This window comes from Oncorhynchus nerka, linkage group LG24, assembly GCF_034236695.1.
Source record: "Oncorhynchus nerka isolate Pitt River linkage group LG24, Oner_Uvic_2.0, whole genome shotgun sequence".
Taxonomy (NCBI): Eukaryota; Metazoa; Chordata; class Actinopteri; order Salmoniformes; family Salmonidae; genus Oncorhynchus; species Oncorhynchus nerka.
This window is the reverse complement of record NC_088419.1, coordinates 18,826,258-18,948,153: the sequence shown is the minus strand read 5'-3', so window position 1 is coordinate 18,948,153 and position 121,896 is coordinate 18,826,258. Positions and strand designations below refer to the sequence as shown.

The window sequence follows — 121,896 nt, the reverse complement described above, 5'->3', positions numbered from 1 at the left end:
TGTCCTAATAGTTGGAGCTCACTGTATATCAGATCTGGAAATAACCTCCACGTAGATAAAAGTAGGCTCTTCTGTAGCTACCTAGAGTATTCATTAGTGAACAAGTGTTTCTTATTGTGCAATATGTGGTAGTCCCTCCATGTTGGTCTTTCTTCCATTTGCCTAGCCCTAGTGAATACGTGCATAGCAAACTAGCCTTCCTGCTGCTCCTTAGGTGTCAGCTTGTTACCCGGTAACCAACATAACATGTTGATTACGTTGGCGCAAAGAGGCTATGGAAGCCATCAGAGGATTCTCTAGGTGGCAGGGAACGGTGCTCATATGCTGCACTATAAGCACAGACTGGACCTGGATAAGGTGGACCCACTGGCCATCTCTGAAAAAGTCCAAGTTCAGGCCATCAGCTTCTTCCCCTGCTCTGTGAGTAACCCATCCTAACCTCATTATACATCAGATGTGTATTAAGAACAAATTCTTATTTACAATGATGGCCTACTGGGGAACAGTGGGTTAAGTGCTTTGCTCAGGGTCAGAACGAGATGTTTTACCTTGTCAGCTCAGGAATGCAATCCAGCACTGGCCCAAAGCTCTAACCACTAGGCTACCTTAGTTCTGTGACAGGTGGGTTCTTGTCTAAATTCATAGACATGTTTTCAGATCATTTTCCCAATGCCCCATCGACTTGCCCAAATTTACAGTGCAATACGCATAAGTGATCTGATAATATTACAACATATTTCCTATACAGTTATCCTGTAGCATCTTACATATTAGTAACATTTTATTATCCAGTCAGATACATTTTTACTTTAGTGCCAAGATGGAGTGTAAAGTAAAACCGGGTTTAATGCTGCATTGGATTTTAAAATTTTTAATTACAAAAAGTAAAAACAGATCATTTCAACAGTACTATACAAATAAGAAAAGATCTACTGCAAATATGGTCAGTTGGTAATATACATGTCTGTGGACCAGACAACCCAAGTACACATCCTAAATGGAACCCTAGTCTCTATATTGTGGACTACTTTCATCAGGGCCCACATAGAACTCTGGTCAAAAGTAGTGCACTACATAGGGAATAGGGTGCCAGTTGAGATGTGGTACTGTGGTCAGTCCAGTAGCATCTAGTCTGGTCCATGTCCTTTTTCAAGTATTTACAGTTTCAAAGAGTCTAATGTCAAGGGCATCTTGGGGGCCTGTAAGAGCTTTAGAAGTCAGCATCCAGCCGGAAGGAGTTGTCTGTGGTGCCAGACATCACACCCATTCTCTGGTACTCCCCTACTCGTTTCTCAAAGAAGTTAGTCTTGCCCTCCAATGAGATGTTCTCCATGAAGTCAAAAGGATTCTCCACTCTGTAGATCTAGAAGAGAAGTTAATTGGTGTCTGCTAGTGGAATTAAAATGCTTTCATTAACCCCACCCATTTCTAGTAGCCAAAGTGCCGGTCTGTGCAATAAAAGTCAACTCATTGTCATGTTTGGGTTAATGCACAATAGTGCTGGCAAGAGCACATACACATCTGGGACCAGGCTAAATTTAAACTACAGCTTTACAGGCAAGACTCAGTCAGGCGTCTATATCGTGTTGGCACCCCCTCAGTCAGCAGACCACATGCCCACTGAGCTGAGAACCAGCACCAACACTCAGCTCCCATTATCAGCTGAAGTACGTACCCCTGCGCTTCTCATCATTGCCAGCCCATGTCTATCAATCACAAGAAAATTAACTTATGGTCCACGGTCACAGGTAGCCCAATTATGATCCCCACCACTAATTGGACTTTTGACCAATCACACAAAGCTGATATGTCAAAATAACTTTATAATTGGACTGCCAATCTAAACATAGCCTTAGAATTACAACAGGTGTTGGATTGAACTCATTCTCCAGATCAAAGGAGAAAACACGAGGGACAGCATGCACCCAACATCCCTTACATAGTGCACTGGTCAAAGTAGTGCACTACATAGAAAGTGGGTTGCCATTAGGGACTGACCCATAGACTACCATCTCACCTTGTCAAAGCCCAGCTCCAGCATCAGCCTGTCAGCCACAAACTCTATGTACTGGGTCATCAGGTCGCAGTTCATACCAATCAGCTTTACTGGAAGGGCTTTCGTCAGGAACTCCTGAAATGGGAACAGACATCAGCATGTATTCCCTAATTCAGATCTTTAATATTCAAATCCGGATACAAAGGTATATATAATTTTCCATTAAGCACAATTAGGGCCATGTGTCCCAAATGGCTTCCCATTTACTGCCCTACTGACCAGGGCCCATAGCTCTGTAGTGCAGTATCAGAGACATCTAGTGCAGTACAGGGAAACAGTGACATTTGACTCACATACCAAGAATAGGCTTAATCTGAGTCAAGGAAACAGGCCCTTATTGTGTAATCAATTTACCTGCTCAATCTCTACTGCGTTCCTGATGAGCTTGGTGACTGTCTCCTTTGAGGGCTTGTGCACCAGGTGCTTGAACATGAGGCAGGCAAAGTCGCAGTGGAGGCCCTGGATTTAGACAGACCTAGTTAGTAAGAATGCTGGTGGTAGTGACAAGTTCAACCAGGTTCGCCCTCTGGGATAATTGTGTAGAAGAGTTTTAATCAACAGTCAAATGACCCACCTCGTCTCTGCTGATGAGCTCATTTGAAAAGGTCAGGCCAGGCATGAGCCCCCTCTTCTTCAGCCAGAAAATGGCAGCAAAGGACCCAGAGAAGAAGATCCCCTCAACAGCAGCAAATGCAACCACACGCTCACCTGGAATACAAGCAACACCATTACCAACTGATTGACCACAACAATGCTGTGCAGGGTTTTAAGAGATGTACCTACCAAATTCAGCATTTTTGTTACCGATCCAGTTCAGGGCCCAATCCGCCTTCCTCTTCACACAGGGGAGAGTTTCAATGGCATTGAAGAGGTAGTCCCTGAGTGACAAAGTACATTGGGCACATTCTCAGAATGTTCAAGGCTGCACTACAAAATGCTTAATAAATTGCTTAGGGGTTTGAAATATGGGCATTGGTAGAGTACATTTTACTATCATGAGGCTCAGTCAGGCGTCTATATCGTGTTGGCAACCCTCAGTCAGCAGACCACATGCCCACTGAGCTGAGAACCAGCACCAACACTCAGCTCCCATTATCAGCTGAGGTACGTACCCCTGCGCTTCTCATCATTGCCAGATATAATACAAATATGGTTAACATACTAAATATCCAATACTGACCTCTCTTTAGGGTCTTTGATGTAGGTGTCAATGAGCAGGCTGTACATCTCAGAGTGGATGTTCTCCATGGCGATTTGGAAACCATAGAAGCATCTTGCTTCAGTCACCTGGACTTCCTGTGTAAATCGCTCCACCTAGTGGTGAAAATGATGTAAAGGCAACAAATTCCACACAGCCACTTGAATACTGGATGAGTTGCCATTTTCTAACCCTCAGATCAGTAATTTCTGGCAGTGCATAGTGAAATAATGATTTTTGTATTGTATGCATTCAAGATCAACTTACCAGGTTCTCATTGACAATGCCATCACTAGCAGCAAAGAAAGCCAGTACATGAGAGATGAAGTATCTCTCCTCGTCCTTCAAAGAATCCCAGTGTTGAGTGTCTTTGGAAAGATCAACCTGGAAAACAAAATATGAAAACCAATTAAATTAATGTCCTGATAAAAATGACAATGCATGGGAATTTGTCTGCACCGAGTCAACGGTTTAACTGGTTGGTATGGAAATGAAGTACTACATATTAAAATCATAACATGTCATTTACATGTAAAACAGAATCAAATGAACACATCAAGTTGGACATGCCTCCTCAGCTGTCCAGAATGAAGCTTCTGCCTTCTTGTACATCTGCCAGATGTCATGGTACTTGATGGGGAAAATGACGAACCGGCGCGGATTTTCTTTCAGGAGTGGCTCTTCTGTGTTGAATTTCTTGACATCCTGGGGCTTAACCTGAAAGAATTCACAAAATGGAAATTACTGGTAAAATGTTGCTCAGGTAAATGAGCATATTCCTCAATGTTAGGATATAAAAATAGCATAGAATTAAAGGGACGTTTTAAATACATGTACACAAGAAAAAGTCTAAAAGGCCTCCCTTACCAGTTTATGTATACGGGCAAGATTACCATAAAAACATTTTTTTCTATCTTTAAAGTAGACAGCACTAACGTCAGCCATTGTTGCTAGCTAGAGCTCAAGACAAAGGCTTTCTTTATTGCAACAATAACATTGCACATCAATACAGGGACATTCCTGTGAATACAAGGCAATGAGACAACAGCAATGACTTCTAATACATTTTCCCAACTTAAATTTCACAGCTTGGTGGATTTATAAAAAAATTGTATCAGTTTAAAGAAAAAATAAAGGAATTGCCCCACCCCATTTACAGCAGCAAATATAATAATATTAATGTTAATAAAATAGTTATGATTGGAGTGACAAGGATAAGCATAATGCCATTTAACAAAGGTAAACAGGTAATTCTGGAGATTTTATACACAACCATTCATGAATTTCAAACTAGTTTACTAGAATTCTCTATAGATTCTGAATCAGAGGAACAAAAAATACATTTTGTCAATTGATTATTTTGTGCAAGAAATCATTTACAGGAGTTCCATTGCATTTCTGAAGACAAAGGAATTCTCAGTTTGGAACATTATTGAAGATTCGTTTAACAGCCCAAAGAGTGATTCAATACTTTGTTTGACATGTTTCTACGGACTGAAGCGGAACTTTGACTTTGTCTGCTTGTGCGTGATGAATTTGGATTACTGGGCTGAACGCGCTAACAAAAGAGGTATTTGGACATAAAGATTAACTTTATCGAACAAATCAAACATTTGTGGAACTAGGATTCCTGGGAATGCATTCTGATGAAGATCAAAAAAGCTACGTGAATATTTATAATAATGCCATTTCTGACTTCTGTTACTCCAACATGGCAGATATCTATTGCTTGATTTGTTGTCTGAGCGCTGTACTCAAATTGCATGGTTTGCGTTTTCCCCCCTCAATTTTAAATCTGACACAGCGGTTGTATTAAGGATAAGTATATCTTTAATTCTGTGAATAACAGTTGAATCTTTTATGAGTATTTCTGTAAATTGACGTGGCTCTCTGCAAAAATCACCGGATGTTTTGGAAGCAAAACATTACTGAACGTAACGCACCAATTTTAACTGAGATTTTTGGATATAAATATGCACTTTATCGAACAAAACATACCAGTATTGTGTAGCATGACGTCCAGTGTCATCTGATCAAAGGTTAGTGATTAATTTAACCTATATTTCTGCTTTGTGACGCCTCTTTGCCTGGAAAATTGGCTGTATGTTTGTGACTTGGCTCTGTTATGCTTTCGCTGTAAAGCCTTTTTAAATAGGACACGATGGGTAGATTAACAAAGTTTTTCATTTGGTGTATAGCACTTTAATGTATGAAAGTTCCATATTTAATTTTTTTTTTTTTTGAATTTTCTCATCAGAATGTTGGAGGGGTGCTGCTAGCAGAACCCCTAGACGTAAGTAGTTAAGTAAAGGAATTGCTTTATTGCGAGTAATATTAACCTGAAACTGACCAATGAACTCAAAAAGCAAAAACTCCCCAGTGTTGTCTAACAAACCACATAAAATGAATACCCTTGTCAAACCAAAGGCCTTTGAAATTGAATTAATCGTAATAACTATTATTCCAAATCAATGTGGGGGGGATTGTGCTTTAATATAATTTTCCAGGAAGAGGGACAAAAATGGTTGGGGAAACGTGCACAACTTCACAGGTAATTTAGAAAGGTCAAAAATCACATTAGGAATTCAAGTTCATTAAAACAAGACTGTTAGGAATATGATGATACCACAAAAGTAGGATTAGACAGAAATCATGTTGACCATTTCATTCTAAAACCACTCACTAATGACTCATACATTTTTATCCCCCACCTTTATTTAACAGGTAGGCTAGTTGAGAACAAGTTCTCATTTGCAACTGCGACCTGGCCAAGATAAAGCAGTGTGACAGACAGTTACACATGGAGTAAACAATAAACAAGCCAATGACAAACAAGTTAATGACAGAGAAAATAAAGTCTATATACAGTGTGCAAAAGGCATAAGGCAGGCAATAAATAGGCCATAGGAGCAAATAATTACAATTTAGCAGATTAACACTGGAGTGATAAATAAGATGTTCAAGTAGAGATATTGGTGTGCAAATGAGCATAACAGTAAATAAAATAAAGACAGTATGGGGATGAGGTAGGTAAATTGGGTGAGCTATTTACAGATGGACTATGTACAGCTGCAGTGATCGGTTAGCTGCTCAGATAGTTGATGTTTAAAGTTGGTGAGGGAAATAAGTCTAACTTCAGCGAGTGTTGCAATTAATTCCAGTCACTGGCAGCAGAGAACTGGAAGGAAAGGCAGCCAAATGAAGTGTTGGCTTTGGGGATGATCAGTGAGATATACCTGCTGGAACGTGTGGGTGTTGTTATCGTGACCAGGGAACTGAGATAAGGCGGAGCTTTACCTAGCATAGACTTATAGATGACCTGGAGCCATTTGATTTTACTAGCGTTTAAGGGCAGTTGGAGACCACGGAAGGAGTGTTGTATGGCATTGAAGTTTGTTTGGAGGTTAGTTAGCACAGTGTCCAAGGAAGGGCCATGAGGAGATGCACTGCAGTACTCAATGCAGCTGGTGGCCACACCAGATTCTTACTGACTCTTGACCCTCTTTGTTAGTCACATGTCTGGAACTTGTTCAGTTTATGTCTCAGTTGTTAAATCTTATGTTCACACAAATATTTACACGTTACGTTTGCCGAAAATAAAACGCAGATGACAGTGAGAGGATGTTTCTTTTTTGCTGAGTTTATATGGTTACTCCTTCCTTTAATGAAGGCAGATTGAGTTTCACTGATTACATCAAGGCCTCTTTTCAGCATAGACATGGGCTAGTTGTGGCAAACATGATTGGTCTCCAATTATCCATGTAAATGTAAATGAGTCCTTTGGTTTGAGTATAGGAACCATTAGTCCGTCTCAAAGCAGGAGGCAAGACAGCATTGGCAATAACTTCTTTGTAGACCAAAAACAATAAGTAATATCAGGCCAAATGTCAATAGAATTCTGGAGTCAGGTAATCTGGTCCAGGAGATTTACTTACAGGCATTTGTTTAATGGCTTGGTCCAACTCCGTAATATCTATATCAGAATCAGTTTCTTAATAAACCTCACTTCCATAGGCTTAACTGAATCATAAAAGGAATCAGTCACCTTCTGAAAGATGAGATTGATAGTGAACTGTAGAAAGGGTGTATTTTCTTAATTTCAAGTTAACAGCATTTCATCAATTATGTAATAACACTATTCCTAGTCTGCAAATTAAAGAAATAAGGTGTTATTCCCACCCTTTTCAATCTATTTGGCTTTTGAACAGATGAAAGCACCCTGTTCCTTATCATTGTATGTGTCGTCCAGTTCACATTGGCATTTAGCAAGCTCTGCTTTTCCACCTTCATTTAAAATTACGTTTATTGCTCAGCCTGTTAATATCAATAGTAATATTCTTCTGCTTTGAGAATCTCTTCCAAACTAGCATTTTACCAGGAGTGATGGCAAGACATTGAATTCTGAATTTAATACATTTCCCATCGGAAGAGCAGAATTGAGACAGGTCTCTGTTAAGAGCTTTAGACTAAACAAAACAACTCATTCTTTAAAAAGGAAAGAGTTAAATGCCCAGTATGCTTTAGAAAATAGTTACTATCAAAAACAAAAATGTAACAATAGTCTGTCAGAGGAGTGATGCTCGGTAAACCACCAGACTAAGAAAAAAAATGTTTCAAAGAATACAAACAAGTACTTTTAACTGTTCGTCGTCAAACTCAAATTAGGGCTTGAATTCAATTTAAATTTCAGGATCTCAGTTTAATGCGACCACTCACTCCGCCATCTTGTCACATCCCGCCAAGACAAAGGCTGTCGTAACATGGATTGAGTGGAAGGCTACTAGCTAGCCTTATGAACAGCGAGTAGCCAACTTGTGTAACTAGTCATGAAAAAGCGGAGTTATTTAAAACATTGCTTGCATACTTCCGTTTAGATAGCTAGGCGCATACTGTAATCATGACTTGGTGGCTCACCAGTTTAACGTCAGCTAGCTAGGATTAGAAACACTTGGCGCCAAATGACCACCTCAAGATCAACTTCTAGCCAATTACCAGGCTAATTACATAACTCATGAAACTGTAAACTTGTCACTTTTCATAAACTTTTTTGAACACTTTGCAAAAGTCTTGTTCACTCACCTCAGAATCATCAGCAAAGATTTTGCGCGCGGTTCTTGAGGCCAGAATCCGGGTAGTGTTCAGGCTAGGAGGCTGAAGAAACATTTAAAAAAGGAGATTCCGTGACACATTAATTTAACTAGTTAACTAGAACCTTGCTTCCTTTAGATTCAATTAAATAATGTGCTAGAGACAGACGTGACCATTAGACTTGACAGAACGTTAACTAACCAGTTGAGGTCACTCACTGACAAACTGCTTAAAATAAAGTTAACTTTATGTCCGTAGTTCAAACGTACCGTGTTTTCTTTGTCAACCAGCGAAATGTTGTCCATTTGAGTAGTGATTGCATTGGTGTTTTTCTTAGAGAGTGGTGAGCGAGTTGTAAGCATTTTGAATGACAGATAGGTGATACAACAGGATAAATTAAATTTCTGTAAAATCGCAGGGGGAAAATAAAATGTTTCCCTATGTATTCACAAACATATGCAGTACACCAAGCTTATAGAGTCCTCCTGACAAATCAATGCCACAACTGAATTGCAACGTTTGGAGTTCCCTATTTATTGAAATTCTGGCGGTGGAATCCGAGCAGCCAATAGAAACAAAGTTAATGGTCGGTATTTTCATTTCCGGTGTGGCGGAGCCAATCAGATTGCAATTCTCTTACGTGTCACTTCAACGATTGCGGGAAAAGTCTAAACTTTTTTTTGATGGTTATAAAACCGTGAAAGGAAGGAGTTACACAATGTTTAAAAAAGGCGCGCGAATGTGAGACAATAGAGCTAGCACACTTTGTAACTACGGGTTAAAACGTTGGAAATACCAAATATAATGTCATATATAAAGTTCGAAATTAGTAGAAAAATGCAACGGGGTTAAGCAAGTTTAGCTACTATAGCAAGCTGGATGAATAGCTAATGTCAACAAGATTCGACGGATTTATTTGACGAACAAACAGTATAAAATGTAACTGCAGTCAAAGGGATTTTATAACTTGCTTGAAACTGTGGTTAAGTTGCCATTATATAAAAGGCCTGCAAACAAATTGTGTTTATCTGCTATTACGGATGCAATCCATTCTGTTGATGTGGCCAGCTGGCTTGTTTAGCTAATCCTACTCAACAAATACAATGTAGTTTAACGTTTAAATGGCTCACGATATCTATATTTGTTTACATTATACACAGACAAAGACTTTCATACCCAAGTTACTATTTTCCTGATATTTAAGCAGAAAGACCAATTTAGCCAACCTGGTCTCAGAGCATTTCGTATGGTATGTATTTATTTTTGGATGTCTTTCACACATTTCGTATGGATTGGCTTGACCGTAATCTTTCTTTCATTTTAGCTAAAGCTGTTTAATGTAGTTGCAGAGGGGCATGATACAATTTTGAAATAAATAATGCTACATGGATGAAACAATAGTTTTACATTATTCTGATGTGATTCAAGTCATGTTGGTATTTTTTTATTTTGGCCAATCAAATTTGTGATGACAATCCACTGTTTTGTTACGTGCTGCTGGACACAAAGTCAAAAGGAGACAAAATATGGTCAAAACAATGAAGTTGACCCATGAAGATCCTGTTGAAATGAAACTGAGCTCCATCGGAGGTAAGGTTGCACTGAAAAGTAGGACAAAGAGTAGTTATGCTACCTTGTCCTCCCACAGACGCATCTGGTCAGCGTGGGTGATGTGGTATTTACAATGGTTATTTTGCAAGTTATCTAACCTGTCTAAATCATTCAATATATCATTCATACGGTTACAAATGATTTATTTTATTAATCAAACATACTCAACGTGGGCAAATATGGATTAAGCTTTTTGGTCATTATGTCACTTTGCCAATAGGAAAAAATGATTAAGTACAGGATGAAATAGTAATATATTTAGAATTATATTGCAAAAGCTTGACAAAAAGTTTAGGTGTGATATGATGGTGTGTGTCTATAAACTTACGAACTGGAAAGCTGAAAAAAACATTTCTTTACTCACAGAAATTGTACTTTATTTTATTTTCACTGAGTGGCGTTGTTGTCCTATATTTTAGTGGAGCGCTTACGTGGACTGTCGGTCTGTAAAACAAATAGGCGGGTACGGTGTTAGCCAGTTAAAATCCTCTGATCGTTTCAGCTGAACGGGCGTCTCCAATTGGTCGCGCCCCTCTTGGCGCTGTAAAATACTGCAATTTAATTAGTGAAACGTTGTTACTGGGTGGAGTGGAGAGACGGGTATTCGAGATCAAAGGGGATCGAGTGCGATTGCGAAACAACACGTAATATTGTTGTCAACACTGCTGAGATCTTAGAATTAGGAATTACAATAATTTAATAGGGTCTCTATGGATGAGATTGAGAAATAGCGTTTGGTCATATGTTATTGAGAAAATATAGACCATACAACCAAGTTTAGTCATGTATTTTATTATGGAAAAAAACAATGTGACTCATAATGACCATTGCCTACATTGAAAGCTAGTAAAACTACACATAGGGACAGCACTTTTCTCAGCGTGACCATATCTATAGAATTCATTCAATCATTGATTACTCATATTATTAGTATGGTGAAGCTCTATAAAGTATTTAATATTTACTAAGAAATAATGTGAGGTATTTATACTGGTTATACTGTATCTGTAATAAAACAAAAGCAAAACGATCAAGCTATCAAAAACAGCACTTTTTAAAACAAAAGTTTATTAAATAATATGCAAAGCAAGAAAGTAGGTAGTATCACAGTGAGGAATACTGTCCACTGACATGTTTAAAAATATCAATAACATATATTGACGTATTGTCAATACATGCAGATTGGAATACACATAACAATCATATATAGATATTCATATATACATATTTACAATCACAGAGACCAATCGTAACAGATACTGTAAGCACAACGCAAAGGCTTTGGCAAAAAGAGTGCATACATTTTGCTAAACATTACATACTGTATACATATTACATGAGTAAACATAATTACATATATAGATCAAGGAAGTACAAAACAAGCATAATTAAAAAATCCAGTGCAAGGTCAGTTTGTTTCTGTCCATGAATGTGTAGCAGCCTATGGTTTTGTGTCATTTTCTCCTTGGTCTTGTGTGGTCGGTGGTGGGATATTGTCCTGAGATGACCGTACGGCCTGGGAGCCCCAGCTAATTGGGGGAAGGGACCAGCACACTGAGAGGAAGTTTGGAGCCACTCGACAGGCCCTTAGATACCGTCATCTTGTGGAGGTCGCGGACTTCAGCCGGCCAAGTGGAGGTCCTCTTGGAGGTCATGTGTCGGCGAGCATGCTTGGTCAAGTGGTCGCTGCGCATGAAGCGCCGATCGCACACGTTACACACAAACTTCTTCTCACCGGTGTGTGTTCGCCTGTGGCGGGAGAGCTCGTCGGAGCGGGCAAACTTCTTGTCGCAGCCCTCCCAGTGGCAGCTGAATGGTTTCTCACCTGGTCAGGAGGGTAGAAATGGAAAGCATAAGTACATCAGTGGAAGATAACACACTACATATTCAACATGATCATTCATCTAATTGCCATTGGGTAGAATACCCATTAGTGTCGTATTGAGTGGGTATCTACCAGTGTGAGTTCTGAGATGAGCCTTGAGGTGGGAACTTTTGAAGTAGGTCTTCTTACAGCCGGGGAAGTTGCAGACGTAGTTCCGTCTGCGGGAGAAGTCTGCTTGTGTGGCATTGCTGCTCTGCCCTGAGGGCATGTAAACTGGAGCTGGGGCCAAGGGCAGAAGCTTAGTGTTACCCAGGGTCATTACAGTCTGTGCGCACGACGGAGCCTGGGACACGGGGGGCTGGGGAACCACAAACATCACCGTCCCCTGAGTCACAGAGGAGCCCACCAGCTGCAGCGACTGGGGGAAGGAGGGTGACTGGGGTAGTATGGGCTTGCCCCCCCCCTGGGTCATCTGAACTGGGCCTGCCTGGACGAATGCAGAGATCATCCCTGTCCGCCCATTGACTGGAAATACCTGGCAGAGGACCTGGGAGCTGGGAATGGGTGGTGAGGACTGGGAGGTGGCGGTGGCCTGGGATGGGGACCTTTGGGTAGGAGTAGTAGAGGGGCCTGTGCTGCTGTCAGGTAAGGATGGACTGCCTTGATCCTTCTCTACCTTAACACACAGACCAGTGCTGCAGCTCTGTGGTTCAGTCTGCATAGGAACGGCCTCAGCCAGAAGGGTTGCAGTAGGGTTTCTGTTGGAGTTGGTGTCTGTGTGCTGCCCTATGAGGGACTGAGGTGGAATGTTGTTGCTGTGCTGTGTGAGGGCCCTGTCAGCAGTGTGCCGGATGACGCTGGTCACCATGGCTCTGCTGGGCAGCTCTGGAGCTCCAGAGCTCTTTAAGATGGGGACCGTACCAGGTCGTTGGTCCAGGAGAAGGGCATTTTCGCAGGGAAGACCTGCACAGAGTCTAGGCCGGGTTAAGACTGGTCTGGGGCCTGAGCTGGCCAATGAGGTGGTGAGGACAGCTGTTGTGGTAGCGGTCTCGGTAAAGCTGGGGCTGTGAGGGGGGGTCATGCACTGGGAAAAAGAAAGAGAAACAGGAATTAAACATTTGAACTGTCAAATGTGAAACAAACCAATATAATTCTCAATAAAAAAAAGCTTATTGTAGTTCTGATTGATTAAAATCAGTTTTGGGGGCCTCCCAAGTGGCGCAGCGGTCTATGGCTGCGTTACTACAGATCCTGGTTCGATACCGGGCTGTGTCGCAGCCGGCCGCGACCTGGAGACCCATGAGGCGATGAACAATTGGCCCAGCGTTGTCCGGGTTAGGGGAGGGTTTGACCAGTCGGGATGACCTTGTCCCATCTCGCTCGAGCGACTCCTGTGGCGGGTCAGGCGCATGCACGCTGACACGGTCGCCAGGTGTACAGTGTTTTCTCCGACACAATGGTGCGGCTGGCTTTAAGGTTAAGCGTGCATTGTGTCAAGAAGCACTGCGGCTTGGTGGGGTTGTGTTTCGGAGGACGACCTTCGCCTCTCCCGAGTCCGTATGGGAGTTGCAGCAATGGGACAAGACTGTAACTACCAATTGGATATGACAAAAAAAAAAGGGGTAAGCATTTTTTTCCTGTATTCAGGCTACTAGGCTACGTTAGCATAAAACGTGAACTTCCAGTATACATTTTAACCACAGTAGCCTACATAATGAGATTCCACATACCAGCGATGAGAGTGCGACCGGGTCCTTGGGGGACTCGATGACCTCAGGGTGGAGGAGGAGAGAGTCGCAGGAGTCCGAGGTAGGGGTCAGGGGGCGTGGCTTGTCGTTTGCTGACCTTTGTCCCCAGGAACTCATGCTGACAAGTGCCTCAGCGGCCTCCAGGTCATGGTACTGGAAGGTGCTGCAGCAGGACTGCTCACTGTCGTGCCTGTTCCTCTCCATCATCATCACCCTGATGTCCATTACATCAGCCTGAGGGAGGGAGGGAGGCCACTGGGAAGATACAAAGTTGATCACCATTACATCACATTATATGTCCCAAATGGAACCCTATTCCCTATATAGTGCACTACTTTTGACCAAAGCCCTATGGGCCAGTAGATCGGACGGAGGGAGGCCACACCTTTAACCTCCACCAGGGACAGATTGGGACCAGAAATCGGCCTGGGCATTTTTGACATGGACCATCCCTTTTTTTTCTTCTAGGGGCCCCCATTATTAGCCAAATAAATCATTTTTATTTAGACTGTCCCAATAGGCTAAAGATGGACCAGCCCATCTGGCATTTTTCCGAACTGCCCAATGGCCAGTCCGTTTCTTATCACCATGACATCTCAATAACTTCTGATGGTTGCAGACTCTTCCAACACTGACATCTACAGTATCTCACTAAATATCTCTAGTCCTACTACTGCAATGGTTCCCTCAAATATCATATAAGCATCTCATTACCAAGGTTCATTGAACAATAATGGATCAAGGGAGAAACATCAGACTGTTTTGAGTCCCAAGTCATGAACCATAGAAGCCTCAAAATGGTGGAAACGCCACATAGACAGTAGTCAATGAACAGGGGTTGTCTATTCTCCTAGATATGCATGTAGCTATGTAGTGCAGTGGGCTGGCATCTGCTGAACGCTAAGTTGCACATCTAGAAGAATACTCAGTTGCTGAATGCACAGTGCGGCTGCTAGCTGCCTCAGAGGCTTGGAGAGACAGAAAAGGAGAGAGGGGCCCCACTGCAGCACGGGCAGCCATTTGAGCAGGTGGGTGCACCCAACCCTACCAGCTCCCAGTAGCTCACATAACATTGGATTTGGGAGCCAGGAGGAACCTCCCATCACCAAAAATAGACCTGTGAGTGACATACACCACTGTAGACTGTGGTGCACGAGGGAGTGGGGGGCTGCATCAGGAAGTCTTGGGTTAAGTTGAGAATCCCCCCCCATTTAACTGCTCTTGAGGACTGAGGACACTCCCCAGCATTAAGAGCCAGTCACTTTGTTTTGTTGACACCAATGGAAGCACTTTATAATCCAAATCCAACCTTCATCCAACATAGATTATAAAATCAGATACAATCAATTAGTCAATCAATCAGTTGTCTACTTATGACCAATATGTTCAACCAAGCTCACAGGAACAAATGCCCCATAGCAATACGCCAAAACAGTCACATTTGCCTAATAAAACACAATAAAATGCAGAAATATGTGTACATTTGGCTACTAGGGGCAACGGTAACGTAATACCATCACATAACAACGAACAATCTAATTACAAAGTAATACAATGTAACAATGCAGTGATATAGAGCAGATACAATGTAGCAATATGTGATCACACAGTTGATACAGTAGCCGTTGGGCAGGGATACATTAGTTTCAATCTGACCTCAAATAAACCAGGCTCCCTGTGAGAAAAAACTCCACGGTCAACTTGGGCTGCATGCTTCCATCATCAGTTATAATACTGTAATACGTATGGCAGTCATCGGTATTTTATCGGTGGGCTTTGTTATAAATACCTGAAGATAACAACTTAATGCCGTTAGTTAATTAGCCAATTTAAAGTAAAAATCCATCAACTTACCCGACAAGGTTGCTCTGAATTCAGGGGTGGTGTAAAAGTCAGCATAGGAAAGTACGTGTAAAAATAACAATAGAGATACTAGCAATGCGAACACTCAATGAGACCTGAGCACACAAGTATTGCCGCTGCCAACAGCGGACTGGCCTCAGCTGAGTGAATCAAAAGCAGATACGAAAAAAAACAGAAACAAAATTCGGAATAGACTGGCTGGTGGTAACATGTTACCAATCAAAAACAAAGGTGTAGCGGACGCCGTCCAATCAGAGCGCAGGCAGCGCGTGATCAGTACGTGATTGTGGGCCTATTGGCGGAAAGAGGGTGCGTGGCTGTTGGAGGGCGTGACGGTGGAGTCAGCGGTGTCAGAGTAAACCCAGTGAACTCCGTGCTCGAGAACTAGAGGAAAGGTTGAAACAGCGAACAGGCGAAATCGTGAGATACTTGCACGCGTCTGGCTTGCTTTGCCAGGGGAGCGCGCGCCAAGCGGGTTTGCGCAAAATGGGGTACACAAAGAAATTAATAGAGAAACTGTCGAATATAGGCTACGTGAGCTTCGAAAATAAAGAATTTAGCACTGTTATTATGTGAAACCATTTATTGCGCCTTTGTTTTTATTATAGATGAGTGTAATTACTGTGTAATAACTGGTGGAATAAATAGTTGTTACTCAGTGAATAAGTGTACAAATGTTAATCAGTCAGGATTCTCAAATTTATTTGAGATTTATTTGAGAGAAACAGTAATAAGATAATAAATGTAATTATGGTATATGATAATGTGTAATTTCCTGAACTATGGGAAAACGAGAGGGGGGGGTCAAAATATAGATGGAGCTTCATTGTTTGGAAATGCATCTATAGACTATGAGGAATTTTGAACAATTGCACCAGTATCCATAGTAAACAAAAACAATCCCACAATGTTTTAAATTCATCAAATTATGTGCCTGATCAAACAGGATCACAAAACAGTGTATGGAATATTTCAGGATCACAGAATAGTCGAAGAATAGGAAATACCAACAAAGAGCGTTTGATGGCCGAAACACTATGAGAGATGTGCAAATTACTCAATTCATAATATACATTATATGTATATTTCAGCTTTGTTTATATATTCAATGCCTCATTGTTTTGCTGTGCCGTTTTCCTTTACTCTGGTTGCTGAATTTGCACCCCACTCTACCTCCTCCTTTCCCCTCCCCCAACGGGCGAACCCAAGGAACCCAATGACTCCAATGCGTTAAGGTTGTAAACAGGCTCCCGATAAAGAATTTCAGGGCGGGGCCTCTGAAGTAGGGAGCTTCACCCCCTTTGTTGTTGATGTATATTAACCCTAAAAAGGGCCTTTGTATTTCACTCCGTGCTGTCCAGACTTGAGCACATGCCACATCCAGGTCCAAAGGGTTTTGTTCCATCTGATAGTGAAGTGAACAACAGAAAATGAGCACCACTTCTATAACTAAGAAAACTCAGAAAGAATTATTCAGAGAAACTATGTTGTAGGGATCTTGGAGGGTTGAGAGAGAGTATGTCAGTCAGTCAGTCTGAGATGGAGGCAACAGACAAAGCTTCTTCTCACTCCCTGCTGGCTCCCTGGAGATTGTATTAAGCGAACAGAAAGAAACATTGTCTCAATCTATGTGGCAACCGAAGAGAATGAGGTTGTTGTTTATTGGACATTCAGGTGTCTGACAGCTTTCTTTGTCTACACATTTTAAGACAAATCACTGCATAAAATATTAGACCACCCATTTGTATAAGATTCTAAGGTTCCTTCCTGATTTGTGATTTCCTTACAATGATAATGACAACCAAAGTATTAAAGCAATGAACGTGTTTCCCTGCCTTGTATGAAATTGTATTGGTGTGAATTTTATGCTTTCACATCAATTTGACAATTCACAAAGAAGACTTTGTTCACTCAGACACACGTATTCACAGGAAAACATCAAATATATCCATTCCAAAATAACTAGACAAGTCTTGTCGTGGGGAAAACAATGATGTAATCTGAAAGGGTGTAGCTTGGGTTGAGATTAGTTCAATTTGGGATAGAACATAAAACAATCTCCAAGCAGTCGCTTTCAGTTTTATACACTGTTGTCAAGATCTGTTTCTGCAGAGGTTGGACTATGTAATGTTAACTCTCTCACACACACACCTCTTCAACTCACTGTGCACCTTTCTTTTCACTGTTACAGATGAGGCCAGAACAATCCAGTCTCATCTTGTACACACAGCGAGTTCTCTTCAGTCTGTAGATTGTGTTGTTTTAAGGCAACGCATAGCAGTAGAGGCTGCTGAGGGGAGGACAGCTCAGACTAATGTCTGTAACGGTGTTAATGGAATGGCATTAAACACATGGAAACCATGTGTTTGGTGTATTGGATACCATTCCACTAATTCCGTTATGCTATTACCACGGGCTAGTCCTCCCCAATTAAGGTGCCACAAACTTCCTGTGACGCATAGCACCTGTTGAGGCGGTGGGTGTAGAAGGCATTATAATGTGTGTGTGTGTGTGTGTAGTAGAAGACTGTTTGGCTGGGAGTTTTAGGGTGACACCACACTGCGAGCCAAGGGTGGCCCTGGCCTGCTATGGAGACAGCTGAGAGAGAGCCAAGAGACTGGTGGAAGGGGAGAGAGAGGGAGGTGCTGGGAGGAGAGTGAGGCTGAGGTAAACTGAATGAACTTCAACACACACACACACACCACGCCTCCAGACTCCAGTAGAGGGGTGGTAGTGCACATATATAACCTCTTCAGCTGACAGCCACTCCCTGCTAATATACACTGAGGGAAAACAGTTCTGGCTCCGAACTACCCTGCTGACCCGACATATACACTTCTGACATTTTCTAACCAGAGAATGTTTAAAGCATTGCCTTGCTTTAAAATAAACTCATTTGGATCTTTTATTTTCCTGGATCTTTTGTTGGATCTTGACAACAATATAGCAACTGTATAACCAACTGGTTGAATGATGCTAAAATGTCACACTTACATAAACCTGACCTCAATAGGATCACACATCAAATCTAGCGTTTTCCAAAACATCCCCTTTGGGGTGCCCGGGGATGAAAGTCATGTAATTTCTTACGAACAAGGAAGTCATTGTTCAACAGTTTCTGAGTGATCTACATTCAGGGTTGGACTGGCCATCTGGCATTTAGTGCAAATGCCAGACTGGCTGGTCCATTTTTAGCCCAGTGGGCCTGTCTGACTTGTTTGTTTTTTGTGCTAAATGATCATTATCTGGCTAATAATAGGGGCATCACGGAAATAAATTGTCCAGTGTGTTAGAAATGCCAGGGCCAATTTCTGGTTCCAGTCCGCCCCTGCTTGCCAACGCTTGCTAGACTCTGCCTGGCGTGTGATAGGATGGTTATTATGGTGAGGGAAAAAAACAGAACGGAAGGAGGCAAGGATGGGATTGTAAATTGCTGCCAAAAAGAAAGCAAAAGTTAATTTGACCCAGGCTGAAAAGACTTGGCTTATTCACAAAACTTCTAGGCAAGGGTGTATATAATATATACTGAACAAAAATATAAATGCAACATGTAAAGTGTTGATCCCAGAAATGTTCCATATGCACAAAAAGCTTTTCTCTAAAATATTGTGCATAAATGTTTTAATATCCCTGTCAGCATTTCTCCTTTGCCAATATAATCCATCCACCTGACAGATGTGGCATAAAATTAAGCAGATTAAACGGCTTGATCATTACACAGGTGCACCTTGTGCTGGGGACAATAAAAGGTCACTCTAAAATGTGCAGTTTTGTCACACAACACAATGCAACAAATGTCTCAAGTTTTGAGAGAGCGTGCAATTAGTATACTGCCTGAAGGAATGTCCATCAGAGCTTTTGCCAGAGAATTAAATGTTAATTTCTCTACCATAAGCCACCTCCAACCTTGTTTTAGAGAATTTGGCAGTACATCAAACTGGCTTCATAACCGCAAACCACGTGTATGGCGGCGTGTTCATGAGCAGTTTGCTGATGTCAACCTTGTGAACAGAGTGTCCCATGGTGGTGGTGGGGTTATGGTATAGGCAGGCTTAAGCTATAAACAATGAACACAATTGCATTTTATCAATGGAAATTTGAATGCACAGAGATACCGTGACGAGATCCTGAGGCCCAACCATCTCTGCAGCACTACACCAATTAGGCCTTTATGGTAGAGTGGCCAGACAGAAGCCCCTCCTCAGTAAAAGGCACATGACAGCTCGCTTGGAGTTTGCCAAAAGGCACCTAAAGAGTCTCAGACCATGAAAAACAAGATTCAAGATTCTCTGGTCTGATGAAACCAAGATTGAACTCTTTGGCCTGAATGGGGATGTTTTTCAGCGGCAGGGACTGGGAAACTAGTCAGGATCGAGGCAAAGATGAACGGAGCAAAGTACAGAGAGATCCTTGATGAAAACCTGCTCCATAGCACTCAGGTCCTCAGACTGGGGCGAAGGTTCACCTTCCAACAGGACAACAACCCTAAGCACACAGCCAACCTGACAGAGCTTGAGAGGATCTGCAGAGAAGAATGGGAGAAACTCCCCAAATACAGGTGTGCCAAGTTTGTAGTGTCATACCCAAGAAGACTCAATGCTGTAATCGCTGCCAAAGGTGCTTCAACAAAGTACTGAGTAAAGGGTCTGAATACTTATGTAAATATAATATTTCAGTTTTTTAATAAATTAGCAAACATTTCTAAATAACAGTTTTTGCCTTGTCATTATGGGGTATTGTGTGTAGATTGGTGAGGGGAAAAACAATTTAATCAATTTTAGAATAAGGCTGTAACGTAACAAAATTTGGAAAAAGTCAAGGGGTCTGAATACTTTCCGAAGTCATTGTGTGTGTGTGTGTGTGTATACAGAATATCTCCCTATATAGTCCCTATGGGCCTTGGTCAAAAGTAGTACACAATATAGGGAATAGGGTTCCATTCAGGACAGAGCATATCTGTTTTTACATGTGGGATGCAGCCTACTGATACCCAAATGATTATGAGACTCCAGAAAATAAATGTTTTAGGTTGTCAATAAATTGGATAGCAGTAAGCACAGGGGCCATGCAGTGTGGGTGGGTGTGAGACGAGAGAGGATGCTGGGAGCTCTGGGCAACAGATGTGATGTCCCCCATGGACACTGAACAAACAGTGGTGGGCTCACCGACCCAGGCAGAACTCTCTCACTCACACACACACACACACACACACACACAGGGAAATGAGCGCCACTTCAGTGCACCTCACAAACAGAGCGGAGTGTGTTGAGGTGGGTGGGATTCTGGAATGTTTGGAGGGCTTGACTCAAGCACTGAGATGTAACATGCTTGCTGTATTGCGTACTGTCCACACTCCCTCTCAACCTAAACTCCCTTAGTAGAAGTGTATGTGAGAGAGGAAGATGCTTCCAGTATCATCTTTGTTGAGTCCTGAGGTGAAATATCTCTGGTTAAAAATATAACCACGGTAAACAATTACTCAGCACTCCGAGAATGTATCTGACACCCTCACATTTTTTCTTTGTCTGAACCCTGCAGGCAGGCAGCATTCTGACTGCCAGATAGACCATGCAGCTAACAATCGACACCGTCAGGAGAGTTGGGCCCGAGCTAAGACCTACAAGGACTTGCTAAATCTCACCAGGGTGAATGTGGCCCACGCCCCTGGGGTGAAGAGAGGGTAAAGATAGGCTCAGACTGCAAAGGACAATTGATGCACCCAAAATGGCACCCTATTCTCTATGGGACCTGGTATAAAGTAGTGCACTAAATAGGGATTAAGGATACCATTTGAGACTGCACATGGACAAGTATTTAGTATTTTATTAGGATCCAATAAAGGCTGCCTCACTCTGCTGTACCGCACCACTCTCAGCACATAGGCTAGGCCTACAGTACATCCTGTTTGTCAGACTTGTTTAACACAGAACAACTACAGTTGAAGTCGGAAGTTTACATACACCTTAGCCAAATACATTTAAACTCAGTTTTTCACAATTCCTGACATTTAATCCTATTAAAAATTCTCTGTCTTAGGTCAGTTACGATCACCACTTTATTTTAAGAATGTGAAATGTCAGAATAATAGTAGAGATTTATTTCAGATTTTATTTGATTTCTTTCATCACATTCCCAGTGGATCAGAAGTTTACATACACTCAATTAGTATTTGGTAGCATTGCCTTTAAATTGTTTAACTTGGGTCAAATGTTTCGGGTAGCCTTCCACAAGTTTCCCACAATAAATTGGCTGAATTTTGTCCCATTCCTCCTGACAAAGCTGGTGTAACTAAGTCAGGTTTGTAGGCCTCCTTGCTCGCACACACTTTCTCAGTTCTGCCCACAAATTTTCTAGGGGATTGAGGTCAGGGCTTTGAGATGGCCACTCCAATATCTTGACTTTGTTGTCCTTAAACAGTTCAGCAAAACATTTTACTTACAGAGTGCATCAAACATGATTTAGACCTTGTTTATGGAAAAGTGTTTATTTCTGTATTTCAATGTTGCAACTTGTTGAAAATTGTCCACAGTGTTCCTATCATCTAGTTTAAGCCATTTTGCCACAAATTTGGAAGTATGCTTGGGGTCATTGTCCATTTGGAAGACTCATTTGCGACCAAGCTCAACTTCCTGACTGATGTCTTGAGATGTTGCTTCAATATATCCACATAATTTTCCTTCCTTATGATAAAAATTCCCTGTCTTAGTTCAATTAGGATCACAGCTTTATTTTAAGAATGTGAAATGCCAGAATAATAGTAGAGAGAGATTTATTTCACATAATTTTTCTTGCTCATGATGCTATCTATTTTGTGAAGTGCACCAGTCCCTCCTGCAGCAAAGCACCCCCACAACATGATGCTACCACCCCGTGCTTCACGGTTGGGATGGTGTTCTTCGGGTTGCAAGCATCCCCCTTTCCTCCAAACATAACAATGGTCATTAGGGCTAAACGGTTCTATTTTTGTTTCATCAGATGAGAGGACATTTCTCCAAAAAGTATGATCTTTGTCCCCATGTGCAGTTGCAAACCATAATCTGGCTTTTTTTATGGCGGTTTTGAAGCAGTGGCTTCTTCCTTGCTGAGCGGCCTTTTAGGTTATGTCGATATAGGACTCATTTTACTGTGGATATAGATACTTGTACCGATTTCCTCGAGCATCTTCACAAGGTCCTTTGCTGTTGTTCTGGGATTGATTTGCACTTTTCGCACCAAAGTACGTTCATCTCTAGGAGACAGAATGAGTCTCCTTCCCGAGTGGTATGACAGCTACGTGGTCCCATGGTGTTTATACTTGCCTAACATTGTTTGTATAGATGAACGTGGTACCTTCAGGCGTTTGGACATTTCTCCCAAGGATGACCCAGACTTGTGAAGGTCTACAATTTTTTTTCTGAGGTCTTGGCTGATTTCTTTTGATTTTCCAATGATGTCAAGCAAAGAGGCACTGAGTTTGAAGGTAGGCCTTGAAATACATCCACGGGTACACCTCCAATTGTCTCAAATGATGTCAATTAGCCTATCAGAAGCTTCTAAAGCCATGACATCATTTTCTGGAATTTTCCAAGCTGTTTAAAGGCACAATCAACTTAGTGTATGTAAACTTCTGACCCACTGGAATTGTGAATTATAAGTGAAAAAATCTGTCTGTAAACAGCATTTGTAAAAATGACTTGTGTCATGCACAAAGTATATGTCCTAACCGACTTGCCAAAACTATAGTTTGTTAACAAGAAATTTGTGGAGTGGTTGAAAACGAGTTTTAACGACTCCAACCTAAGTGTATGTAAACTTCCGACTTCGACTGTAGCTGTACAACATATTTCACAATGGTTGTGAATGTGATATAATTTAACGGATATTTTTGTGACACAATAGTTTGTAATCACAAAAATGATCACACAACCACTTTACCGTCTCCAAAGCACTTATCATTATTATTTTTTTAATCTCTGTTGTATCACAAACGTTGTGCCAAAAATTGTACATCAGTTGTACAACTTGTGTGTACGTGCCTAAGTGTCTTTAAAAACCGGACTGCATGATGTTCAGGACTAAAAGAGCTGTGAGAAAGATAGTTCTCAGGCAGATTTTATTTGACCTTCTCTATCTAGAGGGCTATAAAACACTCTGATGTGGTTCTGTTCCTTTTATAGTGTACTACTTTTGACCAGAGCCCTATTCACCAAATCTGCACAATCTGTGCTTCATGCCTCGTTGCTGCAACTCGGTTCTCCTACAAAACACACAATGTCCAAATAAATGCTTAGATTGAAGAATGACTTTTAACAAATTTAATAACCACTGTGGGTAAGCATCTGCTGACAGGACTGACTCCAAATCGAGTCAGTCCAAATTGAAACATTAACACACTTTGACCCCAACCCTCATTTCCTGTTGCAAAGAAATATTCACATTCGGTCATCTCAAAACATTGTGTTGCCACCTATAAATTTACGTTCAGACACACACAAAATAGCACAAAATGTTCAAGATGTAAATATAAATACATAGCTATAATTTAATTCATATCCCTTTTTTCATGTTTTAAACTTACAAAAAATAAAATCATCACAGAGTTAATAAATATAAAAAGTACTGACAGAAATAGCCAGTAACCGCATCATGTTTTACACATCTTTGAAATATACAGTATCAGTCGAACGTTTGGACACACTGTCAGAGTCTATCTGAAAGATAGCGAAGGAGTCAAGCGCAGGACACAGATAAGAGTAACAATCACTGATTTACTAAATCCAAAACGTAACAAAATCCCGTTCCAAACAAGGACAAAACAGGACTCAAAATACAACACACCAGCAATACACGAAAGACAATCACGCACAAAACAGAAAGGGAAACCAGAGGGTTAAATAAGGAACATAATTATGAGATGGGAACCAGGTGTGTAAAACAGACAAAACAAAAGGAAAAATGAAACATGGATCGGTGGCGGCTAGAAAGCTGGTGACGTTGACCGCCGAAACGCCGCCCGAACAAGGAGAGGGAACAACTTCGGTGGAAGTCGTGACACACACCTACTCATTCAAGGATTTTTTCTTTATTTTTACTATTTTCTACATTGTAGAATAATAGTGAAGACATAAAAACTATGAAATAACACATATGGAATCATGTAGTAACCAAAAAAAGTGTTAAACCAATCAAAATATGTTTTATATTTTAGATTCTCCAAAGTAGCTTTTCCAACATTCTTGAAGGAGTTCCCACATATGCTGAGCACTTGTCCGCTGCTTTTCCTTCACTCTGCGGTCCAACTCATCCCAAACCATTTCAATTGGGTTGAGGTCGGGTGATTGTGCAGGCCAGGTCATCTGATGCAGCACTCCTTAACTCTCCTTCTTGGTCAAATAGGCCTTAAAGCCTGGAGGTGTGTTTTGGGTGATTGTCCTGTTGAAAAACAAATGATAGTCCCACTAAGCGCAAAACAGATGGGGTGGCGAATCGCTGCAGAATGCTGTGGTAGCCATGCTGGTTAAGTGTGCCTTGAATTCTAAATAAATCACAGACAGTGTCACCAGCAAAGCACCCCCACACCATCACACCTCCTCCTCCTTCACCGTGGGAACCACACATGCGGAGATCATCCGTTCACCTACTCTGCGTCTCACAAAGACACGGCAGATGGAACCAAAAATCTCAAATTTTAACTCATCAGACCAAAGGTCAAATTTCCACCGGTCTAATGTCCATTGCTTGTGTTTCTTGGCCCAAGCAAGTCTCTTCTTATTATTGGTGTCCTTTAGTAGTGGTTTCTTTGCAGCAATTCAGCCATGAAGGCCTGATTCACACAGTCTCCTCTAAACAGATGATGTTGAGATGTCTGTTATTTGAACTCTGTGAAACATTTGGGCTGCAATTTCTGAGGCTGGTAACTAATGAACTTATCCTCTGCAGCAGAGGTAACTGTGTCTACCTTTCCTGTGGCGGTCCTCATGAGAGCAAGTTTTATCATAGCGCTTGATGGTTTTTGCGACTGCACTTGAAGAAACTTCTTGACATTTAACTTCATGTTTTAAAGTAATGATGGACTGTCGTTTCTCTTTGCTTATTTAAACTGTTCTTGCCATAATATGGAGTTGGTCTTTTACCAAATAGGGCTATCTTCTGTATACCAGCCCTACTTTGCCACAACACAACTGATTGGCTCAAACGCATTAAGGAAAGAAATTCCACAAATTAACTTTTAACAAGGCACACCTGTTAAATTAAATGCATTCCAGGTGACTACCTCATGAAGCTTGTTGAGAGAATGCCAAGAGTGGCAAAGCTGCCATCATTTACATTTACATTTATGTCATTTAGCAGACGCTCTTATCCAGAGCGACTTACAAATTGGTGCATTCACCTTATGACATCCAGTGGAACAGTAGTGCATCTAAATCTTTTAAGGGGGGGGGGGATTACTTCATCCTATCCTAGGTATTCCTTAAAGAGGTGGGGTTTCAGGTGTCTCCGGAAGGTGGTGATTGACTCCGCTGTCCTGGCGTCGTGAGGGAGTTTGTTCCACCATTGGGGGGCCAGAGCAGCGAACAGTTTTGACTGGGCTGAGCGGGAACTGTACTTCCTCAGTGGTAGGGAGGCGAGCAGGCCAGAGGTGGATGAACGCAGTGCCCTTGTTTGGGTGTAGGGCCTGATCAGAGCCTGGAGGTACTGAGGTGCCGTTCCCCTCACAGCTCCGTAGGCAAGCACCATGGTCTTGTAGCGGATGCGAGCTTCAACTGGAAGCCAGTGGAGAGAGCGGAGGAGCGGGGTGACGTGAGAGAACTTGGGAAGGTTGAACACCAGACGGGCTGCGGCGTTCTGGATGAGTTGTAGGGGTTTAATGGCACAGGCAGGGAGCCCAGCCAACAGCGAGTTGCAGTAATCCAGACGGGAGATGACAAGTGCCTGGATTAGGACCTGCGCCGCTTCCTGTGTGAGGCAGGGTCGTACTCTGCGGATGTTGTAGAGCATGAACCTACAGGAACGGGCCACCGCCTTGATGTTAGTTGAGAACGACAGGGTGTTGTCCAGGATCACACCAAGGTTCTTAGCGCTCTGGGAGGAGTTGTCAACCGTGATGGCGAGATCATGGAACGGGCAGTCCTTCCCCGGGAGGAAGAGCAGCTCCGTCTTGCCGAGGTTCAGCTTGAGGTGGTGATCCGTCATCCACACTGATATGTCTGCCAGACATGCAGAGATGCGATTCGCCACCTGGTCATCAGAAGGGGGAAAGGAGAAGATTAATTGTGTGTCGTCTGCATAGCAATGATAGGAGAGACCATGTGAGGTTATGACAGAGCCAAGTGACTTGGTGTATAGCGAGAATAGGAGAGGGCCTAGAACAGAGCCCTGGGGGACACCAGTGGTGAGAGCACGTGGTGTGGAGACGGATTCTCGCCACGCCACCTGGTAGGAGCGACCTGTCAGGTAGGACGCAATCCAAGCGTGGGCCGCGCCGGAGATGCCCAACTCGGAGAGGGTGGAGAGGAGGATCTGATGGTTCACAGTATCGAAGGCAGCCGATAGGTCTAGAAGGATGAGAGCAGAGGAGAGAGAGTTAGCTTTAGCAGTGCGGAGCGCCTCCGTGATACAGAGAAGAGCAGTTTCAGTTGAATGACTAGTCTTGAAACCTGACTGATTTGGATCAAGAAGGTCATTCTGAGAGAGATAGCGGGAGAGCTGGCCAAGGACGGCAAGTTCAAGAGTTTTGGAGAGAAAAGAAAGAAGGGATACTGGTCTGTAGTTGTTGACATCGGAGGGATCGAGTGTAGGTTTTTTCAGAAGGGGTGCAACTCTCGCTCTCTTGAAGACGGAAGGGACGTAGCCAGCGGTCAGGGATGAGTTGATGAGCGAGGTGAGGTAAGGGAGGAGGTCTCCGGAAATGGTCTGGAGAAGAGAGGATGGGATAGGGTCAAGCGGGCAGGTTGTTGGGCGGCCGGCCGTCACAAGACGCGAGATTTCATCTGGAGAGAGAGGGGAGAAAGAGGTCAGAGCACAGGGTAGGGCAGTGTGAGCAGAACCAGCGGTGTCGTTTGATTTAGCAAACGAGGATCGGATGTCGTCGACCTTCTTTTCAAAATGGTTGACGAAGTCATCTGCAGAGAGGGAGGAGGGGGGGAGGGGGAGGAGGATTCAGGAGGGAGGAGAAGGTTGCAAAGAGCTTCCTAGGGTTAGAGGCAGATGCTTGGAATTTAGAGTGGTAGAAAGTGGCTTTAGCAGCAGAGAGAGAAGAGGAAAATGTAGAGAGGAGGGAGTGAAAGGATGTCAGGTCCGCAGGGAGGCGAGTTTTCCTCCATTTCCGCTCGGCTGTTCTGTGAGCTCGCAATGAGTCGTCGAGCCACGGAGCGGGAGGGAGGACCGAATCAGAATCAGGAGATAGGTTGGAGAAGGTTTGAGCAGAGGGAAAAGATGATAGGATGGAAGAGGAGAGAGTAGCGGGGGAGAGAGAGCGAAGGTTGGGACGGCGCGATACCATCCGAGTAGGGTCAGTGTGGGAAGTGTTGGATGAGAGCGAGAGGGAAAAGGATACAAGGTAGTGGTCGGAGACTTGGAGGGGAGTTGCAATGAGGTTAGTGGAAGAACAGCATCTAGTAAAGATGAGGTCGAGCGTATTTCCTGCCTTGTGAGTAGGGGGGGAAGGTGAGAGGGTGAGGTCAAAAGAGGAGAGGAGTGGAAAGAAGGAGGCAGAGAGGAATGAGTCAAAGGTAGACGTGGGGAGGTTAAAGTCGCCCGGAACTGTGAGAGGTGAGCCGTCCTCAGGAAAGGAGCTTATCAAGGCATCAAGCTCATTGATGAACTCTCCGAGGGAACCTGGAGGGCGATAAATGATAAGGATGTTAAGCTTGAAAGGGCTGGTAACTGTGACAGCATGGAATTCAAAGGAGGCGATAGACAGATGGGTAAGGGGAGAAAGAGAGAATGACCACTTGGGAGAGATGAGGATCCCGGTGCCACCATCCCGCTGACCAGAAGCTCTCGGGGTGTGCGAGAACACGTGGGCAGACGAAGAGAGAGCAGTAGGAGTAGCAGTGTTGTCTGTGGTGATCCATGTTTCCGTCAGTGCCAAGAAGTCGAGGGACTGGAGGGAGGCATAGGCTGAGATGAACTCTGCCTTGTTGGCCGCAGATCGGCAGTTCCAGAGGCTACCGGAGACCTGGAACTCCACGTGGGTCGTGCGCGCTGGGACCACCAGATTAGGGTGGCCGCGGCCACGCGGTGTGGAGCGTTTGTATGGTCTGTGCAGAGAGGAGAGAAGGCAAAGGGTGGCTACTTTGAAGAATCTAAAATATATTTTGATTTGTTTAATACTTTTTTGGTTCATGATTCCATTTGTGTTATTTCATCGTTTTGATGTCTTCGCTATTATTTTACAATGTAGAAAATAGTAAAAATAAAGAAAAACCCTGGAATGAGTAGGTGTGTCCAAACTTGACTGGTACTGTACTTCAAAATAATACGTAATACTTTCATACGTTAACTGGCATTCTGAAGACATCGCTGCTGTCTTGTCTGTGTATATATAGCAAAAAGTAGTTGATCAAAAAATACACATGAAAAAAACGTCTAAAAAGTCGGAAAATATCATTGGCCGTTACACAATATTGTTTCCAAATGGTCCTCATCATAGTTTCATCTTGTACCGTAGCTACTGCCAAAAAGCCCCAGTAGTACAGTGTGACTCCCATCATCTGCTTGTGAAGCAATCACTCAGTCACATTTTATGTGAAAATACTTAAATGTATTTTTCTTGCCAGTGAGCAAGGTAGCCATTTTGTGCAACCAACCACACCAGAAATGGCCTCAGACACTGGAGCAGCAGAAAGGCAGAACTCATGAAAATATCTTGTTTTCCTTTTAGAAGTCTGTTACAGTTGTGTAAACACGTGACTAATCCTACGGTTGTGTCCCACAGCTGCCGGGGTCAACATGTGTTCCACCTCCAAGGGTCTCCCCCTGGAGGCCCATGACAACAGACTCCACTCCCCCTGACCAGTGTTGTGTTCATATTCACTAGGTAGAAAAAGGACCAAATAAGAAACGCTAATTTTCACTTTCCGTTGCAAAAAGTTGTGCCCTGATGAATACTTCCCTTGTCCGGACTCAGATCTCAGTCAGTGTCAGCAGCATTTCCCCCCCCACCTCTTCCATGTTGATCTGGAAGGCATCCTCGTTGGAGTAATGCTTGATGATGTTATCGTCCATATGGACTAAGATCCTACAGGACAGGAGAAGTGATTTACTTATCTTCAGACTGTTGTTTATTCTATAAACAAGTTACAGATTATTTACATTGGAATGCGTCCCAAATGGCACCCTTTTCCATAGTGCATTACTTTTGACCAGGGCCCATAGGGCTCTGGTCAAAAGTAGTACACTACATAGGAAATAGGGTGCAATTTGAGATGAACACTTTAATCCCAGTGACACCAGTCTTACCCTTTTTTGCACCTCTTGTAGACTTTCCCCATTTTTTCAAGCGGCAGCTCGTATTTATCGGTTACCTAGAGATGTGATGGGAAAAACATGGGAAACCCCCTATGTGAACTGAGTGCAAATCGGCCTTAGACAATACAATCCATTCCATTGAATGTCACTGTGGATGCCTGTGTGCATTCTCTGACAAGTGACTACTTCCTGACGGACACAAACAGGAAACAAATCCCTCTTCCTGTGACACTGGGTCTGTGTCCCAAATTACACCCTATTCCACATAGTGCACTCTACACACACAGCTATATCTGCTTAGCTATTATTGAACTTTGCCTGTTGAAAATGTTCTCCCGAGTTATGTACACACACTTAGGCATCAAAAAATACATTTTGAACAAAATAGAACACTACAAATGTACTCACAGCCTCCAGTAGTCCTGCCAGAGTGGGCGTCTTCAGCATCAGAGCATCAAACACCTCCTCTGTCTCCTTACGGACATAAAGCAGCACTAGAGGAATGTAGTGCGAGGAAACAAACTATCAGATACAGCACCAAAAGATACCACACCAACCCCCACAGTGTAGAGGAGAGGTAGTCCGATACCACACCAACCCCCACAGTGTAGAGGAGAGGTAGTCAGATACCACACCAACCCCCACAGTGTAGAGGAGAGGTAGTCAGATACCACACCAACCCCCACAGTGTAGAGGAGAGGTAGTCAAATACCACACCAACCCCCAGTGTAGAGGAGAGGTAGTCAGATACCACACCAACCCCCACAGTTTAGAGGAGAGGTAGTCAGATACCACACCAACCTCCACAGTTTAGGGGAGAGTTAAGATGTCCACATGCATATCAAGAAGCTGATTAAATGGCATGATCATTACATAGGTGCACCTTGTGCTGGGGACAATAAAAGGTCACTAAAATGTGCAGTTGTGTCACACAACACAATGCCACAGATGTCTCAAGTTTTGAGAGAGCGTGCAACTGGCATACTGACTGACGGAATGTCCACCAGAGCTATTGCCAGAGAATGAAATGTTAATTTCTCTACCATAAGCCGCCTACAACCTTATTTTAAAGAATTTGGAGGTACGTCAAACCGGCCTCATAACCGAAGACCACGTGTATGGCGTCGTGTTCACGAGCAGTTTGCTGATGTCAACTTTGTGAACAGAGTGCCCCATGGTGGCGGCGGGGTTATGGTATGGGCAGACATAAGCTACGAACAGACAAAACAATTGCCTTTTATCAATGGAAATTTGAATGCACAGAGATACCGCGACCAACCCCCACAGTTTAGGGGAGAGTTAAGATGTCTGCATGTATATCAAGAAGCTGATTAAACGGCATGATCATTACATACAGTTGAAGTCGGAAGTTTACATACACTTCGGTTCAAATTTGTTTTTCAACCACTCCACAAATTTCTTGTTAACAAACTATAGTTTTGGCAAGTCGGTTTGGACATATACTTTGTGCATGACACAAGTCATTTTTCCAACAATTGTTTACAGACAGATTATTTAATTGTATCACAATTCCAGTGGGTCAGAAGTTCACATACACTAAGTTGACTGTGCCTTTAAACAGCTTGGAAAATTCAAAAAAATGTCATGGCTTTAGAAGCTTCAGTTAGGCTATGTGCCATCATTTGAGTCAATTGGAGGTGTACCTGGGGATGTATTTCAAGGCCAACCTTCAAACTCAGTGCCTCTTTGCTTGACATCATTGGAAAATCAAAAGAAATCAGCCAAGATCTCCACAAGTCTGGTTCATCCTTGGGAGCAATGTCCAAATGCCTGAAGGTACACATTCATCTGTACAAACAATAGTACGCAAGTATAAACACCATGGGACCACACAGCCGTCATGCCGCTCAGGAAGAAGACGCGTTCTGTCTCCTAGAGATGAACGTACTTTGGTTGGAAAAGTGCAAATAAATTCCAGAACAACAGCAAAGGACCTTGTGAAGATGCTGGAGGAAACAGGTACAGAAGTATCTATATCCACAGTAAAACGAGTCCTATATCGACAAAACCTGAAAGGCCGCTCAGCAAGGAAGAAGGCACGGCTCCAAAATCGACATAAACAAGCCAGACTACGTTTTGCAACTGCACATGGCGACAAAGATCGTACTTTGTGAAGAAATGTCCTCTGGTCTGATGAAACAAAATTAGAACCGTTTGGCCATAATGACCATCGTTATGTTTGGAGGAAAAAGGGTGAGGCTTGCAAGCCGAAGAACACCATACCAACCGTGAAGCACGGGGATGGCAGCATCATGTTGTGGGGTTGCTTTGCTGCAGGACGGACTGGTGCAATTCACAAAATAGATTGCATCATGAGGCAGGAACATTATGTGGATAAATTGAAGCAACATCTCAAGACATCAGTCAGGAAGTTAAAGCTTGGTCGCAAATGGGTCTTCCAAATGGACAATGACCCCAATAATACTTCCAAAGCTGTGGCAAAATGGCTTAAGGACAACAAAGTCAAGGTATTGGAGTGGCCAACACAAAGCCCTGACCTCAATCCTTTAGACAATTTGTTGGCAGAACTGAAAAAGCATGTGTGAGCAAGGAGGCCTACAAACCTGACTCAGTTACACCAGCTCTGTCAGGAGGAATGTGGCTAAAATTCACCCAACTTAATGTGGGAAGCTTGTGGAAGGCTACCCGAAACATTCAACCCAAGTTAAACAATTTAAAGTCAATGCTACCAAATACTAATTGAGTGTATGTAAACTTCTGACCCACTGGGAATGTGATGAAATAAATAAAAGCTGAAATAAATCATTTTCTCTACTATTATACTGACATTTCACATTCTTAAAATAATGATCCTAACTGACCTAAGACAGTTTAAAAAAAAACTTGGATTAAATGTAGGGAATTGTGAGAAACGGAGTTTAAATGTATTTGGCTAAGGTGAATGTAAACTCCCGACTTCAACTGTAGCTGCACCCTTTGCTGGGAACAATAAAAGGCCACTCTAAAATGTGCAGTTGTGTCACACAACACAATGCCACAAATGTCTCAAGTTAAGGGAGCATGCAAATGGCATGCTGAGTTTAGTAATGTCCACCAGAACTGTTGCCAGATAATTTAATGATAATTTCTCTACCATAAACTCTACCAATGTCGTTTTAGAGAATTTGGCAGTACGTCCATCCGGCCTCACAACCACAGACAACGTGTAACCACGCCAGCCCAGGACCTCCACATCTGGCTTCTTCACCTGCGGGATTGTCTGAGACCAGCCACCTGGACGGATGATGAAACTGTGGGTTTGGACAACCAAAGAATTTCTGCACCATCTGTCAGAAACCGTCTCAGGGAAGCTCATCTGCATACTTGTCGTCCTCATCAGGGTCTTGACCTGACTGCAGTTGGGTGTCGTAACCGACTTCAGTGGGCAAATGTTCACCTTCGATGGCCACTGGCACGCTGGAGAAGTGTGGATGTAAGACCTGTGTGACCTGAGTGCCCCATGGTGGCAGTGGGGTTATGGTATGGGCAGGCATAAGCTACAGAGAAGAAACACAATTTAAAAAATTTGATGGCAATTTGAATGCACAAAGATACTGAGATCCTGAGGCCCATTGTCGTGCCATTCATCCGCCGCCATCACCTCATGTTTCAGCATGAGCATTAACCCCATATTAAAAGGATCTGTAAGCAATTCCTGGAAGCTGAAAATGTCCCAGTTCTTCCATGACCTGTATTCTCACCAGACATGTCACCCATTGAGCATGTTTGGGATGCTCTGGATCACGTGTACGACAGCGTGTTCCAGCTCCCGTCAATATTCAGCAACTTCGCACAGTCATTGAAGAAGACTGGGACAACATTCCACAGGCTCAAATAAACAGCCTGACATTGTTGAGGCATCTGTATTCCCAGTCATGTGAAACCCTTATATTAGGGCCTAATGACTGATATGAACTGTAAATCAGTGAAATCTTAGAAATTGTTGCATGTTGCATTTTTGTTCATTGTAGTTCATGTAGAATTGGGCGATTAAGATCTCCTCGGCAAAAACGTAAAAATGTACGACAGATTTTTTTATTTATCGTAGATTAATTCAGACTATTTTGAGGAAGTGTATACCGAATATGGCGTCTCAAAATTGTTCAAGCGAAAGTCTTTTTAGGGTATATGTGAGGACAATCGTTCGGTTCGCCTAGCCGAATTCAACTAGGTGCCTACCAAAGCATGCAGAAGCCTTTAGTCAGATACTACCACACCAACCCAGTCAAATACTACCACACCAACCCAGTCAAATACTACCACACCAACCCAGTCGAATACTACCACACCAACCCAGTCAAATACTACCACACCAACCCAGTCAAATACTACCACACCGACCCCCACAGTGTGAGGGAGAGGTGCCATAGACAGTGGTACCTGAGAAACAAAAAGAGGGAAGAATCCACACAAAGGTGTTTTTTTAGACATGAGACCGTTTCACACATTGACCTACTGTGTGAGTTTCTCTCTCAGTCAAGTCACTGAGTTATGATGTACTACAGTATTGCCCTAATATCCTGCTAGGTGATGTTTCCATGGTTTTAGTGTGTATTCATGCTGAAACAACTGCCACCCTCATCAGATATCATAAACATAGTAAAACTCAGTTAAGATGGACTGTCTGAAATAGTGCCCTATTCCCTATACAGTGTACTACTTTTGACCAGAATTCAGGACAGGAGGCCATTTCGGAGACACCCCTGGACCCCTGTTAAAGGGTAATTCCACCACTTTATAACCTCATAAACTGAGAAAAGGCTGGGCCAGTGACTGACTGTAGTTGCTCTTTACTCTTTTCACACTGGCGTCTTGGGAATTGGCAGTGAGCCTAGTCAGAAATAGACTAGTCTGAGACAGACCACGCCAAACGGCGAACAACCCCTAATCATTCTGAGAACAGCCACCACAAACACGTGAGTGGGAAAACCAATCCCGTTTGGACTACATGTCATGATCATATTCCACTTGGAAAACAAACCGTGTGTGTTGTGCTTTCTCCATCTAAGGGGAGGGGGAGGGGGAGGGCACGGCTTTGGAAGCCATGTGGCCTGTGTTTACATGCAGTCAGCTGAACTGCGTGGGAGCAGCCTGAGCAACAGCAGCCTGAGCAACAGCAGCCTGAGCAACAGCAGCCTGAGCAACAGCAGCCTGAGCAACAGCAGCCTGAGCAACAGCAGCCTGAGCAACAGCAGCCTGAGTAACAACCACAACTACAGTGCAGCCAGACAGAGAGCATTTCTCTCTCTTGCTCTATAATTCTCTTTATCTCTGTATTATGCCTTCTCTTCACTGTATTTATTTCCCTTGAATACACACTGTCGGCAAACGTATCTCAATATAATGTACCTTTCTCTGGTCTGTCCCGCCTTGCTTTCTTGTGAGGAGCCAACTCAAAGTCCTCATCACAGTGGAGTAGTCTCTTCTGCCCCAAGCTGCAACCAGACAAACACAACACATATGACTATTTACATTTTAGTCATTAAGATCACTAGTTACTATAATGAGTATAAAAGACTATGAAAAAGGCACATTGAGTGAATGAATCACTTATTATGGGTATCAAATTGTTTACATTTATAGGCACTTTTAGCATCTTTCACTAAATATTACAGTAAGTATACAATATAACAATTTTACTCACCTATCCTCACCGTCATCTGATAGGCTTGCCTGATAAAGAATGAAGAGAAAAATAAATCAGTTGAGTGGGCTATTTGTTCAGTTGCTATTGTCCCAAGCAAACTACAGTACACTGAAACTCTGCAGTCTGTGTAGCACTAGCATCCCTATAGCCCCTCACTTAGAGGTGATGTTTCTTTCTGTTCATGTCTCAACTTTTGTCTGAAATGTAAAATAAAAAAAATTAAAAAATACATTCTCTTATGTATTTAAAATGTACCTCACACACATTTAAAATCAAATACAATTTATTTGTCAAATGCTTCGTAAACAACTAACAGATTTATAGGGAAATGCTTACTTATGGGTCCTTTTCCAACAATGCAGAGTTTAAGGGAAAAAAAAAACAGAATAACAGCATGAAAAAATAACATAACATTTCAACTAAGTACTGTATGGAAATGAATCAGCAGTATTATGATGGGTTCCCATGCATGCAACCCAGTGGCGGTCAGTGCCGTTTCAGATGAGGGAGGGCGATTTTGTTTTCATGAGCATGGCCTTATATCAATTCAATTCAATTCAATTCAATTCAAGGGCTTTATTGGCATGGGAAACATGTGTTAACATTGCCAAAGCAAGTGAGGTAGACAACATACAAAGTGAATATATAGTATATCTATTACAGCATATTGGATGATTGTCGTTCATATTCCATTCGCCCAGTTAAATGTAACAGTGATAGGCTTAGGCTACTACATGATACTCAAATTTTCCTTATACCCATCATGAGGTTGCTACAACCTATCCTATGAATGAAAGTTTACAACGTAGGTGCACACAGGTCGAGAGACAAATTTGATGTGACAGAGAGTGACACATGGACAGACAGTAAAATTCAATACCGCCTTGCACACTCTTGCCTGCATCTAGCTGATATAGTCCAACAGCTGCAAACGAGAGTTTCAATTGGACAAATTCAGGTATGTTTATCCCCGTTTTGTTCCGTTTGCTTCGATTTAAAAAAGCGTTTTTCAACAGAATCAGCTAAATGAATACAGTCCTGATCACATTTAAACACAGTTCAGTTTCATAGCAGCCACATTGTATTCCTTCTCACATCTATGTGCTCTCCTCCTTTCACCTCTTCCCTTCGCTTGTGGACTTCAATACACAACACATCAGCTGTATGTGACCAGGTGAAAAAACATTTCCAAGCCAAACCACTACACATGGCCTTAATGGTTGTCACCATATTAGCTAAATGAACGTCATAGTCCGCATAGCTAATAGAACTAACACGTTAGTAAACCCACTACAATCATACATTAACGTTACACTGTACAGTCAGTAAGCTGTTACACCAGCGGACCCGATGGGAATAAATTAGTAAAACCAAAAGCTTACCTTGACTTGGAAGAGTTCCAGTGATGTGTTGGATAGACATAGCCAGCTAGCTAACATAGCAACCCTCTGTTTGAGCCTATTGTTTGAGTAGGCTAAAGTAACTAGCTGCATTTGCTAGCTAAGTAAGTGAAACTGAAAAAAAAACATATTTCTCTTGCTTCTCCTTAATTTAGAAAGCAATTAGTTCAAAACTATTCAACATTTTTTTTTCTCTTTGAGTCAACTACTCATCACATGTTATGCAATGCCCTGACCATAGCGAGACCTTGTTTCTCTATGGTGTAGTAGGTCAGGGCACGACTGGGTGTATTCTAGTTTATTATTTCTATGTTGTGTTCTAGTTTATTTTTCTTTGTTGGTGATTTGTATGATTCCCAATTAGAGGCAGCTGGTAATCGTTGTCTCGAATTGGGGATCATATTTAGGTGGGGGTTTTCCCCACCTGTGTTTGTGGGATATTATTTTGTGTATGTGCACCACACAGTCACGTTTCATTGTTAGTTTATTGATTTATTGTTTTTGCTAAGTTTCACTTTATAATAAAAATGTGGAACTCAACATCCACTGCGCCTTGGTCCGTCTCTCCACACGTACGTGACAAGGACATCCTCCGGAAGTTGACATAATTACTGTGTAAGTCTATGGAAGGGGGTGAGAACCATGAGTCTCCTAGGTTTTGTATTGAAGTCAATGTACCCAGAGGAGGACGGAAGCTAGCTGTCCTTTGGCTACACCATGGTGCTACCCCACAGAGTGCTGTTGGGGCTACTGTAGACCTTCATTGGAAAAACAGTGTGTTTTAATCAAATATTTGGTGACGTGAATATATTTAGCATAGTTATAGCTAGGATAACTTTTTTAATTATTTACTATTTATGAAATTCACTAAGGAGGATGGTCCTCCCCTTCCTCCTCTGAGGAGCCTCCACTGATCAAATCAAATTTATTTATATAGCCCTTCGTACATCAGCTGATATCTCAAAGTGCTGTACAGAAACCCAAAACCCCAAACAGCAAGCAATGCAGGTGCACCTGATGCAACCAGGTGTCTATTTGTTATATCCTGGAAAATGTAGTTCGGTCCTAGCAATGGCCAAAAACAAATGGTACCTAGAGACTGTCAGTTTGGCGATATGCTACAGTGAAACATGGTTGCAATCCAGTTTCTTTCCCAAAGTTAAAGTTTTTCCAGAAATCCCAGTCGGAGGATTCCCTCCCTGCTTATTCCCTCTCGATTCCAGGAACCGTCCAACTGGTATTTCTAAAAAACCTGGGAACTTCGGGAAAGAGTCCTGCAACCCTAAACATAGGCATCGCTGGACTTACATGGTGGTGCTGGGTGCTGGGGAAGTGGACCTCTGGGATGAAGAGAACTGGCTGGGAGTCCATGTCACTCATGGCTTTGAACGATGCTATGGCCACATGCTTCAGCTGCAGAGGGTCTTCCACATCTGTGGCAGGACAGCAGGGGGAGATAGAGGGTCGTCACTAGCTTCTATAGCCAAGTCATAGACCCCGCCCATTTCTCAAATGTATCTTCTTAGAATTCTATTTTAAACCTAACCACACTGCCAACTTTATGCCTAACCTTAAATTAAGCTAATTTCTGTAGCCAATTTTGACTTTGTGGCTGTGGAATCTGACTTTGTGGCTGTGGAGGAATTATCAAGTGCTTGTCAAATAGTGAATGAGTCACTGACGTAGCAGGACTCAAATCATCATTAGTCGCATCATGCGGGGTTACAATGTACTAAAAATCAAAACATATAGCTCAACATTTGTAGAACAGTAAAGTTATATTAATAACTCTAAATGAAGCATATAGGAATACCTATTTATTTGTTAACGCTCAACACAGATAGCCACATGTGCGCACTTCCTCAAATTGTTTGGAGAAAATATCCTTTCTATTTTATTCAGCTTTGTTCAATTGTATTCTTCATACTATAAAATAATACCACGGAATTCTAAGCAAATCTTGTTTGCTAAATGAACTAGTGTAGCCTACAGCCATTTGGCATAGCCAGATCAGGACCTAAATAAAATAAGGAAAACTCAGTATCCTATTCTGTTCTTCTGAAATAGACTACATTTTCTTCATATCATCCTTCTTTAGACCGGTCTAAAATAAATACTGGATATATTGTGAAGGAGGAAGGCTCTATTACATGGATTTATTAGACTTTTTAAAATGTAGATCTTCCAAAGGTCTGCATCAGTGACTTGTTGGCTTTGTGTGGAAGCCAGGATATGCTAAATGTGTTTATGTTCATTAACTGTCAATTACTGTGAGACCGACAGTTATTTGCTTGACAATCACCAGCTGATGAAATGTAGTTCCTTTCAAGTTATTTTCTTTCTACCTATGGAGTTTTACCTTGATACTGTTGCCCTGGCTTAATTTTTAGGGGTTAGTTGTAAAGAGGCTTTTGTGAAGCACACTGGCATACTGATATTTTTTGGGGGGGTGATTGATGAACTGATTGATTAATCGATTGGTTGTTTCAGGTGATGTACTCACAGGCTGCGGTTGTCTCCTGTCTCTTTCCCTTCCTGTAAGGCTGCTTCCTTTCCTCATCTCGGATCTTCCTCTCGGCACCTTTGTCACAGAACACCTTAATCATGCAGTAGGCTCTGTGTACTAGCTTGTGACCACGGCTCCCAAAGCTGTAGGTGTCAATCTGGAGGTTGAGAGGAAGGCCCCTCACTCCCTTCTGAGGGGAGAAGTCTGTACTTAGACAGTTCACAGACACAAACACCTGAGGGGGCAGCGATAAAGGCACATGAGAATTTAAATTCAAAAAGCTTTCTGTCCATCCAAAAGCATTGCATAAAAGCACCAATAATGCCATAAAAATACACAACAAATTGAGTCATAAGACAGAAAATGTTTAATTAATTAAATAAACATTTGAATAAACAGTTCTGATGCACATTTCTGGGTTCAAGACAACTCCGGAAATCTCCAAACTGACTTCAGTGCGTTCAAGTCAAATGAACTCGGGGTCATCCAAATCGGAATCCAAAATCGGAATTACAAGTTGGAAACTTGGACATCATGCTAGAGCTCCGACCTGAAGATCACTGACATCACCGATTTTTGCCAGACTGAGGTCGTTTTTTTTCTAGTTCCCAATTGTCTTGAATGCACTATATTTCCATATGACATTTCTGTCATGCAGGCAGAAAGAAATCAAGGTACAAAATTGTAGTCTCTACATACAAAGTGTGGTCCTGGGTAGTTTCAAAGTATTGTGTATGATTGATTTAGTTGTATATGTTTCCCCCAGCTGGTGACTGTTTGTAACTACATTTGTTTTGTATTACAAAACATTGTCAGAAATTTGTCTCAAATCTGGTATGGTAAAGTTGTCCCTAGACGCTGATCTTGGGGCAGTTCAGCATTTCCCGCACTATTGGTTAAGGTCAAGATTGGGGGAGGGGAGAGGAAGCTGATCTGTACCTAGGGGAAACTTTACCCCCAGAGCCCAAAATCTTCACTCGAAGATTTCTGCTGCCACTATAACGACATGATTTTGGCATTTCTTACCCGTGGCTCGTCCTTTGTGTCCCATGTGAAAGAGATGGCATTGTAGGCGATCTCCTCAATATTGCCGATCGTATTGAATCGCTCTTTATAGTCAGCTGGGATGAACAAACAGGGAAGACAACAGTACTGTTTACACACTAACAATTCATGTTTACATACTGATTTTGAGGACATGTGTGGGTGTGTGTGACCCCTCACCAATATCAATGCAACGCTGCTTGGCTGTGTGCTGTCTGCTGTGCCAGTACTTCCAGTATTTGAGCTGGTCCTCTGTGAGCTTCTCCTCTCCAAACACAAGCATCACCACACTCTGAAATATACAGTCAGCTCTACATTACAAACACACACCACCAAGACCTAAAACACAAAAACAACATTTAGAGCAAAATACATATACTCTATTCCCAAAACTGTACAGAGGACAAGAAAGAGGGGTCGACCCAGAAACACTTGGTAGTCCAGTCAGAGACGACAGAGCAGCCTCAACTGGTGAAACCTGGACAAACTTGACCCGAACCGAGTGAGGACATTTGTCAATGGCCTTAAGTCAAGTAAGGCCTTACCAAAACATATTTGGCAAACCTAGAGACACAGTAGATAGAATAGGGGACACAGAGAGACGGGGACAGAGAGAGGGACATAGAGAGACTAGAAGATAAAACAAACAAATAAAAGAGATAGATTAGAGATGCTCATACCCGGACTTCTCCACTGAGATGAGATTGGAGCGGGGTGCCCCCTAGTGCTCTCAAGGTGATGGGGTAGAACTGGGCCTTGTTCAGGTAGCTCATCTGGCCACTGCTGCTCTTGGTCCAGAGGGACTGGGGAGCCTCCAGCATGTACTCAAAGTGTTGACTGAAAGAGAGAGGGAGAGAATATTCGTTGAGCCAGTAACAAAAGGTCGCTGGTTCGAATCCCCGAGCCGGCAAGGTGGAAAAATCTGCCATTCTGCCTTTGACGTGGACGTCGATTAAGGCAGCCCCCCCTGATTCAGAAGGGCTGGGTTAAATGCAGAAGAAACATTTTGGTTTAATGCATTCAGTTGCACAACTGACTAAGTATCCCCTTTTCCCTATATCCTAATATCTCAGCTAGTGACTATAAAAGCATTGTTGAAAGTGAATATTTGATAGGCAGAATGAAAACTTAAAGGTGCAATATGCAGAAATCGCACTACCAATTTCTGGTTGCTAAAACAAGCAATGCATAACGTAGAGCAGGGCTCTTAACCCCGTTCCTGGAGTGCTACCATCCTGTAGGTTTTCGCTCCAACCCTAATCTAGCATAACTGATTCTAATAATTAGCTGGTTGATAAACTGAATCAGGTTAGTTACAACTGGGGCTGGATCGAAAACCAACAGGAGGGTAGTTCTCCAGTAACAGGGTTGGAGAGCCCTGGTGAAGAGAATCGTTGTACCATCTAAACCGCTGTGAAATGTCTTTTCAAAAACACCAAATATTGCATTTTCAGCTGTTTGAAGCTGGTGTACAAAACCGAACACAAAAGGGAAGCATAGAAATAGTGTGTATAGAACAGATCTACCGCTTCTTAGACTTGCTTTCAATTAGTGACAGGTCTATTACTCACATGTCTATGTGAATTTGGTCAGATCACCCAAAAAGTGACATATTGCAGCTTTGTATTAAGGTAAGACTTAAGATAAGGTTTGATTAGAGATAGTTTCAGTGAGGTTAAGGTATTTTCTGCTGGTTCAATATACCCTGACTGTTTAAAAAAACAAACACTGAGTGACTGTCCCTATCACATTTTGACTGAGAACGTTACCTTGCTGTGGAGCTGTAGTAAGGGTATCCACCAGGAGGGATGGAGGTCATACGTAGCTGGACCTCTTCAGAGGGAGGGAAGACCTGTGGGTCACAACAACACAATCCAGGGGACCATCAGTACCAGGAAAATAGGTAATGTCCCAAATGGCACCCTATTCCCTTTATAGTGCACTATTTATTTCCCCTTATAGGGTTCTGGTCAAAAGTAGTGCACATTAAAGGGAATAGGGTGCCATTTGGTATGTGTGCAGGTGACCATTACATATTACCAGTTGTGGAAAAAGTACCCAATTCTCATACTTGAGTAAAAGTTAAGATACCTTAATAGAAAATGACTAATGTAAAAGTCACCCAGTAAAATACTACTTGAGTAAAGGTGTAAAAGTATTTGGTTTTAAATATATTTAAGTATCAAAAGTTTATGTAATTACTAAAATATACTTAAGTATCAAAAGTAAAAATCATTTCAAATTCCTTATATTAAGCAAAGCAGCCTGCCACATTTTCTAGTTTTTTTTATTTACAGATAGCCAGGGGCACACTACAACACTCAGACATCATTTACAAACAAAGCATGTGTTTAGTGAGTCCACCAGATTAGAGGCAGTAGGGATGACCAAGCATGTTCTCCTGTTAAGTAGGTCAATTAGACTATTTTCCTGTACTGCTAAGCATTCAAAATGTAACAAGTACGTTTGGGTGTCAGGGAAAATATATGGAGTAAAAAGTACATAACTTTCTTTAGGAATGTAGTGAAGTAAAATTAAAAGTAGTAAAAAATATAAATAGTAAAGTACAGATATCCGAAAAAAAAAAAAAACTTTTTTTTTTACACCACTGCATATTACACTACAACGCGTAGATCGATGAAAATATGGATGATGCCTCATTGGCTCCATGTAGCTAAGTGAATAGGCTGTCTCACAGGCTTGTTACTTTTACTTTCAATGAAGCCTGGGTGTAAGTTACACAGCTCCATGAGGGGTTCGTGCTGCTCAGTGTAAAATTGTGCTCTCGTTCTATCTGGTTCTGTAGTAAACATATGAGACCCTACCTCATTGGAGCTGTCCCTATAGGACTTTGTGTAGGTGGAGTCAGGGGTGAGGCTCCGGGCTCTGGGGCTGTACTGGCTGAGGTGGCGACTGAAGGCCATGCCATCCGACTGGGAACCGTGGGGACCAGAAGGGGTGCAAACGGGGAAGGAGTGCAGGGCCTGGGTCCCCTCTGGGCTGAGGGAGTAGGGGGGAGGGCTGGAGGTGGTGGAGATGCAGACTATGGAGTTTGAGGCTGGGTAGAGAGCCTGGGTTTTGTCCCCCCGGCTGGGTTGGCTGCTGCCCTGGGCCGCGGTGTTGCGATGGACGGTCCTCAGAGTTGTCATGGCCAGGGGGGAATCTTGGAGTGGCACCACGAAGTTCCTGAGAAGGAGATGATCAGAGTAAAGGTCATCTCAGAACACAGCTTTCTTTACTTCAAAACACTTTCTCAATTTACAGTAAATAACAAGTAAACTATGCCAAGTCATAACTGAATAAAAACATTATAATAACTAAGGAGATTCATTACATATTGTTTGGATCAGCATCGCCCACAATAACTTCTGTTTTGAGCTGTCCAGTCGTTCTCTTGTCTTGTGGCACCTAGAAGAGTAGTATAATATATTGTCACACCTATATACATCTATGGCGGTACTTAAAATACCTTTATAGTATAGTAGTTATGTAGTAGTAGATATGAGGTAGGTAAGTAGTAGTAGTGTAGTAGATATGTAGTAGGTATGTAGTAGTAAAGTAGCTATGTAGTAGTACAGTATGTACAGTTGAAGTCGGAAGTTTACATACACTCAATTAGTATTTGGTAGCATTGCCTTTACATTGTTTAACTTGGGACAAACGTTTCGGGTAGCCTTCCACAAGCTTCCCACAATAAGTTGGGTGAATTTTGGCCCATTCCCCCTAACTGAGTCAGGTTTGTATGCCTCCTTGCTCGCACACACTTTTTCAGTTCTGCCAACAAATTGTCTATATGGTTGAAGTCAGGGCTTTGTGATGGCCACTCCAATACCTTGACTTTGTTGTCCTTAAGCCATTTTGCCCCAACTTTGAAAGTATGGGGTCATTGTCCATTTGGAAGACCCATTTGCGACCAAGCTTTAACTTCCTGACTGATGTCTTGAGATGTTGCTTCAATATATCCACATAATTTTCCTTCCACATAATGCCATCTATTTTGTGAAGTGCACCAGTCCCTCCTGCAGCAAAGCACCCCCACAACATGATGCTGCCACCCCCGTGCTACACGGTTGGGATGGTGACCTTCATCTTGCAAGCCTCCCCCTTTTTCCTCCAAACATAACAATGGTCATTATGGCCATCAGTTCTATTTTTGTTTCATCAGACCAGAGGACATTTCTCCAAAAAGTATTTGATTTGCACTTTTCGCACCAAAGTACATTCATCTCTAGGAGACAGAACACGTCTCCTTCCTGAGCGGTATGATGGCTGCGTGGTCCCATGGTGTTTATACTTGCATACTATTGTTTGTACAGATGAAGGTGGTACCTTCAGGCATTTGGAAATTGCTCCCATGGATGAACCAGACTTGTGGAGGTCTACAATTTTTTTTCTGAGATCTTGGCTAATTTCTTTTGATTTTCACATGATGTCAAGCAAAGAGGCACTGAGTTTGAAGGTAGGCCTTGAAATATATCCACAGGTACACCTCCAATTGACTCAAATGGTGTCAATTAGCCTATCAGAAGCTTCTAAATCCATTACATAATTTCTGGAATTTTCCAAGCTCTTTCAAGGCACAGTCAACTTAGTGTATGTAAACTTCTGACCCACTGGAATTGTGATACAGTGAATTATAAGGGAAATAATCTGTCTGTAAACAATTGTTAGAAAAAGGACTTGTGTTATGCACAAAGTAGATGTCCAAAACTATAGTTTGTTAACAAGAAATTTGTGGTGTGATTGAAAAACGAGTTTTAATGACTCCAACCTAAGTGTATGTAATCTTCCGAATTCAACTGTATGTAGTAGTAAGCATATATGAGGTACCTTATAGTAGTTGTAGAGGAGAGCATTGGCACTGTCCTCATCTCCGTTGATGTGCATCATGGCCTTGGAGGCGGCGGTCAGGGGGTTCCCTAGGAAGGCCCTCCAGTCCTCGTCATCCTCCGTGAGCGCCTGCCTCCGACCACCACATGACACCTCATTCTGGAACACCAGAACACCTCTCTTTCTGCACAGTGAGACAGTCCGACATTAAGTTCAGATTCAGAACACCCACTTTCTGCACAGTGAGACAGTCCGACATTAAGTTCAGATTCAGAACACCTCTCTTTCTGCACAGTGAGACAGTCCGACATTAAGTTCAGATTCAGAACACCCACTTTCTGCACAGTGAGACAGTCCGACATTAAGTTCAGATTCAGAACACCTCTCTTTCTGCACAGTGAGACAGTCCGACATTAAGTTCAGAACACCTCTCTTTCTGCACAGTGAGACAGTCCGACATTAAGTTCAGATTCAGAACACCCACTTTCTGCACAGTGAGACAGTCCGACATTAAGTTCAGATTCAGAACACCCACTTTCTGCACAGTGAGACAGTCCGACATTAAGTTCAGATTCAGAACACCTCTCTTTCTGCACAGTGAGACAGTCCGACATTAAGTTCAGATTCAGAACACTCACTTTCTGCACAGTGAGACAGTCCGACATTAAGTTCAGATTCAGAACACCTCTCTTTCTGCACAGTGAGACAGTCCGACATTAAGTTCAGATTCAGAACACCCACTTTCTGCACAGTGAGACAGTCCGACATTAAGTTCAGATTCAGAACACCTCTCTTTCTGCACAGTGAGACAGTCCGACATTAAGTTCAGATTCAGAACACCCACTTTCTGCACAGTGAGACAGTCCGACATTATGTTCAGATTCAGAACACCTCTCTTTCTGCACAGTGAGACAGTCCGACATTAAGTTCAGATTCAGAACACCTCTCTTTCTGCACAGTGAGACAGTCCGACATTAAGTTCAGATTCAGAACACCCACTTTCTGCACAGTGAGACAGTCCGACATTAAATTCAGATTCAGAACTCCCCACTTTCTGCACAGTGGGGCATCCAACATTAAGTTCGAACCCTGCTATTGGTAATAATGTAAACTGGTAGCTAAGGAGATAAGTGAACAAATATTTACTCTCAGTCTATTCAAACGAAATATATGTGTAAGGGGTGTGGGTTGTTGTTGTGAGTAAAACATGTTTGACAGATCTTGAAGATCATTCTATCTATACCATAGGGTATAACACTCTGCATTGCTGTTATTATGCCCAATAATAGTCCTAACCTCTTCAATGTACACACATAGAAGAAGTCCCATAGAGTGAACAGGAGGAAATGTAAGCGTTAATGCCAACCGCAGCATGAAAAATGCCGACCGCGCCGCAATGATCTCTGTTGGGACCCGCATGTCCCGCGGGCATCCCGTGGGAATGCAGCCATCTAACGTCAGGCCAACTAAGTAGCCAGATCGCTGATCCTGCTCTACCAGCAAGACCGGTCTTCATCGCGCTGACTGTGTCATTACAAATTACTTACATTGTTTTGTTTATATACAAGACATTACCTTTGTACAAACATTGCACACTTTAATCGTGTGTCTGTGTGTGTAGCACACATAGTCTGTCTGAGAAGTTCAATGCACAATCATATAGTGACACTAATCATTTGAAGACCGTTTGCCAACTAAAACTACCATTCTTAAAACTAGGCGACATGGAAAGTCAAAGAAGCTCAGCAATCCCCTAATAACTGATATTTAAATATAAAATGTATCCTTTGTCATCTAAAAGCTGCTGCGCGTTATTGCGGACCTGTGTATGCCTACAAGTGTACATATAGCCTACACCAAAGAGAACTGGACCGTGTACTTACTTTGCAAGCTCCTGTGTCATTTCCCGCTGTCGGACTGGACTTTCAAGTTGTAACGGTAAATTCCAATCCAATATAAAATAAACACGAGATGCTGGTAGGTAAACTTATGTCAACCTTGTCCTTCAGAACTAGTTTAGTCGGCTTTTCTCGATCTATGAGCTGGAGCCGGAGTTTTGACTGCTATAGGCCACGAGATTGTCTTGCTGTGACACATAATGGGCGGGGTTCAGTTTCACATTATCATAGGCCAAGGGAAAATAGTGCCTTCAGAAAGGATTCATATTTAATCCACATTTAGTTGTTACAGCCTAAATTCAAAATGGATGAAATATTTTTTTTTAAATCTCACTTGTCTTCACACAATTCTCCATAATGACAACGTGAAAACATGTTTTAGAAAATATTTGCAAATGAAAATGAAATACCGAAATATCTTATAAGTATTCCAAACCTTTGCTATGTCACACCACATTGAGCTCAGGTGCATCCAATTTCCTTTGATCATCCTTGAGATGTCACTACAAAAAATATTAGAGTCCACCTGTGGCCAACTCAATAGTTTGGACATCATTTAGAAAGAAACACCTGTCTATATAAGGTCCTACAGTAAAAAGTGGATGTCAGAGCTGAAACTACTGTATACCATGAAGTCCAAGGAACTGTCTGTAGATTTCCGTAATGGAATTGTGATTAGACATCATTGGGGAAGGGTATAAAACAATTTCTAGAGTGCTGAAAGTTTCCAAGAGCAGTGGTCTCCATCATTGGGAAATTGAAAAAAAATATGGAACTACCTAGACTCTGCCTTGAGCTGGTCGTCCGACTAAACTGAGCAACCGGATAAGAAGCACCTTGGTCAGGGAGGTGACCAAGAACCCAATGACCACTTGGACAAAACTACAGAGTTCCTTGGCTGAGATAGAAGAACATGCCAGAAGGACAACAGTCTCTGCAGCACTTCCCCAATCTGGGCTTTATGGGAGAATGGCCATTTGGAACCCACTCCTTTGAAAAAGGTACATGACAGCACGTATGGAGGTTGCAAAAAGGCACATGAAAGACTCAGAGCATAAGGCAAAATATTCTGTGTCTGATGAGACAAAAATGTAACTCTTTGGCCTGAATTCAAAGTGCTATGTCTGGAGAAAACCAGGCACAGCTCATCACCGTCTAACACCATCCCTGCCAAATTCTACATGAATCTTCAACACAGGAACGATACCAAAAATAAATTTGCAGAAACTCGTTAAAGACGAAAGCACCTATGACTCTCCAAATTATATTTTAAAAAGCAAGCTAAATACTTTAAGCAGATGTTTTATTTTCAGTCTCCTCCTCACTCTATGAATGATGATTACTGTAAGGAATTCTTTCCAAATAATACAAAATTGAAAATGAACAAATTCACAAAAATATCAATGCGAAGCCCAATGAAAGGAATAACTTAAATCGTTTCAATCTGGAAAAACCCCAGGGCTTGATTGCATACCTGCAGCAGGGTAGCCTAGTGTTTAGAGCGTTGGACTAGTAACTGAAAGGTTGCAATCTGTCGTTCTGCCCCTGAACAGTTCTGTTCCTAGGCTGTCATTGTTCCTAGGCCGTCATTGAAAATAAGCTCCATTAGTAGCTTGTTTTAACTACTCCGATAAAAATGGTCTGTCAGGTACGCAGCAGGAAGGTCTGTTTTCACTATAACTAAAACAATACCCAGATGACAAACAAAGATCCAGCCCATCTAAATAGTTGAAGGCCTCTTGCACTTCAATGTTGTGAATACAAAAATACGGCCAAAATGCATCGCACACAGAATTACAAATGTTTTACCAGGTATTGTTCATCCTGATCAGACAGGTTTTATTGAGTGTATGAACAATACTCCATCACCTATTCTGCCTTTCTCGTGATGATTTATTTGATCAATTGAATGGCAAATTAAGGGCAACCATTGATGCCATAGCTCCAGTAAAGTTGAAAAGGGCCACATCCAAACGGAGAGGCCCTTGGATGAGTGAGGAAACTAGTAAATTCAATAAAAATTGCAGAAAGGCAGAGCAGAAGTGGAGAAAGTCAAAGTTGCAGGTCCATTATGATATTCTGAGAGAGCATATTTAACAAGGCAATTAGAAATAACTTGATCACTAATAATCAAAATAATTTGAGAGTGCTCTTCTCGACCATTGATGGCCTAATAAATCCTACCCACGCAAACCTATGTGAACTTTCCTCCACATCTAAATGTGATGAGTTTGCAGCATATTTCAGAGATAAGATAACTAACATTAGGCTGGGTATCAGTCAAGCAAAACCTGATGAGAGGATTGATATGTGCCTTAGCCTACCACGCAAAGGCACTATGGATTTTCCCTGGTTGACACAAATCAAATCCAATGTATTTATATAGCCCTTCGTACATCAGCTGATATCTCAAAGTGCTGTACAGAAACCCAGCCTAAAACCCCAAACAGCAAGCAATGCAGGTGTAGAAGCACAGTGGCTAGGAAAAACTCCCTAGAAAGGCTAAAACCTAGGAAGAAACCTAGAGAGGAACCAGGCTATGAGGGGTGGCCAGTACTCTTCTGGCTGTTTTAGGTGGAGATAACAAAACATGACCAAGATGTTCAAATGTTCATAAATGACCAGCATGGTGAAATAATAATAATAATCAGAGTAGTTGTCGAGGGTGCAGCAAGTCAGCACCTCAGGTGCTGAACAGTTGAAACTGGAGCAGCAGCACGGCCAGGTGGACTGGGGACAGCAAGGAGTCCTCATGCCAAGTAGTCCTGAGGCATGGTCCTAGGGCTCAGGTCCTCCGAGAGAGAGAATTAGAGAGAGCATACTTAAATTCACACAGGACACCGGATAAGACAGGAGAAGTACTCCAGATATAACAAACTGACCTTAGACCCCCGACACATAAACTACTGCAGCATAAATACTGGAGGCTGAGACAGGGGTCAGGAGACACTGTGGCCCCATCCGATGATACCCCCGGACAGGGTCAAACAGGAAGGATATAACCCCACCCACTTTGCCAAAGCACAGCCCCCACACCACTAGAGGAATATCTTCAACCACCAACTTACAATCCTGAGACAAGGCCGAGTATAGCCCACAAAGATCTCCGCCAAGGCACAACCCTTGATGACAGATTTGCAGACTCTTGGCATTCTCTCAACCAGCTTCATGAGGAATGCTTTTCTAACAGTCTTGAAGGAGTTCCCACATACAGCTCTGGAAAAAATGAAGAGACCACTGCAAAATTATCAGTTTCTCTGGTTTTACTATTTATAGGTATGTGTTTGGGTAAAATTAACATTTTTGTTTTATTCTATAAACTACTGACAACATTTTTCCCAAAATCCAAATAAAAATGGTCATTTAGAGCATTTTATTTGCAGAAAATGACAGATGCAGTGTTGTCAGACCTCGAATAATGCAAAGAAATTAAGTTCATATTCATTTTTAACAACACAATACTAATGTTTTAACTTAGGAAGAGTTCAGAAATCAATATTTGGTAGAATAACCCTGATTTCATGTGTCTTGACATGCTCTCCATCAGTTTTTCACATTGATGTTGGGTGACTTTATTTTATTAATCTTTATTAAAACAGGAGAAACAAGCTGAGACAGTCTCTGTTACAGTTGTGCCCTGTGATACAACAATACAAACACAGCAATTAATACGAATTTAAAACCAAACAAAATGAAAACATATAAAAAGTACAAGTGTCACGCCCTGGCCATAGAGATGCTTTTATTCTCTATTTTGGTTAGGCCAGGGTGTGACTAGGGTGGGCATTCTAGTTTCTTTATTTCTATGTTTCTATTTCTTTGTGTTTGGTCGGGTGTGGTTCTCAATCAGAGGCAGCTGTCCATCGTTGTCTCTGATTGAGAACCATACTTAGGTATCCCTTTTCCCACCTGTCTTTGTGGGAAGTTGACTTTGTTTAGGGCACATAGCCTTTAGCTGTTTTGTAGTGTTTATTGTTTTGTTCAGCGTCATTTTTATTCAATAAAGGAAAATGTACGCCAACCACGTGGTCCTCTTCCTTTAACAGCCGTAACAACAAGACGGAGATGAAAAATATTTAAATAAATACACTTCTATAAGAAAAACCCATTACATAAAGAAATCACAGTTTATTCTAAAAAGTTAATGTAATGTGCATTTAAACTGTCTTACAGGCACCAAAACATCTAACTGGAGTTCTCTCCAATTCATTCCATGAGTGTGGAGCATGATATTGAAATGCCGTTTTGCCTAACTCAGAGTGAATCTGGGGCATCTCTAGCACTAGCATGTCCTGTGACCGAGTCTGATAAATTCTGTTTGACCACTGGATTGTTGAGTTAAGATAATTAGGAAGTTTCTGTAAGACAGCTTTATAGACAAATATCAACCAGTGTCTGGTCCTTCTAAAAGTCAGGGAGTCCCAGCCAGCCAAAGTGTATAAAAGGCAATGATGAAGTAACAAAGCGCAACGCTGCATCCAATGTCTTCAGTACTGATGCTGATCCATGCATATATAAAACATCACCATAATCAAGCACCGACATAAGTGGCCTGTACAATTTACGTTCTGTGCTCTGATGACACAGCTTCTTTGCCATCTCAGTTATGAGTTTTAAAAGAGATGATCATCTAACCAAACTCCAAGGTATTTATAGGTGGGAACACGTTCCGAAAGACAGCCATCATGGGGAGCGATGTTCAGATTTTCCAATTGTATGCCACTCCTGGAGCAAAAATGTAAGTAGCTTGGCTTTGTTTGATGGCTTGTGACCATCCATCTTCCTCTTGATCACATTCCAGAGGTTTTCAATGGTGTTCAGGTCTGGAGATTGGGCTGACCATGACAGGGTCTTGATCTGGTGGTCCTCCATCCACACCTTGATTGACCTGGCACTGTGGCTTGTAGGCCTCTCCAAGTCTCGCACCCACTGTGAAATTTGGTGATGATCTGGAGTGACTTGAAGATTGCTGTTCACTGCCGCTCCCCATATAACTTAACAGAGCATGAGAAAATCTGCAAGGAAGAATGAGAGAAAATCCCCAAAGCCAGATGTGCAATGCTGATACAGACATAACCAATACGACTCAAAGCTGTATTCACTGCCATAGGTGCTTCTACAAAGTTTCATAGAAGTGTCTGAGAATTGGGACAAAGCAGTCCAAAACCACTAATGGCAGGTAACACCCATTATCTGTCCTTCACACTCAAAACTAAAGTAACACGCAAATTGACAGCCTATAGTCTTAGCTTAAAATGTCAGGTATTCCTTAATTAACAGAGTTGCAAAGCCATATGTGCATAAATGTCAGATTTTTATGAACCTCGATTCATAGCTGGGACAAAGGTTCACGTATAACATTGTAATAACAGAAAATATAGTTTAATATAACTGAAAGTACAGCATGTTCATAAACATCATTTCGCATCGTAATCACATTGTAATCCACAGGCAATTTGTACAAAAAGGCAAACACTCAATCATGTTACATCGAGACAAAAACGAAAGTAATCCGTCAGCATGGCATTATGGCACAGTAACAATCCACAGTAGTTGGTCCCGATGAAGTTACTCTCTTTAGCTGCCTAGAGAACAAAGTTGTTTTTCTGGTTTGTTTGCCGTTGGGCTGTTTTCTGGGCTGTGTCTTTGTGGGCGTAGTTAAAGCTCTAGCCCAGGGCTTGCTGCTCCTGAGGAAATGCCTCTCCACCTTCAGTACTTCTTCATACACATAGTCAGGTTTCACCCCCAGGAAGAAGGAGAACCGGTCCAGTAGCCATTCGTACACCCTGAGGAGAGTGGCCTCCATCTCCGCATAGTGGTTCTTACAGAACCTGAGGGGGAAACAAAACATTGCAGAAAAACTCAATGAAGTTGGCTAGATTTCCATCCAATTGGCGACCAGATTTTCAAGCAATTCTAAGAAAATGTGCACATTTTTCGCACCAGTGGTGTGTTTCCACCAAACAGACTTGCTGTGGATAATAATCAGTGTTTGACGATGTACTAAACAACATACGTTTTCAAGCATCGATCATTGTGTCACCAGAATAAGACCCTGGATATTTATTGGAAAGGAGCATCAAACTCCATCACTGTGCACTTTCACCACCCTGTGAAGTTCATCAACTTATTTAATCTGTAGCCTACAGTTCCTTCAAAGTATTCATACCCCATGATTTATTCCACATCGATGTTACAGGCTGAATTCAAAATGGATTTAAAATAATAATAATTCTCACGAATCTACACACAATATTCCATAAGGACAAAGTGAAAATGTTTTTAGAAATGTTAGCACATTTTTAAAAAGTGAAATACAGATCTCATTTACATTAGTATTCACACCAGAGTCAATACTTTGTAGAAGCACCTTTGGCAGCGATTAAAGCTGTGAGTCGTTCTGGGTAAGTCTCTCAGAGTTTAACACATCTGAATTGTGCAACATTTGCCATTATTCTTTTAGAAAATCTTCAAGATCTGTCAAATTGGTTGTTGATCATTGCTGGACAGCAATTTTCAGGTCTAGACCTAGATTTTCAAGTAGATTTAAGTCAAAACTAACTCGACCACATTCACCGTCTTCTTGGTTAGCAACTTCAGTCTAAATTTGGCCTTGTTTGAGGTAAATGAATCTCCCAGTGTCTGGTGGAAAGCAGACTGAACCAGGTTTTCCTCTAGGATTTTGCCAGTGCTTAGCTCCATTCCGTTTATTTTTTATTCTGAAAAACTCCCTAGTCCTTAAGCATTATAAGCATACCCATAACATGATGCAGGAACCACTATGCTTGAAAATATGAAGAGTGGTACTCAGTAATGTGTTGTATTGGATTTGGCCCAAACATAACATTTTGTATACAGGACAAAAAGTGAATTGATTTGCCACATTTTTTGCAGTATTACTTTAGTGCCTTGTTGCAAACAGGATGCATGTTTTGGAATATTTGTATTCTGTACAGCATGGGTGTCAAACTCTGGTCCGTGGGCCAAATTTGGCCCGCGGGGTAATTATATTTGGCCCGCGAGACAATACCAAATTACTACTAGAGCTGGCCCGCCGGTATTATACAGCGCATTCACCACTAATACTACGAATCCCATAATGCTCTGCTGTTTTCGCGCGCCAATCAGGACAGGACCCAGAAACGCTCTCTCCTCTGTGACAGTAGTCATAGCAACATAGACGCTACAACTGTCAGCGAGCTAACCCTTCCCAAAAATGGCGAAAAGAAAGGCAGAAAACAGGAGCTTTCTGGACAAGTGGGAGGCAGAATATCTGTTTACATATGTAAAAGACAAACCTGTTTGTGGAGTCAACGTGGCTGTAAGTAAGGAGTACAACATTAGACGACACTATGAAACGAAACACCATGACAAATACAAGGACCTGGACATGACTCAAAGGAGCCAGAAAGTAGAGGAGATGAAAAGAAGTTTGGTTTCACAACAGAATATGTTTAAAAAAGCCACATCACAAAGTGAGGCTGCTGTAAAGGCTAGTTATATAGTGGCAGCAGAGATCGCAAAATCAGCCCGGCCCTTTAATGAGGGAGAGTTCATGAAAAAGTGCATGATGAAGGTTTGTGACCTCGTATGCCCAGAGAAAAAACAAGCATTTTCAAACGTGAGCCTGAGCAGGAACACAGTAGCTGATCGCACATGTGATCTTGCCACCAATCTGTATGACCAGCTGATGGAAAAGGGAAAAGATTTTGTTGCGTTCCCCCTCGCTGTGGATGAGAGCTGCGACGCATCTGATACTGCTCAGCTGTCAGTCTTCATCCGTGGAGTGGACTCAAATCTGTGTGTTACGGAGGAGCTATAAGGATTCAAATCAATGCATGGCACAACCACAGGAAAGGAAATCTTTGAGGAGGTTTCCAAATGTGTAACTGAAATAAAGCTGCCGTGGGATAAACTCGTTGGATTAACGACAGATGGTGCGCCAGCGATGTGCGGTAAAAAGAGTGGACTGGTGGGCATGGTTCGGGAGAAGATGCGGGAAGAGAACTGTGCAGGTGAGCTAACTGTTTACCACTGCATCATACATCAGGAAGCACTGTGTGCCAAAGCCCTAAAGATGGAACATGTTATGACCACAGTAACACAGGTAGTTAACTTTATAAGAGCCAAAGGTCTAAATCACCGCCAGTTTAAATCTTTTCTGGAGGAGAGTGGTTCGGAATACGCAGACGTGCCGTATCACACAGAGGTGAGATGGCTAAGCAGAGGAAAAGTACTGAACAGATGTTTCGAGCTGCGTGAGGAAATATGTCAATTCCTGGAAACCAAAGGGAAGGATACAGCAGAGCTCCGGGAGCAAAAGTTCCTGTGTGAGCTGGCCTTTCTCTGTGACATCTCGAGTCATCTCGATGCGCTGAACCTGCAGCTTCAGGGGCGGGGGCGCATCATCACAGACATGTACGCTGCAGTGAGGGCCTTCAAAACTAAACTGTGCCTGTGGGAGAATCAGATGCTGCAAGGAAACCCTTGCCATTTTCCCTGCTGCCAATCCATAAAAGTGCAGATCTCTACCGCCGTGTTCCCATGCGCACAGTTTGCTGAAAAACTCAGTGTTCTCGCCGCTGAGTTTAGCCGGCGATTTGCCGACTTCGATGCCCAGAAATGCAAGTTTGAACTGCTTAGTAATCCCTTCGCAGTTGATGTGGAAAATGCACCAACCAACATCCAAATGGAGCTGATTGAACTCCAGTGCAACGACACGCTGAAGTCAAAGTATGATGCTGTGGGCGCCACGGTTCATCCCTGACACAATGCCTCAGCTCCGCACCCAAGCTGCTCAGATGCTCTCCATGTTCGGCAGCACTTATCTATGTGAGCAACTTTTCTCCTCTATGAAGATGACCAAAACAACTCACAGGAGACGTCTGACTGATGAACATCTTCGCTCGATACTGAGGATTTCTTCAGCTCAGAGCTTGAGCCCAGACATTGATGAACTAGCATCCAAGAAGAGATGCCAGGTATCTGGCTTGGGCACATCAGATTAGACCAGTGTGCAATAATTAACGTTTTCTTTATGCACTTTTTCTTGCTACAAGGCATGGGCTTGAATGGTTGATGGTTGATTGATTTATTAATGGTTGATTGATTTATTATCATTTTATTTGTAAAATTATTAGCCAGTGGAAAAAGTTTATTTTGGTATTTAAATCAGAAGGCTGCAAATAGAAAAGAGGCATACAATTTTTATTTACATTTTATTTATTTAATAAATGAATGCCATTGATGTGTTTTTTCATTTGAAATTCGATTTTGCATGTCTCCACTATTAAATTATATATTGTATGGTAATAAGCGATGCTTGTTCCATATTCAATGTTAAAGCAAAACTTGTTTGGGTCCATATTAAAAGGTTCATTTGTTCAATGTTGGCCCGTGACTTTGTTCAGGTTTTACATTTTGGCCCACTGGGTATTTGAGTTTGACACCCCTGCTGTACAGGCTTCCTTCTTTTCACTCCGTCAATTAGGTTATTATTGTGGAATTAACTGAGGATGGATCAACAACATTGTAGTTTTCTCCTATCACAGCCATTACACTATAACTCTTTTGAAGTCACCATTGGCGTCATGGTGAAATCCTTGAGCGTTTTGCAGATAATTTTACAGTATCAGTCAAAAGCTTTGACACACCTACTCATTCAAGGGTGTTTCTTTATTTTTACTATTTTCTACATTGTACAAAAAGTGTGAAGATATCAAAACTATGAAATATGGAATCATGTAGAAACCCCAAAAAGTGTTAAATAAATCAAAATATTTATTTTATTTTAGATTCTTCAAAGTAGCCACCCTTTGCCTTGTTGACAGCTTTGCACACTCTTGGCATTCTCTCAACCAGCTTCACCTGGAATGCTTTAACAGTTTTGAAGGAGGTCCCACATATGCTGAGCACTTGTTGGCTACTTTTCCTTCACTCTGCGGTCGAACTCATCCCAAACCATCTCAATTGGGTTAAGGTCAGGTGATTGTGGAGGCCAGGTCATCTGATGCAAAACTCAATCACTCTCCTTCTTGGTCAAATAGCCCTTACACAGCCTGGAGGTGTGTTGGGTCATTGTCCTGTTGAAAAACAAATGATAGTCCCACTAAGCGCAAACCAGATTGGGTGGTGTATCACTGCAGAATGCTGTGGTTGCCATGCTGGTTAAGTGTGCCTTGAATTCTAAATAAATAAATCACTGACAGTGCTACCAGCAAAGCACCATCACACCTCCTCCTCCATGCTTCACGGTGGGAACCACACATGCAGAGATCATCTGTTCACCTACTCTGCATCTCACAAAGACACAGAGTTTGGAATCAAAAATCTCAAATTTGGACTCCGACCAAAGTACAGATAATGTCCATTGCTCGCGTTTCTTGGCCCAAGCAAGTCTATTCTTATTGGTGTCCTTTAGTAGTGATTTCTTTGCTGCAATTCGACCATGAAAGCCTGACTCACACAGTCTCCTCTGAACAGTTGATGTTGAGATGTCTGTTACTTGAACTCTGTGAGGCATTTATTTGGGTTGCAGTTTCTGAGGCTGGTAACTCTAATGAACTTATCCTCTGCAGCAGAGGTAACTCTGGGTCTTCCTTTCGTGTGGCGGTCCTCATGAGAGCCAGTTTCATCATAGCGCTTGATGGTTTTTATGACTGCACTTGAAGAAACTTCCAAAGTTCTTGAATTTTTCCCGATTGACTGACTTTCATGTCTTAAAGTAATGATGAACTGTTGTTTCTCTTTGCTTATTTGAGTGGTTCTTTTACCAAATAGGGCTATCTTCTGTTTACCCCACCTTGTCACAACACAACTGATTTGCTCAAATGTATTAAGAAGGAAAGAAATTCCACAAATTAACTTTTAACAAGGCACACCTGTTAATTGAAATGCATTCCATTCTCATGAAACTGGTTGAGAGAATGCCAAGAGTGTGCAAAGCTGTCATCAAGGCAAAGGGTGGCTACTTCTCAAATATAAAATATATTTTGATTTAACACCTTGGTTACTACATGATTTCATATTTGTTATGTCATAGTTTTGATATGTTCACTATTATTCTACAATTGAGAAAATAGCAAAAATAAAAATAAAAACCCTGGAATGAGTAGGTATGTCCAAACTTTTGACTGGTACTGTATGTGTGGGGTACAGAGTTGAGGTAGTCATTCAAAAATCATGTTATACACTACTATTGCACACAGTGAATCACAGAGTGAGTTGTTAAGCAAATTTTTACTCATGAACTTATCTAGGCTTGCCATAGCAAAGGGGTTGAATACTAATTGACTCAAGACATTTCAGCTTTTAATTAATTTGTAAACATTTCAAAAAGTGTAATTCTACTTTGACATTATGGGGTATTGTGTGTAGGCCAGTGACACAATCTCAATTTAATCAATTTTAATGTGGAAAAAGTCAAGGGGTGTGAATACTTTCTGAAAGCTCTGTAATAAACTGCATGGTTTCCGGAGTCGTAGTGGGAGGACCACACACACACCATATCATTGTGACTCCAAGTTTGCTTTCCACTGTCATCTCACATAATTAATTTTACAGACACAAAAATAACCCACCATGTCGAACAAACAAATGAACTGTATGTTTCAGCATTCATAAAATTGTACCGAAACTTCCTGTTTCCCTCACAGCTGTCGTGATTTAGTTTTTTAATACGGTATGACTTTACTCAATGTAGCCTTCCTGTGTTGCTCAGTTGGTAACAGCATGGCGCTTACAACGCCAGGGTTGTGGGTTCGATTCCCACGGGAGACAAGTACAAAATGTATGCACTCACTACTGTAAGTCACTCTGGATAAGAGAGTCTGGTAAATGAGTCAAATGTAAAAAGTACACTACTCTAGCCCTGTGCTATAAGTGGAGCACAATAACGGTGAGTTGTGCCTACAGACCAATCTGAAAGAGTTGTATATAACTTTCATGAAGCAAAGGAGATTGAACAGTGGACTCCTAAAAGCAGAGTGCCTCTTTGCCAATGGTTTGTCTCACTTCCCTGTTTGCTCCTTTCCTTGTGCATATGACAAATAACCAGTGTGTAAACAGCATATGACAGACATCCTGGTCCTCTCATCCAGACCATATTTAAACAGAGCACGTGTCTTGGCCGTTTTGTTTATACATGTACAGTGGGGCAAAAAAGTATTTAGTCAGCCACCAATTGTGCAAGTTCTCCCACTTAAAAAGATGAGAGAGGCCTGTAATTTATCATAGGTACACTTCAACTATGACAGAAGAAATGAGGGGAAAAAAATCCAGAAAATCACATTGTAGGATTTTTAATGAATTTGAAGTCCCTGTGAGACGACAAGTTAGAAGGGAGTCACTCTCCACAACTCCAAGAAATAGAATGAGTAAGGTGGAAAAGAAAGCGGAGGGGAGAGGGTAGCTTGGTAGATTTGATCAGTGCTGACAGTGAAAACATCCCCCATCAGAGAAGAGAGAACACACAGGCCTGCATGACCCCTCTCCTTCACCCAGCACATACAACCGCCATAAGCTCTCAGCAGTCTGGGAACTGGGCACCGTGTCTGTCTGAAGGCTATCGCTGTTGTATACAACATCAGTTAGGATGACACCATCACCTCTGTTTTGGTTTATGCGAAGTGATTCAGGGTAAGGGAGGTCTACTTTGTTCATCACTGAGTCTACTTATGGCGTCTCATGCAACTGGGCACTGGGCCTTACCTGGGCTTGCAGGCCCTCAGGGCTGGGTGCCAGTATTTTAGGTTGGAGGGCTGCTCTCCACGGTTTGGTGGTGCAGGCTGGGCCCGGAGGATGTAGGGCCGCAGGGGAACCAAACAGCTACTGGAAACTCATCTGTAGCTGCTCCGCAACACCTGGGGAAGGTGAGGATGGGGGGAAGTGTTAGTGGGAGAGGGGGAGAGGGAGGGTGAGGGAAGAGCGTGGTTAGTGGGAGAGGGTGAGGGGGAAAAGGGAGAGGGAGGGTGAGGGAATAGAGTGTGGTGTGAGGGTGAGGGATGATGGTGAGAAGGAGCGTGAGGGAAAACAGTGTGGTTAGTGGGAGAGGGAAACGGAGGGTGAGGGAAAATGGGGTGGAGATGAGCGAGATTAGCAAAAGCAGAAGGACACTGATAACAGTGCCTGAACCAGGTTGCGCCTGTGTATAGCTCCCTTCGGTTTATTTTTTATTCTGAAAAACTCCCCAGTCCTTAGCGATTACAAGCACATCCATAACATGATGCAGCCACCACTGTCGTTGAAAATCTGGAGAGTGGTACTGTAATGTGTTGGATTGGATTTGCCCCACATTTTTGTTGTTGCAGTTTTTGTATTCTGTACATGCTTCCTTCTTTTCACTCTGTCAATTAGGTTAGTATTGTGGAGTAACTACAATGTTATTGATACATCCTCAGTTCTTCTATCACAGCCATTAAATGGTAACTGTTTTGAAGTCACCATGAAATCCCTGAGCGGTTTCCAGATAATTGTATGTTATACACAACTAGTGAGTCCATGCAACTTGTGAAGCACATTTTTACTCCTGAACTTATTTAGGCTTGCCATAGCAAAGTGGTTGAATTCATATGGACTCAAGACATTTCAGCTTTTCATTTTTTATTAATTTGTCAAATTTTCTAAAACATAATCCCACTTTGACATTATGGGGTAACACTTTACTTGACACACATTATAACACGTTATAATATGGTTATAACACCCATGACACATTTAGACCTGTTGTCTGTGTCATAACCAGCCATAAAATAAATGCAATATACACTACATGACTAAAAGTATGTGGACACCTGCTCATCAAACATTTAATTCCAAAATCATGGCCATTAATATGGCGTTGGTCCCCTGTTTGCTGCTATAACAGCCTCCACTCTTCTGGGGAAGGCTTTCCACTAGACGCTGGAACATTGCTGTGGGGACTTGCTTCTATTCAGCCACAACTGCATTAGTGAGGTCGGGCACTGATGTTGGGCGATTAGTGCCCGACCTGGCTTGCAGTCGGCGTTCCAAATCATCCCAAAGGTGTTCGATGGGGTTGAGGGCAGGGCAGTCAAGTTCTTCCATACCAATCTCGACAAATCATTTCTGTATGAACCTCGCTTTGTGCACGGGGGCATTGTCATTCTGAAACAGGAAAGGGCTTTCCCCAAACTGTTGCCACAAAGTTGGAACCACAGAATCGTCTAGAATGTCATTGTATGTTGTAGCACTAAGATTAGCCTTCACTGGAACTAAGGGGCCTAGCCCAAACCATTATTCCTCCTCCACCAAACTTTACAGTTGGCACTATGCATTTGGGCAGGTATTGTTCTCCTGGCATCCGCCAAACTCAGATTTGTCTCTCGGACTGCCAGATGGTGAAGCATGATTCATCACTCGAGAGAACGCATTTCCACTGCTCCAGAGTCCAATGGCAGCGAGTTTTACACCACTCTAGCCGACGCTCGTCATTGCACATGGTGATTTTAGGCTTGTGTGTGGCTGCTCGGCCATGGAAACCCATTTTATGAAGCTGCCAATGAACAGCTATTGTGCCAGAGACAGTTTGGAACTCTGTAGTGAGTGTTGCAACCGAGGACAGATGCGCTTCAACACTCGTCGGTCCTGTTCTGTGAGCTTGTGTGGCCTACTACTTTGAGGCCGTTGTTGCTCCTAGATGTTTCCCCTTCACAATAACAGCTCTTACAGTTGACCGGGACAGCTCTAGCAGGACAGAAATTTGTCGAACTGACGGTGCCACATTGAAAGTCACTGAGCTCTTCAGTAAGGCCATTCTACTGCCAATGTTTGTCTATGGAGATTGCATGGCAGTGTGCTCAATTTAAAACACCCTTCAGCAACGGGTGTGGCTGAAATAGCCAAATCCACTAATTTGAAGGGGTGTTCACATGCACTATATATATACAAAAGTACGTCACAACAGGTGTAAATATGGGTCATGACAGTGTTATGACCCTATTATATCAGGTCATGATAAGTTATGTCAGCTGTTATGACACTATGACATGGTTATGACCGCATCATAATGTGTTCTGACACCAGGTGTCAAGTAAAGTGTTACCAAGTATTGTGTATAGGCCAGTGACAAAAAAATCTCAATTTAATCCATTTGAAATGCAGGCTGTAACACAACAAAATGTGGAAGAAGTCAAGGGGTGTGAATACTTTCTGAAGGAACTGTATAGGCCAGTAAGTGTAGATAACAAACATTAGCATGTTGTTTGTACCAGCTCTGTACAGCCCATTTGCCATATACTGTAAATAGTGGACATGAGGCAGCTCTTTTTATTTTGGGTCTGAACAGACTGATGTGAGTGGCACATACATCTCCTTTTGAGGACAATCAACTTGTCTTTCTTCAAAGGCTAGTGAGGTTTCTGGGGGCTAATTTGTTTTTTAAAGGCGACTTATTTGAACATGTACTTTATTCCACTTTATACAGAAAGTTGTGAAATAGAGAAGATGGATGAAGGGGAAGACACAGTAGAGTTGTAATGTACACATGTACAGTTGCAAAATCGCGGTTTTGGAGCAGTGGCTTCTTCCTTGCTGAGCGGCCTTTCGGGTTTTGTCAATGTAGGACTCGTTTTAATCTGTATGTAAACAATAATTGTAAAAATGACTTGTGTCATGCATAAAGCAGATGTCCTAACCGACCTGACAAAACTATAGTTTGAAATGTGTGGAGTGATTGAAAAACGAGTTTTAATGACTCCAACCTAAGTGTATGTAAACTTCCGACTTCAACTGTATTTAACAAACTGATGAAACCAACGAAGCAACGACATTATATAAACAGTTAAGCATGCACCTTCAGAGGCCTTCCATTGCATTAGCATACGCCCTTCCAGACATATATGTAAATACATGTTTTTTCATCCTCATTCATCCAATTCGTGATAGCAAAATAAATAATCCCACCTAGCAATTCCAAAATCAAATATACTGTAACTCAATTATTTTGAGAATTTTCTGAACAAATATTATAGGAGAAAAGCCAGCTTGCACTTTTTTAGCAGAATGTAAAATACAGCATAGAACAAATTGCATTGAACGTTTAAAAGGAGAAAAAGCGCAGTGCGATCCCATTGGCTGCTGATTAATCAATACATTGTTGCACTGGTGTATTGCGGACGCACGTGACAGGCAGAGAGATTAGCACAATACCATCCTAACATCTTTAGCAGTCTTTTCCCCGGCCCTGCCCCACTTTTGCGTGCCATTGGGACTGCCATTCGGGACTGGTCTGAATTGCTAGTTGGGCCATTGGGTGGGGGCTTTCCCATGAGTTGGTTTAGGGGGGTGTTGGAACAGAATCTGATGGTTGCTGTCTGTATATAATTTGTAATTTTGGAAGCCACACTGGCAGCTGTCCAGTACTGTGCTAGGAATTGAATCCCGACCGTAGTCTTTTTTTTACATTATATAACATGCTACAACAGGTGCCCCATACTCAGCTACCTATGTCCCTACCCTGAGCAGGTCTGCCAGGGCCAGGTGGCACATTACCATGGTCTTGGGCATGCTCATCAGCCCCTGCTCCGGGGTCAGGTAGGAAACAGCATCCACAGAGCCAGAACACACTGAGACACTGTCATCACTGATGTGTCCTGTGGAACACACACACACACACACAGGAAAACACTCACGTGAGCACATGAAAAACATGCACAAATGCACCACACAGATGCAATGTACACTCAGAGATAATGACTAGTGTGCTGGGATTGGCTGTTCAGTGTGTGTGTGTTTGGTTTACTGTACCTGAGACAGAGCCTGCTCCACTGGCCCAGTTCCATCCCCGTCTGTTTTACTGGCAGTCATAGTCACTCATCACTGACGATTATTGGATGTTTATAAACGTTAAAACACAGCGTCAGAATTGTAGTTCACAAGAAGACTGACATTTCAAATTCCGCTTCTTGTATGTATTTGCCACATATGAAAATTACCTGGCAAAGAGTTGCCTCAGAATACAACTGCGTGTCCTGAACGAGTACATACGGACATGGATTACGATGGGACCGTTGTATCGGGAACTGCAGGCCTATAGACAAGACTGCTGCTCAACCTAGCCATGCAGGGACGCTAAAGTGAAATTTTCCAAGCAAACGATAGAATTGCCGATTTCAAGAAAAAACTGGGTGTCTGGAGAGACCGAGTGGATAGGGGCATTTTTCGATATGTCCCCTCTATTCTAAACTCTGAGACTGACGTGGGTTATGTAGACATGGATCACATACATAAATTGTTGGGGTCACATCTGAGCAAAACTCTGCTCAAATTCGAAGATTACTTCTCCTCTCAATCTGATCCACACCTGAGAAAGCAGTGGATACGTAATCCGTTCACCAGCACTGAAGAGACTCACAGCTTGTCATCAGTTATTGATGATAAACTATTGGAGCTGTCCTGTGACCAAGGCCTGCGCTCTCGTTTTAATGAGATGCGCCTGTTCACATTCTGACTGTTCAGCAGCAAACGCGATATGGCAGAGTTGAAGTGAATCCCCTTTCATTCTACCTACTTATGTGAGACCAGCTTCTCTCTTGCTGCAACAAAATACAAATATTAAAAACCCTCTGGGGTCTCCCTGGCACAAAATAGTTTGAGAAAGGCTGGTCTATACTATAGGCCTAGGCTACACGAAGAGCACAGGGCAAAGCTATGTTCCTAAAATAATGAACTTCCATCCCAAGTTTTTGCGCTGCTGAGATGGTGAATATAAAACTAGGCTACACTGCATTACACACTGCAATGGATAGGCGTTCCCAATCAAGAGGCCCGTCCTGCAATGCTCTTGCTGAAGTAAACCCCTTTGTGCTGCGGCTGCCTAACCAATGACTGTGCTGTGTACGGTGGCACTTCAGGAGGCCAGTCAATATATGTATTTAAAAAAATGCAATATCTGTTCACGCGGACTAGACCTACTGATGTCCTGTTCCGTTTGAAAGGGAGAGCGTGAAGAGGATGACCTCGTTATAATTAATTTTAATATAAACATTGGTTTAGTTGCCCATAATGAAGCTATTTATCAGAGTTATTGACCTCAAAAAGCCCTGAGTAATTTACATACATTACTTTGCAGCCGCGGAGTTGTGCAGCGCATGGGTAGTAGGTAAATATAAGAAGACCTAATTAATTTAAAGTCTTCATTTTAATTTGACTTTAGAATACTAACAAGAGTGCTTTGTTGAAGAACCTATTCATATTCAAGAAATAACAGGTAGGCCTACCTGTTTGACAGATGAATTTATAGTCTACCATCCATAGATTGTCAGCCAATCACTTCAGTGACCATGCACTCCTTAAATATCTGTGTAAGTGAAGAGCTTGCTGTGTTAAGGTCAAAACAGGTCTTGAATTGAGGAGTTATGTGAGGGTGCTGTGGCTTTAGTTGAAGAAAATGACTAAAAGCATAGGCCTACATCTTGATAATTTAAGATTTCAAAATAAATTAAAATAGACCTAATTATATAAAGCGATCTATAATGCTACACTGAACAAAAATAAAACACTGGTCCCATTTTTCTTGAGTTGAAATAAAAGATCCCATACCTACAAAAAATGTAGCCCAGGACCTCCAAATCTGATGAGGGGGGAGGGTATTTCTGTCTGTAAGAAAGCCCTTGTGTGGGGAACACCTTATTGAATTCACTTTTAGAAGCACGAGTTTGGCCAGTCTTTGGTTTGAGGATCATGTGGTGCGCTGTGCATGCCTAGTTTAATTTAGCCTAGCAGATGCTCTTATATTCCCATACCCTAATCAGTCAACACATCTATTTTGTAACAATATCATGGACTAAAATAGAACACATTTGAAAATGATAGTTCCCCCAAAAGAAAAGAGTTTCAATCAATCACATTAATTTATAAAGCCCTTCTTACATCAGCTGATGTCACAAAGTGCTGTACAAAAACCCAGCCTAAAACCCCAAACAGCAAGCAATGCAGATGTAGAAGCACGGTGGCTAAGAAAAACTCCCTAAAAAGGCCAGAACCTAGGAAGAAACCTAGAGAGGAACCAGGCTGAGGGGTGGCCAGTCCTCTTCTGGCTGTGCTGAGTGGAGATTATAACAGAACATGGCCAAGATGTTCAAATGTTCATAAATGACCAGTAGGGTCAAATAATAATAATCACAGTGGTTGTAGAGGGTGCCGGTCAGCACCTCAGGAGTAAATGTCAGTTGGCTTTTCATAGCCGATCATTCAGAGTATCTCTACCGCTCTTGGGGTCTCTAGAGAGTTGAAAACAGCAGGTCTGGGACAGGTAGCACGTCCGGTGAACAGGTCAGGGTTCCATAGCCACAGGCAGAACAGTTCAAACTGGAGCAGCAGCACGACCAGGTGGACTGGGGACAGCAAGGAGTCATCAGGTCAGGTAGTCCTAAGGCATGGTCCTATGTCTCAGGTCCTCTGAGAGAAAGAAAGAAAAATAACATACTTAAATTCACACAGGACACCGGATAAGACAGGAGAAATACTCTAGATATAACAGACTGACCCTAACCCCCCTGATACAAACTACTGCAGCATAAATACTGGAGGCTGAGACAGGAGGGATCGTAGACACTGTGGCCACGTCCGATGATACCCCCGGACAGGGCCAAACAGTGCATTACAAGTGTATACAGTGCATTTGGAAAGTATTCAGACTCCTTGACTTTTCCCCCCCAAAAATGTTGCAGCCTTATTCTAAATGTATTAAATCGTCATCGCCCCCCCCCCCCTCAATCTACACACAATACCCCATAATGCCAAAGCAAAAACAGGTTTAGATATTTTTGCAAAGTAAAAAAGCAAAACAAAAACAGATATGACATTTACATAAGTATTCAGACCCCTGTACTCAGTACTTTGTTGAAGCACCTTTGGCAGTGATTAGAGCCATGAGTATTCTTGGGTATGACACTACAAGCTTGGCACGCCTGTATTTGGGGAGTTTCTTCCTTGCAGATCCGCACTCAAGCTCATTCAGGTGGGATGGGGAGCGTCGTTGCACAGCTATTTTCAGGTCTCTCCAGAGATGTTAGATCGGGTTCAAGTCCAGGCTCTGGCTGGCCCACTCAAGGACATTCAGAGAATTGTCCCGAAGCCACTCCTGCATTGTCTTGTTGTCAAGTTGGAAGGGGAACCGTCGCCCAATCTGAGGTCCTGAGCGCTCTGGAGCAGGGTCTCATCAAGGATCTCGCTGTACTCTGCTCCGCTCATCTTTCCCTCAATCCTCCCAGTCCCTGCATCTGAAAAACATCCCCACAGCATGATACTGCCACCACCTTGCTTCGTGCCAAGTTTCCTCCAGACGTGATGCTTGGCATTCAGGTCAAAGAGTTAAATATTGGTTTCATCTGACCAGAGAATCTTGTTTTTCATGGTCTGAGAGTCCTTTAGGTGCCTTTTGGCATACACCAAGCGGGCTGTCATGTGCATTTTACTGAGGAGTGGCTTCTGTCTGGCCACTCTACCATAAAGGCTTGATTTGGCGGTGTGCTGCAGAGATGGTTGTCCTTCTGGAAGGTTCTCCCATCTCCACAGAGAAACTCCAGAGCTCTGTCAGAGTGACCATTGGGTTCTTGGTCACCTCCCTGACCATGGTCCTTCTACCCCAATTGCTCAGTTTGGCCGGGCGGCCAGCTCTAGGAAGAGTGTTGTTGGTTCCGAACTTCTTCCATTTAAGAATGATGGAGGCTACTGTGTTCTTGAGGACTTTCAATGCCGCAGACATTTTTTGTACCGTTCCCCAGATCTGTGCCTCGACAAAATCCTGAGCTCTATGGACAATTCCTTCAACCTCGTGGCTTGGTTTTTGCTCTGACATGCACTGTCAAGTGTGGGACCTTATATAGACAGGTGTGTGCCTTTACAAATCATGTCCAATCAATTGAATTTACTACAGGTTGACTCCAATCAAGTTGTAGAAACAGCTCAAGGATGATCAATGGAAACAGGATGCACCTGAGCTCAATTTTGAGTCTTATAGCAAAGGGTCTGAATACTTATGTAAATAATAAGATATCCACATTTCTAAAAACCTGTTTTTCTCTGAAATTATGTGGTGTTGTGTAGATTGAGAATTATTATTATTTTTTAAATACATTTTAGGATAAGGCTGTAATGTAACAAAATGTGGAAAAAGTCAAGGTGTCTGAATTTCAGAATGCACTGTACCTGATGATATGTGGCTGCTGTGTTAAACAATGAATGGCTATTTCTATAATTCATTGATACTTAAGTTGTAACTGGTTCTGTTGTGCTCAACTTTTACATTTGATAGTCTATGTTTGGAACAGTGCTAAAGTTGTCTCTCTTCTTTTTTAACAATAGCCTGAAAAATAAATCAAACGTCTCCGGTGCTGCAGCATGTGCTCATTCGTTGTCATGCTTTGTGGTATTGTAAAAGATTCTGCTTGTCTCCAGTCATGTAAAATGACCTAGAATTGCATGACATGCATTTATAAAAAGGCAATTATTTCAAGGACCGGCAAAAATAAGATGATTGATTCAGGCAGTGCTAACCTTCTGGCTAATTCATTTTGTAAGCATTACATGGCAAAGAACAGTTTCTAAAACTTTTATTGGTCCTAGGAGTGAGTGTAAACGGTAGATATGTTTTGTGCAATTCACTTTGTTTTAATTATTATTTTGGGTATGGGAAGAGGTTCGGGTACAAATATGTTACATTTGGGAGGGACATTCATTTCAGAGATCCGATTGTCTGCAGGTATCCCTCATTATAAATAATATCCAGTCCCTATGCGACATATGGTCAAATCTGCCATTGAATTCTTAAGTTTCGTTTTAGCCCAAAGACCGGCAGATGGAGAGAGTCGTCTCATCTTACCGTCCAAAGGGAATCCATGTAGTCGGCTATACACACATATTCCCCGTGGTCCGGTTCGTACAAAAAACATTCATGGTGGTGGAAAATGTTGTTTCATAAAGAATGTATGCATATTTTCCTGGTTTTTCGCCTTTGCAGTCTGAATTGAATGTTTTATGTACAAACCGGTCCATATATTTGGATGGTAAAATGAAATGACTCAAAATCGCCATCTGTCGGCTTATGGGTTAGTTTCATATTCGCTGCTAATAAATGGGCAAGAGCCCAGTGAAAAATCTGCGTTTGAAAAGCGTTGTTTAACATGCAATTATTAAAACGTTCAATCACACCTGTGGTAGAGAGGCTTAAAAAACATGCGGCCAGTTGGGCTGTAATGGCTAGGTTAGACACAACAAGATAATAGATCTTTTCTGGCGAATCTAAAAGTGGTGAAAATTCTATAAGAAGTCATACTGTATAACCTACCGTTTATTCCTCGTCCATTTTCACACACTTTAGTTTGTTTCACATCAGAAATTAACACATCGGTTTGTTGTTGTAGAATAGGAACTTCCTGTGTGTGTTACCAATAAATCCATCCGTCAGGAAACAACATTATTTTACTGTGCAACACAAGCACACAATTTATTGCCAAAAGGTTTTTAACATAAATGTTTTTATGACGAAATTGTTCAATACTATAACTGAACTACAGAGGAATAAACCTACATATATTCAATATCAGAAATGTGTTTTAGCCAGTACTCATTTAGGTGGATTGCACTTGTAGTCCAATGTCTGATGTTTCCCTATAGAGGGCAACATTGACTGACGCAGAATGAGAGCCCAGTGTACTGTTGTAGCTTGTAGGAATTTACTTTTTAGTCATTTAGCAGACTGTTTTATACAATTAGGGTTAAGTGCCTTGCTGAATGGCACATAAACAGATTTTTCACCTATCACCTGAGTCATCCATTACAGTAATTGCTATCCTTGTCCATACCCCACGCCTCAGCTCTGTAATCTACCCTGCTTTACTTGATTTTTTGTCATAAACTATTTCTGGTGGTGGTGTGTGTGACAGGATTGGAGTTAGCACCATGTAAACCACAATAAAGATGAAGAGAGGGTGTGTAGGTGGATTCATTGTTTGGTAAATCCATTTGTAAGCATGAGTTTAGCTTGAGTCAAACATTCATTCAGCGAAGCGTTATCTTTTCAGGATAATTAGAATTCTTCTTACTCCATTTAATCATGCCAAGGTCTATACATAGGACCCATATGCCCCTGAATACTTAATACTGTATCTATGACATTCTAGAAAGTTGAAAAAACAACATTTGGAGGGTGTTTTTTTGTGCTTTGTTCTGTTTCTACAGACACAGAGTCTGCGTCCCAAATGGCACCCTATTCCCTATATAGCCAGCAGCCTACCACCCTGCATCCCACTGCTGGCTTGCCTCTGAAGCTAAACAGGGTTACTCTTGGTTGGTCCCTGGATGGGAGACCAGATTCTGCTGGAAGTGATGTTGGAGGGCCAATACACACACTTAAAAAAAAAATGTATTTCTTTATTTAACCAGGTAGGCCAGTTGAGAACAAGTTCTCATTTACAACTGCAACCTGGCCAAGATAAAGTAAAGCAGTGAGACAAAAACAACAACACAGAGTTACACATAAACAAACGTACAGTCAACAACAACACAGAGTTACACAAAAACAAACGTACAGTCAATAGTACAATAGAAAAAAATCTATGTACAGTGTGTGCAAATGTAGAAGAGTAAGGCAATAAATAGACCATATAGGCGAAATAATTACAATTCAGCATTAACACTGGAGTGATAGATGTGCAGATGATGATGTGCAAGTAGAGATACTGGTGTGCAAAAGAGCAATAAGATAAATAACAATATGGGGATGAGGTAGTTGGGTGGGCTATTTACAGATTGGCTGTGTACAGGTACAGTGATCGGTAAGCTTCTCTGACAACTGATGCTTAAAGTTAGAGTGGGAGATATAAGACTACAGCTTCAGTGATTTTTGCAATTCGTTCCAGTCATTGGCAGCAGAGAACTGGAAGGAAAGGCGGCAAAAGGAAGTGTTGGCTTTGGGGATGACCAGTGCAATATACCTGCTGGAGCGCGTGCTGCGGGTGGGTGTTGCTATGGTGACCAGTGAGCTAAGGCGGGGCTTTACCCAGCAAAGACTTGTAGATGATGGTTTTGGCAACGAATATGCAGCGAGGTCCAACCAACGAGAGCATACAGGTCGCAGTGGTGGGTAGTATATGGGGCTTTGGTGACAAAACGGATGGCACTGTGATAGACTACATCCAGTGTTGGAGGCTATTTTGTAAATGACATCGCCGAAGTCAAGTATCGGTAGGTTTTTCAGTTTTACAAGGGTATGTTTGTCAGCATGAGTGAAGGAGGCTTTGTTTGCGAAATAGGAAGCAGATTCTAGATTTAATTTTGGATTGGAGATGCTTAATTTGAGTCTAGAAGGAGAATTTACAGTCTAACCAGACACCTAGGTATTTGTAGTTGTCCACATATTCTAAGTCAGAACCGTCCAGAGTAGTGATGCTAGTTGGGCGGGTGGGTGGGGGCAGCAATCGGTTGAAGAGCATGTGTTTAGTTTTACTAGCATTTAAAAGCAGTTGGAGGCCACGGAAGGAGTGTTGCATGGCATTGAAGCTCACACGCACTCTTCCCTCTGGTCTTAAGATCAAATCCCAATACCCCAGGGAAGTGATGGGGACATTGCCCTGCGTAGGGTGCCGTCTTTCGAATGGGACGTTACACGGGTGTGCTGACTCTCTATGGTCACTTAAGATCCCACAGCCCTTATCGTAAGAGTAGGGGTGTTAACCCCTGTGTCCTTAGAAAAATTCCCGACCTGGTCTCCTAATTGGTGTATCTCACCTCTCTAGCTGATGTGGGGTGAGTGTTCTGTTGCAATTTGGTTGCTGTGAGCTTCCACCTTACTATGTAAAGCACTTTGGGTGTCTGGAAAAGTTATTTGTAAATCCAATCAATATGATTGTTATTATTATATTATCCCTATGGGTCCTGGTCAAAAGAAGCGCACTAAATAAGGAATAGGGTGCCATTTGAGAATGCAGACCGAGTGGGCTATGTGTAACGGCTTTCTTCCGCTGAAGGAGAGGAGGACCAAAATGCAGCGTGGTTAGTGTTCAACATCTTTAATATCGACGATAAACGAGAACACTACAAAATACAAAACAACAAAAGTGAAAACCGAAACATTCCTATCTGGTGCAATGACACCAGATAGGCGGCTCTGGCGGATCCTGGCTGATTGGCGGCTCTGGCGAATCCTGGCTGACTGGTGGATCCTGGTGGCTCTGGCGGATCCTGTCTGAATGGCGGCTCTGGCGGATCCTGGCTGAATGGCGGCTTTGGAGGATCCTGGCTGAATGGCGGCTCTGGCGGATCCTGGCTGACTGGCGTCTCTGGCGTCTCCTGGCTGACTGGCGGCTCTGGCGGGTCCTTGCAGACTGGCGGCTCTGGCGGCTCCTTGCAGACTGGCGGCTCTGGCGGCTCCTTGCAGACTGGCAGCTCTGGCGGCTCCTTGCAGACTGGCGGCTCTGGCGGCTCCTTGCAGACTGGCGGCTCTGAGGGCTCTGGACAGACGGGAGGCTCTGACGGCTCTGGACAGGCGGGAGACTCTAGCAGCTCTGGACAGGCGGGAGACTCTAGCAGCTCTGGACAGGCGGGAGACTCTAGCAGCTCTGGACAGGCGGGAGACTCTAGCAGCTGTGGACTCTAGCAGCACTATGTTCCCCTTCCACAGGCTAATTTCTTATCAGGTTTGAGTCAAAGCTCGCTGTTACCGACTGGATCAATTCAATCTTTCATCCCTAAAAGCAACATTGAACATTAACACCGCTTTGCCCTGTCATGACTCAGGATATCATCACAGCTCCTAGAGCACAGAATGTGGTTGCGTCCAGAGTGCACTACTTTCGACCAGCACCCAAAAGGCACCCTATTCCCAAATGGAACCCAGACTTCCCAAATGGCATCCTATTACCTATATGCAGTAGTGCCTATTGTTGCAGAAGAAGTGGGTGGGTGGCTGGTGTTGGTGTGTTTTGGGTTTTGGGTTTTAAGTTAAACCAAGCTTAAATGTTGTGAGCTCCCATAGTATCTCCTGTCAATCCACAGAGCAGAGCTGCCTGAACGTGGGACACCTGCCTGCCTTAGCTTCCAAAGAACCAATTTCATGGTTTGCTGCACCTCAGACTGACTCCAGCATTATTTATGCAAAGCAAAACCCTGTTGTCTATGGAAATCAGTAACAGTCAGTAACTGCCTGCCTGCCTGTCTCCCTGCCTGCCTGCCTGCCTGTGTCCGCCTGCCTGCCTGTCTCCCTGCCTGCCTGCCTGCCTGTGTCCGCCTGCCTGTCTGCCTCCCTGCTTGCCTGCTTCCCTATCTCCCTGCACGACACAGCACAGTTTGAAATGCACTGCTGCTGTTCTCGCTGTGGTCCAGCAGATTTTGTATTCCTTTTGTGTTTCACAGATGGTGGAGGAGGAGGAGGAGGAGGAGGAGGAGGAGGAGACGGGCGTAGGTTGGCTGGTGATGTAGGCTTTGTGATAAGTCTGTTGTAAAAAAACACAGAAAAGGGGCATGCAGAGTCTGCTAGCCTAGTGTTACATTGCACAGTAATAAATATTTCAGTCTATTTCATTCCCTCTCTCTCACACTCTCTTCTCTAAACAATGATAATGGCTCCAAAGCTGCAGCACTGGGCAAAAACTGTGCTTTTATTTTTTTCTCTTCACCTTGAGCTGTAAGTATGTGTCCTAGTCCTCTCTCAACATTTCATAAAAAAAAAATCAACTGCAACATTCTTTGAATCGTTTGCATATTTACACATTTGTTCTCTCTCTCTCTCTCTCTCTCTCTCTCTCTCTCGTTCTCATATGCATGCGCGCGCGCACACACACACACACACACACACACACACACACACACACACACACACACACACACACACACACACACGCGCACACACACACAGTTGTGGTGGGGTGATTGGAGTCACACATTCCAGGGCCCGAGGTTGAGGCCTGTGTGGCATGTTTTAGGGGGTGAGGTAATGTGGGAACGCAACGTGGACGTCTCTGGCTGCGTCTGAAATGGCATCCTAGTCTCTGTATAGTGCACTACTTTTGACCAGGGCCCATAGGGCTCTAATTCAAAATTGTGCCCTATATTGGGAATAGGGTGCCATTTGGAGCATAGCCTCTCTCTGCAGGAACAGGAAGGGAACCATCTCCAGAGAGTCTGTTCTGTCGGTGAGAAGAACTCTACCCGCGACTAAAATAGACTCAACAGCAGTTCTATTGCTCCATTTCTTTCTTTCCAGTAAATCACCTTGGAGTTGCTCCAAAACCCACAACTTGTCTTGTTACTGTTAGAATAGTGTTCAAATTAAAACCACACAAAATGTATCTTATTAGTCTTCTCGTGTAAGGGCCTTGACTTGGGGTCATGTCATATATTCATTGACAAGTACCCACAAATGTGGTGATGGAAAAAGAAAGATCCGCTGGCTGAGAAAAGAGGATGAGGTATTTTCATGTGTCCGTTTTCTGTGTCGGTGTGTGTGTGTGTTTTCTCACTCACTGCAAATCCACACAGGGTAGCTCCAGCCTGCAGCCCAACTCTCTGCTGCTGCGATGGGCTGGTCTCCATAGCAACTAGAGATGGGGAGCTCAGCCTCGGCTACAGAGGGTCTCCATCACTCTCACGCATAATCATAACTGAGACCTGTTGTGCTGTCTCTTCTTTTCAAGTGATCAAAGCTTAATCAGAAGGATAAAAACATATGTAGTGACTTTTAGCTTTTACCATCCAATTACAACCAAATATGTTATACTGTATGTATGTCATGAGTTAGAATTGTTGATGATTTATTTATTGCAGTAATTGTATTTAAAACATCAGTGGTTGTAACAGCAGTGAGAAGTGAACAACATGAACAAAAAGAGCCGATAGTGTCCAACCATGCGGATTACGTATGGGAGATTTTATAGTTATGGAAACCTATCTGTTATACAGTGGGATTGCAGGATCACTGCAATGGTTTCAGGTAATACGTTGTGTGGTTGTTCTTCATGGCACTGTCCTCCACTCTACTGCATAGAAAAGCTTATGAGATTCCATCATATTTAGAATTCAACCATTTCAGAGGTACTTCAGGTAGTAATGGCAGTTACTGTCTGGAGAGAGAGTTGTCCCTCAGGGTTAACACTCTCTGAATCGGTCTCTTCTCTCTCTCCAACCCCATATGTAAACATATGTTTACATTGCCAAAGCAAGTGAAATAGATAATAAACAAAAGTTTTTCTTTTTTACAGTAAACATTACGCTCACAAAAATTCAAAAAAAATATAGACATTTCAAATGTCATATTATGTCTATATACAGTGTTGTAATTATGTGCAAATAGTTAAAGTACAAAAGGGAAAATAAATAAACATAAATATAGGTTGTATACTCAGCAAAAAAAGAAATGTCCCTTTTTCAGGATCCTGTCTTTCAAAGATAATTAGTCAAATCCAAATAACTTCACAGATCTTCATTGTAAAGGGTTTAAACACAGTTTCCCATGCATGTTAAATGAACAATAAACAATTAATTAACATGCACCTGTAGAACGGTCGTTAAGACACTAACAGCTTACAGACGGTAGGCAATTAAGGTCACAGTTATGAAAACTTACTCTGAAAAACACCAAAATAAAGATGCCCAGGGTCCCTGCTCATCTGTGTGAATGTGCCTTAGGCATGCTGCAAGGAGGTATGAGGACTGCAGATGTGGCCAGGGCAATGAATTGCAATGTCCATACTGTGAGACGCCTAGGACAGGGCTACAGGGAGACAGGACGGACAACTGATCACCCTCGCAGTGGCAGACCACGTGTAACAACATCTGCACAGGATCGGTACATCCGAACATCACACCTGTGGGACAGGTACAGGATGGCAACAACAACTGCCTGAGTTACACCAGGAGCGCACAAAAATTAGTGCTCAGACTGTCCGCAATAGGCTGAGAAAGAAGCTGGACTGAGGGCTTGTAGGCCTGATGTAAGGCAGGTTCTCACCAGACATCACCGGTAACAACGTCACCTATGGGCACAAATCCACCGTCACTGGACCAGACAGGACTGGCAAAAAGTGCTCTTCACTGACGAGTCACGGTTTTGTCTCACCAAGGGTGATGGTTGGATTCACGTTTATTGTTGAAGGAATGAGCGTTACACAGAGGCCTGTACTCTGGAGTTGGATCGATTTGGAGGTGGAGAGTCCGTCATGGTCTGGGGCGGGGTGTCACAGCATCATTGGACTGAGCTTGTTGTCATTGCAGGCAATCTCAACGCTGTGCGTTACAGGGATGACATCCTCCTCCCTCATGTGGTTCCCTTCCTGCAGACTCATCCTGACATGACCCTCCAGTATGACAATGCCACCACGCACAGAACGAGCACTATGGCTGATTTCCTGCAAGACAGGAATGTCAGTGTTCTGCCATGGCCAGTGAAGAGCCCGAATCTCAATCCCATTGAGCATGTCTGGGACCTGTTGGATCAGAGGGTGAGGGCTAGGGCCATTCCCCCCAGAAATGTCTGGGAACTTGCAGGTGCCTTGGTGGAAGAGTGGGGTAACATCTCACAGCAAGAACTGGCAAATGTGGTGCAGTCCATGAGGAGGAGATGCATTGCAGTTCCTAATGCAGCTGGTGGCCACACCAGATACTGACTGTTTCTTTTGATTTTGATCCCCCCTTTGTTCAGGGACACATTATTCCATTTCTGGTAGTCACATGTCTGTGGAACTTGTTCAGTTTATATCTGTTGTTGAATCTTGTTATGTTCATACAAGTATTTACACATGTTAAGTTTGCTGAAAATAAACGCAGTTGACAGTGAAAGGGCGTTTATTTTTTTGCTGAGTTAATTTACAATGGTGTTTGTTCTTCACTGGTTGCCCTTTTCTTGTGGCCACAGGTCACAAATCTTGCTGCTGTGATTGCACACTGTGACATTTCACCCAATCGATATGGGTGTTTATCGAAATATTTGTGGGTCTGTATAATCTCAGGTGTCTTTAATATGATCATACATTTGGCAGGAGGTAAGGAAGTGCAGCTCAGTTTCCACCTCATTTTGTGGGCAGTGTGCACATAGCCTGTCTTCTCTTGAGAGCCAGGTCTGCCTTCGGCGGCCTCTCTCAATAGCAAGGCTATGCTCACTAATTCTGTACATAGCCAAAGATTTCCTTAATTTTGGGTCAGTCACAGTGGTCAGTCATTCTGCAATTGGGTACTCTCTGTTTAGGGCCAAATAGCTTCCTGGGGTGCACAGTTTTTTTGTAAATTCTTTCCAATGTGTCAAGTAATTATCTTTGTTTTCTAATGATTTGGTTGGGCCTAATTGTGTTGCTGTCTTGGGGCTCTGTGATGTCTCTTTATGTTTGTGAACAGAGCCCCAGGACCAGCTTGCTTCGGGGGCTCTTCTCCGGGTTCATTTCTCTGTAAGTGATGGCTTTGTTATGGAACGTTTGGGAATCGCTTCCTTTTAGGTGGTTGTAGAATTTGATAATTAGAGGGCATCGGCCTAATTCTGCTCTGCATGCATTATTTGGTGTTTTACATTGTACATGGAGGATATTTTTGCAGAATTCTGCATGCAGAGTCTCAATTTGGAGTTTGTCCCATTTTGTGAATTATTGGTTGGTGAGCGGACCCCAGACATCACAACCATGAAGGGCAATGAGTTCTATAACTGATTCAAGCATTTTTTGCCAAATCCTAATTGGCATGTTGAATTTTATGTTCCTTTTGATGGCATAGAAGGCCCTTCTTGCCTTGTCTCTCAGATCGTTCACAGCTTTGTGGAAGTTACCTTTGGCGCTGATGTTTAGGCCGAGGTATGTAAAAACAATTGTGTGCTCTAGGGCAACGGAGTCTAGATGGAATTTGTATTTGTGGTCCTGGCAACTGGACCTTTTTTGGAACACCATTAATTTAGTCTTACTGAGATTTACTTGCAGGGCCCAGGACTGACAGAATCTGTGCAGAAGATCTAGGTGCTGCTGTAGGCCCTCCTTGGTTGGGGACAGAAGCACCAGATCATCAGCAAACTGTAGACATTTGACTTCAGAATCTAGTAGGGTGAGGCCGGGTGCTGCAGACTGTTCTAGTGCCCTCGCCAATTTGTTGATATATATATGTACAGTGGGGCAAAAAAGTATTTAGTCAGCCACCAATTGTGCAAGTTCTCCCACTTAAAAAGATGAGAGAGGCCTGTAATTTTCATCATAGGTACACTTCAACTATGACAGACAAAATAAGAAAAAAAATCCAGAAAATCACATTGTAGGATTTTTAATGAATTTATTAGCAAATAATTGCACACTCCAAACTCTACTATGGCCAAAACCAAAGAGCTGTCAAAGGACACCAGAAACAAAATTGTAGACATGCACCAGGCTGGGAAGACTGAATCTGCAATAGGTAAACAGCTTGGTTTGAAGAAATCAACTGTGGGAGCAATTATTAGGAAATGGAAGACATACAAGACCACTGATAATCTCCCTCGATCTGGGGCTCCACGCAAGATCTCACCCCGTGGGGTCAAAATGATCAAAAGAACGGTGAGCAAAAATCCCAGAACCACACGGGAGACCTAGTGAATGACCAGCAGAGAGCTGGGACCAAAGTAACAAAGCCTACCATCAGTAACACACTACGCCGCCAGGGACTCAAATCCTGCAGTGCCAGACGTGTCCCCCTGCTTAAGCCAGTACATGTCCAGGCCCGTCTGAAGTTTGCTAGAGAGCATTTGGATTATCCAGAAGAAGATTGGGAGAATGTCATATGGTCAGATGAAACTAAAATATAACTTTTTGGTAAAAACTCAACTCATTGTGTTTGGAGGACAAAGAATGCTGAGTTGCATCCAAAGAACACCATACCTACTGTGAAGCATGGGGGTGGAAACATCATACTTTGGGGCTGTTTTTCTGCAAAGGAACCAGGACGACTGATCCGTGTAAAGGAAAGAATGAATGGGGCCATGTATCGTGAGATTTTGAGTGAAAACCTCCTTCCATCAGCAAGGTCATTGAAGATGAAACGTGGCTGGGTCTTTCAGCATGACAATGATCCCAAACACACCGCCCGGGCAACAAAGGAGTGGCTTCGTAAGAAGCATTTCAAGGTCCTGGAGTGGCCTAGCCAGTCTCCAGATCTCAACCCCATAGAAAATCTTTGGAGGGAGTTGAAAGTCTGTGCTGCCCAGCAACAGCCCCAAAACACCACTGCTCTAGAGGAGATCTGCATGGAGGAATGGGACAAAATACCAGCACAGTGTGTGAAAACCTTGTGAAGACTTACAGAAAACGTTTGACCTCTGTCATTGCCAACAAAGGGTATATAACAAAGTATTGAGATAAACTTTTGTTATTGACCAAATACTTATTTTCCACCATAATTTGCAAATAAATTCATTAAAAATCCTACAATGTGATTTTCTGGATTTTTTCCCTCATTTTATCTGTCATAGTTGAAGTGTACCTATGATGAAAATTACAGGCCTCTCTCATCTTTTTAAGTGGGAGAACTTGCACAATTGGTGGCTGACTAAATACTTTTTCCCCCACTGTATGTATGTGTATATATATATGTATATATATATATATATATATATGTGTATATGTATGTGTATATATATATGTGTATATATGTATGTGTATATATATATGTATATATATATGTATGTGTGTATATATATATATAGTGTTGAAGAGGGTGGGTCTTAAGCTGCATCCCTGTCTCACCCTGTGGAAGGAAATGTCTGTTTTTTTACCATTTTAACCGCCCACTTTTTGTTTGTGTACATGGATTATATAATATTGTATGATTTTCCCCCCAACACCAGTTTCTATCAATTTGTATAGCAGACTCTCATGCCAAATTGAGTCAAAAGCTTTTTTTAAGTCAACAATGCATGAGAACACTTTGCCTTTGTTTTTTTGTGTTTTGTCAATTAGGGTGTGCAGGGTGAATGTGGTCTCTCTCTCTCTCTCTCTCTTTCACACTTGCTCTCTCTCTCTCTCTTTCACACTTGCTCTCTCTCTCTCTCTCTCTCTCTCTCTCTCTCTCTCTCTCACACACACACACTCACTCTCTCTTCCTCTCTTGCTCTTTCTCCATTTCTCTTTCTTTATTCCTTTATTTCCCCTGCCAGACCTGCTCCTCAAGACAAGACAGGCACATTCCCGTTCTGGAGTTCGGGAACAAGACAGGAGAAGAAAATTCCAGAACATTCCCGTAGTCAGGTCTGGACAGGATTCTGTCCCCCTTTAGTGAAAATATTAGCACTGTGCTAGTGTCATCACCCATAATTAACACCTCCTCCTGTAACTCCTCAGATGGCCTACAGTAACCTGTATTTATGGTACAGTAACTGAATATATATACAAACTCAAACACTCACAGCTATTGGAATTGGATACAGAAAGCCAAGTAGTCATGTTATGTTGACACCATATCATCCTCCCCCCTAAAGGAATCTCTCTGTCCTCCCCTCTTTTTCTGCTATCTCTCCATTGTCATGAAATTCTTTGTGTTCCCGACACTTTGAATCGTGCAAAGTTCTGAAATTCTCCATCCCTGCTCCGCCTCCCATTGCCATAGTCTACATTACATGTCAACTGAAGGAGTGGTTATGGGAGTTTCCATGCATGGCTGTTGATTGGTGCATCCAGCTGCATTCTCACTCAACAGCTCTACATCTCCTCCACACATCTGGCCCCTGGGCTGAGGGCTCTCCTCAGGAAGCACAGCTGGATGGACTGGTAGAGTAGAACTGAATCCTTCCTTATGAATAAGACCGAAACCCCACAGCGCTCTGGACAAAGTAGTGGACTATATAGGCAATAGGTTGCCATTTATGACACGACCATGGAGGCAGGCCCCTCATAGCCCTGCTCACCTCACCCCATCTATCATGTACATTTCACCGTACTTGAAAAGGAGGGATAGGTCTGAGTGGAGGTGTAGTGGCACAGTACAATGGCCTCACCCCTGTCACTCTGGAACAAATTACCTCACTTCAGCATGGTCATTAGTCACAGGCAGACAGGCTATTCGACCTCTCTACCACCACCACCAAGAGAGACAGATCTTATTCTGAACAGGATCAGGCTGCACTCAGACTGACTGCAGGTTTTTTCCAATCTTTCTCTCTATAAGGGCACAAGGAGAGACCCAGATGCAGACATGCGAGGCAGATGGTTTGAGTCTTTGATATTTATTATAATCCAAAGGGGTAGGCAAGAAAATGGTTGTGGACTAGCAAAAGGTCAAAACCAGATCAGAGTCCAGGAGGTACAGAGTGGCAGGCAGGCTCGAGGTCAAGGCAGGCAGAATGGTCAGGCAGGCGGGTACAAAGTCCAGAAACAGGCAAGGGTCAAAACCAGGAGGACCTGCAAAAAGAGAATAGAAAAAGCAGGCGCACAGGAAAAACACGCTGGTTGACTTGACAAGACAAACTGGCACAGAGAGACAGGAAGCACAGGGATAAATTCACCAGGGAAAATAAGCGACACTTGGAGGGGGTAGAGACAATCAAAGGGACAGGTGAAACAGATCAGGGCGTGACACTCTCTCTCTCCCTTTTGTTCCCCCCCTCCTCTCTCTCTCGCTCTCTCATTCATACACCGGGGAAGACCACAATTATGGTCAATATCAGTCATTTATATATTGAGCTAGGTATTTTACGAGCTTTATTCATCAATTGCACAACAATGACCACAGTCACCAAACAGTCGATTGTGTTTTATGAAAAGCCATACATTATGAAAAGTGCAATACTCAGTCCAAACATCCCCCTAGTCTGACCTCTGAGGCAGGGCTATGGTAAGGTTAGAGCTGGGGTGTGGACATGAATCTTGGGTTAGGGTTAAGGTTATGGCCAGGGTTAGGGTTGAGCCAGGGAAAGGGAAAGGGGGATACCTAGTCAGTTGTACAACTGAATGCATTCAACTGAAATGTGTCTTCCTCATTTAACCCAACCCCTCTGAATCAGAGAGGTGCGGGGGGCTGCCTTAATCGACATCCACATCTTCGTCACCCGGGGAACAGTGGGTTACTGCCTTGCTCAGGGGCAGAATGACAGATTTTTACCTGGTGTGGACATGAAGCTAGGGTTAGGGTTAAGGTTATGAATAGGGTTAGGGTTGAGCCGGGATTCTTATCTTCTTGTTCTATGCCAAGCAACTAACAATGCATATTCTCAGTACAATTATCTTTAAAACACAAAGTCATTCACTTGAATTGAAAACGAAAAGAGGTGTTATAACATTTAACATGTAGCTGCTGCACCCACCCACATACTTTTAACTTCATATCTGATCTGCATTCAGCCCTACACCTGACTACGGTTGAGGTCGTGGTGGTGCAACAAAGGGAGGCGTGGGCAAACTGATGGCGATGGGTCTCCATGGTAACCAAACACTACCACAGAACAGTGGAGTGAAGTGGCCAGTCAACTGCATGCTGCCTTACAGACAGAGAAGGAACAGGCTGCAGCAGAGAGAGGGCTGTCACGACTAGCAGTGGGGTGGCCAGGCCGTTCCCGGTGGACTCACCACAACGCCGTGACTGAGAGGAGGCAGAGGATTATCTTCAGAGGAGGCTGGTGAGAGGAGGAATGGAGTGAATGGAATGGCATCAAACACATGGAAACAACATGTTTAATGTGTTTGACACCATTTCATTTATTCCGTTCCAGCCATTGCAATTAGCCGCCCTCCAATTTAAAGTGACACCAGTCACCACTGCGGCAGATGGCCATCGCTCTAGTACCTCAATCCACAGAGTGGGATCATTGGCTGAGGACAAACCCTGAGATATGCTGCTTGTCAGATGGCAGTATGACATCCAATGGGTTCTGCTTGGCTGAATGTGTGAATCCCTTTTTTCCGTTCATCCTGATCAACCACACACACATCCACTTTTCATTTTTTTTAAACGATATTTTCAGTAATGATCGTAATGTCTTTGTTGCTGATTGCTATAAACAGAATGAGAAGAATGGTGTGTGGGTGGAAGGAATGCATTGTAGCTACCAGCTCTTTGTGCCCATTCAACAGCCATAATACTGGCTAACATTTGAATAGAATTCAAATGGGTAAGATCCAAAATGGTTTCCCTGTAGCAGTGTGCCTTCAGACGTTCATGCAAAAAGCTTGTTCATTCTGAAGGCAGACTGATACTCTAAGAGTGCATGTTGGTGCTCTGTTGGACAGCAGGGATGTATCCCAAATGACACCGTATCCCCTTTTCATAGGACACGTACATACACATACAAGAGTAGTGCACTATAAAAGGAATAGGGTTCTATTTGGGATGTAGATCAGAAGTGAGGTCCTCCGGTGGCTCCTGCAGTGCTTCCTACCCCTGACCATCTGTCACATCTAACATGTAATCACTGAAGGTTTTTGTCATTGAGCATGGCACCTTACCTATCTTTATCTCCATATAAAATGGTCACTATGTCAAAAATCTATTGTTGTGCAATATCAATGTAACACTTCCTGATACGGGTCATTGATGATAGATCAGAGGAAGCGCATGCTTTCATTTTTAAAGGAAGGTAGATGTATCAGAGAATCTACTGTAGCAACAATTTGACCTTTTACAGTGTTACTGTGTGTGTGTGGCCTGCTAGTCGCCCACCTGTTGTGTAATGGCAGCTCCTCCTCTGCACCAGGCCGTAATGTACTGTAGTGTACCTCCTCCTCTGCACTGGGCTGTAGTGTACTGTAGTGTACCTCCTCCTCTGCACCGGGCCATAGTCTACTGTAGTGTACCTCCTCCTCTGCACTGGGCTGTAGTGTACTGTAGTGTACCTCCTCCTCTGCACCGGGCCATAGTCTACTGTAGTGTACCTCCTCCTCTGCACTGGGCTGTAGTGTACTGTAGTGTACCTCCTCCTCTGCACCGGGCCATAGTCTACTGTAGTGTACCTCCTCCTCTGCACTGGGCTGTAGTGTACTGTAGTGTACCTCCTCCTCTGCACCGGGCCATAGTCTACTGTAGTTTACTTCCTCCTCTGCACTGGGCTGTAGTGTACTGTAGTGTACCTCCTCCTCTGCACCGGGCCATAGTCTACTGTAGTGTACCTCCTCCTCTGCACTGGGCTGTAGTGTACTGTAGTGTACCTCCTCCTCTGCACTGGGCTGTAGTGTACTGTAGTGTACTGTAGTGTACCTCCTCCTCTGCACCGGGCCATAGTCTACTGTAGTGTACCTCCTCCTCTGCACTGGGCTGTAGTGTACTGTAGTGTACCTCCTCCTCTGCACCGGGCCATAGTCTACTGTAGTGTACCTCCTCCTCTGCACTGGGCTGTAGTGTACTGTAGTGTACCTCCTCCTCTGCACCGGGCCATAGTCTACTGTAGTGTACCTCCTCCTCTGCACTGGGCTGTAGTGTACTGTAGTGTACCTCCTCCTCTGCACCGGGCCATAGTCTACTGTAGTTTACTTCCTCCTCTGCACTGGGCTGTAGTGTACTGTAGTGTACCTCCTCCTCTGCACCGGGCCATAGTCTACTGTAGTGTACCTCCTCCTCTGCACTGGGCTGTAGTGTACTGTAGTGTACCTCCTCCTCTGCACTGGGCTGTAGTGTACTGTAGTGTACTGTAGTGTACCTCCTCCTCTGCACCGGGCCATAGTCTACTGTAGTGTACCTCCTCCTCTGCACTGGGCTGTAGTGTACTGTAGTGTACCTCCTCCTCTGCACCGGGCCGTAGTCTACTGTAGTGTACCTCCTCCTCTGCACTGGGCCGTAGTGTACTGTAGTGTACCTCCTCCTCTGAACTGGGCTGTAGTGTACTGTAGTGTACCTCCTCCTCTGCACTGGGCTGTAGTGTACTGTAGTGTACCTCCTCCTCTGCACCGGGCCATAGTCTACTGTAGTTTACTTCCTCCTCTGCACTGGGCTGTAGTGTACTGTAGTGTACCTCCTCCTCTGCACTGGGCTGTAGTGTACTGTAGTGTACCTCCTCCTCTGCACTGGGCTGTAGTGTACTGTAGTGTACCTCCTCCTCTGCACTGGGCTGTAGTGTACTGTAGTGTACCTCCTCCTCTGCACTGGGCTGTAGTGTACTGTAGTTTACTTCCTCCTCTGCACTGGGCCATAGTCTACTGTAGTGTACCTCCTCCTCTGCACTGGGCTGTAGTGTACTGTAGTGTACCTCCTCCTCTGCACTGGGCTGTAGTGTACTGTAGTGTACCTCCTCCTCTGCACTGGGCCGTAGTGTACTGTAGTGTACCTCCTCCTCTGCACCGGGCCATAGTCTACTGTAGTGTACCTCCTCCTCTGCACCGGGCCATAGTCTACTGTAGTGTACCTCCTCCTCTGCACTGGGCTGTAGTGTATTGTAGTGTACCTCCTCCTCTGCACTGGGCTGTAGTGTACTGTAGTTTACTTCCTCCTCTGCACTGGGCCATAGTCTACTGTAGTGTACCTCCTCCTCTGCACTGGGCTGTAGTGTACTGTAGTGTACCTCCTCCTCTGCACTGGGCTGTAGTGTACTGTAGTGTACCTCCTCCTCTGCACTGGGCTGTAGTGTACTGTAGTGTACCTCCTCCTCTGCACTGGGCTGTAGTGTACTGTAGTGTACCTCCTCCTCTGCACTGGGCCGTAGTGTACTGTAGTGTACCTCCTCCTCTGCACTGGGCTGTAGTGTACTGTAGTGTACCTCCTCCTCTGCACTGGGCTGTAGTGTACTGTAGTGTACCTCCTCCTCTGCACTGGGCTGTAGTGTACTGTAGTGTACCTCCTCCTCTGCACTGGGCTGTAGTGTACTGTAGTGTACCTCCTCCTCTGCACTGGGCCGTAGTGTACTGTAGTGTACCTCCTCCTCTGCACTGGGCTGTAGTGTACTGTAGTGTACCTCCTCCTCTGCACCGGGCCATAGTCTACTGTAGTGTACCTCCTCCTCTGCACTGGGCTGTAGTGTACTGTAGTGTACCTCCTCCTCTGCACCGGGCCATAGTCTACTGTAGTGTACCTCCTCCTCTGCACTGGGCTGTAGTGTACTGTAGTGTACCTCCTCCTCTGCACCGGGCCATAGTCTACTGTAGTTTACTTCCTCCTCTGCACTGGGCTGTAGTGTACTGTAGTGTACCTCCTCCTCTGCACCGAGCCATAGTCTACTGTAGTGTACCTCCTCCTCTGCACTGGGCTGTAGTGTACTGTAGTGTACCTCCTCCTCTGCACTGGGCTGTAGTGTACTGTAGTGTACTGTAGTGTACCTCCTCCTCTGCACCGGGCCATAGTCTACTGTAGTGTACCTCCTCCTCTGCACTGGGCTGTAGTGTACTGTAGTGTACCTCCTCCTCTGCACCGGGCCATAGTCTACTGTAGTGTACCTCCTCCTCTGCACTGGGCTGTAGTGTACTGTAGTGTACCTCCTCCTCTGCACCGGGCCATAGTCTACTGTAGTGTACCTCCTCCTCTGCACTGGGCTGTAGTGTACTGTAGTGTACCTCCTCCTCTGCACCGGGCCATAGTCTACTGTAGTTTACTTCCTCCTCTGCACTGGGCTGTAGTGTACTGTAGTGTACCTCCTCCTCTGCACCGGGCCATAGTCTACTGTAGTGTACCTCCTCCTCTGCACTGGGCTGTAGTGTACTGTAGTGTACCTCCTCCTCTGCACTGGGCTGTAGTGTACTGTAGTGTACTGTAGTGTACCTCCTCCTCTGCACCGGGCCATAGTCTACTGTAGTGTACCTCCTCCTCTGCACTGGGCTGTAGTGTACTGTAGTGTACCTCCTCCTCTGCACCGGGCCGTAGTCTACTGTAGTGTACCTCCTCCTCTGCACTGGGCCGTAGTGTACTGTAGTGTACCTCCTCCTCTGCACTGGGCTGTAGTGTACTGTAGTGTACCTCCTCCTCTGCACTGGGCTGTAGTGTACTGTAGTGTACCTCCTCCTCTGCACCGGGCCATAGTCTACTGTAGTTTACTTCCTCCTCTGCACTGGGCTGTAGTGTACTGTAGTGTACCTCCTCCTCTGCACTGGGCTGTAGTGTACTGTAGTGTACCTCCTCCTCTGCACTGGGCTGTAGTGTACTGTAGTGTACCTCCTCCTCTGCACTGGGCTGTAGTGTACTGTAGTGTACCTCCTCCTCTGCACTGGGCTGTAGTGTACTGTAGTTTACTTCCTCCTCTGCACTGGGCCATAGTCTACTGTAGTGTACCTCCTCCTCTGCACTGGGCCGTAGTGTACTGTAGTGTACCTCCTCCTCTGCACCGGGCTGTAGTGTACTGTAGTGTACCTCCTCCTCTGCACCGGGCCATAGTCTACTGTAGTGTACCTCCTCCTCTGCACTGGGCTGTAGTGTATTGTAGTGTACCTCCTCCTCTGCACTGGGCTGTAGTGTACTGTAGTTTACTTCCTCCTCTGCACTGGGCCATAGTCTACTGTAGTGTACCTCCTCCTCTGCACTGGGCTGTAGTGTACTGTAGTGTACCTCCTCCTCTGCACTGGGCTGTAGTGTACTGTAGTGTACCTCCTCCTCTGCACTGGGCTGTAGTGTACTGTAGTGTACCTCCTCCTCTGCACTGGGCTGTAGTGTACTGTAGTGTACCTCCTCCTCTGCACTGGGCCGTAGTGTACTGTAGTGTACCTCCTCCTCTGCACTGGGCTGTAGTGTACTGTAGTGTACCTCCTCCTCTGCACTGGGCTGTAGTGTACTGTAGTGTACCTCCTCCTCTGCACTGGGCTGTAGTGTACTGTAGTGTACCTCCTCCTCTGCACTGGGCTGTAGTGTACTGTAGTGTACCTCCTCCTCTGCACTGGGCCGTAGTGTACTGTAGTGTACCTCCTCCTCTGCACCGGGCCATAGTCTACTGTAGTGTACCTCCTCCTCTGCACTGGGCTGTAGTGTACTGTAGTGTACCTCCTCCTCTGCACCGGGCCGTAGTGTACTGTAGTGTACCTCCTCCTCTGCACTGGGCTGTAGTTTACCTCCTCCTCTGCACTGGGCTGTAGTGTACTGTAGTGTACCTCCTCCTCTGCACTGGGCTGTAGTGTACTGTAGTGTACCCTCCTGTGCACTGGGCTGTAGTTTACTTCCTCCTCTGCACTGGGCTGTAGTGTACTGTAGTGTACCTCCTCCTCTGCACTGGGCCGTAGTGTACTGTAGTGTACCTCCTCCTCTGCACTGGGCTGTAGTGTACTGTAGTGTACCTCCTCCTCTGCACTTGGCTGTAGTTTACCTAATGTCCTCACTAGAATAGGAAACTCAAATTCAGAGAAGTGAGGACATCATACCGGTCCTCACCTGAAAAATTGTCATTTTAGTGTTAGAATTAGGGGTTAGTGCTTATGCTTAGGGGTTAGAGTAATGTTATGGTTAGTGTGTGTGTGTGTAATCATCAATAACACTGACAGCTCTGAGCAAACTGCTAATGAGATATGTGATTGCCTGTGTAGTAAGTAGACTGGTTAACTTAATTAGATCCATTCTCAGGGTAGCCGCTCAACACTGATATTTACTGAACCAAAATATAAATACAACATGTAAAGTGTTGGTCCCCATGTAACGTGAGCTGAAATAAAGATCCCAGAAATGTTCCATACACACAAAAATCTTATTTCTCTCAGATTTTGTGCACAAATTAGTTTACTTCCCTGTTATTGAGCGTTTCTCCCTTGTCAAGATAATCAATCCACATGACAAGTCAGCATGATCATTACACAGGTGCACCTTGTGCTGGGGAAAGTAAAAGGCCACTCTAAAATGTGCAGTTTTGTCACGAAACACCATGCCACAGATGTCTCAAGTTGAAGGAGCATGCAATTGGCATGCTGACTGCAAGAATGTCCACCAGAGCTGTTGTCAGAGAATTGATCATTTCTCTACCATAAGCCGCCTCCAATGTTGTTTTAGAGAATTTGGCAATACGTCCAACTGGACTCACAACCGCAAATCACGTCAGCCCAGGACCTCCACATCTGGCTTATTCACCTGCGGGATTGCCTGAGACCAGCCACCCTGACAGCTGATGAAACTGAGGATAATTTTTGTCTGTAATACAGCCCTTGGCTGCGCACCTTCCCAATCATTTGAATTCCATAGATTATGGCCTAATGAATTGATTTGAATTCAATGGTTCCATAATATGAACTGTAACTCAATGAAATCTTTGAAATTGTTGCATGTTGCATTTATATTTTATTTACAGTGCCTTGCGAAAGTATTCACTCCCCTTGGCATTTTTTCTATTTTGTTGCCTTACAACCAATAATTAAAATTGATTTACACAACATGCCTACCGCTTTGAAGATGCAAAATAAAAAAAATTGTGAAACAAACAAGAAGTTAGATCACAAAAAAACAGAAAACTTGAGCGTGCATAACTATTCACCCGCCAAAAGTCAATACTTTGTAAAGCCACCGTTTGCAGCAATTACAGCTGCAAGTCTCTTGGGATATGTCTCTAAAAGCTTGGCACATCTAGCCACTGGGATTTTTTGCCTACTCTTCAAGGCAAAACTGCTCCAGCTCCTTCAAGTTGGATGGGTTCCTGCTGGTGTACAGCAATCTTTAAGTCATACCACAGATTCTCAATTGGATTGAGGTCTGGGCTTTGACAAGGACATTCCAAGACATTTAAATGTTTCCCCTTAAACCACTTGAGTGTTGCTTTAGCAGTATGCTTAAGGTCATTGTCCTGCTGGAAGGTGAACCTCCATCCCAGTCTCAAATCTCTGGAAGACTGAAACAGGTTTTCCTCAAGAATTTCCCTGTATTTAGCACCATCCATCATTCCTTCAATTCTGATCAGTTTCCCAGTCCCTGCTGATGAAAAGCATCCCCGGATGGTATTCTTGGGGCGATGAGAGGTGTTGGGTTTGTGCCAGACATAGCATTTTCTTTGATGGCCAAAAAGCTACATTTTTGTCTCATCTGACCAGTACCTGAGTACCTTATTCCATATGTTTGAGGAGTCTCCCACACGACTTTTGGTGAACACCAAACGTGTTTGCTTATTTTTGTCTTTAAGCAATGGCTTTTATTCTGGCCACTCTTCCGTAAAGCCCAGCTCTGTGGAGTGTACGGCTTAATGTGGTCCTATGGACAGATATTCCAATCTCTGCTGTGGAGCTTTGCAGCTCCTTCAGAGTTGTCTTTGGTCTCTTTGTTGCCTCTCTGATTAATTCCCTTCTTGCCTGGCCCGTGAGTTTTGGTGGGTGGCCCTCTCTTGGCAGGTTTGTTGTGGTGCCATATTCTTTCCGTTTTTCATAATGGATTTAATGGTGGGATGTTCAAAGTCTCTGATATTTTTTTATAACCCAACCCTGACCTGTACTTCTCCACAACTTTGTCCTTGACCTGTTTGGAGAGCTCCTTGGTCTTTATGGTGCCACTTCCTTGGTGGTGCCCCTTGCTTAGTGGTGTTGCAGACTCGGGGGCCTTTCAGAACAGGTGTATACAGTGCCTTGCGAAAGTATTCGGCCCCCTTGAACTTTGCGACCTTTTGCCACATTTCAGGCTTCAAACATAAAGATATAAAACTGTATTTTTTTGTGAAGAATCAACAACAAGTGGGACACAATCATGAAGTGGAACGACATTTATTGGATATTTCAAACTTTTTTAACAAATCAGAAACTGAAAAATTGGGCGTGCAAAATTATTCAGCCCCTTTACTTTCAGTGCAGCAAACTCTCTCCAGAAGTTCAGTGAGGATCTCTGAATGATCCAATGTTGACCTAAATGACTAATGATGATAAATCAGAGGGTTGGATCATCAGATCATGTGATACTTAGATTGCACACAGGTGGACTTTATTTAATTAATTATGTGACTTCTGAAGGTAAATGGTTGCACCAGATCTTATTTAGGGGCTTCATAGCAAAGGGGGTGAATACATATGCACGCACCACTTTTCCATTTTAAATTTTGTAGAACTATTAAATTAAATTATTAAACAAGTAATTTTTTTCACTTCACCAATTTTGACTATTTTGTGTATGTTCATTACATGAAATCCAAATAAAAATCAAGTTAAACTACAGGTTGTAATGCAACAAAATAGGAAAAACACCAAGGGGGTTGAATACAATTGCAAGGCTCTGTATCTGCCTGTTCTGCACCCCTCTGTGGTCTGTAAAACACCTGATTACTGTATAATCACTGTGTGTGTGTGTGTGTGTGATGGATTCTCCCCTTGCTAAAAGAGGACTCCTTGAATATGAACTCGAATGGCATACATTATCGATGCTCTCCTTTCGTTCTCTTTCTATAAGAGCCAATAATCTGTATCCCAAATGGCACCCTATTTGCTATTTAGTGCACTACTTTTGACCAGGACGCAGTCAATGTCACCTCCATCTATTTCTTGTGAGACTGGTTCCTCTCTGCTGCTGAAGGCTGCTAGTCTACAGTACAGAGCCTGACATGTGACATACATATGATGGGAGAACATCCTTCCATCTAAGTGGCCTCTTTCATACTCTCATAGAAGAAAACAACGACCCACACAAGCACGCCGTATGAGGCCAGATTTGAAAGCTCCTTTGGGTGGTGGACCGTTCTTGATACACACGAGAAACTGTTGAGTGTGAAAAACCCAGCAGCGTTGCAGTTCTTGACACACTCGAAACGGTGCACCTGGCACTTACAGTAGAAGTGGGAAGTTTACATACACCTTAGCCAAATACATTTAAACTCAGTTTTTCACAATTCCTGGCATTTAATCCTAATAAAAATTGATGCCATCTATTTTGTGAAAGGCACCAATCCCTCCTGCAGCAAAGCACTCCCACAACATGATGCTGCCACCCCGTGCTTCACGGTTGGGATGGTGTTCTTCGGCTTGTAAGCCTACCCCTTTTCCTCCAAACATAACAATGGTTATTATGGCCAAACTGTTCTATTTTTGTTTCATCAGACCAGAGGACATTTCTCCAAAAAGTACGATCTTTGTCCCCATGTACAGTTGCAAACCGTAGTCTGGCTTTTTTATGGTGATTTTGGAGCAGTGGCTTCTTCCTTGCTGAGCGGCCTTTCAGGCTATGTCGATATAGGACTCGTTTAACTATGGATATAGATACTTTTGTACCTGTTTCATCCAGCATCTTCACAAGGTCCTTTGTTGATGTTCTGGGATTGATTTGCACTTTACGCACCAAAGTTTGTTCATCTCTAGGAGACAGAATGCGTCTCCTTCCTGAGCAGTATGACGACTGCGTGGTCCCATGGTGTTTATACTTGCGTACTATTGTTTGTACAGATGAACGTGATACCTTCAGGCGTTTGAAAATGTTATTTTCTCTTGGCTAATTTCTTTTGATTTTTCCATGATGTCAAGCAAAGAGGCACTTAGTTTGAAGGTAGGCCTTGAAATACATCCACAGGTCACCTCCAATTGAGTCAAATTATGTCAATTACCCTATCACAAGCTTCAGAACATAATTTTCTTGAATTTTCCAAGCTGTTTAAAGGCACAGTCAACTTAGTGTATGTAAACTTCTGACCCACTGGAATTGTGATACAGTCAATTATAGGTGAAATAATCTGTCTGTAAACAATTGTTGGAAAAATGACTTGTAGATGTCCTGACTGACTTGCCAAAACTATAGTTTGTTTATAAGGAATTTGTGGTTGAAAAATGAGCTTTAATGACTCCAACCTATGTGTATGTAAACTTCTGACTTCAACTGTGCTACCATACCCCATTCAACTGCATTTAAATATTTTGTCTTGCCCATTCACCCTCTGAATGGCACACATACACAAACCATGTCTCAATTGTCTCAAGCCTTAAAAATCCTCTTTAACCTGTATCTTCCCCTTCATCTACACTGATTGAAGTAGATTTAACAGGTGACATCAATAATGGATCATCACTTTCATCTGGATTCACCTGTTCAGTCTATGTCATGGAAATGTTATGTAGACTGAGTTTATTTTTGCTTACCAGATCTCATTATGAAGGACATCATTTGGGCCCCTCTATTTGTGCGTCCAGCGTTCACCATATTGTCTATGTTTGACCAGGTCTATTGTGCTCAGGTCAAAAGTAGTGCACTATAGGGGTGCCATTTGGGGCTATGCTCAGTCAGAGGGGTGTTGTGTATGATCCCGTCACGGCTAAATCTTGACGCCACACTAAATAACCCATACCATATTATCCCACATTTAATTGGACGATTCTATCAGAGAGCATCGCCTTTTCATAATGCCCTATCAATCAGCCAGAGCAAATGTGCAGGCTGCAGCAAAACCAATTACTAGACAGACTGGTGGAAATAACAACCTATTCTCTCAATCACTGCAAGACAATGTCTGCATAACAGAAACAGGTTTGGATATTTTGTGGTTGGAATACTCAAGACTGAAGAATACTAAGCATAATCACTGTATGATGACAAGGATGACAATGACAGAAATATACAGCGCATAGTTTGATGGATTCTCTGTCTCTATTCAACCTGGGTGCTGTTTCACTGTGTTTTCTGTTGTAAACTGTGAATACAGGGGGTGAAAACATTTCAGCATTTGACATGAGAACAAAACACTACTTGTTTTCTCAGATCTGTCGTGTCTAACAGGGATGATGAGGTCAAGGGGGCTTCCGTATCTTCTCTCTGCTCAGAATAGATTATTTACTTTTAAAGATGAACCCTTTCAAGATTATTATAAACTGGGTGGGTCAAGCCCTGAATGCTGATTGGCCCGACAGCCGTGGTATATCAAATCGTATACCACGGGTATGACAAAGCACTTATTTTTATTGCCCTAATTACATTGGTAACCAGTTTATAATAGCAATAAGGCACCTCAGGGGTTTGTGGTATATGGCCAATATAACATGGCAAAGGGCTGTATCCAGGCACTCCATGTTGCGTCGTGCATAAGAACAGCCAGGTATATTGGCCATATACCACACCCTCTTTGGCCTTATTGCTTAATTGATGTTGAACACAGGACTTATATGCCTGACTTCTTCTGTGACTTCTCACCGTACTCTTCCATGGCTTCCTCTGTGATTTCTCACTGTTTGTTGTATTCATAACAGTGGCTTTTTTTATTTTTTTATTTTTTTATTTCACCTTTATTTAACCAGGTAAGCAAGTTGAGAACAAGTTCTCATTTACAATTGCGACCTGGCCAAGATAAAGCAAAGCAGTTCGACACATACAACGACACAGAGTTACACATGGAGTAAAACAAACATACAGTCAATAAAACAGTAAAAAAAAAAAAAAAACAAGTCTATATACAATGTGAGCAAATTAGGTGAGAAGGGATGTAAAGGCAAAAAAGGCCATGGTGGCAAAGTAAATACAATATAGCAAGTAAAACACTGGAATGGTAGTATTGCAATGGAAGAATGTGCAAAGTAGAAATAAAAATAATGGGGTGCAAAGGAGCAAAATAAATAAATAAATTAAATACAGTTGGGAAAGAGGTAGTTGTTTGGGCTAAATTATAGTTGGGCTATGTACAGGTGCAGTAATCTGTAAGATGCTCTGACAGTTGGTGCTTAAAGCTAGTGAGGGAGATAAGTGTTTCCAATTTAAGAGATTTTTGTAGTTCGTTCCAGTCATTGGCAGCAGAGAACTGGAAGGAGAGGCGGCCAAAGAAAGAATTGGTTTTGGGGGTGACTAGAGAGATATACCTGCTGGAGCGTGTGCTACAGGTGGGAGATGCTATGGTGACCAGCGAGCTGAGATAAGGGGGACTTTACCTAGCAGGGTCTTGTAGATGACATGGAGCCAGTGGGTTTGGCGACGAGTATGAAGCGAGGGCCAGCCAACGAGAGCGTACAGGTCGCAATGGTGGGTAGTATATGGGGCTTTGGTGACAAAACGGATAGCACTGTGATAGACTGCATCCAATTTGTTGAGTAGGGTATTGGAGGCTATTTTGTAAATGACATCGCCAAAGTCGAGGATTGGTAGGATGGTCAATTTTACAAGGGTATGTTTGGCAGCATGAGTGAAGGATGCTTTGTTGCGAAATAGGAAGCCAATTCTAGATTTAACTTTGGATTGGAGATGTTTGATATGGGTCTGGAAGGAGAGTTTACAGTCTAACCAGACACCTAAGTATTTGTAGTTGTCCACGTATTCTAAGTCAGAGCCGTCCAGAGTAGTGATGTTGGACAGGCGGGTAGGTGCAGGTAGCGATCGGTTGAAGAGCATGCATTTAGTTTTACTTGTATTTAAGAGCAATTGGAGGCCACGGAAGGAGAGTTGTATGGCATTGAAGCTTGCCTGGAGGGTTGTTAACACAGTGTCCAAAGAAGGGCCGGAAGTATACAGAATGGTGTCGTCTGCATAGAGGTGGATCAGAGACTCACCAGCAGCAAGAGCGACCTCATTGATGTATACAGAGAAGAGAGTCGGTCCAAGAATTGAACCCTGTGGCACCCCCATAGAGACTGCCAGAGGTCCGGACAGCAGACCCTCCGATTTGACACACTGAACTCTATCAGAGAAGTAGTTGGTGAACCAGGCGAGGCAATCATTTGAGAAACCAAGGCTGTCGAGTCTGCCGATGAGGATGTGGTGGTTGACAGAGTCGAAAGCCTTGGCCAGATCAATGAATACGGCTGCACAGTAATGTTTCTTATCGATGGCGGTTAAGATATCGTTTAGGACCTTGAGCGTGGCTGAGGTGCACCCATGACCAGCTCTGAAACCAGATTGCATAGCAGAGAAGGTATGGTGAGTTTCGAAATGGTCGGTAATCTGTTTGTTGACTTGGCTTTCGAAGACCTTAGAAAGGCATGGTAGGATAGATATAGGTCTGTAGCAGTTTGGGTCAAGAGTGTCCCCCCTTTGAAGAGGGGGATGACCGCAGCTGCTTTCCAATCTTTGGGAATCTCAGATGACACGAAAGAGAGGTTGAACAGGCTAGTAATAGGGGTGGCAACAATTTCGGCAGATAATTTTAGAAAGAAAGGGTCCAGATTGTCTAGCCCGGCTGATTTGTAGGGGTCCAGATTTTTCAGCTCTTTCAGAACTTCAGCTGAATGGATTTGGGAGAAGGAGAAATGGGGAAGGCTTGGGCGAGTTGCTGTTGGGGGTGCAGTGCTGTTGACCGGGGTAGGAGTTGCCAGGTGGAAAGCATGGCCAGCCGTAGAAAAATGCTTATTGAAATTCTCAATTATGGTGGATTTATCAGTGGTGACAGTGTTTCCTATCTTCAGTGCAGTGGGCAGCTGGGAGGAGGTGTTCTTATTCTCCATGGACTTTACAGTGTCCCAGAACTTTTTAGAGTTAGTGTTGCAGGAAGCAAATTTCTGCTTGAAAAAGCTAGCCTTGGCTTTTCTAACTGCCTGTGTATAACGGTTTCTAGCTTCCCTGAACAGCTGCATATCACGGGGACTGTTTGATGCTAATGCAGAACGCCATAGGATGTTTTTGTGTTGGTTAAGGGCAGTCAGGTCTGGGGAGAACCAAGGGCTATATCTGTTCCTGGTTCTAATTTTCTTGAATGGGGCATGTTTATTTAACATTGTTAGGAAGGCATTTTAAAAAAATATCCAGGCATCCTCTACTGACGGGATGAGATCAATATCCTTCCAGGACACCCCGGCCAGGTCGATTAGAAAGGCCTGCTCGCTGAAGTGTTTCAGGGAGCGTTTTACAGTGATGAGTGGAGGTCGTTTGACCGCTGACCCATTACGGATGCAGGCAATGAGGCAGTGATCGCTGAGATCTTGGTTGAAGACAGCAGAGGTGTATTTAGAGGGGAAGTTGGTTAGGATGATATCTATGAGGGTGCCCGTGTTTAAGGCTTTGGGGGGGTACCTGGTAGGTTCATTGATAATTTGTGTGAGATTGAGGGCATCAAGTTTAGATTGTAGGATGGCTGGGGTGTTAAGCATGTTCCAGTTTAGGTCGCCTAGCAGCACGAGCTCTGAAGATAGATGGCTTGAACCCCTTGTATTCTATTTCAGGGTGTACCATTGCTAAAATTACATTTGTATCTTCTCTCCAACTCTAAATGTTAAACCTCTATACCTGGTCGCATCTCTATTCTCCTAAAACAGAGGAAGAAGACAGTGGAAGCTTGAGAGAGATGTTGTTACATTCTTTTCCAATCTAGCTGCAGACAAAACTTTCATTTTTACTGTCCTATTTACATTGGTAACCAGTTTATAATAGCAATAAGGCACAAATGAGCAAAATAACGAGTCAGCAGAGACATAAAGGAATTTGCGTTGCAAATGGCTCCCTATTCCCTTTATAGTGCACTTCTACCACAGGGCTCTGGTCAAAGGGGAACTACGTAGAGAAGTGGGTGCCATTTAGGACAGAACTGACAAAATATTAACACTGATGAACTCCAAGCCACCATTTTGGGGGTTAGGCTCACTGTTACCCTGAGAGATGGTAAAAATGGGGTAAACGGACACTTGGTCTTGAGGCGTTCTTACTGTAATTCACCCAGAACGCTGCAGCCCACCTGGTGTTCAACCTTCCCAACCTCTCCCATGCCACCCTACTCCTCGACACACTCCACTGGCTTCCAGTCGAAGCTCTTATCCACTACAAGACCATGATGCTTGTCTAAGGAGCAGCAAGGAAACTGAGCCTCCCTACCTTCAGGCTATGCTCAAACTCTACACCCCAACGCAAGCTCTCCGTTCTGCCACCTCTGGTTCTTGGCCCTCCTACCCCTACGGGGGTCAGCTCAAAATCAACACAGTCAAAGCTCATTCCTGTCCTGGCATGCCAATAGTGGAAGAAGCATCCCCTTCTTCCAAAAATGTCTCAAACCCTACCTCTTGAAAATTGTATCTTATGGTGTTTTCACACATTTCACAACTATTTTAACTATCTCAGTCCTCTTTAAAGTGAACTCTGGGGTAAAGAAATAGCTAAATAACTCAGTTCTCTTTGTATTCACACTGCCTTTGCCTTAGAATGAGGACTCTTTTGCCAGTTCACTTCACCTATTTTATGGACTGAGTCCTCTTTGAACTAAAACTGCACACATTTTTTTCCGTGAACCTGCACATCATCATCATCTTTTCTGTTTGGTGGCACCAATGTGAGGGTTCGTGGCAAGGGAAACAGTGTTGCAGTAGTCTAGTGTGTGATGTGAGAATAATGACAAGCGAACCTGGGGAGCTTTGCGTTCACATGGTCCTAAAAAAAGAAACCGGATCACGGAACTCACGCAGATCAAACTCGGACCACCTCTAAAGATGGTCTCAGTTCGGGGGGCTCTTTTGAGGGGTCTGAGTTCCTTTGGAGTGTTCACACTGCACAAAAAAAATAAGCAAACCGCACTGAGTTCACAAAAATTGGCTAAAGGGGACCAAGTGTGAAAACACCCTTAAATAATCCCACAGTACTTACTTTGACTAAGATATGTGGTTGTTTCAACTAGCTATAGAGTCGATGTCCATGCCCCTGTTGAAATCCCCATCAAAATCTATCTGTTTAAGCTAGTGATGTCAGTTTTTATGCATGGCCTGCGTCTCAATCCACCACATCCGCAGGTTCGCCTTCCGCATCTGTGGTGGAAGGTGGCAGAGCTACAGCAGCGTTTGTCACAGGTCGGTACTGCCGATCTGCCAACTACTGTCTGTAGCGTCCGAACAGTTTGGGCTACACACTAATATGACCCCACCATTCGAAAGGTGAGACTCTCACAATCGTTTAACCCTCACAAGACTCAACCGAAGATAGCCATGTACCAGTTTAAAACAATTATGGTAGGATATCTGGAAGTACTTTAGTGCCAAAAAAAGGGGTTAAATATGGGTAAATAAAAATACTTTTCTGAACTTTCTTACATCTCTCATAGGACCTTTTCACCTTTTACTTTTAATTACCGTTTAATCAAACTCTGTATTTAACAAGTTTACCAACGTCTTAGTTTTGTCCTCACTCAACTTTTTTCCTTCATATTTCTCACCCCGGACGCTTTACCTTGACATGGATCTGCAGGACCTGCTCCGGTCAAAAAAGTGAATATTATGCCCTCTCGTTGCAGTTGCTGTACTCATAATATACAGGACAACTATTCCCATATGGTGAGGATAGCCGAGTTGCAAACCCGGCTTCAGACCTAATCGTTGATAAAGGGCAATTTAAGTGTAAGAAAGGATGATACAGTGTCTGTGCCACCAGTAAATACAGGTAGTAGGGTTAATCCCCCTGCACATTCCCCGCAGCCAGACCATTTCCTCATGACTTCTGGAAGTAAATGCCGTTGGCACCAACAATGTTAGGATGAAACAGTCAGAGGTTGGCATCGAGTAATTGAATAGTTAGTGGGAGTGATGAGCACTACAGCAGACTTGTACAACTCAATCGCTGGTTGAAAACTGTTTTCTGTCCCTCCCAAAATATAGAATTTGTTGATAACTGGTCCTCTTTCTGGGACTCACCCACAAACAGGACCAAGCCTGGCCCGATGAGGAGTGACAGACTCCATCCTAGCTGGGAGGGGTGCTCTTATCTAATCTATCAACATAAACAGGGCTCTAACTCCTCTAGCTCCACAATGAGATAGGGAGCAGGCATATAGCCAGCCTGCCAGCTTAGTGGAGTCTGCCCTAGCACAGTCAGTGTTGTCAGCTCAGTTTTCCCCGTTGAGACCGTGTCTGTGCCTCAATCTAGGTCAGGCAAAACTTAACATGGCGATGTTCGCCTCAGCCATCTCACTGGAATAAAGACCTCCTCCATTCCTGTCATTATAGAAGGAGATTATGATAATACCTCATATCTCAAAGTAGGACTACTTGATGTTAGATCCCTCACTTCCAAGGCAGTCATAATCAATGAACTAATCACTGATCATAAACTTGATTGGCCTGACTGAAACATGGCTCAAGCCTGATGAATTGACTGTGTTAAATGAGGCCTCTCCTCCTGGTTACATTAGTGACCATATCCTCCGCGCATCCCCTAACAGCGGAGGTGATGCTAACATTTATGACAGCAAATTTCAATTTACGAAATTAAGACTGCATTTTTGTCTTTTGAGCTGGTAGTCATGAAATCTATGCAGCCTACTCAATAAATTTGTATAGCTACTGTTTACAGGCCTCCTGGGTCGTATACAGCGATCCTCACTGAGTTCCCTGAATTCCTATCGGACCTTGTAGTCATGGCAGATAATATTCACATTTTTGGTAACTTCAATATTCACATGGAGAAGTCCACAGACCCACTCCAAAAAGCTTTCAGAGCCATCATCGACTCAGCGGGTGTTGTCCAACATGTCTTGGGACCTACGAATTTCCACAATCATACCCTGGATCTCGAATTGTCCCGTTGAATAGATATTGTGGATCTAAATGTTTTTCTTCATAATTGTGGACTCATTTGCTCAGACCCCAACCAAGGATGATCAAACGTTGCATTATAAATTCTCAGACAACCCAAAGATTCCTAAATGCCCTTCCAGACTACCTCCACCTAAAGTGCATTCAGACGTTTTACGAGTCCTGAACCGATTGTTTTGTTTGTTTATCAACGTTGTTTGTAACTTATTTTTGTACTTATTTTAAACATAATGTTGCCGCTACAATCTCTTATGACCGAAAATAACTTCTGGACATCAGGACTGCGATTACTCAGCACGGACTGGCAGAATCCTTTTTTTCCTTTAACACAGGGATCTGATGAGGCTGACGCGAACTATATACTGCTTTCTTGGGAAAGCAGGCTCTCGGGAACAGGCTCAGATCCCCGTGATATGTGTGAAGAGATGGAGAAAAAGGGTCCGGAGGGCGGGCTGCCTTCTGAGAATTTGTAGGCGATCGACTCCACTTCCTTCCATTCTGCTAGCAAAGTGCAATCTTTGGACAATAAAATCGATGACCTACACGGAAGATTAAACTACCAACGGGACATTCAAAACTGTAATATCTTATGCTTCACGGAGACGTGGCTGAACGACGACACTATCAACATACAGCTGGCTGGTTATACGCTGTACCGGCAGGATAGAACAGCGGCGTCTGGTAAGACAAGGGGAGGCTCACTATGTATTTTGTAAATAACAGCTGGTGCACGATATCTAAGGAAGTCTCAAGCTATTGCTCGCCTAGTAGCCGGGGACTTTAATGCAGGGAAACTTAAATCTGTTTTACCGAATTTCTATCAGCATGTTAAATGTGCAACCAGAGGGAAAAAAACTCTGGTCCACCTTTACTCCACACACAGGGACGCATACAAAGCTCTCCCTCGCCTTCCATTTGGAAAATCTGACCATAATTCTATCCTCCTGATTCCTGCTTACGAGCAAAAATTCAAGCAGGAAGCACCAGTGACGAGTTCAATAAAAAAGTGGTCAGATGAAGCGGATGCTAAGCTACAGGACTGTTTTGCTAGCACAGACTGGAATATGTTCCGGGATTCCTCCGATGGCATTGGAGTACACCACATCAGTCATTGGCTTCATCAATAAGTGCATCGATGATGTCACCCCACAGTGACCGTGCGTACATACCCTAACCAGAAGCCATTGATTACAGGCAACATCACACTGAGCTAAAGGCTAGAGCTGCCACTTTCAAGGAGTGGGACTCTAACACTGAAGCTTAAAAGAAATCCAGCTATGCTCTCCGGCGAACCATCAAACAGGCAAAGAGTCAATACAGGATTAAGATTGAATCGTACAACACAGGCTCTGACGCTCGTTGGATATGGCAGGGCTTGCAAACCATTATAGACTACAAAGGGAAGCATTTGCCGAGAGCTGCCCAGTTACATGAGCCTACCAGACAAGCTAAATTAATTCTGTGCTCGCTTCGAGGCAAATAACACTGAAACATGCGTGAGAGCACCAGCTGTTCCAGAAGACTGTGTGATCACGCACTCCGCAGCCAATGTCAGTAAGAGCTTTAAACAGGTCAACATTCACAAGGCCGCAGGGCCAGACGGATTACTAGGACGTGTACTGCGAGCATGCGCTGATCAACTGGCAAGTGTCTTCACTGACATTTTCAACCTCTCACTGTCTGAGTCTGTAATACCAACATGTTTTAAGCAGACCACCATAGTGCCTGTACCCAAGAACACTAAGGTAACCTGCCTAAACAACTACAGACGTGTAGCACTCACGTCTGTAGCCATGAAGTGCTTCGAAAGTCTGATCATGGCTCACATCAACACCATTATCCCAGAAACTCTAGACCCACTCCATTTTGCATACCGCCCCAACAGATCCACAGATGATGCAATCTCTATTGCACTCCACACTGCCCTTTCCCACCTGGACATAAGGAACACCTATGTGAGAATGCTATTAATTGACTACAGCTCAGCATTCAACACCATAGTGCCCTCAAAGCTCATCAATAAGCTAAGGACCCTGGGACTAAACACCTCCCTCTGCAACTGTATCCTGGACTTCCAGGATGAGGGTAGGTAACAACACATTCGCCATGCTGATTCTCAACACAGGGGCACCTCCGGGGTGCGTGCTCAGTCCCCTCCTGTACTCCCTGTTCACTCATGACTGCATGGCCAGGCACAACTCCAACACCATCATTAAAATAAAAAAATAAAATTTAAATTTAAAATTAAATTAATATTAATTAAGTTTACAGATGACACAACAGTGGTAGGCCTGATCACCGACAACAACGAGACAGTCTATAGGGAGGAGGTCAGAGACCTGGCCGTGTGGTGCCAGGATAACAACCGCTCCCTCAGCGTGATCAAGACAAAGGAGATGATTGTTGACTACAGGAAAAAGAGGACCGAGCACGCCCCCATTCTCATCGACGGGGCTGCAGTGGAGCAGGTTGAGAGCTTCAAGTTTCTAGGTGTCCACATCACCAACAAACTAACATTGTTCAAGCACACCAAGACAGTCGTGAAGAGGGCACGACAAAACCTATTCCCCCTCAGGAGACTGAAAATATTTGGCATGGGTCCTCAGATACTCAAAAGGTTCTACAGTTGCACCATCGAGAGTATCCTGACTGGTTGCATCACTGCCTGGTATGGCAACTGCTCGGCCTCCGACCGCAAGGCACTACAGAGGGTAGTCCGAACGGCCCAGTACATCGCCTCTATACAAGGCGGTGTCTGAGGACGGCCCTAAAAAGACTCCAGCCACCCTAGTCATAGACTGTTCTCTCTGCTACCGCACGGCAAGCAGTACCGAAGCGCCAAATCTAGGTCCAATAGGCTGCTAAACAGCTTCTACCCCCAAGCCATAAGACTCAAGAACATCTAATCAAATGGCTACCCAGACTATTTGCATTGCCACCCCCCCCCCCCCCCTTTACACCGCTGCTACTCTCTGTTGTTATCATCTATCCATAGTCACTTTAATATCTCTACCTACATGTACATATTACCTCAACCAACCGGTGCCACCGTACATTAACTCTGTACTGGTACCAAACCCTTTTATATGGTCTCGCTATTGTTATTTTACTGCTGCTCTTTAATTACTTGTTACTTTTATTTCTTATTCTTATCTGTATTTTTTTTAACCTACATTGTTGGTTAAGGGCTCATAAGAAAGCATTTCACTGTAAGGTCTACACCTGTTGTATTCGGCGCCTATAACTAATACAATATGATTTGATTTGAAAGTATTCGGGCCCCTTGACTTTTTCCACATTTTGTTACGTTACAGCCTTATTCTAAAATGTATTAAATAGTTGTTTTCCCTCAGACATGTACACACAATACCCCATAATGACAAAGCAAAAACACGTTTTTAGAAATGTTTTCAAATGTATAAAAAAAAATGGAAATATCACATTTAAGTATTCAGACCCTTTACTTTGTTGAAGCACCGTTGGCAGTAAATAAGGTATTTCTGTTTTAAATGTTTAATACATTTGCTAAAAAACCTGAATACTTTTCTGAATTTACTGTACCCAAGACACCGGAGTACAAAAATCCTTTAACCACCCAACCGAGGATCTATACTAAACATTGCGTAATACCCTAAATGTAGTCACATTGCAAAAAAACATTTGTCAAGAAACTAGCTCCCTGGTATACAGAAAATACCCGAGCCCTGAAGCAAACTTCCAGAAAATTGGAACGGAAATGGTGCTCCACCAAATTGGAAGTATTCTGACTAGCTTGGAAAGACAGTACCATGCAGTATCAAAAAGCCCTCACTGCTGCTCGATCAGCCTACTTTTCCAATCTGATTGAGGAGAATAAAAACAATCCAACATTTATTTTTTAAACTGTCGCAAAGCTAACTAAAAAGTGGCATTCCCCAAATCAGAATGGCCTTCACTTCCACAGCGATGAATTCATTAACTTCTTTGACGAAAAGATCATGATCATTAGGAAGCAAATTACAAACTCCTCTTTGAATATGTGTATTTCTCCAAGACTTACTTGTCCTGAGAACTGCCAGGACCTCGGATTAATGGAGACACTCCATTTAAAAAAATCATGAATCTCTCGACACATTCACGAAAATAGTCATGCCTCTAAACCTTCCAGTTGCCTACTGGACCCTGTTCCAACTAAACTCTTGAAAGAGTTGCTTCCTGTGCTTGGCCCTCCTATGGTGAACATGATAAACGGCTCCCTATCCCCTGGATGTGTACCAAACTCACTAAAAGTGGCAGTAATAAAGCCTCTCCTGATAAAAACAAACCTTGACCAGGAAAACATGAAAACTATCAGCCTATATCAAATATCACATTCCTCTATTTTTTGTTGTTGTTGAAAAAACTGTTGCTCATCATCTCAGGGCCTTCTTGAAGGCAAATCACTTGTACGAAACGTTCCAGTCTGGTTTTAGACCACATCATAGTACTGAGACCGCACTCGTGAAGGTGATAAATTACATTTGAATGGTTGCAGACCAATGCTCTGCGTCTGTCCTCGTAATCCTCGACCTTAATGTCGCTTTTGACACCATCGATCACCACATTCTTTTGGAGTGATTGGAAACCCTAATTGGTCTACACAGACAAGTTCTTACCTGGTTTAGATTTGATCTGTCGGAAATATATCCCCTGAAAAATCAGTGGTAATTTTTGGTGTTCCTCAAGGTTCCGTTTTAGGACCACTATTGTTTTCACTATTAATTCTACCTTTTGGGGATGTCAACGTTCACTGCTATACAGACACACAGCTGTACATTCCGATGAAACATGGTGAAGCCCCAAAATTGCCTACCCTAGAAGCCTGTGTTTAAGTTAAGTTTTAAACTGCTAAAAAAGAGTTTGGGGTCCCAAGAAGCAAAGAGATCGGCTGTTTGATCTGACAATAAATCTTGGTGGTTGTACAGTCATCTCAAATAAAACTGAAGGACCTCAGCGTTACTCTGGACCTGATCTCTCTTTTGACGAACATATCAAAAATATTTAAAGAGCAGATTTTTTCCATCCTCCACTGGGATTCTTTGCCTCTGACCCTATTACAGGGGCTGAGTCACTGGCTTGCTAGTGGTCTCCAATGCCATCCCTAGGAGGGGTGCATCACGTTGTGCCAGACCTTTTTCGATGTACAGTGCATTCAGAAAATATTTAGACCCCTTGACATTTTACACATTTTATTACATTACAGACTTATTCCTCAACAATCTACACACAATAATAATAATAATGACAAAGTGAAAACAATTTTTTAGAAATGTATGCACATAATATTCAGTATTCAGATTCTTTGCTATGAGACTCGAAATTGAGTTCAGGTGCATCCTGTTTCCATTGATCTTCCTTGAGATGTTTCTACAACTTGGAGTCAACCTGTGGTAAATTCAATTGATTGGACATGATTTGGAAAGGCACACACCTGTCTATATAAGGTCCCACAGTGGACAGTGCATGTCAGAGCAAAAACCAAGCCATGAGGTCGAAGGAATTGTCCATAGAGCTCCGAGACAGAATTGTGTCGATGCACAGATCTGGGGAAGGGTACCAAAAATGTCTGCAGCATTGAAGGTCCCCAAGAACACAGTGGCCTCCATCATTCTTAAATGGAAGAAGTTCGGAACCACCGAGACTCTTCCTAGAGCTGGCCACCTGGCCAAACTGAGCAATCGGGGGAGAAGGGCCTTGGTCAGGGAGATGACCAAGAACTTGATGGTCACTCTGACAGAGCTCTGGAGTTCCTCTGTGGAGATGGGAGAACCTTCCAGAAGGACATCCATCTCTGTAGCATTCCACCAATCAGGCCTTTATGATAGAGTGGCCAGAAGGAAGCCACTCCTCAGTAAAGGTAAATGACAGCCCGCTTGGAGTTTGCTAGAAGGCACCTAAAGGACGCTCAGACCATGGGGAAAGATTCTCTGGTCTGATGTCACGTCTGGAGGAAGCCTAGCACCATCCCTACGGTGAAGCATGGTGCTGGCAGCATCATGCTGTGTGGATTTTTTTCAGCGGCACGGACTGGGAGACTAGTTAGGATCAAGGGAAAGATAAACGGAACAAAGTACAGAGAAATTCTTGATGAATACCTTCTCCAGAGCGCTCAGGACCGCAGACTGGGGCGAAGGTTCACCTTGCAACAGGACAACGACCCTAAGCACACAGCCAAGACAATGGAGGAGTGGCTTCTGGACAAGTCTCTGACTGGCCTTGAGTGGCCCAGCCAGAGCCCGGACTTGAACCCGATCTAACTTGGCTGTGCAGTGACGCTACCCATCCAACCTGAGAGAGCTTGAGAGGATCTTGCCAATCTTGTAGCGTCAAACCCAAGAAGAAACGAGGCTGTAATCGCTGACAAAGGCACTTCAATAAAGTACTGAGTAAAGGGTCTGAATATTTATGTAAATGTAATATTTCTAAAAAGCTGTTTTTGCTTTGTCATTATGGGGTATTGTGTGTGTGTATAGACAGGTGTCTGCCTTTCCAAATGTCCTATCAATTGAATTTACCACAGGTGGACTCCAATCAAGTTGTAGAAACATCTCAAGGATGATCAATGGAAACAGGATGCACATGAGCTCAATTTCAAGTCTCATAGCAAAGAGTCTGAATACTAATGTAAATAAGGTATTTCAGTTTTTTTTATACATTTTGCAAATATGTCAAAAAACCTGTTTTCGCTTTGTCATTATGGGGATAAGGCTGGAACGTAACAAAATGTGGAAAATGTCAAGGGGTCTGAATTCTTTCCAAGTGCACTGTACTACACTTGAGTGGGTTTTGTCACTGATGTGATCTTCTTGTCCGGTTTTGTGCCCCCTTGGGCTCATGTGTTGGGGGAGATCTTTGAGGGCTATTCTACGCCTTGTCTTCAGGTAGTTAATTGGTGGTCTGTTGATATCCCTCAGGTGGTGTGGGTCCTGTGCATTGGCAAAATGGGGTTATATCATGCCTCGTTGGCTACAGTGTCCCCTAAAATTCACAATCAAATAGCTAAACAATTCCATATGTTAGCTAAGTAGAAACCCAGCCCTGGGACTTAGACCTTAGGGCATTCATCTTAATTAACCCCCTAACTATAAGTTGCTCTGGATAAGAGCTCCTGCTAAATGCCTGAAATGTACATGTAAATGTACTGCTACCCCAGAGGCGTGTCAAGTCCTAAAAGTGACTGGTGGAGGGAGGGAGCAGTCCCATCATCTAAAACAAAACACTCAGGGAGTACGTCCCAACCAAATGGCAACCCATTCCCTACATAGTGCACTACTTTTGACCAGGGCCCAGAGGTAAGGCTGACATTTGCTGTTGACAACACAAAAGACATAACGCCACTTTTAGAATCAAGGTGATTAACATTAGTGGTATTGTGTGTGTGGTATTGTGTGTGGTTGGCTTACCAGGATGATCGATCAACTTGAAGAATTTAGGACTATTGGCCAATATACAGTATTCTGCTGCATATCAAGTGGCTTTTGAAAGAAGAATCCTTTCAAGTGTCAAATAAGCTGTATGGTGTTAGGTGTTGGGTTAAAAGCACACAGCCTTGTTTAAGAGGGGCTCTTGAGTTATTAAATCTCACTCTACCACTGCCAATATTGTGGGACAAATACTGGATGTGGACAAGACTAACCACATGGCCTTGTTCAGTATTAAAGGTACAATCTGGGATTCAAACAACGACAAAGCAGTCACCCTGCTGGAATTGAAGATAACTATGGCAAAAAAGCAGAGGTTTAATTGAGCTTTTTTTGTGTGTAGTGGATCTGTAGATTATATTTTCTACTGTATGCAGTTGTCCCCCAATCAAACTCCTACAAACCAGTTTACACTGTAGTAGGCTACTGTTTGCTTATTCAGTAGATAACTATTTCCAGCTCTAGTATATGAAAAGTTCAATTACAACTAAGATCAATAGCCCAGTAACAACTGATGATAGATAACTAACTGACAGAGAGAGAATGAGAGTAAAATAAACCCTAGATGTGTGCACTAATTGTGTGGGCTAAATGTGTGGACTAAATGTGTGGACTAAATGTGTGGGCTAAATGTGTGGACTAATTGTGTGGGCTAAATGTGTGGGTTAATTGTGTGGGCTAAATGTGTGGACTAAATGTGTGGGCTAATTGTGTGGGTTAATTGTGTGGGCTAAATGTGTGGGCTAATTGTGTGGGTTAATTGTGTGGGCTAATTGTGTGGGTTAATTATGTGGGTTAATTATGCGGGTTAATTATGTGGGCTAAATGTGTGGACTAAATGTGTGGGCTAATTGTGTGGACTAAATGTGTGGGCTAATTGTGTGGGTTAATTGTGTGGGCTAATTGTGTGGGCTAATTGTGTGGGTTAATTATGTGGGTTAATTATGTGGGTTAATTATGTGGGCTAAATGTATGGACTAAATGTGTGGGCTAATTGTGTGGGTTAATTGTGTGGGCTAATTGTGTGGGCTAAATGTGTGGACTAAATGTGTGGGCTAATTGTGTGGGTTAATTGTGTGGGCTAATTGTGTGGGCTAATTGTGTGGGTTAATTATGTGGGTTAATTATGTGGGCTAAATGTGTGGGCCAAATGTGTGGGCTAATTGTGTAGGCTAATTGTGTGGAGAGTGTCTCTGTATGAGCCCCTCAGTAGGGCAGTGCTCTCTGAGAGCTGTTCCACCAGCATGAGACGAGCTGTAGTGATGACAAGAAGGACCCCACAGAGCCATGCATTCTCAAGTGAGGAGCGGGCTGTTGGATAGCTTCTGTTGTCACTGCTCAACAGGTGTGTGTGTGTGTGTGTGTGTGTGTGTGTGTGTGTGTGTGTGTGTGTGTGTGTGTGTGTGTGTGTGTGTGTGTGTGTGTGTGTGTGTGAAAAGCTTGGGCTAAAACAACTGGAGTCCATTATCTGACAACGCTTCAAGATGTTTAACCTCTTATCGGTCAGCGTAGTCATATGGGCTAAAAATTTGTTGACTGACTGTAATGACAACAGTTTGTTGACTGACTGTAATGACAACAGTTTGTTGGCTGACCGTAATGACAACAGTTTGTTGGCTGACCGTAATGACAACAGTTTGTGAGTGTTGCTCACTGTATATTCAGTGTACAGTGTGAGCTATTCTGTTTCACTCTCTCTCTCTCTGCATACACACAAACACACATACACATACAAATATACACACACATACACTGAGGGATGCGAAAGGTTGCCTGATCTGTCTGTGTTTAAAAGCTGGTTATGAATAATAGAGTAGCTTGGTCAAGGCCGGTCGGCTTGGCCGGCTGAGCCCAGGATCTACGGTGTCAGTCAATCTACACGGCAGCAGGCAGCCCTCCCTTGGTGTTTAATGCCATGGAAGCACTTGGAGGAGAAATTACTTTCATGTCTGGCGCCGTCAAGAGGCACTGGACTCGATGCACTGCTGAGGAAGAACTCGTCAAATCGCCCAGTCAGACAGTTATGTCTGGAATCTTGTCTGACAGTGTTTTTAATTAATGAGCTATTTCCCCTGTTGTTGTTTTCTATGCCCTTACATAGAACAAGGTGTTGTACTGTACACCCATTTATACAACAGCAGCAGGCTGCTTCATCCAAGAGAACAGTATGTTGGTATCTCATCCCCATCAGTAGCCTGATCTACCATCCTGACTAAACCCCTGCGCTTAACAAAATGTAAGCTCTGAGATCAGGACAGTCCAATGAGGCTACACCATTAGCATCTGAAGAAAATAATGTTAGAGATTCCCTCCAAAATAACCCAGAGCTTTTTAAACTTAGTGCATTTCTTCCAGAGGTTTGAATATATTCATATTTAATCACAGTGAGCACTAAGAACTGTGTTTTGTCTGGTTTACCACTAAGCACTGTGTTTAGCCTGGTTTAGCCTTTGCAGGCTTCCATAAGGGTACTGTGGGTGTAAGACATGGCCCCACTCGCTCAGGACTAAAGGGCTGCTGAACCGCTGCCAAGCGGATGGCACACCACACACACACGCACACAATTCACTGTGCCTGGAGAAACTCAGCTCTCCTCTCACTGGACCAATGGACCAAATTCACACATCTGCTCATGAACAGCATTGGGTAAGTGTGTGTGTGTGTGTGTGTGTGTGTGTGTGTGTGTGTGTGTGTGTGTGTGTGTGTGTGTGTGTGTGTGTGTGTGTGTGTGTGTGTGTGTGTGTGTGTGTGTGTGTGTGTGTGATAGCCAGGGTCACACTCCAACACTCAGACATAATTTAATAACAAAGCATTTGTGTTTAGTGAGTCCACAAGAGGCAGTAGGGAAGACCAGGGATGTTCTCTTGATAAGTGTGCGAATTGGACCATTTCCTGTCCTGCTAAGCATTCAAAATGTAACTAATAATTGTGGGTGTCAGGGAAAATGTATGGAGTAAAAGGTACATTATTTTCTCGAGGAATGTAGTGAAGTAAAAGTAGTCCAAAATATAAATAGTAAAGTCTAGATAGTTAAATACTTTACACCACTGTTACAGGTTTTTTCGATTGCTAAACGACAGTTGGCACAACTGGAGTCACATGTGCAAAACTCTAACTACAGTCTGCACTACCAACAGTCACCTGAGCTAAACAGTTCACATCACCTGCAAAACTCATTCCAAGCAACACAACTCTTAACACATGGCTCAAAACACGCTCAGTGCAGCCAAACACTATGCACAACCCTCACTGAGATAACACACACTGTCACTCAGAACACACTGAGAGTAAAAACACTAGCATCAAACACCAATACAGAAAAGACAAACTTTTCATCTTTACAGTTTGAACAATTTCAGTGACTTCATACAAAGTAATATTTTCTTCAAAGAAAAGAGTGACATTCTTTCACATGATTTATTAACATTTTTAGAACATAACAATTCTTTAAGGTAAATGAAAATTAGCAGTTTGCTTCAATAGTCTGTAGTAATTTACGGAATTACAGTAATGAGAAAAAAAAGGTAGAAACTAAAAGTACATACTGTAATTCGAACAAATAATTGAGGGGCTAATCCTGCCTCTCTCTAGCATCAGGCCACAGGTTTTCTTCAACATCACATCTAATGTTTTCTCTTGCCATGCACCTGGGGAAGAACCTTCTGTAGTGCCTTATCCACCCCTGGCAGTCCTCTGGACTCGTGTCCTCACATCCGGCACGCATGGCTTCCAAAAGAGACATTTGGTCATGTGGGTGGTGACCAAACACTTTCCACCTCCAAGCAGAGAAAAACTCCTCTATTGGGTTGAGGAAGGGTGAATATGCAGGCAGGTACAAAACCATAAATCTGTGATGTGCTGCAAACCAATCTGTGACAGCTGCAGAGTGGTGAAAAGCAACGTTATCGCAAACTATGACAAAAACTTGGGGGTTTCTTACTGGCTCCCCCTGTTCTGCTGGCACTAGCTGAGCATAGAGCTGTTCTAGGAAAGCTATAAGCCTTTCTGTGTTGTATGGGCCAATGAGTGGTGTGTTGAGAAGCAAACCATCATTGGCCATTGCAGCACACATGGTGATATTTCCCCCCCTTTGGCCTGGAACCTCCACAGTGGCCCTTTGACCTATAACATTCCTTCCTCTGTGCCGTGTTTTGGCAAGGTTAAATCCAGCTTCATCGATAAATACAAATGAATGTGGTCTTTCCAGTGCTTCCACCTCCATTACTCTCTGAAAAAGTGCACAGTTTTACTGTAGAAATCCTAGTGTTTTTTTTACTGTAAATATTTTGTATAGCTGTGTACGTAACCTCAGACGTCTTACCTGGACATATTGGTATCTTGCTCTTTTACCCGTTCACTGTTTCTCTCTAACGGTACAGTGTATAACTGTTTCATTGTAACTTGGTGTTTCTTTAGGACTCGAGCAATAGTTGTTGTGCTGACAGAATTAACATTTTCAAATATATCATTATCAGCCAGCACTCTATCTTGAATCTCCCACAGTTTTATTGCATTGTTGACAACAACCATGTCAACAATAGCATTTTCCTGCGCATCTGAAAATATTTTTCCTCTTCCCCCTGTTGGGGGCAGCCTTTGGGTCCTGTTGTAAAAATATATTTTACAGTCAAACTTACTGTAATATATATCTGTGTAAATATTCTATAATTGCAATACAAAATAGATTACTGTAATGTTTTCATTTACTGTAAGGATGTAACTCTCACCTGTTTGCATGATGGAAAATTCGCATTACAGATGCCACTGTGGATCTTTGCAGATTGGGTTGCACCCTCAACCCTGCCTCTCTCAATGAGAGACCATGGTTCACGACATGGTCTATGTGTAGCCCTTATTTCATCTCAAATAACAGCTCTTTGTCTTCTTTGTCTTCCTCCACGCATCCGCCCTCTCCCTGCCACCCTTCTCCCTCCACGAACCCATCTTCCTTGTTCCATTTCCAAAATGAGTCTTTCTGAGCTCTACCTATATATACTGTAATATGTGTGTGTGTTCACTAACAAGTCTAAAACAAGACACCTGCTTAGCCTTTCAGCTGAAATTGCAATCAGCAGTGTTTGAAAGGCACAAGGCTGAAATCTATTCCGTTTTGAATGTGTGGTTCACAGTTTTGACAGCAGTGTGTTAGCATTTGAACAAAGTGCTGTAAATCCACAGTGTTGTGCAGGTTGTGGTTAAAGTCATGGGATAAGTGTGTAGGGTTTTGAAAACTGTGTTCAAGCAATGAAAAACAAACTAGAGTTTGGTCCACATGAACTGCTGCTGTGCAGACTGTAGTTAGAGTTTTGCACATGTGACTCCAGTTGTGTCCACTGTCGTTTAGCAATTGAAAAAAACTGTAACAGGCCCAGAAACGAAGGGTGATTATACATGACTCAGCCTTATACTGTACGGTATATTAAACCACCGCTACCACGGCCAATGCTTCAAACAGTGCCCATCATTTGTACTCCTCCGCCCTCAGATAATAGATAGGTTCTGCTGTCCTCTGCAGCATTCAAAATGGCACCCTATGGTCCTGGAATTATATGCCATTTGGAAGGCTGTCCTCTTCTGAGATTTGATTAATTTGATTCAACATTCTCAGTATGCATCCAGCCATACATCAACACACACGCGAGCAAAATACCTGGATGGAATGTGCCCCAGTACAGACCCTTATCACATACTGGAACCTAACAGCTCAGGGCACTCCTGAGAAATTGACTCAGAACAGAAGCACCATTTTCTAAGAAACAGTGCTGTGGGCTGTTCTTCCCCTGCGTCGTGACTAAATGTTGCGTCACAAATGGCACCCTATTCCCCATATAGTGCCCCTATGGTCCCTGGTCAAAAGTAGTGCACAATATAGGGAATACGGTGTCATTTGGGACATAGACTGAGTTCCCTTCCCTTTTAGCTCACTATCTTCTATCATTCATGTAATCATGTGGTTCCACAGAGGAATTAAAGTGTGACACTGAGAAATATCTCAGCATGTCAACTGGCCCATTCTCTCTCTTCTTCAGAGGAATATACAGTATCTGATTCATAAGTTCAGGCACATTTCAACTCACTGTGTGTGTGTGTGTGTGTGTGTGTGTGTGTGTGTGTGTGTGTGTGTGTGTGTGTGTGTGTGTGTGTGTGTGTGTGTGTGTGTGTGTGTGTGTGTGTGTGTGTGTGTCCATGTGTTTCACTTTCAAATGTGCTTGTTCCAGACAGTATTAGTCTAGAACAGAATACAAAACACTTCCTCTAATATCTATTGTCACAACACTCACGACTGCAATTAGTTTGCATGACAACGGGTCTTACTATTCATCCTACAATGCCAATCTGATCAAAGCTGATATATTCCTGCCTGACCTGCCATGGATTAACACGGACCCACACGTCTGAATTTCCTCCCTGCCATCCTATCTCCCTCTGTCTACATCCTAAATGGCACCCTATTCTCCATATAGTGCAATGTTTTTGACCAGAGCCCTATGAGCCCATGGTCAAAAGTAGTGCACTATATATTGAACAGGGTGCCATTTGGGACAAACCCTCTGTCTCATTATCCCGCTCCCAGACAGTCTCCTTCTGATTACAGAGATATCAGATCATCACCACATGCTCTCATCTGTACACTGTCAGACAAATTGAATCGTGATAAAAACATTTTTTTCTCTGCCTCTTCCTATTCATTCTATTCTCTCCATCGCCATATACTATGGCATATTTCTTTCTGTCTGATTTCATTCTTGAGACAGGTTGTTTTCAGTTCCACGCTGATACAAGAACGGGAAGGACATCGTCTGAATAATATTAATACAGCCGACTGAAACAGTTGTCATACACATTTATCATGTTTGATTGTTAGCGCTGTACCCCACAGCTCATGTTGCAAACAAAAAATCGATAATCCATTTGCATTATGTAGATGTCACTAAACGATCATTAAACGGTGAAAGTCATTAGACTGTAGACACATCCCTGAGGAACACCAAGGCACCCTTTAGTTGTACAGAGAAAGTCTTATGGATTTTTTTATGATGAACAACATGACACATCTCTCTCTCTGTACACTAAGGCACAGATAATCAATGAGGTGATTTTATTTATTTATTTATATGCACCCAAAAAAATTAACAGATAAAAACACCTTTTTTTTTACAGTGTGCAGGTGTGGTTGGAAAACCAAGGGCTTATAATATGAAAACCTCACAACAAAACAATATACAATAAAATAAATAATAATAAATTAAAAAGTTTTGCTGAAACAGATAACAAAACCTACTAATTATAAATGAATTGATCAGTAAATATGAATGCGTGTTCATGTGAGAGTGTGAGAGTTATTATATGGAGGAGATTACTGAGTAGTTTGGAAGCTATAGTGTAAAGCAAGCTTGATGAACGAAACCAATCATCTTTCTGATGAGACCAACAGATTATTACTTTGCTGCAGACAAATTTAATATAACTTTTCATAATTGAAATATTACTTTTCATCAATTAAAATCAAGTGGATGTGACTTGTTCAATTTCATTCCCACCAATCGAGATCCTGTCTCTGTTTTTTTTAAACAATATTTCTTATTCTTATTAGTTAATACAATAATGTTTGAATTTTTTTTACATTTAAAGATCATTTGTTTATCTGGAACAATTCAGAACATTTGGCCATGCCTGAGTTAGCTTCAATAATGTCACGTTCTTCCAAAATCGAACCCAGAAGCAGACCAGGACAAGGAGAGTAGGAAGAAGGTGAGTATTTATTTACAAGTGAATGTGAATGGGTAGATATATCCAGGTGGCGTAGCGGGCAGCGGTGGTGAGTTGATGGGGGTAAATAGGTGGATCCAATGGGGTAGCGGAATCCTCCGATGACCAGGCGGGAATGGGGTAAATGATCCGGGTGAGTAACTGAAGACAGAACAAACGGAGGTAAGTTTAAGGCAAGCAATACGTAAAAAAACAACAAAACAAATTCTATCCAACTTGAGGCTGATACTATGGCACAACATACTGTTCATGGCTAACGATCCGGCAGGGAATGGATGTCAGGTCCGGGCTTATGAAGAGGAGAGATGATGATCAGGACCAGGTGTGCAGATAGCTGATGGGATACAGGTGCGGGTAATCAGAACTCCCAACTGGCTACATTGCCCGGCAACCAGACGTTCATCAAGCTTGCTTTACACTATAGCTTCCAAACTACTCAGTAATCTCCTCCATATAATAACTCTCACACTCTCACATGAACACGCATTCATATTTACTGATCAATTCATTTATAATTAGTAGGTTTTGTTATCTGTTTCAGCAAAACTTTTTAATTTATTATTATTTATTTTATTGTATATTGTTTTGTTGTGAGGTTTTCATATTATACGCCCTTGGTTTTCCAACCACACCTGCACACTGTAAAAAAAAAGGTGTTTTTATCTGTTAATTTTTTTGGGTGCATATAAATAAATAAATAAAATCACCTCATTGATTATCTGTGCCTTAGTGTACAGAGAGAGAGATGTGTCATGTTGTTCATCATAAAAAAATCCATAAGACTTTCTCTGTACAACTAAAGGGTGCCTTGGTGTTCCTCAGGGATGTGTCTACAGTCTAATGACTTTCACCGTTTAATGATCGTTTAGTGACATCTACATAATGCAAATGGATTATCGATTTTTTGTTTGCAACATGAGCTGTGGGGTACAGCGCTAACAATCAAACATGATAAATGTGTATGACAACTGTTCCAGGACGCCGGAAAAAACACTCCAGGACAGAACACAGGCAAAAAACAGACTCAGGAAACGGGATTCGTGACAATAATTAGTGAATAAAAATTATTGTGTGATAAAATCTAATTGGTATCATCAGCAAAGAGAATGGGTAGTACAGTAGAAGACCGACCAGCAAGCGGTACCGGAGCACTAAGTCTCGGACCAAAAGGCTCCTTAACAGCTTCTACCCCAAAGCCATAAGACTGCTGAACAATTAATCAACTGGCCACCCGGACTATTTATGTTGACACCCCCCCCATTTGTTTTTACTTGCTGTTTATCATCTATGCATAGTCTCTTTACCCCTACCTACATGTACAAATTACCTCAACTAATCTGTACCCCCGTACGTTGACTCGGTATAGGTACCCCCTGTATATAGCCTCATTATTGTTATTTTATTGTGTTACTTTGTATTATTTTTTACTTTAGTTTATTTGGTAAATATTTTGTTTGCTCTTTCTTGAATTGCATTGTTGGTTGTAAGTAAGCATTTCACTGTAAGGACTACCTGTTGTTTTCGGGGGATGTGGCAAATAAAGTTTTATTTGATTTTAAGACACAGCAGCAAGGTCATTGATATAGATTAGGAATAACAATTCTCCAACCCTGTGGCACACCACAGGATTTCTTGGCCCTGGTAGATGCTCAGCTGTTTGCATAAACAAATTGTTCTCTATCATAAACATAACTATAGAGAATTCTCTTCGATTATAATCACAGCCGCATATATTCCCCCCCAAGCAGACACATCGATGGCCCTGAAAAAACTTTATTTGACTCTATGTAAACTGGAAACCACATATACTGAGGTTGCATTCATTGTAGCTGGGGATTTTAACAAGGCTAATCTGAAAACAAGACTCCCTAAATTCTATCAGCATATCGATTGTGCTACCAGGGCTGGTAAAACCCTGGATCATTGTTATTCTAACTTCCGCGACGCATATAAGGCCCTCCCCCGCCCTACTTTCGGATAAGCTGACCACAACTCCATTTTGTTGCTTCCAGCCTATAGACAGAGACTAAAACAGGAAGCTCCCGTGCTCAGGTCTGTTCCGACCAATCTGATTCCACGCTTCAAGATTGCTTCGATCACGTGGACTGGAATATGTTCCGCATTGCGTCAAACAACAACATTGACGAATACGCTGATTCAGTGAGTGAGTTTATTAGCAAGTGCATCGGTGAAGTCGTACCCACAGCAACTATTAAAACCTTCTCCAACCAGAAACCGTGGATTGATTGCAGCATTCGTGCGAAACTGAAAGTGCGAACCACTGCTTTTAATCAGGGCAAGGGTTGCAATTCAACGGCTCAGACACAAGAGGTATGTGGCAGGGTCTACAGTCAATCACGGATTACAAAAAGAAAACCAGCCCCGTCACGGACCAGGATGTCTTGCTCCCAGACAGACTAAACAACTTCTTTGCTCACTTTGAGGACAATACAGTGCCACTGACACGGCCCGCTACCAAAACCTGCGGACTCTCTTTCACTGCAGCAGACGTTAGTAAAACATTTTAAACGAGTTAACCCTCGCAAGGCTGCAGGCCCAGACGGCATCCCCAGCCGCGTCCTCAGAGCATGTTTACGGACACATTCAATCAATCCTTATCCCAGTCTGCTGTTCCCACATGCTTCAAGACGGCCACACTTTTTCCTGTTCCCAAGAAAGTTAAGGTAACTGAGCTAAACGACTTCCGTCATCATGAAGTGCTTTGAGAGACTAGTCAAGGACCATATCACCTCCACCCTACCTGACACCCTAGACCCACTCCAATTTGCTTACCGCCCCAACAGGTCCACTACAGCTCAGCATTTAACACCATAGTTCCCTCCAAACTCGTCATCAGCTCGAGACCCTGGGTCTCGACCCCGCCCTGTGCAACTGGGTACTGGACTTCCTGACGGGCCGCCCCCAGGTGGTGAGGGTAGGTAACAACATCTCCACCCCGCTGATTCTCATGACTGGGGCCCCACAAGGGTGCGTTCTGAGCCCTCTCCTGTACTCCCTGTTCATCCACGACTGCATGGCCATGCACGCCTCCAACTCAATCATCAAGTTTGCAGACGACACTACAGTGGTAGGCTTGATCACCAACAACGACGAGACGGCCTACATGGAGGAGGTGAGGGCCCTCGGAGTGTGGTGTCAGGAAAATAACCTCACACGCAACGTCAACAAAACAAAGGAGATGATCGTGGACTTCAGGAAACAGCAGAGGGAGCACCCCCGTATCCACATCGACGGGATAGTAGTGGAGAGGGTAGTAAGTTTTAAGTTCCTCGGCGTACACATCACGGGCAAACTACATGCACTCCAGGACACCTACACCACCCGATGTCACAGGAAGGGCATAAAGATCATCAAGGACATCAACCACCTGAGCCACTGCCTGTTCACTCTGCTATCATCCAGAAGGCAAGGTCAGTACAGGTGCATCAAAGCAGGGACCGAGAGACTGAAAGACAGCTTCTATCTCAAGGCCATCAGACTGTTAAACAGACACCACTAACATTGAGTGGCTGCTGCCAACATACTGACTCAACTCCAGCCACTCTAATAATGGAAAAATGTATGTAAAAAATGTATCACTAGCCACTTTAAACAATGCCACTTTTATATGTTTACATACCCTACATTACTCATCTCATATGTATATACTGTACTCGATACCATCTACTGCATCTTGCCTATGCCGTTCTGTATCATCACTCATTCACATATCTTTATGTACATATTCTTCATCCCTTTACACTTGTGTGTGCATAAGGTAGTTGTTGTGAAATTGTTAGGTTAGATTACTCGTTGGTTATTACTGCATTGTCGGAACTAGAAGCACCTGTCACACTCTGACCATAGTTTGCTTTGTATGTTTCTGTGTTTTGTTTGGTCAGGGTGTGATCTGAGTGGGCATTCTATGTTACATGTCTAGTTTGTCTATTTCTATGTTTGGCCTGATATGGTTCTCAATCAGAGGCAGGTGTTAGTCAATGTCTCTGATTGGGAACCATATTTAGGTAGCCTGTTTGGTGTTGGGGTTTGTGGGTGATTGTTCCTGTCTCTGTGTTTGCACCAGATAGGGCTGTTTTGTTTTTTTCCACATTTCTTGTTTTGTTAGTCTATTCATGTATAGTTTCTTTATTAAAGAACCATGAATAATAACCACGCTGCGTTTTGGTCCGCCTCTCCTTCGACACAAGAAAACCGTTACAGCACAAGCATTTCGCTACACTCGCATTAACATCTGCTAACCATGTGTATGTGACAAATAAAATTTGATTTGATATAACCAATTATATGTACAACCATGAAACCGTAATAATGCAGGTCAGAAAGTAACATTTCATGATCAACCGTATCAAGTGCAGTGGATAAATGTGAAAATATGGCAAGAGCGTCTTCATTGTTGTTCAGGGCACAAGTTGCAAAAGAGTCATATCTGTGGATTAGTTTTTACAAAAACTATATTGGTATTCATATAGAACAGTGTTGATTGAAATGTTAAATGTTCAGCTCAAATCAAATCATTTCACATTTATTTGTCACATGCGCCCGAATACAACATTTCCCCTTACAGTGAAATGCTTACTCACAAGCCCTTATTAACCAACAATGAAGTATCTTGAAGTTACCAATTACCTCCATCACTTCCAATACATCATCACCTCCATTACATCATCACCTCCATTACATCATCATCTCCATTACATCAGGAGGATCAAACTGAAGCAGAGAAGGGAAATATCCCTACATTTGATCCATCGGGTTTCCATCAGTATTCTCAATTTCCTTGGACAGAGAGGAACCCACATTAACAAAAAAAGTTATTCAATTCACATGAAATAACATCAGGATCACTATAGGTCTTATTTACAACAATAAATTGAGATGGAATATAGATGCCTTTTTCATATCATTCTTTTGTTGCTGAGAATTTTCCTGTGCAGCAGGAAATGCAAAGGTTTCTATAGTTTAGTAGTGTAATTTGCATTTTAAAAGGTCAGACCTGATTTGACCTAAAGAAAAATGTATCAACCCCTACAAAAAATATGCATTAGTTCTAATCCACATAATAATTCACAAAATAATAATCCACATTTCCTGTTGCTGCAAGATTATTAGTTTGCTGTAGCAAACTGTCTCAAATTAAGATCCTACATGCAATACCGGTCAAAAGTTTGGACACACCTACTCATTCAAGGGTTTTTCTTTATTTTGACTATTTTCTACATTGTATAATAATAGTGAAGACATCACAACTATGAAATAACACATATGTAATCATGAAATTACCAAAAAAAGTGTTAAACAAATCAAAATATATTTTATATCTGAGATTCTTCAAAGTTCTGTTGGTATACAGAAGATAGCCCTATTTGGTAAAAGACCAAGTCCTTATTATGGCAAGAACAGCTCAAATAAGCAAAGAGAAGTCCATCATTTCTTTAAGACATGAAGGTCAGTCAATCGGAAAAAGGTCAGTCAATCGGAAAATGTCAAGAACTTTGAAAGTGCAGTCGCAAAAACCATCAAGCATTCATTAAAGTAACCAGCCTCAGAAATTGCTGCCCAAATATCTGCTTCACAGAGTTCAAGTAACAGACACATCTCAACATCAACTGTTCAGAGGAAACTGCGTGAATCAAGACTTCGTGGTCGAATTTCTGCAAAGAAACCACTACTAAAGGACACCTATAAGAAGAAGAGACTTGCTTGGGCCAAGAAACACGAGCAATGGACATTAGACCGGTGGAAATCTGTCCTTTGGTCATTGAGTCCAAATTTGAGAGTTTTGGTTTCAACCACCGTGTCTTTATGAGGCGCAGAGTAGGTTAACAGAGGATCTTCCCACCGTAAAGCATGGAGGAGGAGGTGTGATGGTGGGGGTGTGCTTTGCTGGTGACACTGTCTGTGATTTATTTAGAATTCAAGGCCAATTAACCAGCATGGCTACCACAGCATTCTGCAGAGAACATCTGGTTTGTGCTTAGTGGGACTATCATTTTTTTCCCAACAGGACAATAACCCAACACACTTCCAGGCTGTGTAAGGGTATTTGACCAAGAAGAAGAGTGATGGAGTGCTGCATCAGATGACCTGGCCTCCACAATCACCTGACCTCAACCCAATTGAGATGGTTTGGGATGAGTTGGACTGCTAAGTGAAGGAAAAGCTGCCAACAAGTGCTCAGTGTATGTGGGAACTCATTCAAGACTGTTGGAAAAGCATTCCATGTGAAGCTGGTTGAGAGAATGCCAAGAGTGTGCAAAGCGGTTGTTAAGGCTTCTAGGA

At 43.0% G+C, this 121,896-nt stretch overlaps 3 protein-coding genes, 1 long non-coding RNA gene and 3 other non-coding genes across 9 annotated transcripts; 1 reads left to right on the top strand and 6 right to left on the bottom strand.

Annotated features, from left to right (window-relative positions):
• Positions 1-855: 855 nt before the first annotated feature.
• Positions 856-8,857, bottom strand: LOC115107615 (ribonucleoside-diphosphate reductase subunit M2). Its single transcript, XM_029631062.2, has 10 exons — positions 8,612-8,857; positions 8,334-8,405; positions 3,825-3,971; positions 3,522-3,638; positions 3,237-3,370; positions 2,840-2,934; positions 2,631-2,764; positions 2,411-2,515; positions 2,018-2,131; positions 856-1,363 (listed from the first exon to the last, which is right to left on the bottom strand). The coding sequence occupies exons 1-10, from the start codon at positions 8,702-8,704 to the stop codon at positions 1,211-1,213; spliced, it is 1,164 nt and encodes a 387-aa protein (XP_029486922.1). The 5' UTR covers positions 8,705-8,857; the 3' UTR covers positions 856-1,210.
• Positions 1,560-1,699, bottom strand: LOC115108815 (small nucleolar RNA SNORD94). The gene has a single exon (XR_003860405.1). It is a non-coding gene; the product is annotated as a small nucleolar RNA SNORD94 (small nucleolar RNA).
• On the bottom strand, positions 3,054-3,192 carry LOC115108814 (small nucleolar RNA SNORD94). Its single transcript, XR_003860404.1, has one exon. It is a non-coding gene; the product is annotated as a small nucleolar RNA SNORD94 (small nucleolar RNA).
• Positions 8,858-10,729: 1,872 nt separating the features above from the next.
• On the bottom strand, positions 10,730-15,555 carry LOC115107614 (Krueppel-like factor 11). The gene is made up of 4 exons (XM_029631061.2): positions 15,381-15,555; positions 13,509-13,781; positions 11,911-12,862; positions 10,730-11,778 (listed from the first exon to the last, which is right to left on the bottom strand). Exons 1-4 carry the CDS (start codon positions 15,423-15,425, stop codon positions 11,483-11,485), a joined length of 1,566 nt encoding a protein of 521 aa, XP_029486921.1. The 5' UTR covers positions 15,426-15,555; the 3' UTR covers positions 10,730-11,482.
• A 10,696-nt stretch (positions 15,556-26,251) lies between these two features.
• On the bottom strand, positions 26,252-47,343 carry LOC115107273 (grainyhead-like protein 1 homolog). Its single transcript, XM_029630660.2, has 15 exons — positions 47,172-47,343; positions 45,289-45,472; positions 43,793-43,866; positions 43,284-43,644; positions 42,228-42,310; positions 41,139-41,295; positions 40,639-40,750; positions 40,441-40,535; positions 39,412-39,649; positions 38,217-38,341; positions 35,506-35,534; positions 35,211-35,296; positions 30,249-30,334; positions 29,832-29,896; positions 26,252-29,610 (listed from the first exon to the last, which is right to left on the bottom strand). Exons 1-15 carry the CDS (start codon positions 47,189-47,191, stop codon positions 29,496-29,498), a joined length of 1,830 nt encoding a protein of 609 aa, XP_029486520.2. The 5' UTR covers positions 47,192-47,343; the 3' UTR covers positions 26,252-29,495.
• Positions 47,344-52,552: 5,209 nt separating this feature from the next.
• Positions 52,553-69,594, bottom strand: LOC115107613 (uncharacterized). 3 transcript variants are annotated; one of them, XR_003860227.2, is made up of 5 exons: positions 69,493-69,594; positions 63,951-66,602; positions 63,696-63,796; positions 59,895-60,046; positions 52,553-53,017 (listed from the first exon to the last, which is right to left on the bottom strand). It is a non-coding gene; the product is annotated as an uncharacterized LOC115107613 (long non-coding RNA). The 3 variants fall into 3 exon arrangements; XR_010460850.1 differs by having other exon boundaries at positions 63,660-66,602; XR_010460849.1 differs by having other exon boundaries at positions 63,696-66,602.
• trnav-uac (transfer RNA valine (anticodon UAC)) lies at positions 58,887-58,964 on the top strand. The gene has a single exon. It is a non-coding gene; the product is annotated as a tRNA-Val (tRNA).
• Positions 69,595-121,896: the final 52,302 nt, after the last annotated feature.

Excerpts from the sequence above, each read along its gene's own strand:
- LOC115107615 (XM_029631062.2), bottom strand. The coding sequence starts at position 8,704 with ATGCTTACAACTCGCTCACCACTCTCTAAGAAAAACACCAATGCAATC. Across the intron at positions 2,516-2,630 it reads AGCTCATCAGCAGAGACGAG|GGCCTCCACTGCGACTTTGC; the intron begins GTGGGTCATTTG and ends GTCTAAATCCAG. Across the intron at positions 1,364-2,017 it reads TGGAGCTGGGCTTTGACAAG|ATCTACAGAGTGGAGAATCC; the intron begins GTGAGATGGTAG and ends CTTCTCTTCTAG.
- LOC115107614 (XM_029631061.2), bottom strand. The coding sequence starts at position 15,425 with ATGCTGACTTTTACACCACCCCTGAATTCAGAGCAACCTTGTCGG. Across the intron at positions 13,782-15,380 it reads ATTCAGAGCAACCTTGTCGG|TGGCCTCCCTCCCTCCCTCA; the intron begins GTAAGTTGATGG and ends GTATCTTCCCAG. Across the intron at positions 11,779-11,910 it reads TCATCTCAGAACTCACACTG|GTGAGAAACCATTCAGCTGC; the intron begins GTAGATACCCAC and ends CCTCCTGACCAG.
- LOC115107273 (XM_029630660.2), bottom strand. The coding sequence starts at position 47,191 with ATGACACAGGAGCTTGCAAA. Across the intron at positions 40,536-40,638 it reads GCAGCGTTGCATTGATATTG|CTGACTATAAAGAGCGATTC; the intron begins GTGAGGGGTCAC and ends TGTTCATCCCAG. Across the intron at positions 39,650-40,440 it reads ACACAAAGGACGAGCCACGG|GTGTTTGTGTCTGTGAACTG; the intron begins GTAAGAAATGCC and ends CTGCCCCCTCAG.